Source organism: Thamnophis sirtalis, unplaced genomic scaffold, assembly GCF_051295495.1.
Source record: "Thamnophis sirtalis isolate CommonGarterSnake01/CBP01778 unplaced genomic scaffold, rThaSir2_p1.2 scaffold_13, whole genome shotgun sequence".
Lineage (NCBI taxonomy): Eukaryota > Metazoa > Chordata > Lepidosauria > Squamata > Natricidae > Thamnophis > Thamnophis sirtalis.
In genome coordinates this window covers 38,671,760-38,815,938 of record NW_028261393.1, presented here as the reverse complement: position 1 = coordinate 38,815,938, position 144,179 = coordinate 38,671,760, and the positions used below count along the sequence as shown (strand labels likewise).

At 43.3% G+C, this 144,179-nt stretch overlaps 2 protein-coding genes across 4 annotated transcripts; one reads left to right on the top strand and one right to left on the bottom strand.

The window, feature by feature from the left end:
• Positions 1-56,479: 56,479 nt before the first annotated feature.
• Positions 56,480-89,465, bottom strand: HEPH (hephaestin). 2 transcript variants are annotated; one of them, XM_087728051.1, is made up of 20 exons: positions 89,259-89,465; positions 85,619-85,863; positions 84,351-84,563; positions 83,403-83,582; positions 82,250-82,504; positions 81,338-81,506; positions 80,221-80,360; positions 77,617-77,748; positions 76,228-76,439; positions 75,174-75,327; positions 70,783-70,995; positions 69,971-70,184; positions 68,459-68,598; positions 65,833-65,964; positions 65,013-65,119; positions 64,404-64,629; positions 63,059-63,198; positions 61,674-61,836; positions 60,638-60,676; positions 56,480-58,814 (listed from the first exon to the last, which is right to left on the bottom strand). In XM_087728051.1, the coding sequence occupies exons 1-20, from the start codon at positions 89,429-89,431 to the stop codon at positions 58,525-58,527; spliced, it is 3,537 nt and encodes a 1,178-aa protein (XP_087584177.1). In that variant the 5' UTR covers positions 89,432-89,465; the 3' UTR covers positions 56,480-58,524. The 2 variants fall into 2 exon arrangements, with proteins under 2 accessions (XP_087584177.1, XP_087584176.1); XM_087728050.1 differs by lacking the exon at positions 60,638-60,676 and having other exon boundaries at positions 56,480-58,749; positions 61,624-61,836.
• A 9,935-nt stretch (positions 89,466-99,400) lies between these two features.
• On the top strand, positions 99,401-133,135 carry LOC106549372 (heat shock factor protein 3). Of its 2 annotated transcripts, none has more exons than XM_087728221.1 (13): positions 99,401-99,600; positions 107,518-107,626; positions 109,571-109,698; positions 111,061-111,185; positions 112,167-112,242; positions 114,473-114,534; positions 117,087-117,168; positions 117,688-117,827; positions 120,208-120,441; positions 123,705-123,810; positions 124,848-124,913; positions 129,532-129,598; positions 132,263-133,135. In XM_087728221.1, the coding sequence occupies exons 1-13, from the start codon at positions 99,454-99,456 to the stop codon at positions 132,565-132,567; spliced, it is 1,647 nt and encodes a 548-aa protein (XP_087584347.1). In that variant the 5' UTR covers positions 99,401-99,453; the 3' UTR covers positions 132,568-133,135. The 2 variants fall into 2 exon arrangements, with proteins under 2 accessions (XP_087584347.1, XP_087584348.1); XM_087728222.1 differs by having other exon boundaries at positions 99,405-99,600; positions 111,046-111,185.
• Positions 133,136-144,179: the final 11,044 nt, after the last annotated feature.

Sequence of the window (144,179 nt, the reverse complement as noted above, 5' to 3'; positions counted from 1 at the left end):
ACCCCACTCTAGGGAAAGATACTATAAAATCTCCATTCCCTCCCCATTCCAGGGAAGGATGCTGCAAAATCTCCATCCCTCCTGATCAGCTGGGACTCTGGAGGCAGAGAATAGATGGAGACAGGGCCAGTCAGAGGTGGCATTTGCCGGTTCTCTGAACTACTCAAAATTTCAGGCTACCGGTTCTCCAGAACTGGTCAGAACCTGCTGAATCCCACCTTTGGCTCCAACCAATCCCAGGTAACTGCACAAGATTGTTAATCTCAACCTCAGCACCTTCATCTAGATTTGTTGAAGAGGAAAACACATGCATAACACCATCCCTTGGGGTCCCTGAACTTAGTGCAGGATTGATAAAACTCTGGTGCCTTTGAGCTGTGCACATGCAGGCAGATGCTTCCCAAACTTTTTCCTAAATATGCGGTCACTATATTTTCATTTTCGATCAAAGATTCTTTTATTACATTTTCCTTTTCCTTTATACAATCACTTAAATACTGTGCAGTTAAAAAAAAAAGAAACAATAAACAACTCATAACACTTCTATCCTACATACACCCTTCCTTCTACCCCTCCAACTTTCATTTCCCCCTTCCAACAATCCCCTCTTCTACTTCCCCTCCCCCTCAGCCATTCCTTTCTCCCCTTCCCACCATCTCAACCTCCTTACATTCCCTTCTCACTCACTCTTAATTCCCCCCTCTTCTTTCCCTCTACACCTCGCTTCGGTGTATTTCTAGTATTCATTGGTCTATTTGTTTTGTACTAAAACAAAAGGAAAATAAAAGGAAAAGAACGAAGAAAAGAAAAAAAAGGGGGGGGAAAGCAACAGTATCCAAATGCATTCATTGTTCTGAAAATTGAGTCTATATTTCCACCCTCCCCCCCCCACCCACCCCCTGAACCCCCCTACCTGACCCCCTTCCGACTTCCCAGGTCCCATTCCCGGCATCGTTCTTTATCAAGCAAAGTCTGGAGTATATTGAAACCAAATAGATTAGAAGTTACAAAATAATAAAAAATAAAAAATAAATAAAGAACAAAAAAGAAAAGAATAATAAAAAGAAAAAAAGGGGGGGAACCCCCCCCCCAAGAAAGAGAAGTCAATATACTCTCTAACATTAACCTCAGCTTCTCATTATTTTTAAAATCTTAAACAATATCTTTACCTGCTTCCGCATATAAATTCTATACCTCCCATCCTGCCTTTACCCGTGTCCGCATATATATTTTATCCTCATCCATTGCTCCTCTCATATTTACTCCACCCTCGTGTAGACTCTCCAGATAATCTTTCTTAACCTTGTATTCAAATAACAATTTATACAAAAATCAGCTTACATTCTGGATCAAGGTAATCTAATTGAACTTTCACTACCCTTCCATCTACCCCACGCCACCCGACTTCATTCATCCCAAACCACAATCCAAGAAAACTACGATCTCCGCTCTCCTCGCCCCAAAGAATAGATCATGCGCAGTTTAAATTAAGATTCAAACAAGTCTTATATAAGTCCCATACAATATATGTCCAAATTCAGCACCGCTTCTTTCAGTCTCAATATCTCTTCATCGGTATACAGCTTTGTCATTTTATACCAGACAGGAGTCCTGAAATTTTATTCAAATTAAAAATTTAAGAAGTATTTTAAAGGCATAGCTGGATCTTTATTCTTTACTCTTCTGCCCTTCCGGAAGGGGAAAGCAACACCCTCCGCCTTGTAGCCACATGTCCCGCTACTTATCTTCTCCTTCTCCTTGTCTTTCTCCAAGTCCGGGTGAGTCAGGAAGTCCCGCCTTCAGAGTTTTGTTGTAAAAATCTCGGGCTTCGGAAACAGAATTGAGACGATATTTTTGGTTCTCAAATGTGACTGTGATACCAGATGGCACTTCCCATTTATATTGTATCTGAGAATCTCTGAGTTTTTCAGTTAAGAAAGTGTAGTCTCTCCTTGCTCTTAATATTTGAGATGGTATTTCTTTAAAAACAATCAAGTCCTGTCCATCGATTCGCAGCCTGTTATTGTAGAACTTCTGTATTATCGCATTTCTGGATTCTCTTGTGGTGAAATATATAATTATGTCCCTCGGAAGCTGTCGTTGTTTTGCTACACACGAGTTCTGGCGATAAATTTTTTGAATCTGCCAATCAAAGTTAAATCCCGGACTTCCCACCGAACGTCTGAAAGCCTCAAAAAAGGTCTGTTTCAAGTTTTCCTGTTCCTTTTCACGCAATCCTCTGACTCTTATTGCAAACGCAGTCTTATTGTAATTTATCATAACGAGTTGTTTTTGAGCATTTTCAACTTCCTGTTGTAACGTTTGAATTTTAGATGGCAAATTAGAATTAGTTTTTTCCAAAAGTTCCAATTTGTCCTCCATTTCAGAAACATAATCTGTCATAACAGTCATAACTCTGATCGTATCTTCCCTTGTTTGAGCAATCTTGGCGTCCAGTTTATCATATAAGTCCGATAAAAGTTGTTTAATTTCCTGTCTGAACTCTTTAAGGGTTTCAAAAAGAAATTCCTGCGTTAAGAGATCTCCAGTAGAGGGCGTGGGAGGCAAGGGCAGCGATTTTGTAACAATTTCTTGAGATGTATTATTAAGGAAACGCTTAGACTGCTTCGATTTGGGAGCCATTATAAAAAACGCACAAACAAACAAAGTCTCTGCTCCCCTCGGTTTTAAATGGGATACTATTTATAGACTTTTAACAGTTAATAAGGAGAAGTCTTCAGGAGAATAGAGCTGATTGAGTGTGTCATATATCAAACGCAGAAGCTATAAAATCGGCATCTTGTAACGCAGCTGGATAAGAAAGCCTTTTACAAAATTGAAGCTGGTATTTTGAATAGTAATAAGAAAAAAATTTACAACTCCAAGTTAATATTTGGTTTTAAAGCCATTTCAAAATTTATCTGCCTGCAGTTAATAAAACTCTATTGCCTGAATATGCAGCTTTAAGTAAAGAGGCTTTTATTTTGAAGTTTAAGGCTTGGCAGAACTTTCAGTGAGTAAACATTGTAACAAGACCGTTCAGCAGATTCATCACCATTTAACTTCCAGATAAGCAAAGTTAATGAAGGAGTAGAAATGAAACTAATTAAAAAGCTTCTGCTGGCCTATTGTGAAACCAAAACATATGATAAGCAATCTCTTTTGTTTTGAATTCTTGTGAATTCTTGTGAGGATTAACAAAAAGTGTTCATTATTACCGGAGAAACCAGCCTGCTCGGCACCATTTTAAAAGCCTCTAAGTAAATAATTTTTCAGAGGAGAAAAAGAAAAGAAGTTAAAATGTTGATAAACAATTATTGTCCACGGAAATGGATTCAGCTCGTGATAAGATTAAATCAAACAAAACTTGGAACTGAGTGGGGGAGACCTACTTTGTCCTGCACAAGGCAGTTTGAAATTCCCAGCACGGACAGCCGTTCTGCCTTGGGCTAGCCCCCCTTTCCCTGCAAGCACAAAGCTGCAAAAATCGAAGAGCATTTGCCAGCAAAACAATTTCTTCTTTCCTTCTTGCCTGAAGGATAAGAAAACCTGATAAGACGTCAGATGGAAGATCCTCTAAACAGGTACGTAGCCAGGAATTCGGAGGCAGCTTATTTTTTTCCTGCCACCACCAGCAGGCTCCTCCCAGGAAGCCATCCACTATATTTTCATTTTCAAGTACCAACTATTTTCACTGTTTGTTTTTAGTCTTTATAGCCCAAAAGGCTCCACCAATATCTTTCCTCTCTGCTACTTAATCAAAAATCGACCAGAATTATACTGGGATCCATTAGTAGAACTCGCATTGTGTGCAATTGATTGTTGACTTCCTTATCCCAGTCTTCATAAATCTTTCTGAAGTAGGCAGCTGAAATAGAAAGCACTTCAGGGAAAGACAGGAACAAACTTTTGCAAATGAAGATACTGTTTGTAAATTAAAACCAAACAATCAAGCTAAAAACATAAGGGACATTTCGCTCATTTGGAGCAGGAGAAGTGTGAGCACTTTATGTGTGACTCATAACAGCAGAGGTCTGCAAACTTGGCAACTTTAAGACTTGTGGACTTCAACTCCCAGAAGTCCACAAGTCTTAAAGTTGCCAAGTTTGGGGACCCTAGCTCAACAGGCATAACTAGAACCCTCAGAGCTAAACTCCAGAAGTCTCACCATTAGGTAGCAGTGCAGTTAGCAATTCCCATAACTCCTTGTTGCCCCCTTAGGGTAACCTGTGATTTTGCAGCCCAGATCTGATAGTTCTAACTGAATATCTTTTCCCCCCACACCAGAACCAATTACTGAGGATGGAGCTGTTTCTCCACCACTAGAGAATTGGATAACCATTTGTACATTTGGAGAGCCATGAGTAAGCGTACCAGTCTTCTTCCATCGTAATGTGAATTATAGTAATAATTCAGGTACCCTCTCCAACTTCAATTTTCTCTGATTAGAGGTTTCAGAGAACAAACATCTAAATTATCTGAATGGTGTTTATTTCCTTACTTGAATAGTAAATGTAGTTGTGGAATTAGAAATTCTGAGAAAATGTTATCCCTTCTCAGGATTTTTCAACCATATTCTTCATATAATTAAAGCGTGCTTAAATTGCCAACCCTGTTATAAAATATCTGAAAACTGACCTATGTAATAGCCCATTTCAGGCTGAACTGAACAATGAGTTAATTGCATAAATGGAAATAGAATGACATAAAACCACACAATACATTACAATACATCTTACAATGTTATTCCAACAGCAGCAACAGGAAACCACTGTTTCCTCTAAGGTGCACGGCTGCGCAGCCACGCACATGGCAAGAAAACACCGCGCAGTAGTTTCTAACTGCCGCGCAGTGATTTCTGTCACAGGCTCCGGAAGCTGAGGGGCCTCAGAAAATCTAGGGTTAGCACGGGCGCGGGGACGGCAGCAGGAGCTTACATGGCACAGCCGGTCTCCTAGGACCTCCTACGGCCAGCTGTGCCACTCACTACCGTCAGTCGCCCCATGTTCAGCAAAGCAAACGCGGGGAAGTCCCTTGCAGGCGGCTAGAACCGGCCGCCCACAGATTTGTTTTGATGAGCACGGAGCAACTGACGGTAGTTTGCGTGGCTGCGGCTGATCAAACTAGCATCAATCGCCCCATGTTCAGCAAAGCAAGCCCAGGGAGGTCCTTTGTGGGTGGCCAATCCTAGCCACTTGCGCCTGGCGCTGCAGCTGAAGTGAACCCCCAAAGCCCCCGCCACCACCAGAATATCTGCTGCCTCCTCCTCCTCCTCCAACAGCACTGCTGGATTTGCCGCCCAATGGTGCAGCTGAGGTGAAGCTGCCAAAGCTCCCACCAGCACCCGCGCCCATGGCAGTGGTGCCTCCCCCTCCACGCAGAGCACCTGAGCTGGCCCCTGCATTATCCCTCCCCCTTCCTCCTCCACCGTGCTTTTGAGGAGCCATGAGGCCACGGGAGCCAGTAGGAAGGGGGCGGAGGGGGCGGGAGCAGGAAAAAAAGGCCTCATGGCTTCTCAAAAGCACGGCGGAGGTGGAGGCGGTGGCAGGGGTAACGCGGAGCCAGGCTGAGGTGGTCCAAGCGGAGGGGGAGGCACTGCCGCTGCCGCTATGGGCGGGGGTGCCAGCAGGAGCTTTGGCGGCTTCACCTCAGCTGCTTTTTTTCCTAAAGGGTTAGGGGTGCAAGGATCTTGTAACAACAGCTTTAAGACTTGCGTGCTTCAAATGCCAGACTTTCTGAGCCAACATTTTGATTTCTAAGCAGGAGCGTTGTTAAGTGATACTGATATTATATACCACTTTTAATTAAGTGGGTATCTTGAATAAACATAACTTTGAGTTTCAAATAATACTGATTTCGTTGTTGTCTTAGGTGACATCTATGAAAAAATTTCAGGTGCTCAGGCATGAAAATATGCCGCTCAAACACTATACTTTTCTGCTCACACTGAAAAAAAATTAGAGGGAACATTGCAGGAAACATGTTCTGAATTATGCCCTTCCTTCCTTCCTTCCTTCCTTCCTTCCTTCCTTCCTTCCTTCCTTCCTTCCTTCCTTCCTTCTCCATACAAGTGTTACTGTTCTGAATGTCTTTTGCATTTTAAGGGGACTATCAACTCAATAGGGAGGTGAATGCCACTTTGAGTCGCCATATGCGAAAAGGTGGCAATATAAATTCCCATAAATGAATGAATGAATGAATAAATAAATAAACAAACAAATCAACTGTATTTTATTCACAAGTCAATGACTCTCTTTCCAATACATCTTTTTTTACTTCATTGGAATATTGCAATGCACCACCAAAAGGATTTCTCCTCTTTTTAAGAATGTTGCATATGGAATGGCTAAGAGGACTCCCCAAAAATGCAGCACAGTAGAGACATTGATAGGATGTCCCACTGTTTCTAAAAGGACAAATTCAGCCATCATCATCATCATCATCATCATCAGGATGATCATGCTGCTTCCATATTTTCTTAATCTGTTCCTGCTTTACTTATGGCATACTTCTGCGTTTTAAAATACCCTGATTCTACTTTCTGTGGGAAAAGGATAAATATCAAAACCAACTTGGAAAACAAAATAAAACAGTAGCATCAAGACCTATTGTCCTAGAATACATGTCAATCCTCCTTTTTCAAAATCCCAGATCCAATGTCTGTATTACAGAAGCGAAAAAGTGAAATTGTGTAGCTGAGAAAACCCGAAATGCTCCCCCCACCCCCCTTTGAGAGCATCTCAGCTGGGAAATCTCTCTCCTTCTGCCATTGTTTGGTCTGGAGGCTCCTTCTGTCCGGGAGGACAAAACGGGGCAGAAGATGATGAAGAGGCCATTGGGACTCAGGCTGGAAAAAACAGAAGAAGAAATGGCTATTTGGCTGTTCCAACTTGAGCAGAAAAACGTTCTGCACAAGAATGCAGCTTCCTGTGGAAGGTAAAATAGAGCAGCCTTAGGTGGGGGAAAATAATGCCTCTCCTCCCCAGAACAGAAAGTCCAATATCTTTAAAAGTTTTTAAATAGCCTCTTGAAACAACCGAGCAGGAGAAATGGAATCATTTCAGTGCAATACATTAAAGTTTGCAGGAAACACACAAAAGGAGAATGGTAATAAGACCTCACAAATGGGGGAAAGAGGAGAATCTACAGGGAGAATGTAATCGTTAGTAAGGAATCCACTTTTCATTTGCGGCCTGTTAACAGGAGAGATTCAGTTCTCCTCCGTTTGAAGGTGCTTCGTAGAGTTATTTTCCGAACCATCTGGAGCATCACCATAGAGTGTGGGCCTTCAACCAGTTCCCCCCCACTTTCCCCCTTTTCATTTGCATGAATGAAAATTTCATTCTGATTTTGCATGATGAAGATCCTGGGCAAAGATAGCTGATTGGAAGAAAGGAATTGTCCAGCTCCTTCTCCTATTGTCAAGGGACATTATTGGTTGCTAAAATATAAGCCAGCAGTGTGCAGCAGCGGCCAAAAAAGCCAACACAGTCCTAGGCTGCATTAACAGAGGAATGGAATCAAGATCACGTGAAGTGTTAATGCCACTTTATAAGGCCTTGGCAAGGCCACCCTTGGTAAGAATAAGAATAAAAATAAAAATTAGGATAGGATAGGATAGGATAAGAATTAGAAGAGGAGAGGAGAGGATAGGGTAGGGTAGAATAGAATTGGATAGCATAGGATAAGAATTAGGAGAGGATAGGAAAGGACAGGATAAGAATTAGAGTAGGGTAGGGTAGGGTAAGGTAGGGTAGGATAGAATAAGAATAAGGATAGGATAGGATAGGATAGGATAGGATAAGTATTAGGGGAGAATAGAATAAGAATTAGAAGAGGATAGGGTAGGGTAGGGTATGGTAGGACAGGACAGGGCAGGGCAGAACAGAATAGAAGAGAATAAGAATTAGGAGAGAATAGTATAGGGTAGGATAGGGTAGGGTAGGGTAGAATAGAATTGGATAGCATAGGATAAGAATTAGGAGAGGATAGAATAAGAATTAGGAAAGGAGAGGAAAGGACAGGATAAGAATTAGAGTAGGGAAGGGTAGGATAGAATAAGAATAAGGATAGGATAGGATAGGATAAGATAGGATAAGACCTTGGAGGTCTTCTAGTCCAACCCACTAGTCAAGCAGGAGGACCTATACCATTTCAGAAAAGTGACTGTCAGATTTCTTCTTAAATGGAGGGAAAGTAAGGAAGAAGAGAATCAACATGCAATTAAGGAGAGCATCATGACAGAACAATCAAGCAGCAGGACAACCTGTCTTCAGAGGTTGTGGTTGCTTTAACACTGGAAGTTTTAAAGAAGAGACCATTTGTCTGAAATGATAAAGGGACATCTGCCTGACCTAGGGGTTGGACTAGAAGACCTCCAGGGACCCTTCCAACTATTCCATTCCATTCCATTCTGTAAGGTAGTCACATGGTTGGGAAATAAATCCAGCTTCCCCATCGACTTTGCTGGTGAGATGGTCATAAAAGAGGATGACATTATCCCGAGAGACTGCTACCGTTATAAGTACATGCCAGTTGCCAAGCCTCTGAATGTTGGGCTCAATTGTGGTTGTGAGTCCAGATAGCCCAGGAGGGGAGGTACGTGGGCCAGAGGAGCTTCCTTGGTCTTTCAACTCTGCAATTTTCTCTTTTAACTTTTAAAAAAATCTGTTTTCAACGTTATATATTATATCATCATATAGGTGGAATGCAATGGATGGAAACTAGTCAAGGATCGAAAGAACTTAGAACTAAGGAGAAATTTCCTGACAGTTAGAAAATTAATCAATGGGAAAATGTGCCTCCAGAAGTTGTGAATGCTGCAGCAGTCATGGCCACGTGTCATGTATCATACAAATAAAAAGGCCAAGCCCAGTAGTAGAGAGCCAATCAGAGAATCAACTTGATCAGCCATAATCTGGGTTGGTTCTTTCCAGATCCAGCCAGTGCAGAGCAACCATTCCATTGGGTCATTCCGTAGGAGAGCCCTGGCTTTGCTCCCCATGATCTGGTGAATGGAATGAACGGGTGATCAAGGGGACCCTCCCTATCCCACCCCATTATGTTGGGAAGTAAGAGGCCCCTTGGGCCATGACATCAGCTGCCCCCCATGGGCACATAAAGAATGCTGTGATGTCATGGCCCCTGGGGGAAGAGATATAAAGGCAAAAGGGAGGGGAGGAGAGCTGTTGAGAGTTTAGACACTTGACGAGTCAAGTTGTGTTCTCAACTCAGTTGTGTTGAGAGGCGACCAGAGAATAGCAGAGCTATTTCAACCTAGAGCTCCTCCTCAAGAGGGTTGTCTAGGGACATGAAGATCAGGGACTTGGGGCTTATGACCCGTTTGACCCCTCCCACAGTCTCAGCCTGGCCTTCCCCTACATACAACCTTTCTTTCTTCGCTTCGAGAATGCTTGTCCCGTCGAACTGCCCCTCAATCTCAGTCTGTCTTTTCTTTCCAGAACTCTCTGGTGAATTCTTTAGCTATTTGTGGGACAGCAAGAAGACGCTAAAAAGAAGATCAGTGAAAGAAATATTGGACTCCATGGAGGAGAGTGAAATATTAGAGACCATCTTCAACCATCTTCGTCTTCTCCCGGTAAGCAGCTTGGTTTGTGGTGGGCCCGGAGATCCCTCGTGGAGAGGTTGCAGAAGCAGGGCTGCCCCGGTGGAGATGATTTATCCCCAAAGTAGAGAAATGTGGTTATTGGAAAGCTGCTGAATTATGGGGCCCTTGGTGGGAGGATCTGGAAGGACCAGGCGCAACCATTCTGGACCCCACCTCAACATCAAGACAACTGGGTACTTAGAGACTGTCACCAACCAATCCATGGAGAAAACCTAAAGAAGATGGACATTTTTCAGTATCTGGGATCCCACCTCCAACGCAAAGGTCTTCTGACCTAGGCTTTCTTAATAAGCATGAAGCAAAGTCTGGGTCCCAGCAAAACCTCCCCTTTTTTAAACGACTGTGAAATCCTTTCATTCACAGTCAGCCAGGCTTGGCAAACAGTCTTTCAGAGGAATATTTATCGACACGAACCTTATCTCGCATAGACAATCAATGCTCTTCATCTGGACAACCGTTCTCATAATTTGTGGCAGGGTTTTTCCTTCCGTTCATCTCAGCGTCATCTGAGACAATCTGGATAGTCCTTCTTAGGTGCTTCGTCTCTGTCCCAGCTAGAAAAGTCAAACAAATTACCATATGCATCCTGACACAGAAGGGAAACCAACCCTTTCCCGTGGAAAGAGACAAAAAGCCCTTCCTTCCTCTGCTCCTTCACTTTGTCACAACTTCTTTTTTGTTGTTCTTCTTGTCCATGCAGATTCCTGCAGATTCCTGGTCCAGAGGTCAAAGAAATGCATTGCCGTCCATAAGCAAGCCTCCAATACCAACAAGCATTAACAAGCCCTTGGCTAAAGATTAGGTAAATACGCTGAGGTTTTACACTTTTAGGGCCCCAGTTGTCTTAGACCCAACGTCAGACTATGACAACTCGCCGTGGCCAACTCATTGCTACCCACGAGCCACGGCCGACTCACCTTCGATTAATTCAACATTTCCATGTTAAAAATCATTTTAACGTTGTTTTTCATGTTTCATTTTGTCCCTCCTTTGGCATCCTTTCTTTGATGCGTCTCTTCCATTATTTCTCGATATTAGACAGATAAATGAATAATAGAATTACAGATTCGGAAGGAGGCCTTGGAGATCTTCCAGGCCAACCCCTTGCTCAGGCAGAAAACTCTTTACCATTTCAGGCAAATGGTTGTCCAATCTCTTCTTAAAAGCCTTCAGTGATGCAGCACCCACCACCTCTGGAGGCAAACTGTTCCAGTGGTTAATTGTCCTCACTGTTAGAAAGTTCCTCCTTAGTTCTAGGTTGGTTCTCTCCTTGATAAGTTTCCATCCGCTGCTTCTCGTCTTGCCTTCTGGTGCTTTGGTGAATAGATTGACCCCCTCTTCTTTGTGGCAACCGCTGACATATTGGAGCACTGCTATTAGTGTAACTCTGGTTCCCGTGTGAATTGGCTACGGCGAGTAAGCCATGGTTAGTTCGCCGTGCCAAGAGCGGTAAGGTGTCCCAGTCCACCAAGGAGAAATAATGCACTTAAAAAGACAAAGCTGCAAGATCTTGACAAAAATCATCAAGCATTTCAGACCCCCAAATAGGGAATTAGCAAGAGGATCTATGGGAATGGGGAATGGGGAATGGGTGTATGTGTGCGGGTCTGGCTGCCATCTTGGCTTTTCCTGACCCGGGAGCTGCAGGGGGAAACGGCCCTGTGCTTAACCACACCTGGCCCATTCCTGATCCTCCTGTGTTTCCTTTTCCTGGCCAATGGGTGGAGCTCTCTAGGACTCACGGATTCTTTTTCCAACCTTCAGATCAACCTGTACAGATATTATGGGATGAAGCTGAGGAACTGCAGGAGGAAGGAGCTTATAAAGGACCATATAAAAAGACTTGTGGTGTTCTCAGATGCAGACGAGGCAGACAAAGAGGTGAATGGGAGTAGGCTGCTTGTGGGGGCTGGGACCTCCAACTTTGTGGGGTCCTTGGTGGTCTCTGAGCTTGGTGGTTTTCTTGCAGAACATTTTGCGACCCAACTAGGCCACGTCATCAGTTCTAGAAGGGAAGAGGTTTTGCAGTGTGTAGGTGAAGAGAGGAGGAGGAAGGGCAGGAGGGGGAGGGGCAGGAGGATAAGGAAAAGAACTGTGGGATTTTTGGTACTCTCTTAACTTGGTTGTTTCCTTAGAGATGTTTCCTTATCTAGATAGGTAACATTATCAGTGCTAGAAGGGCCTGGGGTTTGCAGAGAGGAGGAGGAGGAGTGGGGAGGAGAAAGAGGAAGATTAAGAAAAGGAAAAAGGGCAAATGTTTTAATTCATAAGCATCACTTTGCCTAGGGAATCTCGGAAACCATCCACCTCGCTGCATTTCGCCATTTGCCCGAAATCCTCCAGATCCTCAGGGAGGTTGGCCCCAATCAAAAGCTGAGGAAACAGTCTCTTTTGGGTGGCTCCTGTCAAATCCTGTGAGGAGAAATGAGGCGCAGACAGCTGAGGTAATGAGGAACAGCATTTAGTGACAAGAACGAGATAAAACACAACAGTAGAAAGAGTGTGTACCTTTTTTTGATGAAAATTATCAGTACTTTTGATCAGTTACATTATCAAAGTAAACAAATCCATGTGCTGATTACGTCACCAGATCATGCCCCTAAGCGGAAGTGATGTGTACAACCCTCACCCTCTGGATATGACATGCATAGCCCTCCTCCATGGCTGGGATGTGCATAATTGATCCCACGTGGCGCAGGATTCACAAGGCCGTAACCCTAGTCGGATACGTTGTATTGGCCTAAGCCCATCATGATAAGTATGAGTAGCCCTAACGGATAAAGTGTTGTGCAAGGTCCTAGCCCTATTTTTCAGATGAGAGGTGTTGAACCTAATCCCATCAAGAAAAATGCCAAGCCTCTGGGTATATGATTAGCTTAACCCTAGATTAATTCTATGGACATTCAAAGGGGAGGGCGGTTGTGAAATAAAAATGTTTTTTTTTATTTCTAATCATTGTGGCTTAATGATGGTTTTAATTTTTGTGGAGTTTTAAAATCAATGCCTCAAAAACTGGGGACAAAAAGGAGCACCCAGGGCCTGCATTTAACCCCACTTTTTTTCTTAAAGGTATTTGTTTCTAGGCAATGATAGTTTTAATTTTTGTGGTGACAGGGCCTGCATGTAACACACCTTTTTTCTAGAAGATATTTATTTCTAGGAGGTTTTAAAAACATTTTCCTCGAAGGCAGGGGAAAAACACAGCACCTTTTAAACCCCGCATCTGGTTTTCACCTTCGTAAAATCTAAAGACGCATATTTTGCCAATTTCCCCTTTAAATCCTCATGTAACCGATTGAAGCCCACCTACAGGAAAAGACAAGAAATATTAACAGAAATTAAAATGTTCATAAGATGCAAGCCACCAGGCTATATGTAGGGGTTAAGCCTTGTTTAGGCATGCGTGGGACATGCCCGGGTATGTCATACCCACACACTACTCCCTGTGATTCTGTGCATGCGCAAGAGACATGCCAGGGACATGCCTGGGCATGTCACACACCCCGTAATTCTGGGCATGCACAAGGCTCAAGGACTTGTCATTACAAGAGCTGGGAACTTTGTGCACGTAGCCTTTAATTCCAGCAGTCTCTTGAAGGTGGCATCCTCTGATTCCAAAGATGTTTTTAAAACAACAGCAAAAGCCAGCATCACATGCTCTGAAATAAGACCCCAGCGCCAGAATGCAACAAACCCGGTCGCAAGGGTTATGATTAAGAAGATTTTTTATTCAGACCCGTTTTGCACGGCTGCAGCATGGTGTGTTGTAATTTTAATGTTGAGGTGCAGAGTACTTACGGGACAGTATGTGAAACAGCGAGTGATGCTTCATTATCTCCCAGCTATGGTAAATAAATATGTTTTTATTTATTATATTGTAAATGATACTGGGGTGGATAGCTCACTAACAAGATGTGCTTTATATTTTTCAGACTCCAAAATATATTCCAGTGGTAACTGCCGTGATCACAAAGCATCTGCAGATTTTTTTTGACATTTTTATTGTTTTAATTAAACAATAACACAGAAATAAAAGAATCACCTTTCGTTACATCTTGTAGAAAGCGTGTCGATTGGTTACCGATACATCCAGAATTAGAGTAGGGTAGGGTAGGGTAAGGTAGGGTAGGGTAGGGTAGGGTAGGATAAGAATAAGGATAGGATAGGATAGGATAGGATAGGATAGGATAGGATAGGATAGGATAGGATAGGATAGGTATTAGGGGAGAATAGAATAAGAATTAGAAGATGATAGGGTAGGGTATGGTCGGACAGGACAGGGCAGAACAGAAGAGAATAGAAGAGAATAAGAATTAGGAGAGAATAGTATAGGGTAGGATAGGATAGGGTAGGGTAGAATAGAATTGGATAGCATAGGATAAGAATTAGGAGAGGATACAATAAGAATTAGGAGAGGAGAGGAAAGGACAGGATAAGAATTAGAGTAGGGAAGGGTAAGGTAGGGTAGGATAGAATAAGAATAAGGATAGGATTGGATAGGATAGGATAGGGTAGGGTAGGGTAGGGTAGGATAGGATAGGATAGGATAAGATAGGATAAGACCTTGGAGGTCTTCTAGTCAAGCAGGAGGACCTATACCATTTCAGAAAAGTGACTGTCAGATTTCTTCTTAAATGGAGGGAAAGTAAGGAAGAAGAGAATCAACATGCAATTAAGGAGAGCATCATGACAGAACAATCAAGCAGCAGGACAACCTGTCTTCAGAGGTTGTGGTTGCTTTAACACTGGAAGTTTTAAAGAAGAGACCATTTGTCTGAAATGATAAAGGACATCTGCCTGACCTAGGGGTTGGACTAGAAGACCTCCAGGGACCCTTCCAACTATTCCATTCCATTCCATTCTATTCTGTAAGGTAGTCACATGGTTGGGAAATAAATCCAGCTTCCCCATCGACTTTGCTGGTGAGATGGTCATAAAAGAGGATGACATTATCCCGAGAGACTGCTACCGTTATAAGTACATGCCAGTTGCCAAGCCTCTGAATGTTGGGCTCAATTGTGGTTGTGAGTCCAGATAGCCCAGGAGGGGAGGTACGTGGGCCAGAGGAGCTTCCTTGGTCTTTCAACTCTGCAATTTTCTCTTTTAACTTTTAAAAAAATCTGTTTTCAACGTTATATATTATATCATCATATAGGTGGAATGCAATGGATGGAAACTAGTCAAGGATCGAAAGAACTTTATTGGGAAGGTTGTTGAGAAGGTGGTGGCCTTTCAGCTTCAACGAGCCTTGGAGGAAGCTAGTTATCTTGACCCCTTCCAGTCCGGCTTCAGGCCTGGTTACAGCACAGAAACCGCTTTGGTCGCATTGACCGATGATCTCTGGAGGGCCAGAGATGGAGGCTATGCGTCCATCCTGGTTCTCCTGGACCTCTCAGCGGCTTTCGATACCATCGACCATGGTATCCTTCTGCGACGTCTCCGGGAGGTGGGAGTGGGAGGCACTGTTTTGCGGTGGTTCTCCTCCTACCTCTCGGACAGGTCGCAGTCGGTGTTGGTTGGGGGGCAGAGATCGTCCCTGAGGCCCCTAACATGTGGGGTACCCCAGGGTTCGGTCCTGTCACCCCTACTATTTAACATATACATGAAACCGCTGGGCGAGATCATTCGGAGGCACGGGATAAAATACCATCAATATGCGGACGATACACAATTGTATTTGTCCGCCCCGTGCCAACTCAATGAAGCGGTGGACGTGATGAACCAGGGTCTGGAGGCCGTTAAGAACTGGATGAGTGCTAACAAACTGGTACTCAACCCGGATAAGACCGAGTGGCTGTTGTGTTTCCCCCCCAATAATTTGGCTGATATACCAACGCTTAGGCTGGGGGGTCAAATTTTATACCCCTCAGATAGGGTCCGCAACTTAGGAGTCCTCCTGGATCCACAGCTGACTTTTGATCACCAGCTGTCGGCTGTGACCAGGGGGGCATTTGCCCAGGTTCGCCTGGTCCGCCAGTTGCGGCCCTACTTAGATAGGGGGGCGCTCACGACAGTCACTCGAGCCCTTGTGATCTCTAGACTGGAATACTGCAACGGGCTCTACATGGGGTTGCCCCTGAGGTGCATCCGGCGACTACAGCTAGTCCAAAATGCAGCCGCGCGAGTGATAGTGGGTGCACCACGGTTCGCCCACGTTACACCTATCCTCCACGAGCTGCACTGGCTACCTGTTGGTCTCCGGGTGCGCTTCAGGATATTGATGACCATCTTTAAAGCACTCCATGGTAGTGGATCTGGGTACTTGAGAGACCGCCTTCTGCCGATTACCTCCCTAAATCGACCAATTAGATCGCACAGACTGGGCCTCCTCCGAATCCCATCTGCCAGTCAATGTCGACTGGCGACCACGCGGAGGAGGGCCTTTTCTGTTGCTGCCCCGACCCTGTGGAATGAGCTCCCCATGGAGATCCGCACCCTCACCACTATCCAGACCTTCCGCGCAGCCCTCAAGATCTGGCTCTCCCAGCAGGCCTGGGGATAGGTTCCTAATTACCCGCCCGAGTGTTTGATTGTTGAATGAAAGTTGGGTTTTTTACTATTTTTCTGTTGTTCACATATTGTTTGTTTTGACCTTGCACTTCCCCTTCCTTGTGGTTGTAAGCCGCCCTGAGTCCTCTCAGGGAAAAGGGCGGCATATAAATCTCAATAAATACCTAAATACCTAAATACCTAACTTAGAACTAAGGAGAAATTTCCTGACAGTTAGAAAATTAATCAATGGGAAAATGTGCCTCCAGAAGTTGTGAATGCTGCAGCAGTCATGGCTACGTGTAACGTATCATACAAATAAAAAGGCCAAGCCCAGTAGTAGAGAGCCAATCAGAGAATCAACTTGATCAGCCATAATCTGGGTTGGTTCTTTCCAGATCCAGCCAGTGCAGAGCAACCATTCCATGGGTCATTCCGTAGGAGAGCCCTGGCTTTGCTCCCCATGATCTGGTGAATGGAATGAACGGGTGATCAAGGGGACCCTCCCTATCCCACCCCCATTAGGTTGGGAAGTAAGAGGCCCCTTGGGCCATGACATCAGCTGCCCCCCATGGGCACATAAAGAATGCTGTGATGTCATGGCCCCTGGGGGAAGAGATATAAAGGCCAAAGGGAGGGGAGGAGAGCTGTTGAGAGTTTAGACACTTGACGAGTCAAGTTGTGTTCTCAACTCAGTTGTGTTGAGAGGTGACCAGAGAATAGCAGAGCTATTTCAACCTAGAGTTAGAAACCTTCTCCTTCACTGATAGCATCTGCTTCCAGTTCTGAAGTCACTCTTCACGGGAGGATGTCTGATAGACTGAAAAAGTTACCCTTCCTGAAGAAGGACATCCACAAGTACCATCCACAGATCAATAATAATGACAACCAGGAAGCCCCGTTCTCTAGCTCCCGCCCGTCCAGTTTCTCAGCTAGTCAGCGACTCTCTCAAGTCTTCCCTCTGCTTCAGAAGTCTTCCCTGGCTCCAATGGAGCTCAGGAAGAACGTTCAGCTTCCGGCTCTGGTGCTGCCCGATTTGGCAGGCAGAGGAACTGCCAAGACCCCCCGGGGCTTTCTCAGATGGAGATCAAGGGTGGCCGGAAGGAGTGCCCTCCATTGCCAAGGGTGCCCGAGAAGGAAAAGGCTCAGAGGAGCCACCTCACCCAGGGGAGAAAATGCTCCCCAAACGCCGTCCCGTCTTCCTATCCAGGTATCTTTACTCCAGGGCTGTGCTACCTCTGGAACCAGCCTTTTCCTCACATCCGCCCAACCCACACTATCAATCAATCAATCAATTAATCAGGGGGTTGGATTAGAAGACCACCATGGTCCCTTCCAGCTCTATCATATTCAAAGCCCTTGGCCTTCTTTACTGCTTTGAAATTTCACAATGTTTTAATCTTATCATTCTTTTTTTTTAAAAAGTCATCCTAATTTAATCTTAATATTTCATGGCAAATTTTAGATGCTCTTTTATATGTTGATTGCCCTGGAGTTCAGAGCTCCTCCTCAAGAGGGTTGCCTAAGGACATGAAGATCAGGGACTCGAGGCTTATGACCCGTTTGATCCCTCCCACAGGCTCAGCCTGGCCATCCCCTATATACAACCTTTCTTTCTTCGCTTCGAGAAGGCTTGTCCCGTCGAACTGCCCCTCAATCTCAGTCTGTCTCTTCTTTCCAGAACTCTCTGATGAATTCTTTAGCTATTTGTGGGACAGCAAGAAGCTGCTAAAAAGAAGATCAGTGAAAGAAATATTGGATTCCATGGAGGAGAGTGAAATATTAGAGACCATCTTCAACCATCTTCGTCCTCTCCAGGTAAGCAGCTTGGTTTGTGGTGGGCCCGGAGATCCTTCGTGGAGAGGTTGCGGAAGCAGGGCTGCCCCAGTGGAGATGATTTATCCCCAAAGTAGAGAAATGTGATTAATGAAAAGCTGCTGACTTTATGGGGCCCTTGGTGGGAGGATCTGGAAGGACCATGCAACGATCAGCGCAACCATTCTGGACCCCACCTCAACATCAAGACAACTGGGTACTTAGAGATTGTCACCAACCATTCCATGGAGAAAACCTAAAGAAGATGGACATTTTTCAGTATCAGGGATCCCACCTCCAACGCAAAGGTCTTCTGACCTAGGCTTTCTTAATAAGCATGAAGCAAAGTCTGGGTCCCAGCAAAACCTCCCCTTTTTTAAATGACTGTGAAATCCTTTCATTCACAGTCAGCCAGGCTTTGCAAACAGTCTTTCGGAGGAATATTTATCGACACGAACCTTATCTCGTTCGGAGAGCTGCCAGATAATTAGTTTCCAAATGCAAGGCAAGGCAACACTTGGCACAGTGTCTCTTACAATAACAAACAGAACTTTCCACTCTTCAAATGACCGACCGAACAAATTGTTTCCTGCAAAAGCCCCCTCCTTGTTCGCTCCTCTTTTGTTTCCTATGGGAGGGGCCAATCATCTCCAAGCTGACCCTACTTTCCTAGTTGTTCTTGTCTGCATGCACACATTGGGAGCAGGCTCCAACTGTTCCTCTGTGTCACTGTTGTCTAGATCCCTCTCAGCCACCGAAGGAGAGCCCTCGTCTGAGCTTCCCGCAGTCCCCAGGACTGGTCCCTGTTTCTCCCAACCTCCTCACTGTCTGACTCTGCAGCCAGCTCCGCTGACCTCTGGCCAGCACAATAAAAGAGGACATCAATGGTGAGGCGCAAGCAGGGTGAATGCAGCTTGGATGCACTGGCGAGAACTCAATGGTTTGACGGACGGATGCCAACCCATTTTGACTCTAAGATCTACAAGACAATGATCCCACCTGTTGCAATGTACGGCCATGAATGTTGGGCAGCAAACAAGAAGGACCGAAAACTGTCTCCATGACATGAATACATAAAGATTCCTTTGGATATCGGGCACCTCCCTTCTTGACCACATCACAAATGACATTATTGTCAACATTTTGGTGTGGCCCCAATTACAGAGAAGATGAGAGTAGGGACACGTCCAGAGAGAAGCATCTTCCACCGTGGCCAAGAGTGGTTGGCGACTTTGTGGGAGTCCAAAACAGAGATGGCAAGATGCCATCAACAAAGATATGCAAGCCACTGGCCCGAACCCAGAAGACGCAGGAGACCACGCAAAGTAACCCGAAAAGCGGACCCCGCGCCTGTGGGAATACGCTGGAAACGAAAAGACGGGGCCCTTGGTGCTTTGAACTTGGTTCTTCAGTTGGAGACTGGAGGCAACCTTTTCCAGTGGTTAATAGTCCTCACTGTTAGGAAGTTTCTCCTTAGGGTTAGGGTTAGGGTTAGGGTTAACAAAATAAACATTTAAAATCTAAAACAATCTAAAAAATGCTAACATTCCTACTTATTAATCACTAAAACTATCAATTAACATTTCCTTATTATTATTGTAGTTAACAAAAAAGAAGTAAATTATTTACTATTTGTATCACATCTCCTCTCTTCAGACCCAAATTAATTATACCTTTATAACAAGATCTAAACAAATATTTATTAATAAGATTATAGGTCTTTTTGCCAAATCCCAATTTACAATTTATGGCCAGGTTATCTATCCTAATTGAGGTTATGATTTCATTATTAATGTCATAGTTAATTATATGTTAACGAAGAAACATTCAATGATAATCTAAAACAGTCTACAAAATGCTAAAATCCCTACTTATTAATCACCAAGAATTAGCTAACTTTTTATCGTCAGCTATCATTATCAACCTGTAACTTTCCAGTAGCAAAACAGTCTTATCTCTCTTGTCAGTTGTTGTGTCAATTCTCTTTTCAGCTCCTTTCCAAAGTTATAAAATTCTCTCTGCACTTTGTTGCTTAGATGATGTCTCATGTAGTCTTGTTGCCCTTGAATTGTTATTAACATTAGTTTATCTTTAGTTGTCAAACTTATTTCTGAATAGATTTGTCTTCTTAACTCCATCCTTTTCACTCTTTTTTTTCTCCTGTATCTTGAAATTTGGGATAAAGCTCCAAATTGTCAAATTCATATTTCCATCTTCCCTTCTTTCCGCTTTCACCCATATTTGCTCCATTAATGACTTCATCTGTTGTATTGTCTTTATCTTCTGTATTTTCATTCTCTTCTTTAATTTTTGGGGCTCCAACCCCATCATCTTTTCCTGTGAAAAACAATAGTCTATCCAATTTCTTCTCAGATCTCTCAAATCATTCTAAGATATTTTGAATTCCAACCAGGATGTTTTGAAATTTTAAGGTTTCCTTCTCTGAGTATTGATCCATTTTTCCTAAAGAAAAGAAATATATATAAAAAGGAGTGTAATAATCACTACCACTCTAGCCTGTCAAAGTTTTTTTTATGAATATATCTATATTTATTTTGAGTCTTAAGCACAAGTTCTTTTGTACTTTTCAAAGTAGAAGGGTTCTTATCTTTTTCTTTACTTTTACTTTTCTTGCCAAAATATTTTCCAAGAGCACCTTCAAAACGCAATTCGTGCCCTTGAGTCTTTATCAGGTTTTATAAACAAGTTCCAAACCCTTCCGTTACAAAGTCAGTGAAACCAAATAGGAGTGAACAAAGGATACATTGTTTCAAGGGGGGAAAAAACTTCAGACTCAGGCTTCCAAATGGCAGATTCAACTTTTTTATACTTTTTCTCAATTTTGAGAAAAATCAGCTTCTGCAGATTTTTCTGATCTAGACTATAACTGGGATTCTAAGCTATCCCAGAGAAGATGCTATCTACCCAGTAAGCTAAAGAGTTGCAATTTGTGTAAAGGCTGGTTTGCTTGCGGCTATGGACATGATTTGTGGAATACAGACAAGTCAACTAATTGTAAAATAGCATATTATGCCCCTCTATATTCTGCTTATGATAGTGGTGATGAGGGATATTTTTCTGATGGCTGTGCCATGCCCCTCTGAACTCTGTACAACCAATAAAAGATTGTGTTAATGTCAATGTTTGACCCAATGATGCATGAAAAAGCTTTTAAGCCATATTTATTATACACTATAATATGTAAGGAGTTATGGAAGTGTAAACACCCTGTTTCAAGAAGCTAGAAAACATGATAAAAACCTGACCATGAAGCAAGTCAAGACGTGGCTGTCAGGGCAAGACACTTATCTGCTTCATAAGCCTGTAATAATTAATTTTCCTACAAATAAATCAGTAGTGTCTGGCTTAGATCATCAATGGCAGGCCGACCTCATAGATGTGCCCAAAATTTCTAAAGAGAACCATGGAAAAAAATAAATCTTAGGAGTTATTGGTGTGTTAAAAGAGGGCGGGGGAGACACAGAGAATTTCAAGAGAGAAAGAGAAGCGGGTACTATAATAGCATCTGACAACTGTTAGAAAATATGAACAAGCTTATATCAAATGTCAAGGATGGCCCTAAGACAACCCTACATTATGATTCAGTAGGTCAAAAAATTAATCTTAAAGGAGAAGAACCTCATACCATTCTAGTCAACGGAGAACATGGACATCTGTTAGGTATGTTCCCTGAATTCAGTACCTTATATGTTTACACAGACATTGTAGAGCACCAGATAGTAGGTGACTTCTATGTTACATTACTGCGCTGTATGCTGTGTATAGGCAAGACAATGATTTCATAATAATGACTTATGACTGTCCACATTATGTGCCGGTCAGCAAACATCACATCGATACTGTTAGTATAGAATCAAAACCAACCTGGACAAAAACATGCATTTTTATCATGGGAAGATAATTGTCAAGCTTCATTTTAGGCCTTGGAAAAGTGACGGGTGGTTGTAAACAAGGAGCACAGGAGACCTCAAGACTACGTTGCTTACGACAGGGCACAAGCCAGGGGAGGCCTTCCAGGCTTCTGAGGAGCATCCATTATGTACAGGACCGGTATAGAAGGGTTGTTCCGTGGACTTTTTCAAAAGCAATGGCTTTTTTGAGACAAGGATTAGAAATCATTAAGCTGCATGTGAAATCTGCTGCCAAAAACATTGCCAGAGAAGTTGCGGGGCATCTTGTATCCCATGTTGTTGAGAGTGGGCAGGATGGATCAGGGCTGGTCATAGCCAGGAAGAATTACACATTGGGCCTGCCTATTCCATTTAAAAAGAGAAGACTTGTGAAAAAGCCTCATCATACCAAGGGGAGACGTGTATAGAAGAGGAAACCCTGCACCAAGGAAGACATACTCTAAGACAATATGTCATTTATTCATTCTGCTTCAGAGTAATGTGTTAAATCTGAACTGGATCTTTTTCAATTGGCACCTACACAGACCAGTATTGAAAACAGTATCTATGTCGAGATCTCTCCTTTATCAGGGCTAACGCACAATGCCCCCCTGGAATTTTTCATCACGGGGCATGGTGAGCATTACACAAATTTAAACAACACTCTGCTGTTGCAAGATTGTAAAGGCTGATAGGTCAGATATTGATGATGGGACAAGAGTGGCCATGACCAACTACCCCAGAGCATCACTCTTTAAGCAGCTGGATGTTACCTTGGGAGATCAGCTCATTACACAGAGCCATCATTGCTATTCTTATCGGACCGTAATTGAACTGATTCTCAACTCTGGTGGTGATGAGCTGGGTACCCAATTTACTTCTGGGGATTTTTACAAAGATGACTCAGACCTCACGGAAAGTACCTTACTGACAGTGGCTGGGAACTCTGGTATCAAAGCGAGAGCAAGACACATGGCCGGTAGTTGTAAATGGGACCTACTTGGGCCTCTGCGTAGCGATCTGTTTTTTCAAGACAGACTGCTAATTAACGGCATTGATGTGAAAGTCAAACTAACAAGAAGCAGAAATGAATTTTGCATGGTGAAGGATGGCAATGAGAATTACTTTTAGATTTCTAATTTCTGTTTCTGTTGGTTAGCAATTGAGTGGGTGATTTCAACACACAAAAGGACAGTAATCTTCCTTTTCTATTATTTTGTGTGCTGGTTTCATCCTAATGCAGTGCATGCAATGAAAGAGTTCATTTCTGTCTCTTCTTTGTGCAGGTCATTCATTGGAGTCAGTGATATTGAAGACTGGCAAGGACAGTCATCTTCCTTCTGTAAGTAGGTCTTTTATTGTTTTGTGTACTTATTTTAATCTTATTTAAGTAGTAAGGACACAAAATAATAAATTTCCTTTTTTATATCTTTTTGTAGATCATCCGTTGGGGCAAAGAATTCAATGACATCGCCACTCCCCAAAAGCAGATCACACCTACAGGAGAGGTTCCAAATTTTTTTGAAACCCACCACTGGTTTGAACCTGCAGCTAAGTGGGGAAATAAAGCTTTGGTAGATCAGCAGGTGGAGGTGAATTCCCCCAGAAGCCCCCCTCCCCCCTTTCAGCTCTGAGAGAGAATCTGCAGCCTTTCAAACATTCAGTTAACGGCTCATTTTCAAATTTCCCCCAATAAAAATCAAACTGCCCCCCTGTTGGGACCCCTGCTCTAGATAGACCCCAAATTCCCTGGCCAGCTTTAGCCGTCCCGCTCAGTGCCTGAAGGAGCAGCCTCCAATGTAGCCTTTCCATCCTAGCTGATTTTCACAGGCAGTGGCAAGGGCAGCTAAAGCCGGCAAGGACTCACCGTCCTCCATTTTGTGGCTCTTTTCTGAGGTGATTTTTTTCTCTCCCTCCATTTCCTCCATCTGCCCAAACTCTGGGATGCAATTGGCATGAAGGGGGTGGGGGTAGGAGCTTTCCTGCATGGCAGTCTTTGTACTCAAATAGCTGATAAAAGTGGAGAACTCAGATAAAAGCCGCTTTATGCAGACAAGCAAGCAAGCAAAACTCATCATGCTTTAATCAAAACAGCTCCCTGCTTGTGTTTGTGTGGAATCTATCACAACCCTATAGTTACACTGAAATTTGCCCTCAGCTGGAAGAAAGAAATGGTTTATGTGGAATCCAATTGTCAAGGAAATTGGTAAATAAAGCTTAATGTTCTACTGCTTAATATGTAACGGCATGATAGCATTGTCTGCTTATCATTACCTTTGATGGCTCCAGATTACAGCCTTCCAATATAAAGAATTGTTGGAAGAGACCTTGGAAGTCTTCTAGTCCAAGGGTCTCCAACCCCCAGTCTGTGGACTGGTACCAGTTCATGGCCTGTTGGGAACCAGGTGAGAGGGTGAGCGCATGAAGCTTCATTTGCGCATGCATGGGTTGGAGCACCCACAGATTATGGAGGCAAGCCTTTCCATCCATTAATTGTTCTCACTGTCAGAAATTTCTCCTTACTTCTAGGTTGCTTCTCTCCCTCATTAGTGTTCTGACCCAACCTTAGCAGAAGGAAAAACCCAACTCCTTTTCAAGAAAAACCTCTCTTTATTTACCTCTTGTGAAATATTTGCATTCACCCACTGAAAAGTCCGGGCAATAGTCGTTCAAGGAGTTAACTGCAGGACAGCCTTTATGAGTTCCTTGCAATAATTGCAAGGCTCTGAGCTCCCACCTGAAAGGGTGCAAATTAGAGGCTACACTCACCCCTCCAAAGTCATTTCCCCCCTTGCTTCCTGGACATCTCCGGCCATCGCTCAGCTGAGCTGGCAGCAAGGCCAGGGCGGCTGAGAATTAGATGGATGGGACCACATACACTTAGCAATCCTCCCCAACCGCAATACACTCTTAGACACAGACTGTGCCCTTACACACACTACTGGGAAGGGACATGGGATCATTTTCATGACACGCATCCTATAGGGTTTCCCAACTGTTGTCCTGGTGAGTCCCTTCCCATTGATCCCAATTTCTGTGGAATCATATGCAGGAGACAAAAATCCCATTAATTCAGGCTCAGGATGGTTACTATTTATTTAGGGAAGAGTGGAAGAATGTACCTCCCAAAAAGAGTGTGAAGAAATTCCATAAACCAAGGAATGCACTGATATTTCTCCATTTCAGAAAGGGACCAAAATGATAATCATCCAATGCATATTTAATAGATCATGTAAGCATGAATATTCCTAATTAAGAAGGCTGAACTTCCTTCCCCGCCCCTGTCTTGTTCCTATCCTGAAGAAAGAGTTATTTCCTTAAAAAATAAGTCAAACTATTTGCATTGCCAAACTATTAGATGAAATTGCTGAAGAAATGAGACCATCAAAGTTGCCTCATGCATTATTTCTATATTTCTCTTTTGTTAGCAGAGGGGTATCAAACTCAAGTCCTGTGAGCCACATCCGGCCCAGAATGTTGGAGCCAGCCCGCGGGGCCATCCGGGTCAACTTTGCAAATACGAAGTGGAAACATACCAGCAGTTTGGGGAGTGGCCACGCCTACCCAGATGCCCCCCCCCCCAAGGTTGGTTGGTTGGCAATCTCCTGCCCTTATTGCTTTTTTTTAAATTACTCAAGATGTCAAACATATCCAAAATATCTTCTTCCTGCTCTCCACGACAACAACCCTGTAAGGGAGGCTGGACTGAGTGTGACTGGTCTAAGGTTACCCAACCAATTTTAATGGCTAAGGCAGGACAGGACTAGAACTCACCGCTTCCTGATGAATGGCCCAAAGTCACCCATGTGTATTTGACACCTAAGGCACGGCTACAACTCAGAGGTCAGAAAGTACCAGGGACCCAACAGTCGTTGTTGTCATCCTCCTCCTCCCCCCACCTCTCCACAAGCCCACCCGCTTCCAGCACTAATGACATTACCTGGTTGGGTCATGAAACATCTACAAGTAAAACACCCAAGTTCAAAGAACCGAGGGAGACAAGGTTCCCTGGGCTCCTTCCACTCCTGATCCCCACCTTCTTGCCAAACCCCGGCTTGACTCTCTCTTCCCTCCTCTTCCAGCAATGGTTCCACATGTACAAAACAAAGAGCAGCTGTGGGAAGTGGTCGATGCTTCCTTCGTCAAGGAGCTGGACCCCAGTAAGGCTTTCCACAGCAAAACCAAGGCCTCCCTGGTGAAGAAGAAGCCACCATCCCAAGTGGCTGCCTCTCAGAAGAGTCAGAGGGTGGAAGGGTTGCCCTGGACCCCGTCGTAGAGTGGGAGCTTGTCAAGAAGACGAGAAATTCAGCCTTGAGCTCCCTGTGGACCCCCAATTCCCCATCCTAACACACCCACCCACTCATTCCCAGGAGAACAACTTTGCTCTGAGTGAAGATGGAGGTACAGAGTGGTCTCATTAAGGAGGTAGCATGAACAGACCAGGAGCTTTGGTTACCCAGTCCTCAAACTCACCGCTCTGCTCTGCCCATTTGACAGTTTAGATTTAAATTTTTTATATTTTATTTATTATTTATTAGTTAGTTGAATGATGAGGGGGACAAGGACTGATTTTTTCACTTCCCCATGTGTCCCTCTCACCCCTTTCAAGACTGTGCCAAAAATAGTGAAGGCTGTGATCCTCAGTTTGATGTCATCCTACGAAGAAAGAGAAACAGGTTAGTCATGGAATGTCTGCAAGAAAATAACTAAGCTCAGAGAATACCAAGGACCTCACAGTATTCCTCCTCCTCCTCCTCTCTGCAAACCCCATTCTCTTCTAGCACTGATAATGTTACCTAGCTGGGTAAGGAAACATCTGCAAGAAAGCAACCAAGCAGAGCACCATGAACCCCACGTTCCTCCTCCTCCTCTTCCTCCCTCTCTTCCTCTCCCACAATATGCTGGTTGGGTCATGAAATGTCTGTAAGAAAGCAACCAAGCTAAGGACTGCAGATGATCATTGTTCTTGTCATTACAATGGGAGATAATGAAAGGGGATAGTGGGAAATAATCATTTTTTCATTTTAATTCAGAAGGAAGCCCTCTGACACGACTCCTATCTTTCTGAGAAGAGGGGAACACAGCGTTAAGAGAAGTCGAGGGTGGAAACCAGCCTACCTTGTTCATGATGGAATAGATGAACAGAATCTCAGACACGATGGATTCCATGAAAGCAACCAGGTCTCCAGGTTTGGCTCCCAGGACTGCTTGGCCATAGCACAGAATGAAGGCTGTGCAAAGCTGCCTCTCAGAGAGATACTGTGGATCCTGTCAGGATAAAGACGAGGGGGTCAAACTTTTCCAAAGCACCAGAAGACAAGAAGCAATGGATGGAAAATGATGGAGATTCTTAGTCATCCAGGCCACCGTTGTCCCAAAGGTGCTTTTTCAAAAGGCAACTGGACTTTGGTTTTCCTTGAAGACATTTCGCTTCTCATCCAGGAAGCTTCTTCAGTTATGAGTTCGGTCAAAGCAGAAGAAGCTTCTGGGATGAGAACTGAAATGTCTTCAGGAAAAAATAAAATCCAAGCCCTTTTAAAAAGCGCCTTTGGGTCTACTGGAGATGTTTGTTGGGCAACTCATAATCTTCTCTAGCCTTATAAAATAGTTCCCCAGGAGATGGAGGTGGGCAATATCCAGCGATTTCTGTCCTCACAGTATTTTGCATGAGCCTTCTAAGAGTGACCGTCTCTTCAGTTGTTGAATGTGGCCAACCTTCCTGAGTACCTGGAGGATTTCCGGCAAGTGATGAAAAGCTGCAAGACGGATGGTCTCCGAGATTTCCTAGGCAAAGTAATGCTTATGAATTAAAACATTTGCACATTTTCCTTTTTTTAATCTTCCTCTTTCTCCTCCCCTTCTCCTCCCCCTCTCTGCAAACCCCAGGACCCTTCTAGCACTGATGAAATTACCTAGCTGGGTAATGAAATATCTGCAGCAAAACAGCAAAACCCAGAGAGCATCAAGGAAACCACAGTTCTTCTCTTCCTTCCTGCTGCCCTCCTCCTCCTGCTCCCTATAATCCCAATTCTCTGCTAGCACTGATGATGTTACCTACCTAGATAATGAAACAACTACAAGAAAACAACCAAATTAAGAGAGCACCAAGGACCCCACAAAGTTGGAGGTCCAAGCTCCCATAGGCAGCCCACTCCCACTCACCTCTCTGTCTGTCTCATCTGGACCTGAGAACGCCAAAAGCCTTTTTAGATGGTCCTTCACAAGGTCCTCCTGCAGTTTCTCAGTTTTAACCCATAATATCTATACAAGTTGATCTGAAGTTTGGAAAAAGAGTCCGTGAGTCCTAGAGAGCTCCACCGATCGGCCAGGAAAAGGAAACAGGAATGGGCCAGGTGTGGTCAAGCACAGGGCCGTTGGGTAGCAATGAGTTGGTCACAGCGAGTTGTCATTGTCTGATGTTGGGTATAAGACAACTGGGGCCCTAAAAGTGTAAAACCTCAGCGTATTTACCTTATCTTTAGCCAAGGTCTTGTTAGTGCTTGTTTGTATTGCAGACTTGCTGATGGACAGCAATACACTTCTTTGATCTCTGGACCATTTGATGTCTGCAGGAATCTGGACAAGAAGAAGAACAAGAACAACAAAAAAGTTGTGACAAAGTGAAGGAGCAGAGGAAAGAAGGGCTTTTTGTGTATTTCCTGATCTCAAATCTTTTTAGGCGTGGGTTTCCATGCAGGATCATAATTTGGTTTCAAAGGATTACAGGAAGTCCTCGACTTCCAACAGTTCATTTTGTGACCATTCAAAGTTACGATGGCACTGAAAAAAAGTGTTTTACAATGGTTTTTCACACTTATGACTATTGCTGCATCCCATGGTCACATGATGAAAATTTGGAGGCTTGGCAACTGGCATTTCTTGTGACAGTTGCAGCATCCTGGTGTCACATGATCCCTTTTGTGACCCTATGAACCAGCAATGTTTTCGGTCTTCCTTCTGGGTGTATCCGGCTGAGATTTCTTTGGGGTGCCAGGGTACACAATCAGCGTACGTCCAAATATTACCAGGTTTCATTCTCTGACACTCATCTAGTGATCTGAGCCAGCTGCCATTTTTAAGAAATCTTGCCTCTATTTAGCTGGACTTCTCCCTACAGAATGGAATGGAATAGAGAATAGAACAGAACAGAATAGAATATAGAATGGAGTAGAACAGAATGGAAAAGAAAATGTGCAGCCCATGAACGGAAAAAACTCTATGTTTAAAATGTTCTTGAGTTTGGAGCATATCTGGAATCTCATTCTGAGGCTCTCTACCATAGATTCTTCCTTCTAGTAGACCAGCGCCACCTACTGGTAGTTTGGATGTTTCCATTTTCCCCGTCGGTGAGACCACTGATTTCTTTTTGTCTTTATAATAAACTATTGTTTTCATACTTTGGAAACATTCTTGCCAATATTTTTCATCTTCTGTAATAAAATGTATTTTAGAAACATTCTGGGTTTTTTTTAGCCCTTTACAGACATGCAAAATAGTTTCATGGTTCCTCTGATCAGTAGACTTTCTGGTTGCCCAGATTCAGCCTGTGCCCAGATGCTGCTCATAGAAGAGGTGCTTCCTTGTTACAATCTGTGTTGCTGGGGTTTGTGCCAACTTCCCTCACTGCATTCTTGATCTAGATAGGTTCAAGGCCCAGAAGGATCTTGACAGTCTTGAAGATGGACTCTATCCAACAGAATGCAATTTAGCAGTGAGAAAAGAAAGGTTTTACACTTACACAAGAAAAATCAAATGCATAGGTACAGAATTGGTGGGACCTGGCTCAACAGCTGTCAGAGTGAGAGGGATCTTTTTGAAATAACAATTAAAAAGGTCTGGATAAGATTGAGGGAGTCCAGAACAATAATGGTCCAAGTCTAAGGGATAAAACGTGTCAGGAGAGGGTGGAAGGACTGAATATGTGCAGCCTGGTGGACAGAAAGTAAAAGGGGAACATGACTGAAACCTTTAATTATACCAAGGGTGAAAATAAGGTTCTAGAAGGCAGCATTTTCAGTATTAAACAAAAACTCAAGAATGCGAGTTGGGCATAATCTCAAACTGATAGGAGGGAATTTCAAAAGCAACTTTAGAAAGGATTGCTTTACAGGAAGAATAGGGGAAGTTTGCAGCCAACTTCCAGCAGAGATAATGAGTCAGTCATCAGTAATGGAGTTTAAACATGAACATGTCCAGAAAAACATTTTGATAGAATAACATTTATTCACACAATCACAGGATATCTGGAGAACCAGCTTTTCCCAATAATTGTTAGGAAAGGGTTGTCCGGTCCGCTCTCACTGCACTGAAATGATCAGAATCCGCTTGGGGGGGGAGGGGGAAGAGTCAATTAAGAGGGGGGGGGGTGCTGCTTATTGGATGAGGAAGTGTCCAGCAGTTAGAAGGCTGGGCTTGGGAGAAGGAGGCAGGCAAAATGAAGGGCTGGAGGAGCCATCTTGGGGTGTGGCTGGTGGTCTCCTTCATGCTTTCAGGCATAGGGGGGAAACTCTGGAAGATGGTGAGTCTTCCAAAGGGCATTAAACACAGCGAATAAAATAGGCTCATGAGAAATTATCCCATTATAAACAGGATACTGAACTATGAAGGTAAAATGCATGGAGCTCATGCAAATGTCGAAAATAATATTGGCTTTGAAACTCTCGAGTAGCCCCTACTGAAGACAGTGAAGCCTTAGCTTTTTTGTCCTTCCTCCTCCTCGCTTTCCCCTCCTCCCAGTTTCTGTTGGGCGAATTCCTCAACCATAACATAATGGGTGAAAATCCCAGGAAAACAAAAGCCAGGTTTCAAAAGGAGAGTCCAAGCTATGATTGATTCGGTCTCTAGTCTTGCGTTCAAGCCCTCGTTCCTCAGCTCTTCTGCCTAGGGAAGGTTTTCCAGGACAGAAGGGAATCGTACCGCCCCCGTTCCATGCGCCACCAGTCCAGCCATTGGTCCCAGTTCTGAGGCAAATCCCATTGTTTCTGAGGAAGTTTAATCAAGGAAGTGTAGCAATTTCAGTGTCATCCTTTGCTTACTTGATATAGAAATGGGGGTGGGGGCATGGTATTTGGGACGGGAATAAATGGTAGTGGAGGTGATATGGTAAAGGGATTTTTCTTCTCACCATCTTCTGTGCATGCTGATGGCCGGTGTTTGGACCTGGTCAAGTCCAACCATCCTGCATACCAATGTAGTGATGCTGTCTGGAGATGCAACCCACATGACACCTTAGAGAGTTGCAGATTGGACACTGGGGTGGGGATCATTGGGAGGAAGGGGTTGGGAAATTGTTTGGTATGTATAGGTTCGCGCCTTTCTGGCTCAGATCTTGCTTTACTTTCGCTGCCATCTTTTCATAACCAATAAAAATATTTAAATTCCACAAACAACAGATTTAGAAGTTTTCTTTCTTGGTTATTTGGGGAGGCATGCCTGACATTAAGCAAGTTCTGCCTTCACGCTCATCCTGGAGCTAACAATCTCCAAGGGGAGTGCACTAAAAACAAAAATCCCCCTAAGAAATGTCCAAATGTCCAGGCAGTGACCAGGAGGACTACATGGGGGCTACTGGATTCTCATACCCCTTGGAAATGGAATGGATGGCTGAATTGAACTTGGAGGAAAGATCCATCTACCCCAGGTGGTCATTGGGAGTGGGGCAGAGGAGTGACCTTGAGGAGATCCCTGCCGGAATTACCATCAGCCAACACCAGCCACCTGAGGCTGCCTGGCAGGAAGCCGAACAAGATGTTCTCATGATGTCCCATTCTATGAAACTTTTTCAAGAGGCCTGGGAGAAACGCCGCTTTCGTGAGAGCCGTGCTGAAAGGGAAGCTGACTTGGCTGATCATGAAGAGAGATGGGAAGAAGACCTGCCTAACCTGGGGGGTGTCCTGGGGGCAGACAGTGGAGCTGATCAGGATGGAGGCACCCCAGCCACAACAGAAGCAGCTGGCCAAGCCCCTCCAAGGGGGGAAGGGCCGAATGCCAAAAGTTCCTCCCCTTGGCATGAAATTCAGAGGAGATCCCAAAGAGCTGGGATTTTTCCTGGTCCAGGCTTGAAATTACAATGGTTTGGAGAGGATTTCCCTAATGAGGCGACCAAAGTAAGAGGCGTAACTATGGCATTGGAGAACAAAGTGGCAGCCTGGATGGTCTCTTTGCATAATGATGACTCCCCCCTGCTGAGGGATTACAATGTGTTCATGGCTGCCCTGAGAAAGCGCTTTGATGACCTCCTTGCCGAGCGAAAGGTGAGAACCAAGATGAAGTCTCTAACTCAGGGAAGAAATCCAGTAGCTGAATACATCCAAGAGTTTTGTGAATTTCAACTGCCCTTTGGGATGTTTTCAGTTTAGAGTTCCCCCCTTTTGGACTGCAGGGGGCGCCAGCAGTTTTCATACAATTAAAAATTAAGTTTTGCATGAGCACCTCTACAAGGATGTGTTAGTTTACCTTGATGACATCCTTATCTACATGGAAACACACAAGGAACATATGACTTTGGTGTGCTCAGTCCTCAAAAAACATTGAGTCCTACAGAGCCAGTTGTCCTGTCTGTGTCACCGCAAAAAGACCACAAGAGAAGCTCCAAGGTCTCCTTCAAAGTGTTGCTCGTCCTGGGGCCCCGTGGAAGGAGATATTGATTGATTTTATTTTGAGTTGCCGGAAAGCCTTGGAAATACCGTAATTTGGGTAATCACTGATCAGTTCTGCAAACAAGTCCATTTTGTGTCTTGCTCCAAGATCCTATCAGCTAAGTCATTGGCTAAATTGTTTATTTTACATGTATATAGACTACATGGAGTGCCTGGATGCATTATTTTGGATAAAGGGAGGGGGGTTTCCAATTCACCACCCACTTTTGGAAAAAGTTCCTGAAATTGATTGGCTCCTCCCACCATCCACAGACTAATGGGGCTTGTGAATGGGATAACTCAGTTCTGGAGCAATACCTTCGGTGTTTTATCAATTATCAACAGGATAACTGGGCTGAACTTTTGCCACATGCAGAGGTGGCATACAGTAATTTAGTACATAGCAGTAACGGCATGACTGCTTTTTATTATTTTTATTTTTATTTATTCATTTATTTTTATTATATTCTTGTTTATTTCTTTTTTAAAATTAAAAGTTTTAATGAGTTTTACAATTATCTACCTTTCCACTTCCCTCCTTCCCCCCCATCCCAAATCCCCTCCCACCCTCCCCCCCAACTTCCCAGAGCAAATACAGGGTGTAAACATTTAGCAATCATACACGAAAATAAACTAACTAACTTTAGCATCGTCCCTTGCTTGTACTTTAATTCCCCTTTTGTAAAGTTAACTTTAGATAAGTTGTAACATTCTCTGTTGATTCATTCATAAGCTATCTGAAATTTCTTAGTCCCATATTTATTTTGAATATAATCAATCCATCTTCTCCATTCCAGCTTGTATTTCTCATCTGAATAGTCCTTGAGGTATGCTGATATTTTAGCCATCTCTGCTAAATTTGTTACTTTTAACGTCCATTCTTGAATGGTAGGCAATTCTTCCTTCTTCCACTACTGTGCCACCAACAATCTTGCTGCCGTTGTTAAATTCAGACTCAAATTAGTCTCTATAACTGTACAATCTGTAATTATACCTAACAAGAAAAACTGAGGAGTAAACTTTATCCTCTTTTTAAGAATATTTTGAATAGGCTTCCGGATGGGCGTGGTCTGAGAGGAGTTGTTTTTAACAGCTCCGGATCCTTGGCTGCGTTAAGCTGTCTAAACAGTATCCATCAACTGTTTGATAGTTTGATTACCTCTTCTCCAGGTATAGGAGGAGGAGGTGAGGAAGCTGTGTTTGGGCAGCACTCCATTTAACCCCCCCCCCAAGAACATAAATCTGAGGGTAGAAGGAAGGAGCCGCCCAGTAACGTAGTGAATTCTCCACGTCAAGGACTTCTTCTGCCCTTTTTGCAGAACAAAGGCATACGTCCACCCTCAGCTCAAGGATTGATTTATTACTGATTCCAATACGGGCAGAGCTGATACTGGAGAACTTCTAATTGTATGTATTAAGACTTTAACTCCATTTTTTAAAGAATTCCTTCTGACAAACTACTTGCTAGAAATACACAGAAAATGGCGCCGAACAGCTTTGTAGGCGGGGTCAGACTCTGATGCCACAGATTTTTACAGAGCTCAGAACATTTAAAGATCATTAAATCAGTAGTGATTTATTGCTAAACTAAATAGTACTTGCTGGACAAGCGGCTTGCCTGGATTTAGTAATTGGGTGGAGAATTACTCCCCCTCCCTCCGACCCACATACCTTTTCCAGCTGCTTCACAATCACAGAGGAGTTCAACTCTGCTCTTGCCTGCCATCATGAAAACGTAAAAATATAAAAGCAAAAAGGCAAGAGCTGCTGAGGTCAGGCTGGGCTAGCTGCTGCCAGAGTCCCCAATGGATGACTCTGCTTAACTATTTTAAAAAGCCTCTAAAAAAACGCCCTCTACAGGAGGAGGCAAGAGAACCACGTGCCTCACCTACATAAGGAATTTTTCGGCTTTTAACCCTTGCTTAACTCTGATCGAGTGATCAGAAAGTCAGACTAATGAGGGACGTGGTTCTCCCGCCTCCTCCTGTAGAGGACACTTTTTAGAGGCTTTTTTAAACAGTTAAGCACTAAGCAGAGTCATCCACTGTGACTCTGGCAGCAACTACCTCAGCCTTTTTCCTTTTACATTTTTTTTCTTTTCATGATGATAGTGGTGAGGCTCTGCCTCCCCTGCCTCCCCTGACCTGCACATCACTGGCTGAAGGACAAGGTATGCATGCACCGAAGCATATGTGAGATGCATTGTTCTTTTCCACACTCACACAAAGTACCTTCCCTAGGGAAGCTCCATTTTCTTAGATTGTCCTTTGATCTTCCTAGTCTGTTTAGTGATTTCCATACATGTCAACGTTGTTCTGGACCACCAGGAGGCAGACAATTGAGAGCTCTGGACTGCATCAATGTACTTTTTTTAAAAAATAAAATAAAAAAATAAAACAGCCTACATGGAAGGAGAGACCCCGTTTGATGTATTGGTTAAAGGTACTGTTGGAGGACTGACTCAACCAACACAACCAAAACTCTTTGAAGGTACAACACAGTTTTTTGCGTGCACATAGTAAATAATATATACTGGACTTCCAACAAAGCTGGGCAGCCCTGAGCAAAAGCAGAACTACACATTATATAATACATTGCAAAGATAAGACAAAGAAAAGGCAGGTGTAGTAGAAATTATAGCATGACATTGGAATGATAAATCCATTTGGATGGCCTTATTTATCCTCTTCTATGTCAGCCTGGCAGCTTTACTGTCTCTCAGATATGGTTGGTGAATATAAATAATTTGGTTTATTGGGCCACTGGTCCTTGTCTGATTACTCCTCCTGTTACCCCACAGTATCAGTCAGCTTGCTGGAAATGTTTCCTTACAAAGACACTTCAAGGGGGTCACATCAGATGAACAGAGTTGGAAGGGACCTTGTAGGTCATCTAGTCCAACTCAAGCAGGAGACAATGGCAGCCCAGTCTCTTCTTGATAGTCTCAAGTGATGAAGCTCCCACAACTTCCCAGGGCAACTTCTGCTCCATGGGTTGATTGTTCTCACTATGTGAATAAACAGGAGTAAACTGTGGCCAAACGGCAGGATACCACCTCGGATTCCATCTCAGTAAATTATTTTACAATGAGTGGAAAGCTCAGACTCCTGGAACAAACAGGATTCCCTGCTGATGGGATTCATGACAACCCGTTCACTTTGTTCATCAACTAAATCCAATTAGCAGCCCTTCAAACCACCAGCTGTCCCTCAAGAAGGATGCCAGTCTTCCGAACCCTTTGCCAAGGTTAGTGCTTATCCAGAACAACATTGCAGAGAGTGGAAAGGCATGCCCAAATGGATTTTGAACATCCCCATCCCCTTCTAAAGAAGGCCTAGCAGCCCTGGGGGGTCATCAAAATCAGGAAGTGGTGCCAGGTGCTAATTTGGGAAAAGAGGGTATATCAACATGGTTAGATTCATCACACACAGTGCGCAGTGATGGACAGCAGTGTGTAGTGGCAGCCAAAAAAGCCAATGCAATCCTAAATTGGATTAACAAAGGGATACAATCAAAATCAAGGAAGGTACTACTACCATTATAAAGCCCTAGTAAGGCCACACCTAGAGTACAGCATCCAGTTTTGGTCACCACACTATAAAAAACATGTTGAGCCTCTAGAAAAAGTGTATAGAAGAGCAACCAGGATGATTAGGGAACTGGAGACTAACACCTATGAAGAACAGTTGCAGGAACTGGGCATGGCTAGTCTAGTGAAGAGAAGGACCAGGGGAGACATGATAGTAGTCTTCCAATATTTGAGGGGCTGCCAGAGAGAGGAAGGGTTCAAGCTACTTTCCAAAGCACCTGAAGGCCAGACAAGGAATAATGGATGGAAACTGACCAAGGAGAGATTCAACCTGGAAATAAGGAGGAATTTTCTGACAGTGGGAACCATCAAGCCATGGAACAGAAGTTGCCTTCAGAAGTTGTGGGAGCTCCATCACTTGAGACTTTCAAGAAGAGATTGGACTGCCATTTGTCAGAAATGGTGTAGGGTCTTCTGCTTGAGCGGGAGGGGTGTGTGTCAGACTAGATGACCTACAAGGTCCCTTCCAACACTGTTAATCTGTGAAACACACAAATTAACCTAGAATTTAGCAAAAACAACTGAGATGCTTCTCCTAAGGCTGGACCATTCTTTCTAGCAAAATGTATTACAGGTAGTCCTTGAATTACAACACTTCTCTTAATGACCATTCATAGTTACAATGGCACTAAAAAAAGTAACTTATGACCATTTTTCACACTTATGACCGTTATGCCATCCCCATGGTCACATGGTTTACATTCGGACACTTGACAACTGACTCACATTTATGACAGTTGCAGCAACCCAGGGTCATGTGATCCCATTTTGCGAACTTCTGACAAACAAAGTCCATTGGGGAAATGAATTTCCCTTAACAACCGTGTTACTAATTTAAATGTGGCAAGAAAGGTCACAAAATGGGGCAAAATTCACTTCATTTCTCACTTAGCAACATAAATGTGGGGCTCAATTGTGATCATAAGTCGAGGACTACCTGTAGTTCCTGAATATTCCCACAACTGTCTGCCCTGCAAATATGCATGAGGGGAAGTTGTTAGTATACAAGATGCCCATGTGGAGAATTTCACTTAACATTCTCCCCAAACCTTGTTTTTTTTTTCACATTTCAACCACTCACTCACACACTTGACCAGTTTTAATGTTTTTAATCATGCAACTGGTGCCGACTTGTACAGTGCATAGTTTGTGCAACAGAGGTGGGGTATTCAGCAGGTTCTGACCAAGTCTGGAAAACCGGTAGCAGAAATTTTGAGTAGTTTGGAGAACTGGTAAATACCACCTCTCACTGGCCCCGCCCCCATCTATTCTCTGCCTCCCAAGTCCCAGATAATCGGAAGGGAATGGAGATTTTGCAGTATCCTTCCCCTGGAGTGGGGAGGGAATGGGAATTTTGCAGTATCCTTCCTCTGGAGTGGGGAGGGAATGGGGATTTTGCAGTATCCTTCCTCTGGAGTGGCGAGGGAATGGGGATTTTGCAGTATCTTTCCTCTGGAGTGGGGAGGGAATGGGGATTTTGCAGTATCCTTCCCCTGGAGTGGGGAGGGAATGGGGATTTTGCAGTATCCTTCCTCTGGAGTGGGGAGGGAATGGGGATTTTGCAGTATCCTTCCTCTGGAGTGGGGAGGGAATGGGGATTTTGCACTATCCTTCTCCTGCCATGCCCACCCAGCCACAAAAACAGAACCAGTAGTAAAAAAAATTTGAATCCCACCACTGTTGTGCACTCATGTCCACCTTATGAGGTGGTGCAAACAAGAAGCACATCCAGAAGGACTAATTTTATAGCTTTATTGTAAAGCTACTTTCACAGAATCTTGCACGTACGAAGGTACAACTCTTCCCCCCTCACCTTTACAAGCCAGGAAACGAGGGAGGGTCCCTTCTGACATGTCTGCTAAGCCCCCAATAAAAAATAAACAAACAAACAAACAAACAAACAAACTGCTTTAGTCATCCCTGGAAAACAATGTCTTGTGCAGTGCAAAAATGGCTGAACTTGATAGCACATTTTTCAGCGTCACTTCTGGCCCTAGCAAAATTTTAAAAAATACAGATGGCAGACTTCAGGCCATCTGCACCTTTTAATTTGTATGAAAAACAGCTGCCAGGATGAATATTGATCTAGAGAAAGAGCCTCTCTGTGAGCTGATGTTATTTATTTGTTGGACTTCTGCCATTAAAGGTAGTCCTTGACTTATGACCACAATTGAGGCTGAAATTTCTGTTACTAAGGAGACAGTTGTTAAGTGAGTTTCATCCCATTTTACCCCCTTTCTTGGCACAATTGTTAAGAGAATCACCACAGTTATTAAGTTAGTAACACGGTTGTTAAATGAATCTGGATTCTCCATTGATTTTGCTTGTTAGGTCACCAAAGGTGATCATGTGACCCTTCAACCATCATAAGTACATGCCAGTTGCCAAGTGTTCAAATTTTGATCAAGCAGCCACAGAGATGCTGCAATAGTTGTGAGTGTGAAAAACATTTTTCACAATGCCATTGTAACTCTGGATGATCAGTAAATGAACAGTTATAACTTGAAGACTACCTGTAAGTTATACAACTGATGATGGCATCCATAATGCTCCTTATCTTCATTTTCCACATAATCAATCCATCTGAATAGAGCTGAAAGGGACTCTAGTCCAACTACTTGCTCAAGTAGGGGACCCTACAACAGCCCCGTAGAATGAATTGGACTGAAAGAATGACTAGCCCAATGTCACCCAGTTGACTTTCATGGTAAAGAAGAACTAGAACTCATAGTCTCCTAAATTCTAGTCCAGCACCTTAAATGCCATACCAGCCTGGATAATTTGTCCAGTATCAGGCTAAATGTCTGTGGAGATTCTCAGTCATCCAGGGCATCAGTTCTTGCCAGAACTGGTGAAGCTTCTTGGATGAGAAGCGAAACAATGTTGTTGTTATTGTTGTTGTTTTGTTGTTGTTGTTGTTATTTTCTTCTCCTCCTCCTCCTCCTCCTCCTCATCATCATCATCATCATCATCATCATCATCAAGGGAAAAATCAGTCCAGTTGCCTTTTGAAAAAGCATCTTTAAGTCAGGAAAAACATTCATTAATGAAAACCAACCCGTATCCAAAGCAAAGGCGAAATGGATGATGAGCATGATTCCAACTGATTTTTGGAAAGCAGACGAGAAATCTAATTTAAGACAAGATCACATTAAGTGGAGCTTACTCCCTCTTTTCAACTGAATGTTTTTGTACATTATTTGCTTGAGCTGTAATGACAGATTTAGCAAGAGGAGGAAAAAAGGTAAATCACACTAATGCTACATACGAAAAATTGTCAGTAAACATGAGTGGGAAGTGATAATTCTCTTGCAGGCTTTGCCACCAATTCTTCTTTTCCCATTTCTGGAAGCAGCAAAGCAACCTTGAGAGCATTTCTTCTGATTATGTTTCATTCATATACAGGTAGTTCTCGACTTACGGCCACAATTGAGCCCAGAATTTCTGTTGCTAAGTTATTTTATCCCATTTAATGAGCTTTCTTGCCATAATTGTTAACTGAATCACGGCAACAGCTTAATTAGTAGCAAAGTTGTAAATCTAGCTTCCCTGTTGTGATTTTCAATGGTCACTAAATGAAACATAGTTCAACATACAATAGTTTATTCAATAAACTATGGTTAAATGAGTTGAGCTGTACACTTTTTTTCTGATTCACATTCTCAAGTAGAGAAAGGTTGGATCATTACAGAATAGAGAAGGGGGCTTGGAAGTTTAACAGATTTGGAAGGGACCTTATAGGACTAAGTCATCTAGTCCAGCACACACACCCCTCAAGCAGGAGACCTACACAATTTTTGACAAATGGCAGTCCAATCTCTTCTTAAAAGTCTCAAGTGATGAAGCTCCCACAACTTCCGAATGCAACTTCTGTTCCATTGGTTGAATGTTCTCACTGTCAGAAAGTTCCTCCTTATTTCATGGTTGAATCTCTCCTTGATTCAGTTTCCATCCATTATTCTTTGTCTGGCTTTCAGGTGCTTTGGAAAATAGCTTGAACACCTCCTCTCCGTGGCAGCCCTCAAATATTGGAAGACTGCTGTCGTGTCTTCCCTGGTCCTTCTCTTCACTAGACAAGCCATGCCCTGTTCCTTATGTTTTAGTCTCCAGTCCCCTAATCATCCTGGTTACTCTTCTCTGCCCTTTTTCTAGAGTCTCAACAACATCTTTTTATAGTGTGGTGACCAAAACTGGATGCAGAACTCTAGGTGTGGTCTTACTAGGGCTTTATAGAGTGGTATTATTATCTCCCTTGATCTTGATTGTATCCCTCTGTTAATGCAACTTAGGATTGCATTGGCTTTTTTGGCTGCCGCTGCACACTGCTGCCTCATGTTTAGCTGGTTGTCCACTAAGACTCCAAGATTCCACTCACAGTCACTGCTATTAAGCCTGGTTTTACCCAGTTTATCATTCCTCTCTCCAGGCATTCTCAGGGTATGGAGAAAACCTGTTCAAGCCAATGCAATGCAATTTAAAATCAAATTGTAATGTATTTTACAGTATTCCTCATTAGGATATTTCATTTCCTTTTTTAAAAATTTATATTTTATATTCTTTATATATATAGATATATAAATGTGTGAATGGTGTGAACTGGATAACATACATTTCAGTATATATAAACATAGTCTTATTTTTCCTAAATATTACATTTCATTTCCATGATTTCATATTATTTATACATGTCTTTTATTATCACCTTCCATTTCTGAACCATCTTTCTGTCCTTTTGTATATCTTAACATATTAATATACAATTATTATTATTCCCCACTATTTTCTATCCCTATTTTAAAAATTTTCTCCTTTCATATCGCTATAATATTCAAAGACATGTTTTCCACATATTTTGTTGTTCATAATTCCTTAGTTAAATCAAAGTTCCATCCTTCATTCTTCCATTATTCAACATCTCCTTATACAGTTTTAGTATCAATCACAATCATTTATACATTTAGAGTATTTTTATTCAAATTCTTTCCAGTTCTTCAATCCATATAATTCTACTATAATACAAGTGTGTGTATGTGTGTGTGTGTATCCCTAATCACCCATTGTTAAGTTTTAGGTTCCACCACAAATCCGCGAAGCCCTTCTGCGCGGAGACATAAGCGCGAAGACTAATTCGCGCCGTTCTAAGCGCTAGGGAAAAACGCGACCCTACCGCAATGACATAATCGCGGAGGGCAAAATCGTGCATTCCCAAGCACTCAGTACCCTAAACCTAACCCTAAACCTAACCCTAAACCTAACCCTAAACCTAACCCTAAACCTAACCCTAAACCTAACCCTAAACCTAACCCTAACCCTAACCCTAAACCTAACCCTAAACCTAACCCTAAACCTAACCCTAAACCTAACCCTAAACCTAACCCTAAAACAAACCCCTAAACCTAATCCTAACGCTTACCTTAATTGAAGTCGGCTTTCTGCCGCGGCGCCGTTTTAAAGCGCCCTTCTGTTGCCGCGCTGTTGTCGCGGCGGTGATGACATGCGGTGATGACGTCGCAGCTTTAGTGCCGCGATTTTATCGCCGCGCTTTTGACCAGTGCGGTTTTGTTGTGCCACGAAGTTTTAACCACCCATGGTTGCTCATATTTAGTAGTATAGTCATTCAAAATATATTTTCCCAATTCTTCATAGGATATTTCATTTCTGAAGAGCTGGATTGCTACCTTGCATCCAATATGGAGTCACCATCAAACTGATTGTTTATTGTCTGATTTGTCTATCCAACAGCTGAAAACTCAGACTAAAATTAGCCAGTAAAATTCCATCCATGAGGATGAGCTCAAAGCTAGATCTCCCCACTCCTTGTCTACCTATCTACTGACTCTCAAAGAAATAAAAGAAGTAATTTATTCAGTGATTAAGTTGTTCATTAGCTACCAATTATACCTAAAGAGATAGGAAGTTTTCTACCAACAGATCCTCCTTCAGAGCTTTGCACCACATCAGGGAATGTTTGCAGTTTTCATCTCCAACTGTTTTTCCAGCATTTTCTCTCTGTGTCTTGATTTTCATTTTCTTAGGAAGAAATTGTCACCCAGCCAATCAAATTAGGCTTCATGATGAAATTATTGAGAGAGAGAAAAAAATACGAAGTCTGAGTGAAGATATTGCCAGCAACCCTGTTAATTTCCAAATCCAAGTCAATTTATTCTATCTCTTTTATCTGGGGTGGGGGGGATGAAGACTGCAAAGATAATTCAAAGGCTGTGGGTGGGTAACAAAGCCAGGCAAATCTTCAAAGGGACATTTTGTTTCTATGAAGTCTCAACTCATTTGCAAAATAATGTGGAACCATGCCTGTAAGACTGAAGCCAGGGTTTAAATTTGCCTCACCTCTATTTTGACACTGCTTTCATCACTTTCCCATAGTTAATAGATTCTTCTCATGTGTTAGGGGCGCACAACATCAGCTTTTAACATTTGCATCAGGGAAGTGAATTTATTTATTTTATTAATTGAATGTATATAGCTTCAGGACCAACTTGCACACAGATTGACTTGCTGGTCAGAAGCATTGCTGCCATTGACATGGTACGATACTGGACTAGAACTATACAAATTTCAACCAACAATTCCTCTGTCTTACCCATTGGCCAAAAAAATCAGAACACCAAATAGACGACCCTCACTTTGTTAAGGACCTGGGGGTGCTCCTCTCAAATGATCTACCATATTTTTCAGACTATAAGATGCACCGGTGTATAAAACGCACCAAGATTTCGAAGAGGTAAGTAAGAAAAAATAAGTGTTTGCTTTCCCTCAGCCCCCAGAAGCCCTCTGCAGGCTTCAGCAGGGCTGAGGCAAGGTAAAAATGCCCCTGTTTTTGCCTTGCCCCAGCCCTGCTGAATCCTGCAGAGGGCTGCTGGGGGCTGAGGGAAGGCAAAGTTTCCGTTTTTGCAAAAGTGGTCTGTTTTTTGCAAAAATGGTGTGGGGGGGATGAGGCTTCACAAGGCCAAAAATGGCTGTATTTGTTGTATAAGATGTGCCAACATTTCCATGCTCTTTTAGGGGGGAAAGGTGCATCTTATAGTCCAAAAATACGGTAAAATGCCAGAGCTCAGTGTAACACCATTACCAAAAAAAAAAAAAAAAAAGCATTGCCAAAAAGGCATTAAGAGTTGTCAACCTAATCTTGTGAAGCTTCTTCTCTGGTAATATTGTACTGGAAACTAGGGCACACAAAACAGAGGTGGGTTGCTCCCAGTTCGGCTGGGTTCCACCCGGATACTTCTGCAGATGTGCGCACGAGCATGAGCACAAGCGAATTGGTGGTAAACCGGTTAGGAACCCAGCACTGATACAAAACATTTGCTAGACCAATTCTCGAATACAGCTCTTTTGCCTGGAATCCGCACTACCGACCTTCCAATTTGCAATGTTATCCTTAATATGAACGAAAAATGATTTCTGAATAAAAAAGTATAGAACCGTGATGGCGAACATATGGCATGCATGTGGAGCCATTTCTACATGCACGGAAGCTGTTGCCCCAGCTCAGCTCCACTGCACATGTGTTCGCACCTTCTGCTAGCCAGCTGATTCTAGGGTCTCTGCCATGCATGCAGGAGATGCACAAGCATGTTGTAAAGTTCTTGACTTGCAACCGGTTGGAAAGACCTCATGTGGGGCTGATTTACTTTTCTCTTGTTAGCTTGCTGTTTAAAATAAAAGTTACCATATTTTTCTAGGTATAAGACGCACCAAAGTTTTGAAGAGGCAAATTTTTAAAAAGTAGGTAGGTAGAATAAGGGATAGAGAGGGAGAGAAATAGAGAGAGAAATACAGTAGAAGGTAGGGAGAGAGAGAGTAGTTAGGTAGGCAGGTAGATAAAAGAATAGAGTGTGTGAGAGAGAGAAATAGAGAGAGATAGGGAGAGAGTGTAGGTAGATAGGTAGGTAGGTAAGTAGAGGGATAAAGAGAGAACTAGAGAGAGAAATACAGTAGGTAGGGAGAGAGAGTAGTTAGGTAGGTAGGTAGATAAAGGGAGAGAGAGACAAATAGAGAGAGAGTGTGTGTGTACGTAGATAGGTAGGTAGGTAGGTAGGTAAGTAGAGGGATAAAGAGAGAGAAATAGAGAAAGGGAAATACAGTAGGTAGGGAGGGAGAGAGTAGGTAAGTAGGTAGGTAGGTAGGTAAGTAGAGGGATAAAGAGAGAGAAATAGAGAAAGGGAGAGAGAGAGAGAAATAGAGAGAGAGGGAAATACAGTAGATAGGTAGGTGTTTCTGCTGGCACAGCACTTGATCAATGTAATTCTCATCAATCACTTAAAGAGCTTTCAGAAAGGGAAAAAAGTGTTTGCACTCTGCAAACCTCCCCAAAACGGCCCATTTTTCACAAAAACGGGCCCGTTTTTTTTCTCCAAAAAAAGGCATGAATAGCCTTGGGGGTGGGGCTTGAAGAGTGCTCCTGGGCGGGGCAAAAATGAGCAAAAAAGGGCCCATTTTTCACAAAAGCGAGCCCATTTTTTGTCAAAAAAAATTGCATGCATAGCATTATGGAGGCTTATAGAGTGCTGCTGGGGGCTGGGGGGTAAAAAAAGGCCCATTTTTTGCTCATTTCTGCCCTCCCCAGCTCCAAGGAGCTCTCTGAAAGCCTCCATAATGCTATGCACGGCCATTTTGGTGAAGAGGCGGGGCTTCAGGAGGCAAAAAATGCTGTATTCGGTGTATAAGACGCACCCAAATTCTCTTGTTGAGGAAAAAAGATGCGTTTTATACTGCAAAAAATACAGTACTTGTTTCACGGTTATCTCAGAGTCCTCACTTCTGTTAACCAGTTCACTACACATGTGCAGGGGGGCTGGAGATCATGTGCACATGGATGGGGGTAGGGGGAGCATTGGGGGTGGCACTCCACCCCACCCCACCCCGTGCCGTCTTTTAGGGAGGGGGAGAAGGGAGAGCATGAGTGAGTCATGTATCCATTTGCAGGGGAGGGGGGCGCAGATGAGGGTGTCACGTGTGCATTGCATTATTGGTGTTGGCACACACTTTTGGCACACGAGGACAAAATGGTTAGCCATCACTGGAATAAAGCATATTTTTCCATAGTTTTGAGTTGCTACTTCCTGGTTACAGATTGTATTTCTACGTGCAGTACAAGCTGTCTAGAGTTACACGTTTCCTTTCTGAGCCAAAAAACATAATGATTGCTTTACTTAATATTATCTTTCGCATTTAGGCCATGTTGTCGAGACCTTGTTGGAGTCTTTAGCTTGGCATTATGTAGCCCAAATATGCCCACCCACTTTCTGGAGAGCTTAAATGACCCCTCTGCTAAAGGGTTTCACTTTATGAACAAGAGTTGGCTGTATTTTAACTATTTGAATCCCTCAATGTGCTCTGGCACCCTGCCTGGTTTCTAACTGAGGAAAGGAAGACATTGCTGAGGAAAAGGAAGGTAATCAGACAGAATGGTTTCCATGACAGCTGTGACTCATTGGTTTTCATTGTGTATTCCACCATTTGAACTTGAACATTGGGCACTATCTAACAAAATGAAATTCAACGGTGAAAAGAGTAAGGCAAGAAAAACGAAATGCACAGGTACAGTATAGGTGGTACCTTCCTCAATAGTAGTGAGTAGTGAGAATAGTAGTGAGAAGGATCTTGGAGTCTTAGTAGGCAACCATTTAAACAGGAGCCAGCCGTGTGCAGCAGCTGCCAAAAAAGCCAACACAGTTCTAGGCTGCATGAAGAGAGGGATAGAATCAGGATCACGTGAAGGGTTAATACCACTTTATAATGCCTTGGTAAGGCCACACTTGGAATACTGCATTCAGTTTTGTTCACCACGATGTAGAAAAGATGTGGAGACTCTAGAAAAAGTGCAGAGATGATTAGGGGACTGGAGACTAAAACATATAAAGAACGATTGCAGGAACTGGGTATGTCTAGTTTAATGAAAAGAAGGACTAAGGGAGACATGATAGCAGTCTTCCAATATCTCAGGGGTTGCCACAAAGAGGAAGTCAAGCTATTCTCCAAAGCACCCGAGGTAGGACAAGAAGCAATGGGTGGAAACTAATCAAGGACTTAGAAACTTAGAACTGAGGAGAAATTTCCTGATAGTGAGAACAATTAATCAGTGGAACAACTTGCCTCCAGGAGTTGTGAATGCTCCAACACCAGAAGTTTTAAAGAAGATGTTGAATAGCCATTTGTCTGAAGTGATGTAGGGTTTCCTGCCTAGGCAGGGGGTTGGACTAGAAGATCTCCAAGGTCCCTTCCAACTCTGCTATTGTATTGTATTGATTTCTAATCTAATGGCTGGCATTGAGGGCAGCTTTTTGCAAGCAAAGAATTTTTTTTGTATTTTTGTACAGGTAACTCTTGACTTACAACAGTTCAATTAGTGACCATTCAAAGTTACAATGGCGCTGAAAAAAGTGACCTATGACTGTTTTTCATGCTTACAACCGTTCCAGCATCCCCATGATCACAATAGGTCGAGTGAGGCTAAGCACCCCTTGACGTGAGTGATATCAAGTTGGCCACACCCACTCAGTCATATGACCACCCAGCCACACCTACCCAGCTGGTCTTTAGGGCAGAGAGCCGGTTGTTAAATTACTTGAAACCTACCACTGACTGAACGCCATGATGCCCCGGGAAAGGCAAGAAATGTGCAAATACACAGACAAAAACCTATCAAGGGACTTCACTGAGCCAGCCAAGCGATGGGCTCACAGCACCAGTCCTATTAGAAGAAAAAAAAAGATGGAACTATGAGATTATGCATGGACTTTAGGAGGATAAACCAGGGCTGAAATCCACCTGGTCCGGCCAAACCACTAGGGATGATTGTCCTGAGTACCTGGGAGAAGGGAAATGTAACGAATTCACGGGAAATTATTCAGATTTGGCTTTGCTTATGCTGCAACCACTTCATTAGTAAAAGCATACCTTTTCTTTACAAATGGAATCTAGGTCTTTCTTTCCTAACAGCCCAGTCTGGGACAGTGTGCAGAATTATGGAAACTAATTGGTTAGAACAGTCACCAAAGCTATAACCAACATGACCTTCATAAATTTGTTCTGAGCGTTGATCCAAATTCTATTATTATTTTCAGTTCTTAGGGATCCGTAGTGCTCCTGTGTCATTCTCTCCGTATCAGCACTCCCTCTGCTACAGAAAAGATTAAATTTGTATTGGTATTCCGAAGACAAAAATGTGTGCATTGCTTTTGTTCTGATGGCAGGGACAGGAGGACAAAATCCTTCAAAATGTGAATCTATTAAGATAAAAGCTTGGAATTAACCCTCTTTTAAGCCCAGCTTGCCCCCTCCCCCCAAAAAATGCTTCAGCAATTTAATGGAAGTCAACCCTTGATTTTGCTTTCTACCTGAGCATCAAGGACATGGTTACTGCAGAGCAGATGAGGATTCATTCCAGCTGTTCAAAGCTGAGGACCAAGAGAAGGTAGTTACTGGATGGAAAAAGCTTGGCTATTACTGTGCATTAATTAATTATTTTATTTTATTTATTTATTTAGTTTGTCACTCATGTACAAGATAACAGGAATAACAATAAACATGAATAAAAATACAGAAAATGGGTACAAATAAATGGAGACAGTAGGACAGGGATGCTGGTAGGCATGCTGGTGGGTTTATGCATGCTCCTACTGACCTCTTAGGAATGGGGTGAGGTCAACAGTAGACTGTTTAAGGTTAAAGTTATGGGGGGGGGTCTCCAACCTTAGTGACTTTATCATTGTTGGAAGAAATGCCCTTCTGGGTTCAGCTCTAAGTGGTGAAAAAGGCACTAGAGATATGGAGGCTGCTTGGAAAGATGGTTTAATGGTGGACAGGACCACATGGCTTGAGTCCTGAATAGAAAAGGTGATCACATGCTTCAATGTTGGTGGAGAAGAGAAGGGTCGAGGGAGGGGGGATAAGGGTCTTTTATAATCTATTTGGCCCCACCTATCTGTTTCCTGTTCCTGTGTAAGAAATGTATTCTGATTGGTTGTCAGACTCCCATGGGGCCACAGGGGCAACTCTCTAGGCTGTGTTTTGAATCCAGGTTTGGTTGAGTTCTCAGGTGCCATGTGGTGAGTGGGTAAAGGCTAATCATGCCTTAATCCCATCACCCTGGAGCTGAAGGGGAGAACTCTTTATTATGTAAAGGGACTGGCTTGGGCATCTTAACGGCCCATTGACAATGGGGGTGGGCAGGAAGCTGCAGGAAGCTACTCTGTCTTTAAAACATGTTTCTCCCTTTTCACATTCAGGGAAATGTAATATTCTGGCTTTTCAATATTTCCTAGGATATTTCATTTTTCTGGGAGAGAGATGGGTGATAACTTTCTACAGTCCCATAGGTGCTTTTTTCAAGAGGCAACTGGACTTTGTTTTTTCTTTGAAAACCTTTCATCTCATCCAAGAAGCTTCTTCAGCTCTTTAGCCGAAGAAGCTTCTTGGACGAGAAGCGAAAGGCCTTCAAAGAAAAAACAGAAAGTCCAGTTGCCTCTTGAAAAAAGCACCTTTGGGATAATTGTGACCTTGGATGGCTGAGAATCTCCATACACACTTGGCACACTTTACAACTTGTGGATTTCAATATGCTAGCTGAGGAACTCTGGGAGTTGCACAAAGTTGCCAAGATTGGAGGCCGCTACTTTAGAGCAAAGAGCTGGAAAAACTATTGAGCCACGGTGGTGCAGTGGTTAGAGTGCAGTATTGCAGGCTAATTCAGCTCACTGCCAGGAGTTTGATCCTCACCAGCTCAAGGTTGACTCATCCTTCCATCATTCCGACGTTGGTAAAATGGGGACCCAGATTGTTGGAGGCAATATGCTGATACCACTTAGGGAGGGCTGTAAATCACTGTGAAGTGATATATAAGTCTAGGTTATGCTATTGCTATTGCCTTTGAGCTTCTAAGGTTAGAAGTTAAGGCTCCGCTTGCTTCAACCACAGATAATTTGGAAAAGAATAAGAACAGACCAGTGGCGGGATTCAAATTATTTTACTACCGTTTCTGTGGGTGTGGTTTGGTGAGTATGGCATGGCTTGGTGGGTGTGGCTTGGTGGGTGTGGCAAGGGAAGGATACTTTAAAATCTCCATTCCCTCCTGATCAGCTGGGACTCGGGAGGCAGGGAACAGATGGGGGCAGGGCCAGTCAGAGGTGGCATTTACTGGTTCTCCAGACCACTCAAAATTTCAGCTACCAGTTCTCCAGAATCGGTCAGAACCTGGTGACTACTACTTCTGGAACAAAGCATTTCTCCAGTCAATGCATAATTAATTCATGGAATTTGTTGCCACAAGCTGTAGTATAGCGCCCTATCTAGGATAGGTTTAAAAAAGGATTGGGTAGATTCACAGGCCTACAAAGGGATATCTGTTTTGAAGATTCAGCATTAGCTCCAGATTTGGAGCAGCATTAAAGAGATATATCTCCAACATTTGGTTGTGGGGTAAGAGACAACTGGTTGATCACTGTGAAAAGGAAATGCTCGACAAAGGTGGTCCTTGGACTGATCCAGCAGGCCTGCCTTACATAGGTAAAGGTAAAGGTTCCCCTTGCAGATGTGTCCTAGTCGTTCACAACTCTAGGGGGCAGTACTCATTTCTGTTTCAAAGCCGAAGAGCCAGCGCTGTCCAAAGACATCTCCATGGTCATGTGGTCGGCATGACTAAGCACCAAAGAAACACTGTTACCTTCCCATCAAAGGTGGTTTCTATTTTTATACTTGTATTTTTTACATGTTTTAGAACTGCTAGGTTGACAGAATCTGGGACAAGTAATGGGAGCTCACTCTGTTACACGGTGCTAGGGATTCGAACTGCCAAACTGCCAACCATTTGACAAGCCCAGTGTCTCAGCCACTGTGTCCCTTACATAGGTAACACTGTGCAATTTAGCCAAATAGGTTTTTCAGTCAGTGCACCACTCAAGATTAGTCTCTGGTTAGATTAGTAATAATATTGCAATCAGGGGTGGGTTTCTGCCGGTTGGCTTCACTCGTGTGTGCCCCAGCCACATGTTGCTTGTGCATGCGCAGTTGCCTGTACATTGTTCTGCGTATGCACGCATTAAAATGACTAAAAAACATGCCAGTAACAGCATGGACAACTGGGAAACCAGTTTGGGGGCATGCCCAGCCTACCAGTTTGGTTACCCTGTCGCAATTTACACTACCGGTTCACCCCAACCAGTGCGAACCAGTTACAACCCACTTCTGATTGTAATGCTCCTCTCTCCCTCCCTCCCTCCTTCCCTCTGCTGTTCTGCCAGGCCAGATGCTTGTGGACATCTCCCATGGTAGGAGAACAGGCTTTAGGTTTTCATTGCTGGTAGGACAATAACCATTTTCTTTGTGTTCAGTGTAAAGTGCCAGACTGCATTTCCCAGTAATGAATTTCAGTCTGCCGTCTCCATCTTGAGGCTGACTTGAAGAGCACAGGGCAAAAAAATAAAATAAAAATACTGCATTTCATTCTGAAACCTTCTCACCTCTGCTTTCTCGGCTTTTGTAACTTCTCCTCTAATCCCTCAAGCTACCAGATCTATCTATAGCAGTCAGCGCAGGGGTGTGGGCTCTTCTGTTTCCAGGAAGAAAGCACAGTGTCAGGTTGAAGAAAAGCAAACTGCTTGCCTTCCACAATTCAACTCCAGGGGAAGGATACTGCAAAATCCCCATTCCCTCACCATTCCATGGGAAGGATATTGCAAAGTCCCCATTTCCTCCCCACTCCAGGGGAAGGATATTGGAAAAATTCCCCTCCCTTCCCCACTCCAGGGGAAGGATACTGCAAAATCTCCATTCCCTCCCCACTCCAGGGGAAGGATACTGAAAAATCCCCATTCCCTCCTCACTCCAGGGAAAGGATACTGCAAAATCCCCATTTCCTCCTCACTCCAGGGGAAGGATACTGGAAAAATTCCCCTCCCTTCCCCACTCCAGGGGAAGGATACTGAAAAATCCCCATTCCCTCCTCACTCCAGGGAAAGGATACTGCAAAATCCCCATTTCCTCCTCACTCCAGGGGAAGGATACTGGAAAAATTCCCATCCCCTCCCCATTCCAGGGGAAGGATACTGCAAAATCCCCATTCTCTCCCTATCAGCTGGGACTTGAAAGGCAGAGAATAGATGAGGATCGGGCCAGTAACAGGTGGGATTTACCGGTTTTCTGAAGTACAAAATTTCTTCTACCGGTTCTCCAGAACTGGTCAGAACCTGCTGAATGCCACCTCTGCTCCCATGTTTATTTCCCTGTTCACTGGCCAAGTTCAACCATCTACCATTTCTCTTTGGCTCCCAAACTCCCCATCTATTTCCTTCCCCATCTTTCTAAAATGAAAAGCCAAAACCTCTGTGAAACCATCCAAAAAAACAACAACCCCAAATTCTTCAAGGACAACTTATCTGTTTTCTTGAATTCCTTTGTAGCAGCCAGTGATGCTTTAGGCAGGAAACCCAGGGAAGGCATCCTCCTTTCTCCACTGCTTTTCCCAAATGGCTGAAGCTCTCAGTCGGCAGGCCTTTATAAGACTAGCACCACCCTTCTCTTTGGTCCACACCTGCTAGATGTGACTGGGGGAAATTAGCAAAATGCAAGCCAGACTCTACAAAGACTCGAGTCTCATAGCAATAGCAATTCCATTTAGACTTATATACCACTTCATAGTGCTTTTACAGCCCTCTCTGAGTGCTTTACAGAGTCAGCATATTGCCCCCAACAATCTGGATCTTCATTTTATCCACCTCGGAAGGATGGAAACCTGAGTCAACCTTGAGCCTGATGAGATTCGAACTGCCAAATTGCAGACAGCCGGCAAGCAGCAGAGGTAGCCTTCAGTATTGCACTCTAACCACTGTGCCACCATAGCTCAATAGTTTCTCCTGCTCTTTGCTCCAAAGTAGCGGCCTCCAATCTTGGCAACTTTGTGCAACAGAGACCCGCTTTTCCTTCTTTTTGGCTGAGCAGTGAGTGGTTTGCTTTGGATGGTCTGGAGAACAAGGGAAGGGATCTCATGCCCTTCCTAACCCTGACTCGCTTTGGACAAAGGTAGGGGGACAAAAGCCGCATCCTTGGACCACCTGCCCTGCTTTGGTATTCCCTAAAACCCAAGATGGTGATCGCTCTTGAAAGCCAAAAGTTCATTCTAACAGGCTTTCCCAATTCCGAAGCTGACCAAACTGCTGGGGATGAACGTTTGGCTAAACTGTAGATTTGTCTGTAACATAACTGTTCCTTAAGAAAGTGTTGTATTTTTGTTATCTTTCTACAAGCGCAGGGAACCAACCTTACTGTTGATAGGATAGGATAGGATAGGATAGGATAGGATAGGATAGGATAGGATAGGAATAGGAATAGGAATAGGAACAGAGCAGAGCAGAATTAGAATTAGAATTAGAATTAGAATTAGAACAGAACAGAATTCTTTATTGGCCAAGTGTGATTGGACACACAAGGAATTTGTCTTTGGTGCAGATGCTCTCAGTGGACATAAAAAGATAAGATACATTTGTTAAGAATCCTAAGGTGCAACACTTAATGATAATCACAGGGTACAAATAAGCAATCAGGAAACAATCAATATCCATATAAATCGTAGGGATACAAGCAGCAAAGTTACAGCCCTGCAGTCATAAATGGGATGAGATAGGTGATAAAAATGATGACTAATAGTAACAGTAATGCAGCCTTAGTGTATAGTTTGATAGTGGTGAGGGAATTATTTGTTTAGCAGAGTGATGGCGTTCGGGGAAAAACTGTTCTTCTGTCTAGTTGTTTTGATGTGCAGTGCTCTATAGCGTCATTTTGAGAGTAGGAGTTTATGTCAATTTATGTCCAGAATGCGAGGGGTCTGTAAATATTTTCACGGCCCTCTTTTTGACTCGTGTAGTGTACAGGTCCTCAATGGAAGGCAGGTTGGCGGTCATTGTTTTTCTGCAGTGGCTATTTTTTATGGCAATGATGGTCGTTAAAAATATTAATTATTAATAAAGACCCTAAACAAGTTAGAAAGATTTGCAAATGCACAGCATTGTAATTAAATTTCATTGCACTTTGTTTTGAGAAACCCTACACTAAATGAGGACCTTACGGGTGTTAACTTAATTACCCCCAAACAAAACAGAATTATATGGGTCCAAACAATTTGAACAGTTGTTCTAGCAGGAAACAAAATCCTGCTTCAACAGCCTTAAACCGAGTTAACAAGGCCTATGATGCCCTATTAATGTTAATAAGGTTTTAAGAATAAAGAATAACAACCTTAAAATGCCATTTAAAAAGTTTATTTCTTTTGGTAACTGTTATACCTGCTTGGAGTATGGGGTGGCACTGTTTTCTGTCCCTTAGCGTTAGCGTTGAGGCGATCGTATCCTTTTAAAACTCAGTTTATGGCTTTTGAAGCTGGATTCTTTCTTCTGTGCCCGTTGTGCGGCTCCTGGGCCTTCTGTTGCACTATTAATATTAATACCGTAATAAGGCGTTTAATAATAAAGATATAACAATGTTTAATTTTTAAATGCCATTTTTTGCGGCTGCTATACCTGCTTGGACCACAGGATGGCACTGTTCGTCTTTTGAAGCAGGATTCCTCCTTCTGTGTCTATGTTGCAGCCCCTGGGCCTCCTGTGGCTCTCTTAAGGTTAATAAGGCGTCTAATAATAAAGATGTAGAATAATAAACTTGAAATCCCACCATGCCGAGAAGGTCGCTGAGAAAGGAAGCTGGGGGAATAACTGGGAGGAACGGACAGGAAGTCAGCCATAATGGGAAGGTCGTCTTCCAAAGGCACTGGGAACGTCCTGGAAAGGCTGCTGCGAAAGGAAGTTGGAAGGGGACGCCGCCAAAGGGCAGAGAGCCTCTATTTTCACGCGTGCATACATCCAGGTCAGGCTCCATTTCCACTTGCAGACACCCATCTCAGGTTTCATTCGCACATGCGTGCAAACCCAGCTCGGGCTCCATTTGCACGTGCGCACATCCAGGTCATACTTCATTCATGTGCGCACACCCAGGTCATACTTTCCAGAGCATTTTTCTTTTAATGTGAGGCTGTCCTTTATGTCTCTTTCTTAAAATTCTACCCAACAAAGCCAACCTCCTCTTCAAAGAAGGGAAAACACACGCCAAACATCCCTCCCCCCCCCCCCGCCCTTCGGATAGGTCCGTGTCAGGTCCAAATGGCACCTGGTGATTCTTCCACGCTGAGTTCTCTGTTCTTTTACCCCTATAGACAAAATCTTGCCAGATTGAGGACCCCACTATCTGCATCTCCAGTATGCTCTGGGAACTATTATAACTATCCTCTGCCTGAAGAAAGTAAAAAAGCCAGCCTAAAATCAACTCTGGAAAGATTTGGAAACCGCTGCTCCAAATTTTGTTTCTAGTTGGTGATAGTTTGGGCAATACTAATATTAATTAATTTATTTAAGATAGATATGTTCTGGCCCAATTCATATAATTATAAATCAGCAAGTAATTGCTGGCATGAATGAGTACCAAATCATGTATCAAGCAGCACTGATAAAACTCTGTTGTTGCTAGTTGTGAAGTTGTGTCCGACCCATAGCGACCCCATGGACAACGTTCCCCCAGGCCTTCCTGTCCTCTACCATCCCCTGGAGTCCACTTAAGCTCACACCTACTGCTTCTGTGACTCCATCCAGCCACTTCATTCTCTGCCATCCCCTTCTTCTTTTGCCCTCCATCTTTCCCAGCATGAGGTTCTTCTCCAAGGAGTCCTTCCACCTCATTAGGTGGCCAAAGTATTTGAGTTTCATCTTCAGGATCTGGCTTTCTAAAGAGCAGTCAGAGTTGATCTCCTCTAGGACTGACCAGTTTGATCGCCTTGCAGTCCAAGGGAGAAGGAGTCCCCTCCAGCACCAGAGTTCAAAGGCCTCCATTCTTTGGCGCTCAGCCTTCCTTATGTTTCACCGTTCGCAGCCATCCATTGCAACTGGGAAAACCAGAGCCTTGACTAGACACACTTTTATTGACAGGGTGATGTCTCTGCTTTTTAGTCTGCTGTCTAGATTTGCCATAGCTTTCCTCCCCAGGAGCAAGCGTCTTTTAATGTATTGGCTGAAGCCCCCCATCTTTTATCATATCCCATGATAAAGCTCATACATTTCTACAAATACCAAGCTGTACAATGCACCCACTCATTAGTCAACTAATGCTTCCAAAGGAGACGTTGAGACAACTTAGGAGAATTTGACCCCAGTAATTTCTCTGGAGCACATGTGAAGGCAGGAATACAAAAGGCACAATCAACTGAGTCTTTCTATGCCCACCGACCAATGATTGCATTCAGAAGTTTTTCATGCAATTTCAGAGGACTGCAAAAGAAATTGTACAGTCATCTGAAGCATGCCATGTGTGCATGCAGGTTCAAAAGGGACTGAAGATACTGAGAATGAGGCACAAGATTAGTGTTTTCCAACTTTGGGCACTTGAGGATGTGTGGACTTCAACTCCCAGAATTCCCCAGCCAAACTGGCTTGGAGTTGAAGTCCTCACATTTTAAGTACCCAAAGTTGGGAAACACTGCATGAGATGTATACATAAATCAGGCTTCAACACTCCAGTCTCTGGGTGTACCATTTTGGGGGATCAGAGTTCAGAATTTCTTTGTAGGAATGATTTTCTCCTCCCCCCCACTCCTCTTATAAAAACATAAAGGTTCCCCTCACACATATGTGCTAGTTGTTCCTGACCCTAGGGGGTGGTGCTCATCTCCGTTTCACAGCCGAAGAGCCAGAGCTGTCCGAAGATGTCTCTGTGGTCATGTGTCCGGCATGACTAAATGCCGAAGGCGCACGGAATGCTGTTACCTTCCCACCAAAGGTGATCCCTATCTTTCTACTTGCATTTTTACATACTTTCGAACTGCTAGGTTGACAGAAGCTGGGACAAGTAACGGGAGCTCACTCCATTACACAGTACTAGGGATTCAAACCACCGAACTGCCGACCTTTCTGATCGACAAGCTCAACGTCTTAAGCCACTGAGCCACCACATCGCCCTCCTATAAGGTTGTTTTAAACTTAATTTGTTTCTGTCACTTATTTGCAAATCAACAAATGTTAGACTTTTCTTATAAAAAAAACCAAGAATGAATGAATTTCTCCCCATCTACCCAGATAAAGATCTTCAATAAAGATCTTGGGTCTTTCATCAAATTTAGTTGGCAACCTGGACTGAGCATCAGAAACGGGGATGAATGCCTAAGAACATCCCTCTCAGACCCTGCAGTCTGCCTCTTGTGTTTCCTTTTCCTTTCATTCTGATCTTGAAAAGATTTGGTTCCATTTCTATTGTGAATCCAGTTCCAAAATGAATGGATCAGAAGCCTTAAGCATCTCCGGGTCTATGGTTCAACCTGAGCATTGGGCTGAGGTCCAGGACTCCTTTAGTTGTGGGACGGTGTCCTCTCGGCTCTTGAAATCTGGATGGAAATCAGGTTCTGATCAGGTATCTAACAACTGTACAATGAAGATGTGAACCAGCCCATAATGGTGCCATCTCAACGCTACTAAACAAACGTCTAATTAGAATTCTTCCTTTATTCTCACTTTTACAATTTACAATTGTTTTCTCCGCTTTCCGCAATGCCAGTAATCCCAGGGCAGTGATGGATAACCTTTTGGTCGTCGCATGCCAAAAGCGTGTGCACCAGCGCCCATTCGCACCCATAATGCAATGTGCACACAGCACACCCTGCGCATCATCCCCTGTGCACGCACGTGCAACAACCCTGCACCCCATTTTGGGCCTAGTAGACCTCCCTGAAACCCCCTGGGACCAAAAATGAGCTGGGGGGGCATACCGAACCCCCTGTGCTCCCCACCCTCTGTGCCTGCACACACACACATACACACCTGCACATGCATGTGCATTGCCTGCATGCGCACCACCTCTTGTGCATGCATGGCGAGACCTGAAAATCAGCTGGTTGTAGAGAGGCGCGCATGCCATGCGTGGTAAAACTGATCTAAAGCCATGGCTTTCATGCCCGCAGAGAGGTTCATCATCATGGTCCTAGGGCTGTGAATTGGAACCTATGGCATGCATGCCACAAGTGGCACGCAGAGCCCTCTTGCGGACACCCCAGCCCATCTTCACCGTGCATGCAGGCACACCTCCTACCAGCCAGCTAGTCTTTGGGTCTCTATCAAGCATGCACAGGGTACATGTGAGGGATGCATGCTCACATTGCATTTTGAGGGGTTGCGCGCATGCATGTTTCCCCCCCCCCCGGTTTTGGGCCTGGATAGCTACCTGCACCAACCTGGAAGCCAAAACTGAGCAAGGGGGTGCATGCATATGGGGTTTCGGGCATGCGCTTTGGGCCCTTGGCACCAAAAACGTTAACCATCACTGTCCTATGGGTTGCATTCCCAACTCTGGTGGAGAGTTCCTAGGTTAGGAAACAAACACGATCCCTAAACCCCGATTCTTCCGCTTCTTTTAGTTTAGTTTATCCTTGTTGGCCTTTTCGGCGGGAAGTCTTGTTTTGGTTGAGTTAACCAGGAGTTCTCCTGAAAGAAGGGCTGCTGAGGCATGAAAGGAGCTCAAAGCAAGGGAATTCCACAATCCATGGTTTGAAACCTGCTTCAAAGGAATGCTTGTTGCCCTGCCCTCTTGAAGAACCTTCTCTGTGCCTGTTGCTTCTCCCCAACCATGTTGAACAGGCAGAAACTGTCCTTGGCTAATCTCATGGAATGGTGACTTGCCTGAAGAATGAAGGCATGCAGGAGATCCAGGTCTCAGGTTGCACTGTAGCATCAGATAGGGAATAAGCTGATGTAAGATGGATGGAAACTGTTGACCAGAGGATTTTCAACAGAGTATCCAGTCTGGATTTATTTACTTATTTATTTATCCAGTGTATTGACTGACCATAACTCTTGAGGACTCTACCTGAGGTTACCTGTCCTGTCTTTCAGGGAATAAGGATCTGGGAATCGGGGGTGAAATTCAGGAGGTTCTGACCGGTTCTGGAGAACCGGTAGCAGAAATTTTGAGTAGTTTGGAGAAGTGGCAAATCCCACCTCTGACTGGCCCCACCCCCATCTATTCTCTGCCTCCTGAGTCCAAGCTGATCGGGAGGGAATGTGGATTTGGCAGTATCCTTCCCCTGGAGTGGGGAGGGAATGAGGATTTTGCGGTATCCTTCCCCTGGAGTGGGGAGGGAATGGGAATTTGGCAGTATCCTTCCCCTGCCATGCCCACCAAGCCACGCCCACAGAACCGGTAGTAAATCAAAAATTGAATTTCATCACTGCTGGGAATCAATCTGAGGCTTGGGATACCGGAAACCTTAAAATGTAGAGTGGATATCATAGGCAGAAGGACTTACGAGTAAAATTTCTTAGTGAATTTTCAGAAAATGATTGCTGAATCCTATTCTGGGCTATTTTTACTACTGCCTGGCTTAGAAACTCCCAAGGCCTATTCCGTTCTTTGCTAAAGGTCGTGCTTTTGACTACGCATCAGTTTGAAGCTTTCATCCAATATAGACCGCTTGTTGCGTCTCAACCTCCTTTGTCTCTTGAGGTGGACGATCACACCAAGAAGAACACTGGCCGTGATGAAGAGCACCACTCCAGCAACAGCAAGAGTCACAATGGCTGCTTCTACATGTCCCTGGACTAGCCTTGAGCCAAACAAAACGATCTCATGGGAGATTTTCTCTTCAGAAGCTTCCACATGCTCCTCTTCAGAAGGACCCACAGGTGCCTCTTCGGCAGTTTCTGCTGGAAGTCAAAGAAATTGTGGAAAAGTCAAACTACAGACCAAGAGGAATTCAATAACCTAAGCCATTGAAAACTGGAGAACAACAGCGATAATCGTGTAATAGCAATAATTCAAGTAAATTAAAAAAAACTCTCTACGATTGGAAAACTAAATGAGGAACAGGGCTAAACTGGAAATCCCGTGAAATCATTTAGAATTGGGGATTGTGCCAAGTTGACTGAACAGAATCTCTTCCAGTTGTGTCATTCTTGAGCTTAAACCTGGCGTCAACTCTCCCGCGTCATGGTAGAAGGAGGAGGAAGTACATTCCACGCATACTGTCGGCTGAAGTTGGATCTCAGATTACTGCAGCTGGCTTGGGAGGGGTGTCTCTTACAGGGGAATGTGATCATGACACAGACTGAGGGGAGGGAAGGAACGGGGTAAAGTTCAGAAGAAAAATCAAACAAAGCACAGGCTTGACTGCGAACAGATATTGCCTAATGGATCACCCAATAAATCACTGGTTTTGTACTAAAACCTTGACTTGATAATTAGGGCATCGTTAGGACATTTGACACCTGGATTCATACGTTACACTAGTCCTTGGTTTTCCTGAAATTGGCAAACCAAAGCCAAGGACTGAGCTAGCTTGTTTGTGTAGGATTCAAGTACAGCATGGTTGAGCATGATGTTTAACTACACTTCAGGCAAAATGCCATAGTGGCGTCCCAGCAGTTTCACCTAAACCAAAATCTGAAAACCATGGGTAAGAGGCAACCTTGCTAGCATAAACTATGATTAAATAAGGGTTCACCAGGTAATATTCAGAAGAGAATTTCCAGAAGATAGAGGAAAATTGCTGGAGGTTGTGCCAAGTTGGACTCCTGATTTGTAAGAGATTAGCAATATTTCAGGACACTTCCAGAGGGTGACTATTTGGGACCACAGGACAAGAACAATGGGAGTGAGAAAAGATTTCAAACTTGGAATATCTCTATCAATCATGCTATCTGAAAGAGATAAACAGAATAACAGAGTCGGAAGGGACCTTGGAGGTCTTCTAGTCCAACCCCCTGCTTAGGCAGGAAACCTTATACCATTTCAAACAAATGGTTATCCAACATCTTCTTTAAAACCTCCAGGGTTGGAGCATTCACAACTTCTGGAGACAAGTTGTCACACTGATTAATTGTTCTCACTGTCAGGAAATTTCTCCTTATTTCTAGGCAGGGGTGGGATTCAGCTGGCTTGGACTGGTTCGGTTGAAACAGATGCTAATTTTACATCAGGTTCGCCAAACCGGTAGTTGCAAGGACTGGCTGGCCCTGCCCATTCACCCCCACCCCTCCCAGGAGTCTCCACACAGCCCATTTTGGCTGTCAGGTAAGTGCAGGGCCCATGCAGAGACTCTGGGAGGGCGAAAAATGGGCCTTCCGGAAGTCCAGAAACAGGCCTGTTTCTGGCCTCCAGAGCCTGGGGGAGGCCATTTTCACCCTCCTGGAGGCCCGAGGAAAGCCTCCAGAGCCTGGGGAGGACGGAACCCCCCCCCCATAGTGCAGGAGACTGAGTAGGCCATGCCCACCATAGCCACGCCCACCCAGCAACCAGGCAGAGAACTGGTTGCTAAAAATTTTGAATCCCACCCCTGGTTCTAGGTTGCTTCTCTCCTTGATTAGTTTCCACCCATTGCCTCTTGTTCTGCGCTCAGGTGCTTTGGAGAATAGTTTGACTCTCTCTTCTTTGTGGCAGCCCCTGAGAGATTAGAACACTGCTATCATGTCACCCCTGGTCCTTCTTTTCATTAAAGATATCTGAAAAATATGGAAAGAAAACACAGTACCTGTAATTTTGAATGTATGGTATCTGCAATTTTCTGCATCTGAAAAAAAAATATGGCAGAATCAGGACTGTTTTGCGAAGCCCAGAGGGAGATGGAGGACACCCAAAGCAGCACAAGGAGCTTTTACAAAGAGGAATACATCCAGATCTTCTTTTCCCTTAGCATCACGATGTTCAGCCCTGTTTCAAGCAAACAGGCCTATGTGCCCATCCCCAGAGCTCCTTGGGACTGCTGGATTAGCGACCACATTTGAACTTTTGAATGGCTTCTTTAGAGAAGTCCAGACCCTGATTCCCAATTATCTACATTCTTCACAGTTCACCGCTAAGTGAGCACATCTGCTACACCATTAGCTTTTCTGGTCCTTCCAGCTGCTGTTCTCTACTGATCCATAGCTTATCCTGAAGCTTTCCTACCATTTTCCCCCAAAATAGGACAGGGCCTTATTTTCTTTTGGCCCCCGAAATAAGCACTTGGCCTTATTTTCAGGAAGGTCTTATTATTTTTGAGGTGCAGGAGGCCCCTTAACCTTGGCCCGTGGCCTGTGGATCAGCTGATCCAGAGAGGGCCATAAGTTCTGTCTCTGTTTCTGGCACATTCTTGCCAGCCCTAATGTCGCTGGGCCTGCTGCTGTTTTTGCGGCCACCACTAAGAGAAGGGGCACGGTAGCTAGGATTTGTGGGAGCGGCCTCCGTGAGGCCATTACGTGGAGATGGTAAGTGCATATGGGGCACATGGGGTATGTTTCTCCCCCTCTTTCACCTCCAGGAAATGCTGGGAACCAGCTGCGCATGTGTTTAAATATTTTAAGGGAGGGCTTATTTTGGGGGGAGGGCTTATTTTAGCAGATGTTCTCAAAAGCCTGATTGGGCTTATTATCTGGGGAGGTCTTATTTTCAGGGAAACAGGGTAGTTCTGGAATTTTGTCCTTGATTTCCAAGAGGGTTGGATATGCCTTGGAGCCACTGAATGATTTTGATGGGCACAACTCCCCAAACAGATTGAGCCCTACTTGCACCACGAGCTTTCTTCTTACCTTGGCGCGGTAGGATTGTGAAAAGCGTCTCCATGCCAGCATGGATATGGTCAGCCACATGGCAGTGAAGAAGCCATGTGCCAGGATTGCCAACCTGCATTTCCACCATCTCAAAGGTCCCAGGGAAGAGATCCACCACATCAGCCCGGTAACTCTTGCCATTCTGACACACAAAATAGAAGGACAATGAGTGAAAACCTAAAACAGGGGTGATTGCCAGAGGATAATGTTTAGCTACTACCAATTCCATGGTGGAGAGTTAGGCATTTTATAAGTTTGCTCAACTTAGTTGGCTTGGGGAGACCCAGGGAGAGGAAATAAACCAACCTGCCAACTTGGGACACACAAACTAACTAAATGCAAGACAGGAGCCCCCTGTTGTGGCCCGCCAGCAGCCAGCAGAGCTGGCTGCAGATTCAAACAGTGAGGAGGCTGGGGGGGAACATGGGCCAATCCTGGAGTCTGGGGAAGGCTCGAAGAAGGGCTCTCCATCGGGGGCAGAGAGGGGACCAAGGCCATCTGGTAGTTATTTGCTGCCTCCAAAGTCTTACATCAGCGAGGCAGAAGAGCCTGTTCCCAGTGTGCTCATGCACAGAGCTGCGAGAAGGCAAGAACAATTAAGAAAACAGGGTCGACTTGGGAGTAAGGCTTGGAGATGAGTGGCCTTTCCCATAAGACAAAAAGAAGGTGCAAATGGGATGTGAGCCTTTGTACGAAGCAATTAGTTCATCTGGTCGGTTCAAGCTTTGAAAAGTTCTGTTTGACTCTGTCCTGAGTTTGGCCTTGCTCTGCATTTGGCAATTAGGTCTCTGGCAGCCTTCCAAGGGAGATAAGGTGGGTGTTTATCAACATTCCCCTGAAAGACTGTGGCAACTCGAGCAGACTTCTGCCAGAACCTTCAGAGTGTCAGGTTTCCAAAAAATGCCCTAATTGGTTCTTGAGTTTCAAAAGAAAATTAGTCACTTATTAGGAGCATTTATTTTGGCAAGACCTTATTTGAATAATAGCTGAACTTTACCCCTGTTCCTTCCCTCCCTTCAGTCTGTGTCATAAATCACATTCCCCAATGAGGTGCACCCCTCCCAAGCCTGCTGTGGTAATCTGAGATCTGACTCTAGCCGAAAGTATAGGTGGAATGCGCTCCCCCCCCTTTCTCTCACCATGGCAACTGTCAGAATTGACACACAGACTGTTTGTAAAGCCTTGCAGGCTCTGAATGACCATAATTTCCAGCCGCATAAATAAAAGAAGGTTTTGGGGATTAAGATTGTGATTTAGGCTTTCTCCGGAAGCCTAGGCCAGAACATTCCCAGACTCTTTCTCTAGATTTGTCCTTTAAAGTGGGGGGGGGGGGATCCTCTGCATTAGTTTGGGGAGAGTCTCACCCGGTAGGTGAATGTCTCTGCATGGAAGTGAACGGTGTGCACGTCAATCTCCTGGCCCATTCCCAGCAGATACCAGTTCACCCAGTCTCCTTCACACATCTCCAGCCCGGGCAAGTTTGCATATACTTTACCATTGATTGCTAAGGAAAGAAGAGATATCTGGTGAATAACGGCAGGACTTTTGTCTCGTGAAGAACCACTCACCCTTCCAAAGTGAGCCTTTGCATTTCTCCTCAGGGTCAGATCAATTTTATCTTTGCAAAACTGTCAGCAATTCTTCTCCCTGCCTCTGACTCGATCACACCCACCACAAACAATGGGGCCAGCCTACAATCTTGTAAGAGTTTGTTGCATAAATTCAAATCCAGAAAGCACACACAGATAACTGATGCAGCAGAACTCATTAACTTCTTTATATGCATAAGAAGAGGTGAATAAATGTATAATACCAACAGGTGGTTCTTCCAAGCAAACACAAGGCAGGAGAGTTACAGCCAAACGTAGTTAGTTTCATTTCAGCAGACAAGCCCAGACAGACTGCTAGTTTACTTCTCAGAGCAGCAGACTGCTTAAGTTTCCATTTCAATTCTCTGCACAGACTCGGATCTCTTTAAGCTCCCACTGGCTGACTTAGTTGCTTTGCCTATTCATTGGCTGACCTTGTTCCCATGTCTCTCCCAGTCATGAATATTTTAACAAATCTCCACCCCAATGGAGGACTTTGAACTGCACTTCACTTTGCTGAAACGTTTTGGAGTTTTGGCTTCTTCTCCGTCTCATCCTCTGTCATATCTTGCCTGATGAAGAATTTAGAGGCTATCATAAATGATATAGACCAAAAAATATATACAAGTAATCCTCAACTTATGATCATGCATGGCAGAGATCCGACGACCAGCTGGCTGGCAGGAGGTGCATGCTCATGCACGGTGGAGCTGAACTAGGGCGATGGCTCGCACGCCCACAGAGAGGGCCCTGCGTCCCACATGTGACACGCGTGCCATAGGTTAACCATTGTGGTACTAGGGTAATGAAATGTCTGCAATGAGTAACCAGGCTGAGAGACCATCAAGGAATCCACAGTTCAACCCTGAACTACAGATATTTTCTTCTATTGAAAATGACTTTTTTATGACAAAACCTCTATCTAATGATCTCTTCCTAAGGAAATTAAATTTGTATCCATACTGGCACTCCACCACTCTCAAGCACAATGTGCACGTGGAACAATCTTTTTTTTTTTTTTTAGAAATGTGTTTTTCAGAAAGAGAGTCCCATTTCTTTTTGCAACGTGCAAAGGCATCATCGCTCCTAATACAAAAAAAAGGAAAAGAGATCTACAAACCATGCATTTTGTTGCTTTCCATAAATTCTTCGTCCTGCTGGTGGGAACGGTTCCAATCCCCTTGGATATAAATCTTCATGTTCTCCTCAAGGTACCAAGACTGATTTTCATCAAAAACCAAAAAGAGGAGGGCAAATTCCTTGCTCACGCCTTTCCTCCTCCCGTTAGAATCCAGGCTCCCTTTACGACAAACTTTCAGGGGCCCAACGAGGCCACTGTACAAATCCTGCCAGAAAAGGAGACAGCAAAAACTCTTTGCGTACATTTGCTAGAACTCTACACACTTTTTATTAACACACCATCACAGAGCACATCCAGCTGCATCAGGCAAGGCCTTAAACTTTGGTGGTTCCCAAACTTTTTTTGGCCATGCCCCTCCTAAGCGTCTCTAAAATTCTGATGCTTCCCCCCCCCCCATCCTGTGACATACAATTCTTATTTTACTCAAAAAGTGAACTCTACTCAAGCGGAGGAAGCCTAAAAGGTCATTAACTTTGGTGTCGGTTTCAGCCATTGCTAGTCTCCACCTTGACCACTAACATTTCCTTGGGAAGCTCCTTCCCGCGTTGGGAGAGGACATCATCAACGAAGGAACTGAAAAACACACACCTTGACACGATCCACTGTGGAATAGTAGATCCAACTCACACAGGCTGAATCGTTTGGTCCTGGACCAGATCTTTCGGGAACATCCCATTGATAGGTTACAATTCCTCCTAGGAGAGAGAAATTTCAACACTTTTGTTAAGAACTTTAGCAACAGGGGATTTTGCATCTGAAAATTCAGGCCTTCAGATATAAAGGCAGATTGTAGGCTGCCCCTGGTGTTTATGAGGTTGCCTTCCTCATGAACACCAAGCTACAAAAGAGCACAAGCAATTAGAAAACTAATATGTTTATCAGCAGACCTAAATTACTATACGGAGATTTAAATTACTACAGGGCATCGGTTAATATCCAGGACTGCCTTTGTCCCATTGTTGATTCAACAATAACACTTTTATTGGAACAATAGTCTGCCTGTGTTCTTCTCTGATCTTTGCTAACTTTCACAAACCAAATTTATATTTTATGCTTCTACCAGCATAGCACTACCTAGTTGACTGGTTAAGAATATTGTTCTCTGCTATTGTGCATCTAAAATCTGATTGGAGTGTGTTGGTTTTGCTTATACAATAATGTTCTTTTTAGCTGTTGCTCAAAAACCCCGTTTTGACTGTGTTCTGTATTTATTTAAATATAAATTTATTTAAATATTTCTGCCTTTTTAGGACAGCATTGAAAATTCTTAGGCAAGGTTGTCCTCATTTTAGGGCAGATGACGCAGTTGTGGACTTTTTGCTACACAGACACACCAACACAACAGTACGTAAATGAAGAAACAAAACTCAGGCGTATAGATTGCCAAGAAAATGTCGGCAAGACTCACCTGGCACTGCTGTGTTAGAGTCCCTGTGGTTCTTTTCCAGGACTCCATGGGCATGAATGGAGTAAGGCCGCGTGGCATTGTTCCTAAAAACTATATTCAGCACATCTCCCACTTCTGCCCAAATAAAGGGACCTGGAGGCAGAAAGGATAAAGCAAAAGAAGAGTGGCTGGGGGTGTCAGGCATGCCTCCTTCAGAATCCAAGAAACAAAAACCTCAATTCTATTTGAATAGAGATAAAGTACTTTTACTAGATTTGAAAGCAGCAAAAAGGAAAGCAAGATCTGAGCCAAAAAGGCACGAACAAGTGCATGTCAAATGATTACCCAGCCCCCTCCCTCCAGTTACCCCAGCCCAGTGTCCAATCTGCAACTCCCTAAGGCGTCATGTGGGGTGCATCTTCAAAAGGCCTCATCAGGTTGGTATGCGAGATGATTGGCCTTAACCAAGTCCAAACATCAGCCATCAGCATGCGCAGAAGATGGTGAGAACAAAACTCCCTTCTACATAACTCCTCCAGTACCACAGAGTTCCCTTCCCCAATACCATGCCGTCGCCCTCCCCGTTTCTATGGCAGCCAATAGCAAGCAAGCGAAGCAGAGGCTGACAGGGGGGTTGCAAAATTTCAGTGGTTTTTTTTCCTGGTGAACAGCAATGTGTAGCCCCCTCCAAGCAGCTTCATAGAGCAACATAACCACTTGGCTTCCGAGGGAAGGAGCCAGCGTTTTGCTTAGTTCTCCTGGACCCCATGGCTTCCTGACCAGCTCAAGGCATCGGTTTACTCTCCAAAGCACCTGAAGGCAGGGCCAGAAGCAAGAGATGGAAGCTTATCGGAGGAAGATTCAACCTGGAATTAAGGAGAAATTAGGGAGAACGATGAATCAATGGATAAATTTCCTTCTCAAGTGTTGTGGATGCTCCACCCCTGAAGGTTTTCAAGAAAAGATTAGACAATCATTTGTCCAGAATGGTATAAGGACTCTTGCCTAGGGCAGAGTGTTGGATTAGAAGACCTTCAAAGTCCCTTGAAGCCCTAGGACACTAGCCTTCCCAGGCTTTGATGAGCAGTGCCAGAAAATCCAGAAAGACCTGTTGTCCATCACACTTCCCCGAAGCTTGTAGGGACGTCTCTAAAGGATCCGATGTGCTGACCAAAAATTGTTTTATGGACACTTCTCTGCCCACTCCGACATGCTTAACTTTCCCCAGGCATGAGGTCAATGCAGAAGCTCTTGGAGTTTTGGAAAGGCAGGCAAAAAGCAATAATACACGAACCCACAAAAGTTACAAACCCGATTGCAAAAAATACGACTTCAGCAACAAAGTGGTCAACATCTGGGATGCCCTACCTGATTCTGTGGTTTCTTCCCCAAATCCCCAAAACTTTAACCTTAGACTCTCTACTGTTGACCTCACCCCATTCCTAAGAGGTCAGTAAGGGGCATGCATGCTTACCGTCCCTGTCCTAATGTCCCCATTTATTTGTATCCATTTCCTGTGTTCTTATTCATGTTTATCCTTATTCCTGTTATCTTGTACATGAGTGTCAAACTAAATAAATGAATGAAATGAATAAAAACAAATAAATAAGCTGAAGTGCTTTCTTAGGGCAAATGAGGATGACCTGTCCTTGACTTGCGATGGCAATTGGGACCGGAAGAACTTCTGTCACAAAGGTGGTCCAAGCCGGGAACAGGCACGGCACAGGTGCAGAAACACTGGGGGGCTGGGAGGGGGCGGGGAGAGCGCCTTATCCCAGTGACTTGAGACTCGGATGGTGGCTTCCCCTTTCATTTTCTGGGAAAGTCAGAAGGAAAGATTGCAAATAGCCACCATGGGATTGTAGGACGCTGCAGTCAGTCAGAAGTGCAAACCAGCCGCTGAGGGCCCAGATCGCAGTCCTGTGGCTGCAGGGCTACTGGACTTTGCCGGAACTCCAAGGACCCGTCGGGAACCACAATTTCTTTCATGCCATCGTAACTTTGAACACTGTAGATCCTTGATGGGGAACCTAGGGCAGGCGTGCACAAAGTGGCATGTGGACCCATGTCACCTGGCGTTGCCCGTTCCTCTTCTGGGTTTCTGGCATGCATGTGCACACACCAGATGATCAGTGTGCACATGCATAGAAGCAACCGGAAGATTTGCTGGCCGGCACACATGTGCACTCCAGAAATCCGAAGTACATTTTCTGGCATGCGCATGCCTCCTAGGAAGCTCCTCCTCCTGGTTGTGGCCCAGACGAGCGTGTGCATGCTTCCTTTTTAGCACTTGGTGCCAAAAAGGTTCCCATCATTGCTGTAGATGCTGTATGAATGGTTGCAGGCCAAGGACTATCTTGAGGGCCTTCCCCCCATCCAAATGATCTCCCCCCCACCGCCCAGCCAAAAGCCATGTGGGGTTGCCCAGGGCAGGAGTCCTTATTCCATCCTGGGCCAATGGTTGTTCACCTTATCCATATTTAAAAGACAATCTTCCATTCCTGGGATGGAAATCTCTTAGTTGAGAAGCTGCAAATCTTATCCCAGGAGTGTATGAAAAAGACGCACTCTTGAAAACAATGCCAGAAAGAGTTTAAAATTCTACTAGCTGGAATGAAAGTCACACCAGAAGGTTTCAGTGGGCTACCTAGTATCCCCAGATGTTGCTCAGCATCTGTTCTGTTCTTCGGGGTCTTGAATGTCCCGTCTGTATATTCCCTATAAACAACTTTCTTGTATCGGGAGCCCAGTCGTCCATTCTCACGGTTGAGGAATATGTCGCCATGCCTGTGAATTTCAAAATTCCTTTTTCGCATGAAGATGCATGGTTAGCACAAATGAACAACTTACAAGGGTGTGTACCAGGCTTATCATTCATTGCTTTGGGCAGATTTAACTCATGGAAACCTGGCTTTAACTGATCTGGACCAGGCTGACAGCAAAAGCCGGTAAGGAAATCAGACAGATGTAAAAAAAGTTCAAAAATATTTCTGTGAACCTTACGTATGATTTTTGAGTCCTGACGTGGCCTGGGGAATTTCAACAGATGGAAACTAATTAAGGAGAGAAGCAACCTACAACCAAGGAGAAATTTCCTTACAGCAAGAACAATCAATCAGTGAAACGGGTTACCTCCAGAGGTTGTGGGTGCTCCATTACTGGAGGCTCTTAAGAAGAGTTTGGACAGCCATATGTCTACAATAGTACAGAGTCTCATGCTTGAGTGGGGGTGGTTGGATGAGAAGACCTCCAAGGTCCCTTCCTGTTACTCTGCTAGAACCACTACATAATTGCTCACTTCTCTGAGCTGTCCATAAGCTTTTGCTGATATTCAGGCAACACGAGCCAAGGTGGCGCAGTGGTTAAATGCAGCACTGCAGGCTACTGCTAGATCAGCAGGTCAGCGGTTCAAATCTCACCGGCTCAGGGTTGACTCAGCCTTCCATCCTTCCGAGGTGGGTAAAATGAGGACCCAGATTGTTGGGGGCAATATGCTGACTCTCTGTAAACCGCTTAGAGAGGCCTGTAAGGCCTATGAAGCGGTATATAAGTCTACTGCTATTGCTATTGCTATTGCTAACACTTAATCCTCCAGTAAGTGAGGAACCTCCAGTGTGAGACCACAGAGAACAGCACTTGGTCTCCTCTGAGAAAAGTCCTTCAGCTCGGGGGTGAAATTCAGCAGGTCCTGACAGGTTCTGGAGCGAAAACTTTGAGTAGTTTGGAGAACTGGCAAATGCCACCTCTGGCTGGCCCCAGAATGGGGAGGGAATGGAGATTTGGCAATATCCTTCCCCTGCCACACCCACCAAGTCACGCCCACCATGCCATTTCACGCCCACCATGCCATGCCCACCAAGCCACCCCCACAGAAGCGATAGTAAAAAAAAAATTTGATTTTCACCACTGCTTCAACTCCTTATTGGCTCTTCTCTAGACTAATTTTCTAGGGCTTCTTCTCATCCCACTAATCAGCTTCCTTACCTTCCTCAGGATCATTCCCCATTATCCTATCTCTCTTTTAAATTTCTGGCCTGTAAGTCTAATTGATTTAAACATCTTTCAAGAGAATCCCCCCCAAAACAACACGATTGACTACATCCCATTTCCCAGAAACAAATCCCCGGAAGCGGAGCTGTCTCCGAAGCAGCACTGATACCTTTCCTCTCCTGAGCTGTTGTGCCTTTCCGACTCCCAGCTGCGGTCTGGAGCGTAGTCCCACTCCGTCTCCTCCGCCATGATGTAAAAGGTCCTCACGGTCCCATATTGTCGGTTTGGAAAATAGGCCTTTTCCCCACACTGCCGAACAGAGTATCTGCCTCTCATTCCATTCTGATAGTGGTTGCTAGTCTGACAGTAAACACCAAAAGTGCCTGGAAGGAGGCAAACGAAGCTAATGAGAAGATGCCCGGAATCAGGATGGGAGCAAAGACACTCTTGAAGCTTCTCTACCAACTTTGGGAAAGGCAGATCGAAGTTCTCTCAGATCTGGCAACAGGCCAACATTTTTTTTGGAACATCACAGGTGTGCATCTTCCGGTTTAAAGAAATAAAACAAAACGCTTAAACATTTCCAGGGACTGGGGATGGGGGTAGTAGTATTTATGGATACGAGTAAGTGGGGACAGGGATGGTAGGCATATTAGTGCGCTTATGCACTCCCCTGACAGACCTCTTAGGAATGGGGTGAGGTCAACAGGAGGCAGTCTAAGGTTAAAGTTTTGGGGGTCTGGGGAAGAAGCCACAGGAGAAACCGCAACGCCTCACGTGCCCTGACAAATGGCTCCATGTGCCACCTGTGGCATGCGTGCCATGGGTTTGCCATCACGGTTCTAAAGCCTCTGGAAAGCCCAGTCAGTCTGGCCAAAAGTGCGGGACAATATGGGGAGCTGTGATTCCCCACGCTGTGAAGGGCCATGTCAGTTTCTCAGTCCCGAGAGAGGGAAGGGGGGCACTGAGTTATGCCTTTACCTTGGTTATCAGGCTGCATGAGGGCTGTGACGAAGGTGTGAGGGAAGAGACTGGCTGTATCTCGCCTCATCCCATTCCTCAGAATGGTGTTTCCTTGGAAAACAACCCCATGAATGTCGGTTTCACTGCCAAAGCCCAGCAGGTGCCAGGATACGGTATCTCCTTTGCACATCTCCAGAAGGGGTAAATTTCCAAAGAGGAATCCATTGATGGCTTCAATGCAAAAGAAAACAGGGGAGAAAAAAAATCAACAGTAGGCTGAATTTTCAGGGGACATTTCATCCAGCAATAATTTGGGAATGCTCAAACTGAGTAGAAAGCAGGATTCGAACTCCAGAAATCAAAAACTGAGATAAAAGAGGGAGGGGAGCAGTGGTGGGTTGCTCTTACTGTCACGCTGATAATGCGCTCGCATGTTCTGTTCGCGCACACGCCTGACTTGCACTGTGCACGCATGCGCAATCCACCGCCCCTGCGACAACCAGCTGATTGTTGGGGCTTGCGCAGGCACCACACGCTGTGCGTGCGCACTCTGCCGTTTGCCAAAGAAACAGGTATAGAGTGCGGGCGGGCAGGCAGGCCAAAAGAGCCACCATTCCAGTACGCTCTCAGCTGCTCTGGGCCACTACGGGTACGGCTGTACTGGGCCATACCGGCAGCAACCCACCTCTGGAGGGGAGAGGATTGCCAAACGCCTGGGCTGTAGCCCCCCACAAGAGCTGTGGGGCTGCCTCAAAAGGCAACTGGGGTGTTTTTTTTTCCTTGCGGAAGAAAAAGTTTTGCTTCTCATCCAAGAAGCTTCATCGGTTCTGGTAGGGGCAATAGAAGACAACAGCTGCAGGGCTCCTCCCCTTCCTGCTTTTTCCCCCTGGGGGCTTTGTCTGCTTACCAATTCCTGCCTCTTTGCTTTGCAGATGTTTGCCCATGGATGCCTCCACAGCCTCCCCCCCCCCCTCTTTTGATACCAATGCAGCCCTTTCTGCTTTCTTTTTTCCCTTTATGGCTCTGATGCTTCCACAATCAAGGCAGCCATTCTTCCTGCAAGCCACTCCAAATCCAGGATAACTTGGCTGATAGCCAGGAAGAATAAATAGTTCAGCTTCTCAGGAGCAAAGCAGGAGGACTTCTACACAGCAACTTAAAGATGTCAAAAAAAAAAAAAAATTAAGGGAGAGGCTGTGGGCGTGGGGTGGTACGCTTTGCTCCGTCTGGGCAGAAACTCAAAGGATGCTGTCAAGGTACTGAGGATTTAATAGCTGCCAGCTGATGAAAGGTTGTAAGCTGTAATCCGTAAGCTGATGCAATTATAAGGCAAGGCTGATGCAATGAGGCAGCTATAGGATAACCCTTTTAATACTCTGACGGGAGGTCCACACAAGTCTATATATAGGTGGTTATTAGAGGGCGTTTCTCTCTCTCTCATCATGTATTTCATTTTCTTTACTTGTGTCTGTAGTGAATGGAAAGGGATTTAACCACGTGGATGTCTATATATATTTCTGTTATCTATAAACCACTCTTAATTGTCTTAAGGCTCTGTGAGCTGTGTTTGTGCTCCTGGGTATATCTCATAATAACAGTCACGCTACCAAAACTCTGACAGGTTATGGGCAAGGGTGAAATCCAGCAGGTTCTGGAGAACCGGTAGCAAAAAAGATTGAGTAGTTTGGAGAACCGATAGCGGAGATTTTGAGGAGTTCAAAGAACAGGCAAATGCCACCGCTGGCTGGTCCCAAGAGTGGGGTGGGAATGGCCACGCCCACCATAAACACCACAGAACCGGTAGTAAAAAAAATTGAATTTCACCACTGGTTATGGTTCCAGTCTAGAGAGAGGGCTAGAGTGACTAGAGAGTTGGTGAGAAGAGTAACCCAGTGTGAGCTTGCACCAGAATAAATAGTTTAAATCGTGGTTAGCAGGCAGCATGGCCTCCGTTGGCATAATGGGAGGAGGTCTCCTGGTATCTCGGTTGAATGAGACAAAATACCTCTCCTGGAATGTGAGAATGGGAGGTTCTAGAGAAGGTAGGTGGACCAATGCCAGTGAGGATACTTAATGGGCCATTGCTAAGATATTTAAAAATGGCAACTGCTGACCAGCCTAAAACATAGGAGATCAGCAACCCAGGATAAAATGACTGTCCAGGCAGTGGCCGCAGGAGGCGAGGGACAGATAGGCACTGCAGCCAATCACAGTTGAGACTGCTACTGGCCTGGAACACAGCACTGGAGAATATCTGAAGGGATCTAAGACTCCTAACTCAAAGCAGAGCACCCCCGTGGACTTCTACAGACATTCATCCAAGCCATGAAGTGTAATCCATGTCTGGATTTCACTGCTGTAAGATGAAAACTTAAGCATTAATTGAGAAACCCGAAAGTGGGAAAACCTGGATTTCTAAATTTTGGACCTCCAGATGCTGGATTTTAATTCCTATAATTTTCAGCCAAGGTGGGCATGAGTGATGCTGGCTAGCAAGGATAGAAATCGGGTCAAGCATAACAGAAAACGGAGAGGAAGTCTACTGTTCACTACGAGCTCTATGAATTGTCCATGTTTGATTTTAATTTGCAGATTGTCCTTGTACAAGCAATAATGGAGAGAGCTGTTGCTTTCAATCTTTTCTTTGAAGGATGTCCTGAAACTTTTCCTCAAGGAAAAGGATGAGGTCAACCTACGTAAACACCAGTGGTGGGATTCAGCCAATTCGCACCACTTCAGGAGAACTGGTTGTTAAGTTTCTGAGCAGTTCGATGAACTGGTTTTTGGAAGAAATCATTAGGGGAGAGAACCGGTTGTTAAATTATTTGAATCCCATCACTGGTAAACCACCATTCATTGTCAATTTGTTCAAATATTTGCATCCACCACTACAAATTTGAGTTGCTATAATTAATATCTGAGGGTTATGAGCCTGTTTGATGAGTCAGACTTTGAACTGGAACAGAATTTGACTTTGGAATTCTGCTCTTGCCTTTTGGTACCCAGCAAGTAGATCATAGATATGAAATGTGGCTCCTCAGAGAAAGAGGCAAGACTCAGGAGAACAGTCATGCCCTACTCATGCTATAACAGGACTGTCAAAACTCCTGGCCTACAGGCCAGATGCATAACGCATTGGCCATGCCTACCCCCGGTTTAGCGAAGGGGGGAAAGTTCTGATACATCACGTGATGCCTCCGTGATGATGTGAGTTTGACACCCCTGTGCTACAAACCCTAGAGATTGAAAGATTGAATTGGAAAACCATTTCCAACTTCAGGCCAGACTTACTCAATGAATGTTGCTTCTGATTCACTTGTTAATCTTTGGGTTGGTATAAAACCACACTCAGCTCTGATTCTTGAGATTTGTCTCTATGGAAGTTTATTTTATTTTGTTTATATCCCATCTTTATTATTTTTATGAATAACTCAAGATGAACATATACAATCCCCACCCACCCCAATAATAACTCGGTGAGGTGGGCTGGGCTGAAAGGCCATGACTTGCCAAAGTCAACCAGTTGGCCTTTTCATGCCAAGGGAGGACTAGAACTCACTGTCTCCTGGTTGCTAGCCTGGTGCCTTCACCAGTAGACCAAATGTTGGTTTCTGCAGTGACATTGCTCTGTTTCCTGAGATCAAAACAACACTATAGAGCACTGCACACCAAGACAACTAGACACAGTTTTTTCCCGAACACATCACTCTGCTAAACAAATAATTCCCTCACCACTGTCAAACTATTCACTAAGGCTGTGTTACTATTACTATTAGTCATCGTTTTTATCACCTATCTCATCCCATTTATGACTGCAGGACTGTAACTTTGTTGCTTGTATCCTTACGATTTATATAGATATTGATTGCTTCCTGATTGCTTATTTGTATCCTATGACTGTCATTAAGTGTTGTACCTTAGGATTCTTGATGAATGTATCTTGTCTTTTTATGTACATTGAGAACATCTGCACCAAAGACAAATTCCTTGTGTGTCCAATCACACTTGGCCAATAAAGGATTCTGTTCTATTCTATTCTTCTTTCCTCTATTCTATTCTATTCTATTCTATTCTATTCTTTTCATTTCCATTCTATTCATTATTCTATTCTATTCTTCTTTATTCTATTCTATTATTTCCTCTATTCTATTCTATTATTTCCTCTATTCTATTCTGTTCTTTCTTCTATTCTATTCTATTCTTTCCTCTATTCTATTCTATTCTATTCTTCTTTCCTCTGTTCTATTCTATTCTATTCTATTCCATTCCATAGCATTCCATTCCTATTCCTATCTATCTCACATCCCTGAGCTCTGGTAAGAAATTGAGCTGCCATAAGATCTCCAACATCCTATCCTGCATTGGCTGATCCTTTGCTTTCATTCCCCAGTTTGGGCACATCGACATACCATGCATTCTATTGGACTCTTTGAAGATGTGATCCTCAACCAGTTCTTCTTTCCCCAGTCTGTATTTCAGATCCTTCCGATTTGTATTCAGATACCAGCTTAGGTTTTCATTAAACACACCAAACAAAAGGTAAAACTCTTTATCAATGCCTTTCTAGGAAACAACACAGAGGATATCAGGTTTTGATAACCGAGGAGAACATCTACTTTGCTATTTCAACCACCTCAGAGGACAGAGGGAATTTTTTTGGTAGCCTAGAGTTATGAAGTGGGTGAGAGATAGCAAAACATGTGGGAATAAAATGTGAGGAACTGTTAAAACAACAGGACAATTTCTATTAACTTCTATGGTGACAACAGAAAGGTAGTAAAATAGTTAGATTTGTTCACAGCATGCTTCTTTATCTACTTTATCTAATAATATTTGTAGAGGACTCATACAAGTTGGGATTCAACACATCTGGCAAACAAATGCAGCCAAAGCAAAACACACACACACACACACAAATTGTGGCGTAAAAGATAAAGGTTCCCCTCGAACGTAAGTGCTAGTCATTCCTGACTCTAGGGGGCAGTGCTCATCTTCATTTCAAAGCTGAAGAGCCAGCACTGTCTGAAGACGTTTCTGTGGTCATGTGGCCGGCATGACTCAACGCCGAAGGCACACAGAACGCTGTTACCTTCCCACCAAAGATGGTTCCTATTTTTCTACTTGCATTTTTAGATGCTGTCGAACTGCTAGGTTGGCAGAAGCTGGGACAAGTAACGGAAGCTCACTCCATTACATGGCGCTAGGGATTCGACCCACTGACTTTTCAGATAGACAAGCTCAGTCTCTTAGCCACTGAGCCACCGCGTCCCACTTTGTGGCTTACAGCACGTATTAGAACGGTAGCTGCAGTTTTCTGCCCCCAAAGCAAATCTGGCCCTAAGGCCTCCCCAGCCCTGAGAATGCATGCCAGTGCTGACCTGGGCTTCCAGCATCCAAAGTCTTCCCTCACAGGTTGCACGATTTCTCCACTTGGGATAGACATGAGCAAAGAAGACAAAGTACCTGCTGGTTTCTCTCATTGAGCGTGCCAGGCCGACAGACGAGTAAGGGCCCCACTAAGCCAGAGTTGGTGTCTCTTGTGGGATCCACTGCAGAAGAATACATCCAGGTCAGGCAGGGAGGGTCAGAGGCTGTGGGGCCAACATGTGGTGGTACCACCCAGAGATATGTGAAGTTGGCAAATGGCTTGATGGATGCTCCATTTTTGAGCAGGTCTTTAAAATGAAGGGAGGAAAACCCAGTTATTTGTACATTTTCATTCATTGATCTATCAAATCATCTCACAGAAAGCCCTATGGGAACAGATGTTCCTGGCTGTTTCCATCTACAGGCATATCACCCCGTACAAAATGGCAATCGCGGAGCACCCAAATATGTCTTCCAAGATAATAATCACTAATCATTGCAATATCCATTTACTGGAAGACAAGGGTTAAATTAGCTTAATTTCTATTTCATCCTTTCTTGGGGGCAGTGAAGGGGGAGACATATTCAAAGGAAGTGTTGGGTTGCAACCACCAGTCACTGTTATTTTCAGAAGTTCTCAGAGTGGGCTAATGAAATGAGGCAGATTAAGAATGCTTTTTTTGCATTTTTTTTGCTAAAGCATTTCTGCATAAAAAAACTTTTAAAGCAGGGAGTTGCAGAAGCCTTCCGCAACTTGGCTTCCTTCACCTCCCATAATCCACAGCTGACATGGAGGACACCAGGTTGGAGTAGACCCTTATGAAGTTGCCAGTGTTCCACATGAAGGCTTCCTATAAAACTGCTTCTGTAGAACTGGAAACAGCTTCTGTTTCTCAGCCCAAGAATATAATTTGCCTGACCTGTTCTCTGACTGAAAGGATCACACCTGTTACATACTGTTTCCCCCAAAATAAGACAGGGCCTTATTCTCTTTTGACCCCCCTCCCCAAAATAAGCACTTGGCCTTATTTTTGTGGAGGTCTTATTATTTTTGAGGTGCAGAAAGCGATGGGCATTGTCACTGCGTTGTCCTGTTGCAGCAGCGAGGCGTGTCGCGGGGTCTACCGTTCTTTTTGCAGCGGCTATGAACAGGGCTGAAGGGGCGCAGTGACTAGGGTTGTGGGAGCGGCCATTAGATAAGGGCATGTGGGGGGCATAGGGCATGTTCTCCCCTCCCTTTCCCCCCACTCTCTGCCCTTGCCTCCTCATTTCATGCTGTTTCCATGGCAAGCAACCAGAGGAAATGGCGGGGACTGGTTGCACACAAGTTTAAATATTTTCGGGGAGGGCTTATTTTAGCGCATGCACTCAAAAGCCCGATTGGGCTTATTATCCAGGGAGGTCTTATTTTCGGGGAAACAGGGTATGTGTTTCATTCTGGAACAGATTAAAAAAAATGAGCACAAAGAGGTTAGAAGAACGAACCACCCTGGTGTGGGGCTTCTTCCCACGGCTTCCCGTAAAGTCCACCGTGGGGCTGGATGCTGAAAGGCCACGAGGCTTTGTTGGCAAACATGACCTGAATGGTGTCACCTACTTCGGCTTTGATCACTGGACCTGCAAGGGAAAAGAGACAAGGAGCTGGATGAGCTACAACCACAACAGAACCAGCTTCAGAGGGCCTAGGTCAGAGGTCGGCAACCTTAAACACTCAAAGAGCCACAAAGGGCCTAACCGGAAGCCCCCCCATTCAATTCTGGAGCCGACCAGAAGTCCGGTTCCCCCACCATAGAATCTCCTCCTAGTGTGGCATCCTTTTTCCTCTACCTGTCCTAACTGAAAGCCCTATCAATTGTGAAGCCAACCGGCGACAGGGAGCCGCAGCAGAGGGATGAAAGAGCCTTGGGTCTAGATCAACCTGGGTAGCAAAGAAAAACATTTGACCCTAGAGTGCCCAGTCGGGGCCCCTAGAGCCACCCCAAAGCTTTTGGTGGGAGACCCAGAACATGCTAACATTGCTCTCAAATTGTTCTGTTTAATGTGATAAAAAGGGGGAAATAGAAAGAATTAGACAATGACAAGAGGCATCATAGTTTATTTTAATGCAAGCATGTCCAACCAGCAGCCCAGAAGATGCATGTGACCCTGGACAGCTAGCAATGTGGCTGAACAAGATTATAAAAAATATTTAAAAATAAAGAAATTTGTTATTTGTATAGGCTAATTCCTCTTCATTCAACATGGCCCAAAGCAAGACAAAAGTTTGGACAATCATGATGAATAATAATTCCAAAGTCTGTCTTCATTCCTACATCATCTCTTGAAGCATCAGCAAAAGTGGTTGCTTCCTCATTCTTATTCTGCTCTCTTTCCTTTTCATTTTAAAATATCAGAATAGGGCTATTTCACTATCCAGAATAAGGGATGCGGTGGCTCAGTGACTAAGACGCTGAGCTTGTCCATCAGAAAGGATGGCAGTTTGGCGGTTTGAATCCCTAGTGCCACGTAACTGAGCGAGCTCCTATTACTTGTGCCAGTTTCTGCCCACCTAGCAGTTTGAAAGCATGTAAAAAATGCAAGTAGAAAAATAGGGACCACTTTGGTGGGAAGGGAACAGCATTCCATGTGCCTTCAACATTTAGTCATGCCGGCCACATGACCATGGAGACATATTTGGACAACACTGGCTCTTTGGCTTTGAAACAGAGATGAGCACTGCCCCCTAGAGCCAGGAACGACTAGCACATATATGCAAGGGGAACCTTTATCTTACTATCCAGAATAAAAAGCAAAAAGAATAAAAGGAAATAATCACACAGCAATAGGTTGCTTTCTGAAGGGCTTCTGACTAATGTTTGAATTGTACAGTTTCCCTGTTTGCTGACTGGATTTTATTGGCAGCGTAGACTGAAGCTGATGGCCCTCCTGCATTTATAATCCTGCCATATTTTCTGTCTTTCCTCTTTCCACAAAGAAACCCATTAAGCACACAAAAAAACCCATTGCACAATATTTTTAATTAGTGGGGAAAGCAAATGTGTGAGTTTTGATTTGGGTGAGTTTCGTATTATTCCAAACTATTTTTAAATAAATTTGCATAAAATTCTATGCATTTGCTAATATAGTTATTGAATATGCCCAACAAGTTCCTCACATGAGGTGCATTCTTAAAATAAATACCATGTTTCCCCAAAAATAAGAGTCTTATTTTCTTTTGACCCTCGAAACTTGGCCTTATTTTCGGGTAGCTCTTATTATTTTTGAGGTGCAGGAGGTGGAGAGCATGGTCACCTCATGGCTACTGCTGTGTTGCAATATTTTAAGGGAAGGCTTATTTTAGCAAATGCACTCAAAAGCCCGATTGGGCTTATTATCTGGGGGTGTGTGTCTTATTTTCAGGGAAAACAGGTCTAATGTGAACTATAGTTGCGCATAATTGTGAGCTATATTGCTATCTGAGAAAAAAGTTCCACCTATCTATATACAAACTTTGTTTTCCTCAAAATGGAGCTGAATAACCTTACCTTTCTTTAGCTTTATCTGGAAACATTTTTATTTAAATACAGCTTTTAGAATTTTTGTTCTTCACTGAAGATTTCCAGGCTGTCTATCATGCATTTCTTTATTAAATTTGTATGTTGCCCATTTCACTATCACAAAAATTTGGCCTGCTCACAGTATCATAAAAGCAATATACACAATTAAAATACTGTGCAAATATTAAAACATCAAGCCTTCAGCTTGAAACATTGACACTCAAAGTAAATTAAATAAAGGATCAATGTATAAGTGGGATTCTTGTTGTAAAATATGTTATTATAAAAAATGTCAGATTCCTAAATTGTTTTTAACTGGAGCACATATTGCTTGAAGAAGTTGAAGGGGTGGAGGAATGAAGAGATATGGGCAGTGTTTCTCAATTTGGCAACTTTAAGATGGACTTCAACTCCCAGAATTCCCTAGGCAGCATGCTGGGTTTCTGAGAGTTGAAATCCACATAGTTTAAAATGACCAAGGTTGAGAAGCACTAACATGACTTATCAATTAAGAACTCCCTACTCAATTAGAGATGTAATCCTGCCCCATTACCAAGTATCCCGAGGTGCTTTTCTTCCTCCGTCTGCTCTTTCTCCACACGAAAAGTCCCATCTGTATATTCAACATATTTGGCTTTCCAATATGTCCCTCCAAGTTGACTGGCATTTTCCTTAAAGAACAGCTGTGAGAAACTGAACACAAACAAGACCACAATGACTTCCTGCTAGACCAGGAAGTCTCAAGCGGATCCTTGAGTCCTGGAGAAAGAGCCAAAAAGGGAACCTCGGTGGTGACATTTTCCTGCAGGTGCTCAGTTTTTAGTTGAACTGGGCTTTGTCATAACTGGCTTAGTTTGGCACAGTGACCCCCACTCTGTCAAGGATGTGGGAGTACTCATCTCTAATGATGTAAGTGCCAGAGCCCACATTGCCAAAACAACACTGCCAAAAAGGCATGTTGTGTAGCTTCTGCCCTGGTAACACTGTACTACTAACTAGAGCATACAAAACATTTGCTGGACCAATTCTCAAATACAGCTCATCTGTCTAGAACCCACATTGCATAGTGGACATTAATACAATCAAGCAAGTCCAGAGATATTTCACGAGAAGAGTCCTCCACTCCTCTGCTCGCAACAGAATCCCTTATGCCACCAGGCTTGAAATTTTGGGCTTGGATAACTTAGAACTACGCTGCCTTCAGTCTGACCTAGGCAAAGTACATAAAATTATCTGCTACAATGTCCTACCTGTCAATGACTACTTCAGCTTCATCTACAACAATACACAAGTACACAGTAGATACAAACTCAAGGTAAAACACTCCAAACTCAATTGCAGAAAATACAACTTCAGCAACAGAGTGGTCAATGCCAGGAATGCACTACCTGACTCTTTGATTTCTTCCCCAACCCCCCAAAACTTTAACCTGTCTACTGTCGACCTCACCCCATTCCTAAGAGGTCTGTAAGGGGTGTGGATAAGCGCACCAGCGTGCCTACCATCCCTGTCCTAACAACCCCATTTATTCGTATCCATTTCATGGATTCATAATCTTCTATATACTTATATCTATTATCTTATATACGCTTGGCAAAACAAATAAATAAAATAAATAAAAATGTAGGTTTGGGAAAACACATTTGAAACCTTGGACCAAAAAGACTTACCTGTCTGGCTCATGCAGGCGTTTCCCTGTACCTGGGTCTAGTCCAGAAGGCCCGTAATTCCACCGCACTTCTTTGGCTGCTATGTAGTATCGCCGTAGTTTCCCGCTGAGGGCAGGTACTGAACCCTGATAGGAGCAATGCTTGACTTCATAGAGAGCCTCCATTCCCGCTGGGGAAGCCAAAAAGAGACCATGAGAGACTGAGCCTCAATTCCCATTTTTTGTCAATTAGTGGAGAATTTGTGGGGGAGAAAAGAGAGCAATTCAGAGGATTCAGTAAAAGAATTTGTATAAGTTGGGTTAGCTGATTGGCGATGTGGCTCACTCAATCCGCCATGGTTTTTAAAAAAATAATAATTATCATGCTCCTTTTATGCTGTTATTTGTACTGAATGGTACCCAAACTCAGCTGGGCCATGCCTAAATTGAATGAATTAAATTGAGCTGTCCAGTTTTCCAGATACAAAGGACTTGACAATCTCTCTACACATTAGAGATCCATAAGAACAGAGCAACTTTGGAGCTTAAATGTTCAAATCAGAAAGTCATTAAGGGATCTCTTTGATTCTCCAGTAGTCCTCTCCATTTCTGTTCATAGCTGGATTGTGTTGCCAGCATTAAAGACTGCAAGGTTCCTCCAAAAAGTATCAGAATGGAGATACAGTTATGACCCCTTTTCCATTTCTGATAGACGCCACACCAATATTCCCAAAATTGTTATTATGGTGCTGCAGAGACCATTTACTTTTTCAGCATGTACTGGAGATTCAAATTCATGGGGATGAAGGATGTGCTCCTGAACAGCAGTAGAGTGCCATTCCCTCCTCACTCTGCGGCCAGCCAGAGATGGTATTTGCCAGTTCTCTGAACTACACAAAATTTCAACCTGCTGAATTTCACCCCTGGTGCTCACCTTGCAAGTGGTCAGAGACCTCGCAGGTCAACAGCCATTTCCCAACATTGTGAGGGACCATTTCAGCTGCCACAAAGGTTGCTGGGAAAAGGGAGGCCACGTCAGACCGGTGTCCTCGACTGATCAGTGTCTGTCCGTGGAAGAAGGCAGTGTGGACATCAATCTCACTGCCCATCCCAAAGAGATGCCATGCGACCCGATCTCCGGCACACATCGTGACCTCAGGGAGGTTCCCAAAGACGAAACCATTAATGGCTGCAGAAAGAAAGAGAAAAGTAGCAGTGTAGGAGGAGGTTCCCAGGGGTCACCCCTGGATAAGGGGCACTTCAGGACAGAAGTACCATGGGTCCTTTCCTTAAAAAAAAAAAAGAATTATAATTGCATTTTTCTAAAAAACAAACACAATATATTGTTCCCGTCTCTAGAGGGTGGTGCTCATCTCCATTTCAAAGTTGAAGAGCCACTCCCTCTTCTTTGTGGAAGCCTCTCAAATATCAGAACACTGCTATCATGTCACCCCTAGTCCTTCTTTTCATCAGATTAGATATATCCAGTCCCAGCAACCGTTCTTCATATATTTTAGCCTCCAGTCCCCTAATCCTCTTTGTTGCTCTTGTCTGCACTCTTTCTAGAGTCTCAACATCTTTTCTACATCGTGGCAACCAAAACTGAATGCAATATTCCAAATGTGGCCTTGCCAAGGCATTATAAAGTGGTATTAACCCTTCATGTGATCTTGATTCTATCCCTCTGTTGATGCAGCCTAGAACTGTGTTAGCTTTTTTGGCAGCTGCTGCACACGGCTGGCTCATATTTAAATGGTTGTCCACTAGACTCCAAAATCCCTCTCACAGTTACTACCATTGAGCAAGGTACCACATATACTGCACCTGTGCATTCGGTTTTTCTTGCCTAAATGTAGAACCTTACTTTTTTCACCCTTGAATTTCATTTTGTTAGATAGCACCCAATGTTCCACATAAATTGAAATATCCATATACGCTAGACAAGACATTTTCCCAGGAACAGAAATGTGTTGAATAATGTCTGGACAGTAATGTCTGAATTTTGGTCGGCTTCTTTGGGGACCTTCTTATTCGTAGGCAAAACACCAGCCTCAGTCGAAGAAGGAGGCAAAGAGGAGGGTGCTCACCATGCATCCTGTTGCTTTCTCTGAACTCTTCATCTTCTTTGTCGACCAAGTCTGGATTGGTGCAATAGGAAGCAATGTTTTCATTCAGGTGCCAACTTTCGTTCTCATCCACCACACTGAACATCAGGAAGAAATCAAGATCTACATCATGGCGTCTTGAAGGAAGCACTTTCAGAGTTCCTGAAGCAGGAAAAAACATGAGTGAATGAAGGATACCAACAGGGCCAGGTCTAGGTGGGAAACTTATGAAGTTTTCACCCTTCAACTTCTCTTTCAGGATCAAAGGTGGTATTCAGCAGATTCTCACCAGTTCTGGAGAACCGGTAGTGAAAATTTTGAGTAGTTTGGAGAACTGGTAAATACCACCTCTGACTGGCCCCGCTCCCATCTATTCTCTGCCTCCCAAGTCCCAGCTGATCAGGAGGGAATGGGGATTTTGCAGTAACCTTCTCCTGGAGTGAGGAGGGAATAGAGATTTTGTAGCATCCTTTCCTGCCATGCCCACCAAGCCACACCACTCTGCCCGCAGCAAGTTGTGCCTATGGCGAATTGGCCATGTTGAGCTGTCCTATGCTGACTTGGCAGTGGTGACTTGGCAGAGGCAACTTTGTGGTAGCAAGCTGTCCACACCAAGTTGTCCCATTCCGCCTAAAATTACATTTAACAGTGTTAAAATAAGAACAATTCCCCATTAAGTCTCAAGAAAAAAGCAGGCAAACAAAGTACAAAATAAGCCTATTTATTTTACATCATCACTCCGGCCATTGGAGTCTTGGTTATTAAGTGTAATTTCCAGCCGAAATCAGGTGGGGCACTCTGAAATAAGAATTTGCTTAAATTAAGTCTGAAGTTGGATCATTCCAGAAAGCTTTATAGCTTATTGTAGCTCTGTAAGGTAATTTCAAAAAGGAGAGACAAAACCAATGGCATTTTTCAGAGTGAATTTACCTTGTTTACATATCAGCAAAGGGCCAATTAAGCCACTGGCAATATCCTTTGGTGCGTTGACATGGGAATGATAGATCCATGTTAAACAGGCTGGATCATCATCAGTTGGGCCATGGGCCTCAGGAACCGTCCAGGTGTAAGTGTGGTTTCCTCCTGGTAGGACAGCATCATCGGCCTTATGCTCTCCAGAGGACCTATCAGGATACAGGGCCCCTAGAAGAAAGGATCAATGGCACCACCCAGTCAAAGGTAGGTTTCACAAGAAATCTAATGGTCAATTCTTCATTCTCTTGATGTATATTAATTGAAATTATTAACTGTAGGATACTCTGCACAAGGCCCAAGCACAGTAAATTTGTCATTAGCCTTTTTTGAGTTTACCCTTTGCCAACATAACATCCTTTAGAGCATTGAGTCTTTATTGATTAGCCCTTGGGCCATATCAAAGTGCAAAGTTCCAGAAACAAATTATTACTAAAATTTGATAAAAGCAATTTAAAACTGAATTTGATAAAATACAATTTAAAATAGAATTGGAATAAAAGACGATTTAAGATGGAATTGAAATAAAATGCAGTCTAAAATGAAATTGGAATGGAATACAATAATTTAAGATATAGACAAAATAGGATAAAATTATATTTCGGTGTCACCCCCGCAATCTACCCCAATCAGTCCCATGTATTCAGATCTCAACCGAACCATTTTGATTAAGGACTGTGCTGTGTTAAATGTTATTTTCCGGTTCTGGCCTCACCTAAGGTAAGTTGTTTTGATATGGGGATCCCAATGGGTCCTTCATTTAGTATATGGACCAAGGTCCCTGTCTCTCTCCCCTTTATACAAGCGACAATCCAATAGGATGTGAGCCAGGTCTTCTACCTCTGCCGCTCCACAAATGCAGAGACGCTCATTGTAGGGTATAGAATGGAATCTCCTAAACATCCTTTAAATACACTCAGTCAGCCACACAACATTCCCAGCCAACAGTGATGGTGATTGGATTTTCTGGAACTCAGGGTCCCCGAGATACACACACAAAAGGCTGATCTGGAGCTTTCAGCTGTTCTGTTCTGAATGGGGTTGCCTCATCTGGTGTCTTCGGGCAAACTTTTCCCCAAATTTCCAGAGGTCCTTGCTAGATCTTGCCAAGTGCTCTCCCTTCAGCAGGGCCGCTTGAGATCTCTAAAGGGTGGCTTGAGTTTTTCATTTTGTCACTTGCAAGCTTTCTCTCCTATGACCATCTGAAAGCATGCGAGCTTATTTACCTTCTGAATCCTTTGTGTAGAAGACACCGTGGGGGTGAATGGTGAATGGGCGGCTGGCAAAATTTTTCAGGTGCACAATAATGGTGTCTCCCACTTCGCCTCGTATGACGGGCCCAAGGAATCCCAGCCAGGCGGCCTTGGCTATCTCAACCGTGTATGTAGAATCAGAGTATTGCTTATAGACTGATTTCCTGTAAATCCCACCTATTCTGTCCTTGGCAGGTTGGAGGAAACGGGAAGCTACACTAGAAAAGAAAAGACAAAAGTTGAGACAACATTGGTAGCAATTTCCACCTAAACTCACTCTAGTGCAGTGATGGCTAACCTTTTCTCCGCACATGCCGAAATTTATCAGCATAAATATAACAAATGTAACAAACAAAAAAATTGTGCACACACGCGCTATCACATGTGTGTGCATACCCACACCCACAATGCAATGTGCCCATCCCTCTGCGCATGCACGTGACCCCCCCCCCAAAAGCATGCATGCGTGAAAAAAACCCCACATGGCTTACTCGGCCTCCTGCACATGGCAGGAAATCATTTTCGGCCACTCAGGCTCCGGAGGTGTTCCTAAAGCTTCCGGGAGGGCAAAAACGGCCTTCCCCAGATTACAGAGGCCCTTCGAGACTGGAAACAGGCCCGTTTCTGGACTTCCGGAACTTCCATGAGGCCAGTTTTTCGCCCTTCCCGGGCTCTGGATGCTTTCCTCGAGCCTCTGGGAGGGAGAAAATGGCCTCCCACGGGTTCCGGAGATCCTCCGGAGGCCGGAAACACGCCCATTTTCGGATTTCCAGAATTCCTGGGAGGCCCATTTTTCTGCTATTCTCCAATAGCATATTGGACACCTTCCAACCTGAGGACCTCATCTTCCAGCATCATATCCTTTTGCCTTTTGGCACTGCCCATGGTGTTTTCCATGGGAAACTGGACACGGGACCAAATTTGGACTATTTTAAGCAGCTCCACTGAACCTACCAGGACTTGCCCCTAGATAAAAATGTGTTGGCTCAGTCATTGGGATGATCAAAAAGGCCATCTCAACCGAGCATCCAAGAGCAATACAGATCATAAGCAGGGGTGAAATTCAGCAGGTTCTGACAGGTTCTGGAGAACCAGTAGTGGAAATTTTGAGTAGTTCGGAGAACCGGCAAATACCACCTCTGGCTGGCCCCAGAGTGGGGAGGGAATGGGGATTTTGCAGTATCCTTCCCCTGCCACGCCCACCAAGTCACGCCCACAGAACCGATAGTAAAAAAAAAATGAATTTCACCACTGATCATAAGTAATAAAAACACAGGGATGTGAGAAGCCTCCAGCATTGGCTTGTTGATTATAGGAGCAGGGGCTTATCAGGCACTTAGTAGGGCATACCATGTTTCCCTGAAAATAAGACAGGGTCTTTCTTATTTTCTTTTGACCCCCGAAATAAGCCCTTATTTTCGGGGAGGTCTTATTATTTTTGAGGTGCAGGAGGCAGCAAGTGTGGTCACCTCATGGCTGCTTCTGTGTTGCAATATTTTCGGGAAAGGCTTATTTTAGCACATGCACTCAAAAGCCCCATTGGGCTTATTATCCAGGGAGGTCTTATTTTCAGGGAAAGAGGGTATCATATGGCTAGTGGCTTAATTGGACTGGCAACCTCACAAGTTGTTCCAGCTCAGAATTAGAAAACACTTTTCAAACCAAGATCCACCAAAATCTTTGACTTACGTGCTACCCCAGTGACATTCTAGAGGGCAGATGGGCTGGGATCAGACAGGATCATAACAAAAACTAATCATGACTTGCACATGATCAATTTGTTTAAGATAAGAGAATTAAATACAATTTGAATGTCTGCTCTCTGTTTACATAATCATTATTCCCTGGTGTAACATGAAAATTTACAGTTCACCAGCAGCATGATGGAGCACTACACATGGTACACAAGCGACAGATCACAGAGGTCTCTTCCCTGCTTACTCATTTCCGGCTCCAACAGTTGGAAAGTTGGAAACAGTGGAAGGATTGTTCTGCTGCAGCTCAGAACTATACAGCCTCACCTATCATTAGGCATTTTATCAACATCCCCGGTTGGAGGTCTAAGTCCAAGTTGGTAAGGGGGGATGGACTTTGAGTTTCTATCTGCAGATGAAGCAGGAATCTCCCGACAACCAGTAAGATTACAAACCATAGCTAGTGTTGAGCATTTGGGGCTGAATAGTTTGAATATGTAAAAAGGGACGCAGTGGCTCAATGGCTAAAATGATGAGCTTGTTGATCAGAAGGTTGTCAGTTTGGCGGTTCGAATCCCTAGTGCCACGTAACGGGATGAGCTCCTGTTATTTGTCCCAGCTTCTGCCAACCTATCAGTTCGAAAGCACGTAAAAATGCAAATAGAAAAATAGAGACCACCTTTGGTGGGAAGGTAACAGTGTTCCATGTGCCTTCTGTGTTTAGTCATGCCGGCCACATGACCACGGAGACATCTTTGGACAGCGCTGGCTCTTCGGCTTTGAAACAGAGATGAGCATCGCCCCCTAGAGTCTGGAACGACTAGCACATATGTGTGAAGGGAACCTTTACCTTTACCTTTTTAGTTTGAGTATAAGTCCAGCCCCAGAGAATTTTAAAGGTTAATATTCAGTTGAGACCACATGCTTTTCTTTTGGGATTGATGGATAAATAGTTGGATTAGAAATCCTATAAAGTTTCAAGCGGTTTCAATTGTATTAATTTCCCTAGGAAGATGGTGGAATCTGACCTCTGAAAAGGTGATGAATTACCTTGTAGCTAGTTTCAGGGATGGGAAACTCAGTGAAACTATAAGGATACTTTTTGGACATTTCTTTCTGATAATCAAGAAACATTTTGTACATTTTAAATACTACAGTGTAGAAATTCACCACCATCAAAACTATTCACTAAGGCTGCATTGCTATTACAGTATTTATTATCTATTTAGATAATCTATTTAGTATCTATTAATAATAGAAGACTATTATTAGTCTTCTCATCGTTCCCATCACCCATCTCCTTCCACTTATGAGTGCAGGACTGTAACTTTGTTGCTCGTATCCTTACGATTTATATTGATATTGATTGTTTCTTGGTTGTTTATTTGTATCCTATGACTATCATTAAGTGTTGCACCTTATGATTCTTGACGAATGTATCTTGTCTTTTTATGCCCACTGAGAGCATCTGCACCAAAGACAAATTCCTTGTGTGTCCAATCACACTTGGCCAATAAAGAATTCTATTCTATTCTATTATCCGATTCTATTCTATTCTATTTTCTGTTCTTTTTTCTTTTCTATTCTATTATTCTTTTCTATTCTATTATTCTATTCTATTCTATTTTCTATTCTATTCCATTCCATTTTCCATTCCATTTTCCATTCCATTTTCCATTCCATTTTCCATTCCATTTTCCATTCCATTTTCCATTCCATTTTCCATTCCATTCCAATTCTATTCTATCCTATCATTCTATTCTATTCTACTCTATTCTATTCTCCCATTTTTTAGATAAAAGTTGTGATACATGTAGCACATTTCAGCACAAATCCTCCAGCTTTGTGTATACAATTCGGAAGTGAATGGAGGTGCCCAGGTTGTGCTGGATTGTAGGGATGGAGAAACTGGGACTCACGAGTCATTTGCAATGCTTTGTCCGGTGACGGCATTCTTTCCCAATGGAGCGTAGTTCCACTCCACACTGCGGATCCCCAGATAGTAGACTCTGGTAGTTCCGTCCGCCAGAAGAAGCAGCAAAAGGAAATGGAGACAAAGGACAGAGAACCGTATTTGCTGACAGCAGCACATCAAAGCGAAGCGCAGAAAGCCCCGTCAGGACTTGGGATCTGAAAAAAGGGATATGAAAAAAGGGATGAAATACAAACACAGAACAACATAGAATAACAGAGTTGGAAGGGACCGTGGAGGTCTTCTAGTCCAACCCCCTGCTCAAGCAAGAGACCCTGTACCAGTGGTGACTAACCTTTTTGGCACTGAGTGCCGAAACAAGATCATGCGTGTGCGTGCCGGAGCACCAGAACCCAGAAGTGCAGCTAGTGATGGCATGCATGCATGCGTGCGTGGCCAGGTGCTCTCTTCCGGCTTCTGTCGCATGCATGCGCGAAGACCAGCTGGCCGGCACACAGGCGCGCGACTGAACCCAGAAGCAAGCGGCTTCCTGCGCATGCATGTGTGCCATTTCTAGCTGCAATTCTCAGTTCTGTCGTGTGCATACGAGAAGAACAGCTGGCCAGCGTGCATGTGCGCGATGGAACCTAGAAGAGAGCGTTTGGCCATGCGCGCATGCACGCCGGCCACTGGTCTTTGCACATGCACATGAGGGGAAACGAAGTGTAGCTGGTGACAGCACATGTGCCCACAGCGAGGGCTTAGCGTGCTACCTCTGGCATGGTTCGCCGTCACAGTCCTATACCATTTCAGACATATGATTGTCCAATCTTTTTTTGAAAGCTTCTAGTGACGAAGCACCACAACTTCTGAAGGCAACACGATCCCGTTTGATAGTTCTCACCCAAGTTCTAGGTTGCTTCTCTCCTGTGCTGGCTGTGGAATTCTGGGAGTTGAAGTCCATGCATCTTAAAGCTGCTGAGGTTGATAAAACTCTGCACTACAAGATTGACCAAGGTTCTAAACCGGCAAGCATGTCACAAGTGGGAAAACACAAATATGCTTTGGGTCTTGGTTCACTGGGTAGGACCCGCAGATTATTTCCTGGAAATATAGTGCCATATAGCCGAGGTTTGTTTGCCAGGTGGTTCTTATTAGAGATTTTCAAAATTCACAGCTAGATTAATATCACTTTCCCACCCTTTTCTCCGCAGCTGCCACAGTGTTTAAAGCATCCGGCCCCTGTGGCAATGTGTACTTAGCTGGAGCCCTGCAGAAGGTCCTGAGGAATTCTGCTGACTTAATCGAAACTGGTTCCCTTCATAAAGTTCTCTTATCATGGCTGATTCATTAGCCAATAATGAGATGCCAGGAAAAATAGGCCAAGATACCAGTTTTTTTCTCTCTCTCCTGCTTTCTTGTATTAACATGCTTAAATGTTAAGGCTTAACATGCTTAAACATCTTGTATTAACATGCTTAAACCTTGCCTTTCCAAGCAAACATTGACTTACAACCACAATTGTCCCTGAAATTTCTGTTGCTGAGCAAAGGCGTTTGCTAAGTGACTTCTGCCCCATTTTACAACCTTTCTTGCCATAGTTGTTAAGTGAGTCACTGAAGCTGTTAAATTAGCAACATGGTTGTGAAGTGAATCTGCCTTCTCCATTCACTTTGCTTGTTGGAAGGTCGCAAAAGGGGATCGCGTGATACTGCAACTGTCATAAGAATGAGTCAGTTGCCAAGCCTCTGAATTTTGATCATGGGAATGCTAGAAATGGTCGTAAGTGTGAACAACAGTCATAAGTCACTTTTTTCAGCGCCACTGTAACTTTAAACAAAACAAATGGTTGTAAATCGAGGACTACCTGTTCATTGTTCTGATTTAATGTCAGTATGATTATTAGGCTGGAATCTTCTCTTTTGCACAATACAATTAATGGGATGCAGGCTGGGCACTTATGCTCTTTTATATTCTATAGAAATCTGGGAAACTGTACTTCTGTTGGGAAGCTTGTCAGGAAGAAATGTGGTGTGAATTATTTACTAACAGGCCATAATCCCCCCCCCCCCCTACACACACACATATTGGAATGTAGCTACACTTTGCATCATCTTTGACTTTGTTGATCTGTTGACTGTAACGCCGTTCATTTCCATTTGTTTTTAGTAGCCTGGGGTTGAGATCTGTACAAATTAGAAACCCCCCTGAGAAATGAATAGTCAATCAATCAATCAGAGCTGGAAGGAACCTTGGAGGTCTTCTAGTCCAACCCCCTGCTCAACTGGGAGACCCTATACTAGTTCAGACTATTGCTTGTCCAGTCTCTTCTTAAAAACTTCCAGAGACGAAGCACCCACAATTTCTGAGGGGCAAGCTGTTCCACTGGTTAATTGTCCTCAGAGCTAGGAAGTTTCCCCTTAATTCCAGGTTGCTTCTCTCCTTAGTTAGTTTCCATCCATTGCTTCTTATCTTGACTTCTGGTGCTTTGGAAAATAAGTTGATTTTTTTGAAGAAGATAAAGTCTTTTTTGTGGCAGCCCCTCAAATACTGGAATGCTTCTATCATGTCCCCCCAGTCCTTTTCTCTAGACTAGCCATATTCAGTTCCTGCAATTGTTCTTCACATATTTTAGTCTCCAGACCTTTAATCATCTTAGTTGCCCTTCTTTGCACTTTTTCCAAACTCTCAACATCTTTTTTGCAATGTGATGACCAAAACTGGATGCAGTCAATTCTGTGCAACTGGATTTTAGAGAATATTTGTATTCAATGGATAAATTAATATTATGAATTATTTTAAAAAGTCCAAGAAAATATACTCTGTCGTGCCCCATAATATTTCTGTTAAATCACCTCTGATCATAATTTTATCCATTTATTATTGTATTTATTTGTTTTGCCAAGCGTGTATAAGATAATAGATATAAGCACATACAAGTTTATGAATACATGAAATAGATATGAATAAATGGGGACATGAGGAGAGGGACAGTAGGCATGCTAGTGTTCTGTTGCACACCCCCTACAGACCTCTTAGAAATGGGGTGAGGTCGACAGTAGACAGTCTAAGGGTAAAGTTTGGGGGATTTGGGGAAGAAACCACAGAGTCAGGTATTTCTATAACTCTTAAAATCAATCTCCTGATTCAGAGAAGCAGGCAAATTAAAAATTGAAAAACACACCAACTTACCTAATACCTTCTAACACAGAGGGAGATTCAAAATCTTTCTCCTTCCTTAATTTTTTTTATTAACAAACATGTAAAATACACACACACACACACAACTTAGACATACACATTTACACAATACAATACGAACAGGAGCTTCCTGTTTTTTATAATAGCAATTATCAATCGATACCGCTCACCTTATATTATTTCCCCTTCTATTGTATTTCATTTGGATTTCACCATTCTTAACCCTCTTATTTTACTCATAATTATTATTTTTTGAGTTTTGTTATATTCCTTCATTGATTCTTGTTTCTTTCCTCCATCCACCTATACTATTTATCCCATATCTGGAAGAATTCTGATTCTTCTTTTCCCTGGATTTCTTTAGTTAGTTTGTCCATTTCAGCACAATCCATAATCTTTCTTATTTTTTAATCTTCGCTTGGAATTAATTAGTTTTTCCATTTCTGGGCAAAGGCAATCCTTGTCGTCGTAATTATATGTAGTATTAAATACTGGATTTCTTTTTTGTATTTCGCAGACATTATTCCTAATAAAAAACTTCAGGTTTCCATTCTATTTTAATCCCTGTTATTGCCTCCAGCCAATTTCTGATCCTTTTCCAAAAAAATTTAGCCTCCTCACAGGTCCACCATAATTGGTAATATGTTCTGTGTATTGATTCGCATTTCCAACATTTTGGGGAGGTATTTGTTAAGATTGTAGCTAACCTTGTTGGTGCCAGGTGCCATCTGTAAAACATTTTGTACTGCTTTTCCTTGTATGCAATTGATAGTGTCATTTTTAAGTTTGTTCCCCAAAATTTTTCCCATTTCTCTAATTCAATATTATAGCCAAAGTTCTGCGCCCATTTTATCATTTGTTCTTTCACAATTTCCTCTTCCATTTTATACTTCAGGAGGAATTTATATATTCTCCCTATCATCTTTCTATCTGAATAATTTTATCCAATTCGTGTGGTTCTGTTTCGATGTCATATAATTTAGTATCCTTATTGTATTTAGTTTTGATTTGGAGGTAAGTTAGCCAGTCAACTTTCATGTTCTGATCTGCCAATTCTTCAATTGTTTTTAAATTTCCCTGTCTATCAATTAAGTCTCTGTATCTTAGCATTTTGTTCAAATCTATAAAATTTGGGTTAAAATAAAATTTAAAAAAACAAAAACAAAATCTTTCTCCTTCCAAATTCCAACTGATCAAATTCACATGCCCCATGGTTTCCCTTCTTTTTCACTGGAAACAATTGGAAAGCTTCAGGATGAAGTTTAGACTCTTTCTTGAGTTTGCCATTCCATTGACATGCCCATTTATATTTAGGACTGCAGTCTTGGTAACCACCTTCCATTTAGTGGAACAGAAAAACTTTGCAGTGAAGTCAAAAGACCGTTCCCTTACCTTGACGAAGAAGAGGGAGGCTCAGAAGCAGAAGCCACGAGAAAGAATGAAGACGTGCTCCGGAAGCATTTTCTCCCAGCACCTGAAGTCCCAAAGAAATCTTTCTGAGATTTAAAGAAAACTAGGAGGGGGCAAAGTCTCACTCGTAAACCTGCAGCTGACCGTGGGCCTTTCTGCATTGGGAATGGACTGAGCAGGACACGCTCATTTATTTGCCTTGCGTCTCTTTCATTTTTAGTTTAAACAACAAGGACAACCTTGGTGTAGTTTCACTCAGAGGGCAGACTAATTTATGATAGGAGGAGCCAGGTGATATCAGAGCAATAACAATTAGCTCTTTGGTAAAAAAGGCAGAAATGACAGAGGTAGACTAAACCTGATACTTTCAAGAGGCTCCTTTGTACACTGGATTTGTACAACCCTTTTAAATTTGTTAAAATACAAACACCCAAAAGATTATGAGCCGTGGTGGTGCAGTAGTTAGCATGCAGTACTGCAGGCATTTCTGCTGACTACCAGCTGCTTGCAGTTTGAGACTCATCAGCTCTGGGTTGACCCAGCCTTCCATTCTTCCATCCAAGGTCCATAAAATGAGGACCCAGATTGTTGGGGGCAATATGCTGACACTGTAAACCACTTAGAGAGGTCTGTAAAGCACTGTGAAGTGGTATATAAATCTAAGTGCTATTGCTATTACATACAGCAGTGATAGTGCAATAAAAATTATAATTCACAGATTAAAAACTAAAGAAATAAGAAGACCCATACCATGTTAATATAGAACTCAATGTATTGTTAAACGTAAATCATGTGGAAATAGATGCCCCTCTTCTCAAACTTACAATAGAAAGACATTTCAAAATTGATTTACAAAAATAAACCCCAGTTTTTAACAACAGGTGTGTAATTTCTTACCTGTATAATAGTACTCTTAGCTAGCACAATTCATATGTTTTAAGAATTCATTTAAAACTGAAAAAGTAGAGGGGGCAAACAACTTCCTTTTGTGTGTGTGTATTCAATGACACATCAAAATGTTTCTGCTGTATGAATCAAACTAGGTGTGCATTTTGTTCTCTATTTGCTGAATCATAGAAATGATTCTCAAAGGTCATTTCAGGACCACACCTCTCAAAGTTGTCAAGAAACACAGGCTTAATCAAAGAGACCTCTCTTTGCACCTTTTTATATATATAAAGATTTTTTATATATATAAAAAGAACCCCAACTGGCATATAGAGTGGGGAAAAACTCCCAATACTTCCAAGCTATTTTTCTAAGCTTATTTGCTGTCCTGATTGAAGAGGTACAGATGCTCTCCATATACAGAACACCTCCAATGTCCCCAACAGGTTTAGAAAACGTATTTGCCATGCAAGAATATTTATAGGATGTATTTGCCAAGCAGCAAAAGGACCCATTGTTTTTATTTTCATGGTAAACTGAAGATGTTGATGTAGTCTTAATTTAAAGAAGAAAAGCAACCTCTGGGCCCTGCTTCAGCATCTTCCCAGGCACCCTGCAGCTGAGCTGGGTCAAATAGACCAGGAAATGGGGGGCCAGTTTTACCCCACATTTACCCCACATGAGCAACGGGCCTATCTGATTCGTGTGACTGATTTTCTACTCTTTTGAGAAGTGACTTTTCAGAAACGGGATCGTTTTTGCAAAGATAGAAACTAGATATTGAGACCCTAGAAAAAGTGCAGAGAAGAGGAACAAAGATGGCATGGGATCTGGAGGTTACATGATTGAGAATACTAGGTATGTAAGAGAAGGACTAGGATGACATGAGAGCAGTCTTCCAATATTTGAAGGGCAGCCAGAGTAAGGTAAAAGTTCCCCTCGCACATATGTGCTAGTTGTTCCTGACTCTAGGGGCCAGTGCTCATCTCCGTTTCAAAGCCAAAGAGCCAGCACTGTCTGAAGACGCCTCCGTGGTCATGTGGTGAGCATGACTAAACACCGAAGGCGCACGGAACGCTGTTACCATCCCACCAAAGGTGGTCCCTATTTTTCTATTTGCATTTTTTACGTGCTTTCAAACGGCTAGGTTGGCAGAAGCTGGGACAGGTAACTGGAGCTCACTCAGTTACGAAATCCCTGCTGTCTGGAAGAAATAAAAAAATGTATGAAAGTAAAATGGAAGCAGTCATAAGAATATGATTATTGTTCTGTCCCCCCTCCTCCGCTTGTTAACAGACGGCAGGCAGACAAACTTAAAAGGACTCTCTTTATCAGTTCTCGGCTCAAACTGGCTGCGAGCCCAAAAATAACATAAAGTCTCAGACTAGATAACAGAATACAAAATAAAACTCTTACAAGCAATGCACTTCTCCCAAAGTCTCTACGAATCAGGGTTACAGAAAACAAAGCACTTATCCAAGCATATCTTACATAAACCACGACTGATCATCAATCAATGTTGAACAAACCAAGGAACGCACGAAGGAACTTTGACTCCTGCCACCAGGGCGTGGCAGCATCCGTCCTTTTATCTCCAAAACCCCAATAACGAGCCCCAGGTGCATCGTTAATCTTGCATTCCGAAAAGACTCACAGAAGACTGCTGCTGAGTCACAACAGATTATCATAAATGTAAATGAGCTGCGATGGCGCAGTGGATAGAGCGCAGTACTGCAGAGTATTTTGCTGCCTGCTGCCTGCCTGCAATTCAGCAGTTCTAATCTCATCAGGCTCAAGGTTGACTCAGTCTTCCATCCTTCCAAGGTGGGTAAAATGAGGACTCAGATTGTTGGAGACCATAGGCTGACTCTGTAAACTGCTTAGAGAGGGCTGTCAAGCACTATAAAGCGGTATAGAAGTCTAAATGCTATTACTATTGCTAAATATGAAACTTTACTTTCTATTTTGTTTAGTTTTAATTAAAGATAAAATTATATAATTGTGGCATATACCTTGAGAAAGGCAAATATTGGGGATTACAAACCTTTCAATATACAAATGAACTTTTTTTTAAAAAAACTGTTTTCTAATGCAGCTGCTAAACAAGTTCTCAGCTCAACTCACTAAGAAGAATATGAAATTATACAATTTTAGAATCTTACATTGGAAAGTCAAAATTTGGGGACTGGAGGTCTTCAAGTATAAAAATACACCTTAAAAGATCACTTTTTTCATTTCAGCTGCTGGATCTCAGTTCAACTTACTAAGGATCAGGGCTGAAATCCAACAGGTTCTGGAGAACTGGTGGGAATGGAGGGTTTGCAGTATCCTTCCCCTGCCATGCCTACCAAGCCACGTCCACAGAACCGGTAGTAAAAAAAAATGAATTTCACCACTGCTAAGGATGAATTTAAAAAAAATAGAGGGGAAGTGAGTCATTCCTCCCTCAAGCAATGCCCATGAGGGGGCTTCTAAGTGAGGCTGGGCTGTGAGGGTCTTGTATGGCAAGGCAAACAAAGGGAGCTTTCAGAGGAGATCTAAAGGAATTGGATCTTACAGCCTCCATTAATTGTATTTGCATTCTCAAATAAGGCAAAGTGAATGGAACTTTCCTGAACTTTATACTTTCTGCTCTCCCATAGACAGAGTCTAATATTTGCCTTAGAATTTGTAGACTACTAATCAACTTGATATTGAGCGCAACAAACAAGTAACAAATATTACTCACCCACTAATTAACCCAGAGAAAATCCTTGCCTTGACCTTTCTGCCATAGACTGCTGGGGGTTCGTGAGAACCTCTAGCTAAGATTCTGTGCAGTTTGGAGAACCCCCAAATCCCACAACTGGCTGGCCCTGCCCTTCCACTCCTTGGAGTCTCCATGTGGTCCGTTTTGGATGCAGGTAAGTGCAGGGCATGCACGGAGGCTCAGGGAGGGTAAAAAACAGGCGAGCACTCAGCAAACCGGTAAGCTGGTAGGATCCCACCCCTGCCTTGGATCCGTGATGGCAAACCTATGGCACACATTCCACAGGTGGCATGCAGAGCCCTCTCTGTGGCCACACCAGCCATCGCCGCAGATCAGCTCCACCTACATGTATGCCCACCTCCTGCTGCCCTGCTGGTCTTTGGGACTCTGCCATGCATGCGTGGGAAGCATGCTTGGGGGGGGACACTCACATTGCATTTTGGGGCCTCTTGCAGCCCCCCCATTAGGGGTAGGTTGCTGCTGGTGTTACTGCCGGTTTGTAACCCGCGCACAATGTATGTACACTGAGAGCATCTGCACCAAAGGCAAATTCCTCCCTTGGCCAATAAAGAATTCTATTCTATCCTATTTTATTTTCTATTCTATTCCTATTATTTCTATTTTTTCCTATTTATTACTATTCCTTCCATTTCTATTTTTTCTATTTCTATTACTATTATTTCTATTACTATTATTTCTATTACTATTATTTCTATTACTATTATTTGTATTTCTAATTCTAAATCTTATTCTATTCTCCTATTCCTATTCCTATTCTTTCTATTTCTATTCTTTCTATTACTATTACTATTATTTCTATTTCTATTATTTGTATTTCTAATTCTAAATCTTATTCTATTCTCCTATTCGTATTTCTTTTATTTCTATTCTATTTCTATTCTTCCTAATATTTCTATTCTATTCTTTCTATTCTATTCTTTCTATTCTATTACTATTCTATTTCTATTTTTTTCTATTTCTATTACTATTCTATTTCTATCATTTCTATTTCTAATTCTAAATCTTATTCTATTCTATTCTCCTATTCCTATTCCTATTATTTCTGTTTTTTCTATTACTGTTCTATTCCTATTCTTTCTATTCTAATCTATTCCTATTATTACTACTACTATTATTTCTATTCTATTGTATTCCTATTCTTTCTATTTCTATTCCTATTCTTTCTATTTCTATATCTTATTCTATTCTCCTATTCCTATTATTTCTATTCCTATTATTTTTATTTTTCTATTCTTTCTATCTCTATTCTTGTTAATTGTAAATCTTATTCTATTCTATTTTCCTATTCCTATTAGTATTATTTCTATTCCTATTTCCATTTCTATTCTATTCCTATTCTTTCTAATTCTAATTCTATTCATACGTTTTACCCTGCAGAACCCTCCATCCTCTTTGTTGCTCTTCCCTCTTCCTTACCCTCCTTCCAGAGTCTGGGAGTTTTGCTGTCTCGGGGTGTCCCGAGTGGGGTCCAACTCTTACCAAGCACTGAGAGCCCCGCCCACCTTCAAGAGGGGAAAAAGGCTTTTTAAGCAATCCGCGGCGTGGGTTTCTTAAGAGGAGCCGCTGCCCGAAAGGCCAGAGAGCAGCAGGGCGAATTCCCTCCAGACTTCTTCAGCCGGCGGCGAGTCTGCTCCAACCGCCCGGATCCCGCAGCCAGACTCACCCGCCGAAAAAGCAACACGGGAGGGATGCTGCGGGCAGAGGCTCCAGCTGATTTCTCCGCGCCTCTTTTCGGAGACTTACGGCGAGAGAGGAGAGCCACCCCTCCCATTTCCAAGGAATGGAGGCCAATCAGGCGCCGGCCTTGTGAGGCTCATATCCCGGGAACCGCCAATAAGAGGGCGAGCCGGGCATCGTTGCCGTCATCATCGTCGTCCTTTTTCCCTCCCCGTCGCGCCGCCTTCTGACGTCTTTCCGCCATCGCGAGTCCGGCATGAGGAAAGCGGAGCCGCTGGTGGGCTCGGGGCCGCCTTCGCCCGGCGCGTCCTCCTCCTCTTCCTCCTCCGTACCCGGCTTCTTGGCCAAACTTTGGTCCCTGGTCGAGGACCCCGGGAGCGACGATGTAATCGCGTGGAGCCGGGTGAGGGCCGAGGGCGCATGCGCAGAGGGCAGAAGCCCGTGGCTCCGGCCGTCGGGGCTGCGGCCGGGAGGGTTGCGGGGCCCCGCAGGCCCTCTGGAGAGGCGCTGGCTGACCCCGGAGGACGCGGCCTCCGCTCCTCGGCCCCTCGTCTCCCCCTTAGGGCTTGTTTACTAAATCCTGGCCCCCGGGAAGGGGGGGCAGGGGGTCCTTGTGTCGCTGGAAGATGAAAAGAGATTACTCAGCCCGGGACGCTCTCGGCTGTCTTCTCGCGGCCCAAGCCAGGAGGCAACATCGCCAGGGCTTGGAAGGGGTGGCTTAGTGGCTGAGCTTGTCGATTAGAAAGGTCGGCGGTTCGAATCCCTAGTACAGCTCTCCTGCGTGAGCAGGTGTTGGACTACACGACCTCCAATGTCCCTTCCAACTCTGTTATTGCTAACTGTTAAGGCGGCCGGCGTGCGGCTCGTTCTCACAACCACTGCCGTCAAAATAAAATTAGAATAGAAACGGGATAGGATAAAATAGAAAATGGGTTATTTTGCCAGGTGGTGCTTTTGCTTTGAAGGCAAAGTAGGTTTGGCAAAGATATGGGGCGCATGTGTGTGGCTCCCAAGAATTCCTGGGCTAAGGCATAAGCAGCTGATTGTAATCCCCTCGGCTGCAAATAGAAGAGAATTCTTTATTTGCCAAGTGTGATTGGACACACAAGGAATTTGTCTTTGGTGCAGATGCTCTCTGGACATAAAAAGACAATATACATTCGTCAAGAATCATAAGGTACAACACTTAATGATAGTCATAAGGTACAAATAAGCAATCAGGAAACAAATATCTATATAAAGCGTAAGGATACAAGCAACAAGGTTACAGTCCTGCAGTCATAAGTGGGATGAGATGGGGGATAGGAACGATGAGAAGACTAATAACAATGCAGCCTTAATGTCGGGTAGAGCATTCTAGGCATTGACCACTCTGTTGCTGAAGTCGTATTTTCTGCAATGAGTTTGGAGCAGTTTACCTTAAGTTTGTATCTATTGTGAGCTCATGTATTGTTGCAGTTGAAGCTGAAGTAGTCATTGACAGGTAGGACATTATAGTTCCACCACAAAACCGCGCTTGACTAAACTGCGCTCGACTAAACCGCGTTGCTGACATCATCAACAGGGCGACAACAGCGCGGAGACAGAAGCACGCTGTAAACCCTAAACCTAAAATTAACCTCTAAACCTAAACCTAACCCCCCTAAACCTAATCCTAAACCTAACCCTAATCCTAACCCTTAACCTAACCCTAAACCTAACCCTAACCCTTAACCTAACCCTAAACCTAACCCTTACCTTAAGTTGAATCGGCTTGCTTTCAAAGCACTATTTAAAGCGCCCTTCTTTCTCCGTGCTGGCTGTTGTCGCCCTGTTGATGATGTCAGCGACGCGGTTTAATCGGGCGCGGTTTAGTCGAGCGCGGTTTTGACGGGTCACGGGACATTATAGCAGATAACTTTATGTACTATGCTTAGGTCTTCCTTCCTTCCTGGCTCTGGCGAGAGCTGATTACAAAACCTGGGTGATGATACCAGGCAAGTCAGGGGAGTTGTCAGCTGGAGTTCCACTCCCAGCAGGGTTGAAGGGAGAGCCTGTCCGCAAGGGAATGAAGGCATTGGGCATCGCGTTATGAGACCTGAACCCCATAGGGATTTGCGTGGCTTTGAAGGCAAAAGCATGATAACAGATAAGCAAGAGTTGGAAGGGACCTTAAAGGTAATCTAGTCCAACGCCCCCCCCCCTCTCAAGCAGGAGACCCTACACCATTCCTGACAAATTGCAGTCCAATCTCTTCTTGAAAGTCTCAAGTGATGAAGCTCCAGCAACTTCCGTTCCATTGGTTGATTGTTCTCACTGTCAGAAAGTTCCTCCTGATTTCTAGGTTGAATCTCTCCTTGGTCAGTTTCTATCCATTATTCCTTGTCTGGCCTTCGGGTGCCTTGGAAAATAACTTGACCCCCTTCCTCTCTGTGGAAGCCCCTCAAGTATTGGAAGACTGTTGCCAAGTCTCCCCTGGTCCTTCTCTATGCTAACCATGCCCAGGTCCTGTAACTGTTCTTCATAGTCTCAACATCTTTTTTATAGTGTGGTGACCAAAACTGGATTCAGTATTCTAGGTGTGGTCTTACTAGGGCTTTATAAAGTGGTAGTAGTACCTCCTTTGATCTGGATTGTATCCCTTTGTTAATGCAATTTAGGATTACATTGGCTTTTTTAGCTGCTGCTGCAAACTGCTGGCTAATATTTATCTGGTTGCCCACTAAGACTCTAAGATTCCTCTTGCAGTCCACAAAGAATCACAAGATCCCTTTCTAAGCTGCTGCTTAGGGGCGCATCCTTTAGAGTAAACGGATTTTCGTGGCCAACCACATCAACAAGCATAAAAGGTTTGGACGGCAACACCAAGTCTGCCGCCTCTCTCCTTTTGATATGGGCGTTGCTGGTTGTCTCCTTGTTTGCGTAATGTACTTATGAATAAGTGCTGTGAGAAGGGCTTGTGGCATCATTTGAGGTGTGTTAGGCCATAACCGGGTATACGTCTATGCAGACGATGCTCTCTTGGCGGAGAATCCAGATGACTTGTAGCAAAAGTTATGTAAGTAACTTTAATGTAACAAAGAGCATGAAGCTGAAAAGCAATGCACCAAAGATCATAAAACCTTCTGTTTGAAAGGGAAGATAGAGGATTGCAAATTAGACCTAATAATCCCAATATATTAGAGTGGGAAGACCAGACTGGCCAATTATTGCCAAATAGTTTATTAGGCATAATTAGAAAGTTATGTGAAACTCCTCTACCAAAAGTTTCTTGATAGGGTGATCCAACAAAAAATTACAAGCAAGGACATATATGGGTTTAGAGTTAGAGTTCTTGATTGTAGATTAGTGTTTCCCTTCTACCAGTCCACCAAAAGTTTCTATAGAAAAGTGACATTAATTTCTGAGGCATTTTGATGAAAATTAACAATTTCTTCTGTTGATTGCTGGGTACTCCAGTTAATTATGATGTTGCATGAAGGCACCTCAGTGACATAATTACAACTGCTAAAGTATTCAGACAGATGTTCTGTTCCTCCCCTATTTGATTTTATACATGATATTGTCTAGAGGTTCTAGATCCTTAATAGAGCTAAATTTTATCGATGGCAAAATCAATTTCCATTTTTATATATGCTGAAAATATTGTTATTCGGTCTGTGTTGCAAGTGGGGTTGTCGGTCAACTTCCACCTGCTAACGTATTTGGTTGTCTTGAAATAGTATAGTAATAAATGAAGCAAAGGTAGATATATTTACAGTGCAGGTTACATTTCTCTCTAACAGTAAAAATCCCAAGTATTTGGCGTATTGTGCATAGTCTTGCATTTCTAAGAATACTTGTGGGTTTAAAGCAGTCCAATTGAGATCCTTGCTCAGTGCTAGTCTTATGCTGCTGCCTAAAGTTTGGGTGCATCTCAATCAAGGATCACCTACTACGCTGCCAATTGAAATACTGGATTGACACAATTTCAGGGATGAATCTTTAGCTCAAGATGCTGCTCTTCTTGGAAGAAATAACAGCTTGGCCTGATGTATTGTAGCCCCCAGTTTTTTTATCCATGCTCAGTCCTGATCTGGAGAGAGCCCAATCAGAGAAATTTGACTTTGATCCAAAGAGACAGGACTAACACTTAATATCTCCACTACAGAGAGCGCTGTACCATGCCTTGATTAATCCTTATCTTCTAAATGTCCAATGTTAGAAAATCTCCAGAATGATAGCAACATTTTATACCATGATAATGACAGTCATGATACTGAATTGGATTGTATTTTAGTTATACTTATTTTCAGCAATATTTTTTTATTATATTGTAATTTATTAAATTGAATAGGTTAGAATTACAGAATGCTTTGCCAGAATGTGCTGTTGAAATGTGGCTGCTGTCTGTAATACAAGTAGCACATTGTGGAAATAAAACATGCATGAAAATAACGAGATGTCAACATTGTTGTCTCTGCTGTCATTCATATCTGCAAGTACAAACGGGGAGGGCTTTGGCTGTGGCTCCAAGCCTGCCTCTTGGAAAATTTTGACCTTGCTGGTTGGCCCCTTGCTCATAGAATATATTTGTAGGCAGATAACGTAGTGGCTCAATGGTTAAGATGCTGAGCTTGTCAATCAGAAAGGTCGGCAGTTCGGCCGTTCGAATCCCTAGTGCCGCATAACGGAGTGAGCTCCTGTTACTTGTCCCAGCTTCTGCCAACCTAGCAGTTCAAAAGCACGTAAATAATGCAAGTAGAAAAATAGGGACCACCATTGGCGGGAAGGTAACAGCGTTCCATGCACCTTCAGTGTTTAGTCATGCCAGCCACATGACCACAGAGATGTCTCGGGGCAGTGCTGGCTCTTCGGCTTTGAAACAGAGATGAGCACTGCCACCTAGAGTCGGGAACGACTAGCACATATGTGCAAGGGGAATCTTTACCTTTACCCATATATATATAAAAATGAAACCAAGGATAATTTCTGATGTAGAAATATATTGAATGGTGTGGGGTAGGTCCTTACATTACACCTAGGTGTTGGGGCAAACAAATCACATCTAAATCTCACATTTTTTTTATTATGAAATGCTTGCTTCCAATTATTTTCAGCTTTTGAATAGCCACAGGCTGTTTATATCTGTGGAGAGTCTCAGTCATCCAAGTTATGGTTGTCCCCGAAGTTCTTTTTTAAGAAACAACTGGGACTTCTTATCATCCAAGAAGCTTCTTCAGCTCTTCAGATGCCTCTTGGATGAGAAGCGAAATGTCTTCAAAGAAAACAAGAAAGTCCAGTTGCCTCTTGAAAAAGCATCTTTGGGACACAGGCTGTTTAGTAGATGGACAACGGGATTGTGTAGCTTCAGAAATGGGACATTTGGACATTGTATGACTTGGAGTCTTGGCTCTCTCCCCCCCCCCCCCTTTAATTCAAGCATTACCTTACTGGGTTAGTATTTTGTTTTCAAATGAATGCAGGCATGCAAAGACATGTTGTCAAAGTATTTATGTGGGTGTTTGCAAAATTAGTTGGAACCAGCTAAAACTTTCCAGTTGAAGTCCCATTTTTCTGGATTCATTTTAATAAATCATTTTATGCACTTACAGTGCTGCAGGCAACTTTCTCGGGATTATCTAGGATTCTGAACCACAAAAATGATTTTCATTAATGTTCTGAGGCTTTATAATATTTCTCTAAGGGAATTCTTAAGAATGGGCAGGTTGGTATTCACCTGTCAATTTGTTAATAATACCTTGGGGCTGAATATCGCACATGGATCTGGATTAGTTGTCCTGAGAAAAATTGGATTATATCTGCCCCAGTTTCGCTTTTAATGCTGCTTGTAACATGTCAGAGAAAGAGGCCTACTTGCATTTTGTGAATCTTGTTGAGCAATTCCCATATCAGTTTTATTTCAGGAACAGCCTGCTTCATGGGCTAATTCATAACTGCAAGGGTTCTTTTACTCCTGGCCATGTGGCTTCAAGGGCTGCCATATTTATTTGGGCTATTTTGCCAGGTGATGCTTTTGCTGTGAAGGCAAATGGGGTTTGACAAATAGAAGGTTAGGGGTGCATGTATATGGCATCCAAGAATTCTTTGGCCAAGGCATAAGCAGCTGGTGGTAACCCCCTGGGCTGCAAATAGAATAGAATAATAGAATGGAATAGTATAAAGAATAGGAATAGAATATAATTCTTTATTAGCTAAGCGTGATTGGACACACAAGGAATTTGTCTTTGGTGCAGATGCTCTCAGTGTACATAAAAAGACAAGATACATTCGTCAAGAATCATAAGGTACAACACTTAATAATAGTCACAGTGTACAAGTAAGCAATCAGGAAACAGTCAATATCAATATAAATTGTAAGGATACAAGCAACAAAGTTACAGTCCTGCAGTTATAAATGGGAGGAGATGGGGGATAGGAAGCATGAGAAGACTAATAGTAATAGTAATGCAGACTTAGTGAGGGGTTTGACAGTGGTGAGGGAATTATTTGTTTAGCAGAGTGATAGCGCTTGGGAAAAAACTGTCCTTGTGTCTAGTTCTCTTGGTGTGCAGTGCTCTACAGTATTGTTTTGGGTTCCACCACAAAACCGCGGTCGACTAAAGCGCGTGTCACTAAACCGCGCTGTCAAAATCGCGCTGTCAAAACCGCGCGACAGCGCGCTGACAACAGCGCACCAACAGAAGCGCGCTGTAACATAACCCTAAAAATAACCCTAAACCTAACCCTAAACCTAACCCTAAACCTTACCTTAAGTTAAATCGCGCTTTTGTCGGCGCGCTGTTGTCGCGCGCTTTTGACATCGCGGTTTTACCGCCGCGGTGTTGTTGGCACGCTTTTGACTTTCGCGGTTATGTGGTGCCACGATTGTTTTGAGGGTAGAAGTTGAAACAATTTATGTCCAGGATATGAGGGGTCTGTAAATATTTTCACGGCCCTCTTTTTGACTGGTGCAGTGTACAGGTCCTCAATGGAAGGCAAGTTGGCAATAATTGTTTTTTCTGCAGTTCACTTGGATCGTGCGGGCAGATGCCTGAGGCCGCACCAGAGGGGTATGTATGTGTGGTGGTTCCCGCCTTCCAAGATTCAACTTGGAATCCAGAACTGTGGCACATTGTCAGGTCACAGCGTAGGTTCTTGCTATGTGGAATGGCTTGGAAATTGAAATTTTAGGTCTCTTTTTTACTAGTTTTTTTGGTACATTTCTATTTGTGTAACATAGGTTTATTTATTCTTTAGGGGCAATAATGGACCTTGGGGCACACTGGGAGGTGGTTGATAGATTAACAACAGATTAATCTCTCCCCCCCCCACTCATCCTATTCCCTCCCTCTTCATCTTTTAATTAGAGTTGAGTATTTGTATTTTTATAGCTGTCAACTTATGAAGCATTCCTGACCTGCTCTCGAGTGACAATAGTATTGTATTTGTATTGTTTATAGATGGTATTTAGTTTTATCTTTTAACATTATAAGCCACCCAGATTTGCCTTGTGCTAAGATGGGCAGTCCAATCAATAATGCACTTTATATTGTTTATATGATACTACTATATACTATATGATAAACGTGGAATTGAAAGCAAAATAAAAAATAAAATAATGAATAAACACCCAAACTTGGTATGATTAATGTCTGAAAAATCAGAACTGGACTCTGTCATTTCACGGATGGAGGTCAAATCAAAATACATTGTTGGCTTGTGGTTTGGGTGTGCACATATATAAATTTACAATAAATACATTTCACATCTTTTTGCATCTTACATCCCATCAGTCACTCTCAATATGTGCCATCACATTAAAAATCCAAAGCTCGTTTTTTTCAGAAAAAGGCTTCTTATATTTGGAGTCATTTTGTGAATCCGTTATAGCTTTAAGGACATTAACGACTGCAACCGGTTATAAATCTCAGCTCTGTAACTCTAAAACAAGTAAAAGGTAGCTAGGGCTGAAGCAGGGTTGCTGATGGGAGCTCTGCTACTGAAGCTGAAACCAAAACATATCTCCAAATAATGAGGGAGAGGGAGAAAGATGGTTCTAGCAGCTTCTGCAGAGAGTTTTCTTTCACCCTCTTGTTAAGTTCTGCTGAGACGCTTCATCTCCTGGCTCAGTAGAGACAGCTGGAGATGGATTGCTGTGCCATCATTCTCTGGTTGCATTAGTGGGTTCTCTTTAGTTAAGAGATGGAAGTTGCATCTCTCCCAGTCTGTTCAGTGCACCACCAATATATGCTACTGGGTGAGGTGCACTAAAATAGACCGAGTGATGCCACTGAGTAGTAGATCTTGACCTCTTTAGTTTCTTTTTCTTACTGTACTTGTTTTTTCTTAACTCTTCTAGAACGGACAGAATTTTTGCATTTTGGATGAACAGAGGTTTGCTAAAGAATTGCTCCCTAAGTACTTCAAACACAACAATTTGTCTAGCTTTATACGACAGCTCAACATCTGTAAGTATCAGATTCTGTCTATATTTTGTTGTTTTCAGCACCCAGTGTCCATTAAAATTAAAAAAATGCCGTCCTCTACCTAAACTGTTGGAAAATAAACATAACAAATTATTTAAATATTGAACACCATAACTGGATTTATGCAAAAGGTATAACATTCACCTACCATACAATAGTTGTAAAGCAATATGTGGATTTTTTTAAATTTGCATTTGGGATATGAAGGAGCAACTTCCTTTGAAAGGTTCCTGTAACTGCTTTAATAGAGGCCCCAGGAGGCCTGGCTCATGTAGGCCACGCACCCTTGTTTGCTACGCTGGGAGGCAACAGAAACACCATCTATATGTAGTATGCTAGCTCCATAACCATGTCCATACAGTGGCCTTTGAAGTAGCTGCAGGAGCCTTGCAGAGGATGTACAGTAAGTAACAATATCAGCTATACATCTCAGAGGTGCTTTTTCTGGAGGCAACTGGGCTTCCTTGGGTTTTTTTTTAAGACTTTCACTTCTCATTCAAGAAGCTTCTTTGGCTCTGACAGGATAATGGAGAATGGAAGGATTTATATTCCTTGCAAACAGCTGCAGGGATGCAAATGACCAGCTGTCTGCAAGGAATATAAATCCTTCCATTTATATTCCTTGCAGATAACTATAACTATAAATGAAATATTAATCTTCGTATAAATGAAATCCTTCCATTTATATTCCTTGCAGACAGCTGCAAGGATGCAAATGACCAGCTGTCTGCAAGGAATATAAATCTTTCCATTCCCCACTATCCTGTCAGAGCTGAAGAAACTTCTTGGATGAGAAGCAAAACATCTTTAAAGAAAAAACAAGAAAGTCCGGTTGCCTCTTGAAAAAGCACCTTTGGGACAACTATGACCTGGATGACTGAGAATCTCTACAGACTAATAGCAGCTATGAGCACAGTGAAATCCCACAACTTCCAGTCAATCTCACGTGAGCACACATACACAGACTAAGCGTCTGGGAGTACAGATGGGTAATCTTGTGATCTCTTTTTATTTCAGAGATTTTGACAAGCCCATTTAAATGCCATTGTTAGCTACAATGGCTCCATTGGAAGCTGAGTTCTCACCACTTCCTTAACAACCTTAGCTGAAAAGGGAAAGTTGAAGATAGATTAAAAATTGTCAATTATAAGCATGGCAAAAGGTCCTTCTAAAATTTGATGGTATTAACCTTCCTCAAAGAGACATTGCTGATCCCAGAGGAGTCACAGCCAGACAAGAAGCAATTGGGGGGTGGGGGGGTGAGGATGTATGGGTTGGAATGCAAGGAAGGGGATGATGGAATGCAAGAGCACAGACTCCACAGCAAGACATACCAGCTTTCCAAGATCACCATCTGGGAAAGTTCTCCCAAACAAAAACGAACATAATTGATTGGATTGAGTAAAGTGACATTGGGAGGGCCAGGGAAAAGAAGGGAGCATTTAACTATGCTGATTGCATGTGAAACCATTAGAACTGGCTTCACTACTTCCATATCCATATCTGCCCAGTAAATTATACTCTTGGAAACAAAAAATGGTCCATGAGTCTTTATTTGCTGCATGCACCGAGTGGGATTGTGGATACTAAATAACATAGCTCATTCTGCAAAGCATCTAATTTAGTCCTTTCAGTTTCAAAAACTCAAAAGAATCCCAGGCTGCCTTGTAAGAGTTATGCATCTTCCCTCCTTGACTTTGCCCGCTGGTTTCCAGATTTTGTTCTTACATTGGTCTATTATCACTCTGATCTCTTCGCTTTGAAGAAGGAAAAAAGGAAATGATTTCATCATATCAGAATATGACCACTGTAACTCTTCTTTTGAGTGGGGAGTTTGCACCTAGCTAAAGGAAAAGGAAAGAATTCAAATGAAAGTGGGCTTCTCAAAGACACAAACACATTTAATTTCCTCTGATGTCATTGCAGATGGCTTCAGGAAAGTGATTGCACTTGAAAATGGCATGATCACCTCTGGCAAGAATATTGCCATTGAATTTCAGCATCCGTTTTTCAAGAGAGGGAAGGTGGATTTGCTGGCAAACATCAAGAGGAAGGTAATGTTTCCTAGAGTGCTGCCTGGTTAAAATTCCTCTGTTCAATACAATCACATGTTAACTGGTCTATTTTCTGTTTAAAGCATTATGAGCAAAACTGAATTGGAATTTGACTGATCTTCCCCCTCCCCCCTAAAAGTCCACCCCCAAAACTTAAGCAGGGCTGATTCTCTTTAGTGCTTGGATGGGTGAAAAGATAATATGGAAGCCGCTTGCACACAGGGGGTTCATGAAGTCTCCAGAGTTGAGCTAGTCTCGAGAAAGGAATCTTGGCTTTGATGTTTTCCATCCATGCTAATTCTTTTTCTCTAGGGGACACGGTGGCTCAGTGGCTAAGACGCTGAGCTTGTCGATCAGAAAGGTCAGCAATTCGGCAGTTCGAATCCCTAGTGCCGCGTAACGGAGTGAGCTACCGTTACTTGTCCCAGCTTCTGCCAACCTAGCAGTTCAAAAAATAGGATCCACCTTTGGTGGGAAGATAACAGCGTTCCATGCGCCTTCAGCATTTAGTCATGCTGGCCACATGACCACAGAGACATCTTCGGACAGTGCTGGCTTTTCGGCTTTCCGGAGATGAGCACCACCCCTAGAGTCAGGAACGACTAGAACCTATGTGCGAGGGGAACATTTACCTAATTCTTTTTCTAATGGGTGAAATACTGAGTTACTTGCAAAACTCTGGGGCTGTGGAACTGCCAGCTGCAAAGTATAATTACAGTTACATACTTTCTGTATGACTGTATATTTCAAAAATCAATAAAAGAAAAACAAAACCTCATATGTTATGTAAAAACAACTTAGTTTTTAAGGCACAAATTAAACCTGGCCTGTGCAGGATCATCATAATGATGATACCAATATGACTTTCATTCAAACTGAGAGTGAACCAATTTTTTTCAGTGTATGCTTTTGACAACTCAGTATTATTATTTTTAATATATTCCAAGCACAGTAAGGACAAACCTCTAAATAAATGGATACATTCCTAAAGTTTGGTACATCTTTTATTTCTCTACCCAAGATCATATGAACAATGATGTGAACATTACAGCAAAATTGACCAACCGTAAGGCCAGTCATAGACTTCTGAGATTTAGCCTTTTCCTTTTAGACGTGTGTCAGTGCTTTTCTGAATGGGATGTTACAATTCTGCTTTCTCAGTACAATTCTGGTACTGGGGTAGGTGAGAGCCCAGGTAGCATTTCCTGAGTGGGCATAAACAGCAGCTTTGGGTTATCATCTAAGATCAGCAAGGGGAAGGTTGTGTTTCCAGCATCCTCACTCCTTATGAGTCAAATTTCAGTTGCATTTGTTTCTTATAAACATGTTCCATCTTATCATCTTCAGTCTACCCTGTCACAGGTGGCCACAGTAAGGCCAGAAGATCTCAAAATCTGTCCAGATGACTTGCACAAAGTGTTGTCGGAGGTCCAGGAGATGAGGGAGCAGCAGAACAGCATGGACATCAAGCTGGAAAGTATGAAAAGGTGCAGCACCATGAATGCACCATGAGCAAGTACTGAGAGGCAAATCATGAGAGAGGAGTTTCCCACCCCATCTATAAAGCTGCAGATAGAATGAAGGGATTTCCTGGGTACAGAAAGGTGGACTTGTTGGCATCCTGGAATACCTCCTCCTGTTCCAATAACAAACATTATGCCATGTTATCAGCACCACTCACTTTGAAAAGAAAATAAAGGATCTTGCTATTGTGGCTATTAATAACTGCTAATCTAGGAGGAAGACTCTTTCCTTATTAATTTTTTTTTGTCCTCCGTCCCCAAAGATCTTGTTCCTGCTGGTTACTGTGTTGGCCTGCTCAGCTGCAGTATTTTACCTGAGATTTTAACTCACCTGCAAGTTTAATGGTTGTTGTCCTTTAATGTTTTAATTAAGAGTGGTCTACTATGGGACGTGAAAAGATCCATAGTCATTGGGAAAAAGCTGCCTGATGAAGGACTGGGCTGATAGGCTATCTAACCCATTGATGTCTGCAGATAGAAAACTTTCTGCCTGTCCCCTTCCAAAGAAATCATTCTTCTTCGAAATGCTGGTGCTTTTTTCTGCAGGTCAGATATTTTGCCCCTGAGCAGTGATCTCTTGTGACTCCCGAGTCTCCCATTTAAAGGATCTCATGGAGCAGAGCTGAGAAAAGACCTTGGCAGTTATTGTAGTTCGAGCATATATAAGGTGTAGCCATTTCCCTACATTGTTTCAGAAAAGCCTCTTTGTGCCCCTCCAGATCCCAGGGGAAAGTCCCGTAAAGTTGTGGCATCTCCTTTTCCATTCTAGGTCTCTTGGAATGGAAAACTGGTTAGTCTCCTCCTGCTTCCACACATCCCCTCATTTCCTTACGTTTTGCAGCAACCCAAATCTTCTTACAAAAGCCTCCACTGGACTAGACTTGAACCCCATAGAAGTCACTCACTTTAATTTTCAACTTGCCTCTTTCTGTTCCTCGTTTCCAGGGAAAACAAAGCCCTCTGGAAAGAAGTGGCCTTCCTCCGTCAGAAGCACAACCAGCAGCAGCAGCTCTTGTCGAAGGTACTGAGAATAGCCCGGCCTTAGCTTGGCGCTCTCCTCTGCTCCAGAGCAGCCGCCCTTCGCCTGGGGCTCTCCCCTGAAGGCAGGAGAGGGCACGGTTGGAATGCTGCCTCCAGGAATCAGTTGCTCAGGGTCCTAAGAGTGATCTAGTCCGTCCAAGTGCTTAGAAGAAAAGAACCTACATATTTTTTGGAGTATAAGATGCTCCGAAGTATAAGATGCACCTAGCTTTTGGGGAGGAAAACAAGAGGGGAGGAAATCTGCCTCCCAGCAATTTGCCTCCTTACAGCAAACAGTACAGGAGATATACACTGTTTGTGGTGTTACATTTCAGACTATACTTGTACAGATGCTGTTAAAATTGATGTGGCTTTCTGGAAGCATTATTCTCTGCTATTTAAAAGAAGATACAATAGCACTGGGCCTCTTCAGATCAAGCATTTATTTTAAAAAGTTTCTTCATTTTGTTAAGTTGTGTAGAACAACAATAAAGCAGTCTTTAAAAAATAAGTAATAATTTGTATATTCTATAGGCATTTATAGTTACTGACTTGCCTCCTTGCAGCAAACAGACTGTTTCATTTTAGCCTGATTAGAAGAGAAAAAAAATCTGTTTCTGCCGCCCAGCAATTTGCCTCCTTGCAGTAAACAGCAAGTTTCACTTTCAATTTCAGTTTAGGCACAGGGCTCCCGATGATCAGTTGTTTCAGGCTGCAGGGATTGCCATAGCCTATTGTCGCTTCTGCAAAATCCATTTTCTCCATTTGCTGCAAGGAGGTAAATTGCTGGAAGGCAGCGGCCAAAGGGTGGGGCCGGTGGGTAGGTGTGGCTACATTCAGTGTATATGACACACTCAAATTTTCACCCTCTTTTAGGAGGGGAAAAGGTGCAGCTTATACTCCGAAAAATATGGTAGTCCAAATGCAAAATAGAAATATTTCTCAGATTCACAGAGATAACTAAAAGGAAGAGACTCAACTGACAGTTCCAGGAGGGCTAGAAAGTTGGGGAAGCCCTGCTGATTACTTGGAAGAACTCGAATGGAAGAAAAAAGAACAACAAAAAAGTCCTGGAGAACTTTTAAAATATTAAAATCTGTGTGGTCTAGATAAATCATTTTGCAGTAGATGGATAGGCCATTGGTTCAGAAGTTTAACTGAACCAAAGAAAGGAGCAACCATTAAAGTAAACTGCAGGCAAATTTTGTTGGTTGCAAAAAGCTGTGGTTGATAACACAGTTAATCGCCCTATAACTTTATATTATTCTCTACATCTTGGTTAAGGCTGAATGCATCAAGTCAATCTCTGTGTAAGAAAACTCTCACAGTACTATTCATGCACAGGTCAAAAATAGGCTTTTTACGTTTTTTTATTCTGAATCGGGTAAATATAGAGGCCTGAACAGAGAATCACAAGAAATGTAGAAACTAAGAGTGTCAGTGAACATAATTATGTGGTGGGTTTTGGGGTTTTTTTGCATTCTGAGTGGGAAGATCAGAAGTACTGTAGTTAAATCCCGGTGGAGTGACTCTCCCAGAGATTGATTAATTATTTAAACTGCCTTTACTGTACTTTTAGTTGAAAGGACTTTTAGAATATTTTGTACAACAGTTGCATCAAATGACTCCCTGTGTCCAGGTTTATGCAACATTCAGAGATACACCACTGTCAAAGATAGATGGAGAGAAAAGATGAAACGAAGCAGCTTTGAATGTCTTTATAGTAGCCATCTTTAAAGATGCACCTGAGAAAATGGAAGAGAATTGCAGAGGGTTCCAAAATCTGGAACAGGTTTGCCTGTTGACATTGAGGAAATAGGTAGCAAGGATGTTGCCAATGTGATCCATTGCTCTGTTAACACAGCTTCTGCCCTGATGGCATGTAAGGTGATGAATTCAGTCCATGTTTTATTAGCTCAATTTTTAATTATTACAATAAAGGTAAATAATGTGGACCACTGCTTAATGTATTGGAGATTTTAAAATCTGTTGTGTAGATGTTAAATCTTACCTAAGGTGGTTTGTGATAACAGCATGGAAGTATGTGTGAGTACACACAGAATGTGTTTGTGTGATTTATCTGGAGGAGGTATGTTTTAAAGGCAAAAGTTAACAGAAAGTTTTTAAGACTTTTGCCAGTTCTAGTTTGCACCATTGAATATTGTGCTTAATTTTGAGGCTGTGATGGTTGAGATGAGAAAGGGTTGTTTATTTTTCCCTTCTTCTTTCAGATCGTTGAATTTATACTGGGTTTAATGAGAGGAAACTGCATTTTGGGGGTCAAGAGAAAAAGGTAATTGCTCACTCTTGCTTCTGTTGGCATTTAAAATGAGATTCTGAGTCCAGGTTTTCCCCCCATACTGAAGAGAGAAAAGCATCCTTAAACTTCATAGCGCTCCTGCCTCCCTGTTAAGAGGATACAAGCAGAACAGTTGAAATGATTCCAAAATGTTGCCTCTCCTGTTTCTTTCATTGTGCTCCTGTATCTGATTTCCTCTCTTTCCATGGCCTCTGGGTGAGCAGTATTCTTGCAAGTGTGAAGGTATTTCAGCTACTATATTTGTGGCTTCTCAGGGCACAGGTCCCGCTTATGGTTTGTTGTGAACATGCCATCCTTTCTGATACCTTCATCTGCCAGATGTTTCTCTTACCAGGAAAAAAACTCAAAAGAGCCGGCAGCTTTGGTTGGTTTTTCTTCTTGGGGATCAGGTGAAAATGGCTGGCAGCTGAAGCATGAAACCTGAACAGGCCAAGGACACTCTTCGCAAGCCACAGGGGAAATGGGGAAGCTCAGTGATGGCTCAATGGCTAAAACACTGAGCTTGTCCATCAGAAAGGTCGACGGTTTGAATCCCTAACGCCATGTAACAGTGAGCTCCCGTTACTTGTCCCAGCTTCTTCCAACCTAGCAGTTCCAAAGCATGTTAAAATGCATGTAAAAAAATAAGAACCACCTTTGGTGAGATGGTAGCAGCATGCACCTTTGGCATTTAGTCATGCCGGCCACATGATCATGGAGATGTCTTCGGGCAGTGCTGGCTCTTCGGCTTTGAAACGGAGATGAGCACTGCCCCTTAGAGTCAGGAACAACTAGCACATATGTCCGAGGGGAACCTTTACCTAGAGAGAAACTGTGACTGTATTTCTTCCAGGTCTTAGACTTCAGAGGAGCATATTGTATGAACCTGTACTGTACAGGTAGTCCACGATTTGCGGCCACAATTGAACACAACATTTCTGTTAAATGAAATATTTGTTAAGTGAGTTTTGCCCCATTTCACTACTTTTATTGCCACAGTTGTTAAGTGAAACACTGAAGTTGTTAACCTAGTAACACATTTGTTAAGTGAATCTGGCTTCCCCACAGACTTTGCCTGTCTGAAGGTGACAGAAAGTGATCTGTGACCCCAGGGCACTGCAACTGTCGTAAACATGAGTCAGTTTCCAAGCATCTGAATTTAATCATGAGGCCATAAGGGGATACTGCAGTGGTCATAAGTGTGAAGAACGGTCATAAATCACTTTTTTCAATCCTGTTGTAACTTTGAACAGTCACTAAATGAACTGTTGAAAGTCAAGGACGACCCATACCTCCCTTACCGAGGAAACTATGCAGAAGGATGTGAAGCTTTAAAGCTAACTAAAGCTAATCAAATGTTTAAAGCTAATTTCAGTGGGCTGCTTCTTCAGGTCGTAGACCCAGGGCTCATGAAGTGTTGGCATGGGCCTGGCCAGTAGCTTCTTCCAACTGGGAATGTTCAGACGATTGTGTCCAGATGTTGAACTCAAGTACTTTTTTCCATGCACACAGAAAACAAAATTTTTGGGATGGTTATAACTATCCAAGGGGTAAGTGCATTTGGAAAGCACATGGCCCATTATTCTACATAAAATAAATGGCTGCTGTACATTTTCCTGGGCAGGAACTTGCCATGTGAGAAAATTATGTTTTCCTTTTCATTTGAGCACAAGAAAGAGTTGCCTTGGATTTTGTCACTCATATTTAGTGGCTGGAGACCATACTATATTCCAGCTGCAAGCTATCCCTAGGAAAAGCCAGCCCACTTTAGTTCAATAACGATTATGCCTTGATTGTGTTGAAAGCCTGCCTCAATTTTGGATCCTAAACGCTGTGACTTGCCAGCTGTGATTTTAAAACTCATTCTCTCAAATACCGTAATCCTCCAATCAATTTGGTAGCTATAAAGGGGTAAACAATATTTGGTTCATCAGGGTAGGCGTACAGCAAAATTAGGAAGTCTCATTTAGACCATTCAAATGAACATTTCATCCATTTGTCTAGTGCAGTGATGGTGAACATTTTCCGGTCCGAGTGCCCAAAGCACGTGCACGCATGTGAATCCCTAAAATGCAGAATGCGTGTGGGCCTCCATGCATGTGTGCACCCCGTGCATGCACGGCAGAGACCCAAAGACCAGCTGGCCAGAGGGAGGCAGGAGCACATGCGAGGTGGAGCTGAGCTGGGGCAATGGCTCGCATGCCCACAGAGAGAGTGCTGAATGCCACCTTGGGCACGCCATCACTGGTCTAGTGTCTTAAAAAGCATTCTTCCAAAGCATGCAAATGTTAATTTATTTGTATCTTTTAAGAGAGGAGTAAAGCTTCCCTCTGCGAATTTGTTTTCATGGACTGTTCAGACCTCTGAGAGGTGAAAAACTCAAGTTGATCAAAACCTATTTCTGTTTTTACCAAGCCATTTCTCTGGTGACGATTTTCTTGCTGGGGAATGCTTCCATTGCATACATGCAGCGGTTTCTGCATACAAAGCTTTGTGGCTCATCTGTCCATCCACCTCCACAGCTCTCTGTGCTCTACTTCTCCCAGGTCTTTGGCCGATGCTTCAGACCCTTCGCCTCCAAAATTCAGCCGCCAGTACATGCGCATTCCCGTGGAAGACTGTGAAACCGTAAGACTTGTTTTGTTTCCCTCCCGATCCTCCTAAAGCAGTTCATGCTAAATTCATTCTACCCTGTTTCCCTGAAAATAAACCCTCTCCGCTTTTGAGTGCATGCACTAAAATAACCACCACCACCCCCCCGGAAAATAAGCTTTCCCCAAAAAATATTGCAACACAGCAGCAGCCATGAGGTGACCACGCTTGCTGCCTTCTGCACTCAAAAAAAAGACCTCCCCAAAAATAAGATCAAGTGCTTATTTTGGGAGTCAAAAGAAAATAAGACCCTGTTTTATAACTAACTAAGCTATCATGTTTCCCCAAAAATAAGACCCTGTCTTACGGTAGCTTAGTTATAAAATTCCTTCTTAATAATGCCTGTTAATATTTTTTTTATAATGCGTTTCGGTTTCACTAGGAATTCTAATAATTGCCAGAGCGTTAACAGTTTTTCTATAATAACAATTGTCTGACTAAGAAAAATGATGCTAAGGGTGTTGGATAAACTGCTTGTTGCTCTTGTGTCCTTAGACAGCCCTTTTGGATCATGGCCCAGACTGCCAAGACTCCATTATCATCCGTGACATCACAGATGCTCATGAGGAAGAGGAGGAAGAAGATGCTGCTGCCCCAGAGAGGTTTTTGGCGCTGGCGCACTCCAATCATGAAAGGTGAGGTTACAGATATTCAGATGTTTTTACTGAGAGATAGCACTGAAGCAGAGGCAGGCTGCTTCACAATAAGTGATCAGAGTGCTGAATATTTTTACCCTAGAGGTGTTGCCAAGAGATGTCTGTATATCTTTCTTTGTTCTGTAGAATCTTGGTTTGAGATATGGTTACCGCCATGTTCCTGGGAAGGAAAAGTAGAATTGGGAGTTTGTCTTAAAAAGTACACTGTTTCTCTGAAAATAAACCTCACCGAATAATAAGCCCAATCAGGCTTTTGAGCGCATGTGCTAAAATAAGTCCTCCCCTGAAAATAAGCCCTCCCTGAAAATATTGCAACACAGCAGCAGCCATGAGGTGACCACGCTCACCACCTCCTGCACCTCAAAAATAATAAGACCTCCCCAAAAATAAGGCCAAGTCAAATAAACGGTTCCACCACAAAACCGCGTTCGACTAAAGCGCGCTCGACGAAACCGCGTACCTGACGTCATCACAGCACGACGAAAAAAGCACGCTGTGAGTGCTAAACCTAAAATTAACCCCGAAACCTAACCCCCCGAAACCTAACCCTAAACCTAATCCTTAACCTAACCCTAAACCTAACGCTAACCCTTAACCTAACCCTAACCCTTAACCTAACCCTAAATCTAACCCTAACCCTTAACCTAACCCTAGCCCTAAACCTAACCCTTACCTTAACGTGAATCGGCTTGCTTTCAAAGCGCTTTTTAAAGCGCCCTTTTTTCTCCGCGGTCCCTGTTGTTGCGCTGATGATGATGTCAGCGATGCGCTTTAATCGGGCGCACTTTAGTGGACCGCGGTTTTGTCGTGCCACGAAATAAACAAAAGGAATCCTGTTCCTTCTGTTGTTGAGGTGGAAAAACGTCCAGAGAGAGGAGATTCTCTGGGCATGTCAGTGCTGGCCAAGTCTTCACCAAAAGTCCATTGGAGCTTGTGTTGTTTTTTATTCTGATTTTTGTTTTGATTTTGTTCTGCAACCCAACAAGACGGACATTATCCTTCAGAGGATAATTAGAACTGCAGAAAAAACAATTACTGCCCACCTGCCTTCCATTGCATAAATCAAAAATATTTACAGACCCCTCGCATCCTGGACATAAATTGTTTCAACTACTACCCTCAAAGCGACACTATAGAGCATTTCACACCAAGACAAGTAGACAAAAGGACAGTTTTTTTCCAAACGCCATCATTCTGCTAAACAAATAATTCCCTCACCACTGTCAAACTATTTACTAAGTAAATTCTGCTAAACAAATAATTCCCTCACCACTGTCAAACTATTTACTAAGTAATTACTATTACTATTATCATGTTTCCCCGAAAATAAGACAGGGTCTTACTTGCTTTTGATCTCCGAAATGCGCACTTGGCCTTTTTTTCGGGAAGGTCTTACTATTTTTGAGGTGCAGGAGGCAGCGAGCGTGGTCACCTCATGGCTGCTGCTGTGTTGCAATATTTTCAGGTAGAGCTTATTTTCGGGCAAGGGCTTATTTTAACGTAGGCTCTCAAAAGCCCGATTGGGCTTATTATCCGGGGAGGTCTTATTTTTAGGGAAACAGGGTACTCTTCTCATTGTTCCTATCAGCCATCTCCTCTCACTTATGACTGCAGGACTGTAACTTTGTTGCTTTTATCCTTACGATTTATATTGATATTGATTGTTTCCTGATTGCTTATGACTATCACTAAGTATTGTGCCTTATGATTCTTGATGAATGTATTGTGTCTTTTTATATTTACTGCAAGCATCAGCACCAAAGACAAATTCCTTGTGTGGCCAATCACACTTGGCCAATAAAGAATTCTATTCGATTCCATTCTATTCTGTATTCTTCTCTATTCTATTCTCTATTCTGTTCTGTGTTCTGTTCTGTTCTATTCTATTCTAAAACAAAATTAAAGGCAAAGATGCCCTCAAGGCGAGTTCGGCTTGTGGTGACTGCATTCACGTAGTATTACAGAAGAGGCTTGCCTTTATCTCCTTACGGATTGTTCTTCCAAGTTCCCAGTCAACGATATTCAAATTCATACTTGAGTCCCCAGACAAGTGTGAACCAGGACTGATTGGTTGTTTAGATTCTAAGATCAGTCCAGAACATTAGGGACCCTGGGAAAGGAAATCAACATTAGATTCCCTTTCAAGATGCAAAACCACTTCTGTAGCCCTGCAGAACTGCATGGATGCTGTGATTTGATTCAAGAGTCTCTTTGCCCTTTCAAACAGGATAGACGCCAGCAGTGCCGGATTCCCATTGGAAAAAGTGGGTTCTCTCCACTTTGGGGTGCTGTGGGAGTTGCTTTACTGCACTATTGGGAGAAAGCATTAGTTAAGTCTGTGCCTGTTGTGTGTTTTCAGGAAGGCTCCTGTGCCCACCAGAGAAGGGATTCCCACTTGTGAAACACTAGAGACCTCCGAGCCAGAAGAGCCCCAAGGTGACCATTCAGTTCAGCCCTCGGATGGCTCCCTCCAGTCCAGTGCTGTGGAGTTGCACACTCCACAAGTCAGCGCGAACGAAGAAGCGGCAGAAGTCATCGATTCCATCATCAACGAAAACCAAACAACGGCCTCGAGTGACTCTTTCCTTGACAGGTGTGTGTCTACTTTCAGAGAGGCGACACCTGGCAGGATTATCCCCTGCCACAGAACCATGGCATTGGAGGAGGTTAGTCTCTTCCTTGCCATCCATGATAAGTACCTGTCTAGCATCAGACAGTCCGTGCCCCCCAAGAAAATTTGTTCTACTGTTTATTAATGTAACCCTTGTTTTTTTCCCCTTGGTTTTCTGGAGCTGCTGTCTCCCTTGTTCTTCAGCATCCTTTTGGAAGGGGAAAGACTTCTGAGTATTTCTCTTGAGCAGAAGCTGTAAATTCCTTGCTAGATTCTTCCTCCTTATTTCTCAGTGTAAACTGCTGTGAAAGAAACCCTCACTTCTCATCCTCTGTCGAATGGAATGGAATAGGAATAGGAATAGAGAATAGAATGACTTTGTCCCTTTAAAGATACACTAACCAGCATACATTAAAATGAAATTTCATTGCATACAGGTCTCAAAGGGTCACCACCTCCAATATACAGTACAGTAAATAAATAAATAAAGTATGCATATATCCACATATATTATATGACACAGAGAAACAACACAGTCTAGTTTGGATGTATACATGTACATGGTGAGAAAAACTAATCTTGCAGGTTTTACCAGATGGATGGCCAAGGGAACAAAGCTGTTACAAAATCTGCTAGAAATTCTTCGAAACCTCCTCCTAGAGGAGAGCAACAGAAACAGAGTGGGGTGGGCATGTGGGGTCTCTAACAATGCTTCGAGCTCTAAGCACAGAACACTTATAAGCAGTATTCTGAATAACAGGAAGCAAACTTCCTATAATCTCCACTGTCCTTACCACTCTCTGTATGGACCTTCTATCTGAAGCAGCGATGCAGCTTGTTAAAATGCTCTCAATTGTGCTTCTGTAAAAAGTGGCCAGGACAGAAGGAGAAAGATATGATCTCCTCATCTGATGTAGTAAATTCAGATGCTGGTTTGGGTGCTTCACTAAGGATGACGTGTGGAGAGACCAATTGAGATTGTTAATTATCTGCAGCCCCAGATACTTAATACTGTTGATCATTTAGAACAAGAAGCAATGAGTGGAAACTGATCAAAGAGAAGCAACCTAGAACTAAGAAATTTCCTGACAGTGAGAACAATTAATCAGTGGAACGGCTTACCTCCAGAAGTTGTGAATGCTCCAACACCGGAAGTTTTCAAGAAGATGTTGGATAACCATTTGTCTGAAGTAGTGTAGGGTTTCCTGCCTAAGCAAGGGGTTGGACTAGAAGACCTCAAAGGTCCCTTTCAACTCTGTTATTCTATTCTATTCTTCTACAGCTGCATCCTTGACACTGAGTGGAATATGACACTGCAGCTCTTTCTAAAATGTACAATGATCTACTTTGTTTTATTAACATTTAGAACCAGGTAACTTTTATTGCACCAATCCACCAGAGCCTTCACCTCTTTCCTATAATCATTGTTGTCCCAGATAGGTCCAATCCATTGCCGTGTCATCCGCACACTTCACAATATGATTCGTAGCAGATTTGGCACTGCAGTTGAGGGTCATCAAGGTGGACAGTAGCGGACTCAAGACACAACTTTTTAGGGAACTCATACTCAAGGAGATGGGAGTTAGAAACTTTTCTCCCCACTTGCGGAAACTGGGGCCTATCAGTAAGGAAATCAGGTATCCAGTTACTTAAAGGAGTATTAAAACCTTATAGGCCCAATTTGTTCACCAAATACTGAGGAATGGTTGTGTTGAACACCAAGCTAAAATCAGCATACAGCCTCCATACATGAGTATTCTCCTCCTCCAGGTGCACCAAGCTAAGTTGCAGCACACAGGAAAGTGCATCATTCTTCCGATAGGCAAACAATGATCTAGTAAACTAAAGGCTACTATTACTACAGATCAAGCTGGCCTTTCTGAGTTTCTTCTTGGAATGTAGTGAAATCTGCTTCCTTCTGCCTGTTTTTTTAAAACATTTTTATTAAATATAAAAAATTCAATTTCTAAATAAACAGTATTGTCTGCATACAAATAATTTTGAGAAATAATAATCATATTTACAATAATATTCATCACATTAGTATTGATCTCATAATAATAGTATTTGCTTATCCGTTTTAATAAACCTTATAAAACTGATCCTTCTCTTATATTTCCATATTTATAACTTCTGTTTCTGTTGGTTAGCCATTGATAAAATGAGTCCCATGTTAAAAAGTTTTCAGTTTCTTTTCCTTAATTTTAAGTGTTGAACTATCCATTCCTGCACATTTTAGTATTTTTTAAATTACATTTTCCTCTACGGATCACTTCACTTTTCCATTGTTGTGCAAATATAACAATGTAATAAAACAACTTAATAAAATTAAGTATGTACATATTCCCTTTATTATATTTTTCCGGTAAGGTACCCAACAAAAATATTTCTGATTTTAGATCTATGTGTTGCTTTGTCATTTTTTCCAATCATGTATGTATTTTTGTCTAGTATTATTTTGCCTTTGGGCATTTTCACCACATATGATAATATGAACCTAGTGTCTGATTACATTTCCAACATTTAGTGGACATGTCCTTAAGCATATTTGCCAATCTTAAAGATGAAAAATGCCATTGATAAAACATTTTATAAAGGTTTTCTTTATATGCAGTTGACATTGTTAATTTATAATTCCTGTCCTACAGTTTCTGCCATTTATCTAACCCATATACATATATGTGTGTGTGTGCGTGTGTATCCAAAGTTAATAACTTTTTATGCTTCAAACTAATCCATTCTTTCACCCATGTAAATACCGAAGCCTAATAGTATAACTCCCAGTCTGACTGTGTTAAATATTCACAACAGGGAGAGACTTGGGAACAAGGTCAGCCAATGAATAGGCATAGCAACTAAGTCAGCCAATGAGACCTTAAACAGATCTGAGCCTGTGTAAAAAATTGAAACAGAAACTTAAGAAGTCTGGACATGGCTTAACTGTATTAAGCTCTGTACTGAGAAACTGAAACAGTCTGCTGCTCTGAGAAGTAAACAAGCAGTCTGTCTGGGCTTGTCTGCTGAAATGAAACTAACTGCTTATGTTTGCCTGTAACTTTCCTGCCTTGTGTTTACTTGGAAGAACCACCTGTTGGTATTGTACATTCATTCATCTATTCTTATGTATATAAAGAAGTTAATTAATCCTGCTGCATCAGTTATCTGTGTGTGCTTCTGGATTTGAATTTAGGCAACAAACTCTTGAAAGCCTGTTATACTTATTATTTTCCTACTTCCCTTCGCAGAGAAGAGATCCAAGACTTCTTGAATTGTATTGATGCGAGTCTTGAGGAGCTTCAGGCAATGCTGTCTGGGAAAAAAACCAACCATGCTTTGGAAACACACACTGATGTGAGTCCACTATTCTGTGTGGATTTCGTAGCTGGGCTGCCGCCTTCCTCTCACATTACCTAAAGAAGAAAAACCCAGTTGTTGCTGTTCTTCTATTCTCTGCACTTTCTGTCTTTCCCTCTCCTTCAGGATCAGGGGAATTTCTCCAACCACCCCTGACAGCAAATTGGTGTCCTGGCAAGACACCAATTTACTGTCAAGGGTGCTTGGAGAATTTCTGTGGCAGATGGGACTGACCTAGGGAGCCAGCCTTCAGCACCACCTGTTATGGTTCGCCAGCAGCCTGCGCAGCTGGCAGCAGAGTTGGACAGTGAGGAGGTTGAGGAGGAACTTGGGCCAGTCCTGGAGCCTGGGGAAGGCTGAGATGAGGGCTCTTCATCGCAGGCACAGCGGGGGCCAAGGCCATCTGGTAGTTATGTGCTGCCTCCGGAGTCTGACAAGAACAGTGGGAGCCTGTTCCCAGTGTGTTCATGCACAGAGCTGCCAGAAGGCAAGAACAATTAAGAAAGCAGGGTCGACTCGGGAGTAAGACTTGGAGATGATTGGCCCCTCCCATAAGACATAAAAGAGGAGTGAACGGGACACGAGCGTTTGCAGGAAGCAATTAGTTCATTTGGTTGGTTCAAGCTCTGAGAAGTTCTTTTTGACTTTGTGCTAAGTTTGGCCTTGAAAAACTAATTGGCAATTAGGTCTCTGGCAGCGTTTCCAGGGAGATAAAAGGTGGGTCCTTATCAACATTCCCCTGAAAGACTGTGGCAACTCGAGCAGACATCTGTCAGAATGATTCTTTTTATTTATTGATTATATTCATATGCCACCCATTTCACTTACAAGGTGCCTCTGCTTCTAGGATTGAGGGGCATCATGTTTTAGTCTCAGTGCACTGACAGCACTTTGCCTAACATGAAGGAAGCTTATTTTTATCCCCCCACCCCTATGTTTAAGTATTTGATTTGTGCCAAGAGAGGCCCTTGTAGTATTTTTGCTGTTTAAATTGTTTCTAATCCATAAAACATTGCCTTCATTTCTACCTCCAGACGTTCAGTCCAGAGCTTCCTGTGTTGGATTCAATCATACCAGAAGATCCTCTCAGATTGGAAAAGGTAGGCAGTGGATCTTCCTTAGCTCCTGGGAGGGAGGGGAGCAGCAAATTGGGAAAATTGGGGGGGGCACTCTTGGAATTGAAGGTACCCAAGTGGGTTTATTTCTGATCAGCAAAGTTGCTTAGAAAACGCTGGACTCTGAACAGTTGAATTTCAGGAATACCTTTACCAGGTAAATGGAGTAGTAGAAAAAGAGAGCAAGAGCAATAAATGAAGAAGGTTAACAGATACTGATCTCTCTCTCACTCACTCACTTACACATGCACATGCACACATGTTAGCTTTTTTAGTGTATCCTGTTTCCCCCAAAATAAGACCGCCCCGGATAATAAGTCCAATTGGGCTCTTTAGGACATGCACTAAAATAAACCCTCCCCTAAAAATGTTGCAATATAGCTGCAGCCATGAGATGACCACACTCGCCGCTTCCTGCACCTCAAAAATAATAAAACCTCCCCGAAAATAAGGCCAAGCACTTATTTCAGGGGTCAAAAGAAAATAAGACCCTGTCTTATTTTCAGGGAAACAGGTAGTTATACCTCTTTCATAGAAACTTTCAGCAGATCACAATAATTGAACCATTTCAAACTGGTTTACATATTTGGTATAAACTTGATTTGTGGACAATTTTAGTCAGCTTAGGAACCTGCCCAACGGAGAAAGAATAAAGGTGGGTGCTGAAGGGTTTCTGAAGATCTTGAGAGACATTTTCCTCTTTCCTCTCCTTACTTTTCTTTTTTTTTTTTTAAGGAGAAAAAAACCCCCAGTCAGTCATAAAATAAAGTTACAGGGCTTGATTGTCTACTGTTAAATGGGGCTCCCAGATTTTACTTCTCTGTTGGAAGGGTGAGGGGGGTAGAGGGATGCCCATCAGAACTTCCTCTTGACTCGGCTGCCATCCCTGTCCTGGAGGGTGTAAAAGAACCAGCTGCCTTTTCTTCATACCACAAACCTGTAGGAAAGCTGCGGAATGAGCTGTAGGTAAGCAACCTTTGCTTCCTTTCAGGCCACTGGGTTCAATGAAAAGTCACCCAGAGTTGCAGAGAGATGGGCGGGAAATACATTTAATAAGTAAATCCATTTCCCAAATGGCATTTGTGCTATCAATACATGCGCAGGGGTGGGAGGGATGTGGTGCTCCCCCGCACCCTATTTTTGGTCCCAGCAGGCTTTAGGGATGCGTGGGGGGCAGGGGAGCATGGGGGGCATTACATTATGGGCATCGGCATGTGCACATGTGCTTTCAGCACCCGAGGAAAACAAGGTTTGCTATCACTGTGTTAAGCCATTGAGGGTTCAGGAGTGATTTTCCCGTTCAAGGGAGTTTTGCACCAAAGAAGCCCTTTTGAAAGCAGCTTGAGTTTTGTTGGGACTCTGCCTGGCCTTCTTGCTTGGGCTTTAAGCTCCTTAATGTTTCTCTTCTCTGTTTATTAGGGGCATTTTCCAAGGCCTGGCTTGCTGGTTTTTTTCTGATAACATTTGGGTAGTTAAAGGCTTCGACTCGGGCTAAACCTTTTTTTTTAGGCCATCCAGCTCTAATTCTGCCTTCTGCAAGACTTGCTGTACTCTATGGTCACAGCAGCCCCCCTAATAAAAAGTTTCAGGTTAAACAGTTTTAAATTATGTTGTGATAAAGAGACCTCTGCCAAATCTAAACTCTTTTGCCAACCGAGTACTTAGAAGAAAATCAACACATTTATCTTTTCAAATGAGCTCCTTTTTCAGGATGGTTTGGATTCTGCTAATTGGAGTGAAACTCTGGTAGCTTCCACCAACGACCTGGACTTTGTAAGTGGCGCTCAGAAGAACTGTGTTGGATCTATGCAGCACACAGGTCTCCTAGGAGGAAATGGGAGTGGGATGCGGGACCTTTTGCTTTTGAATGAGTGTAGGCGGCTGAGACACGGACTCCCTCTGTTTTCAGAGCTTGTGCTCCGCAGGCAGACCATCCTGGCTTCCTGCAGAGACAATGTGGCTAGCAAAGATGGTTTGTTTCAATAGAGAGTCCCAAAATGAAATTTAAGCTGTCAGGTGCTTGCAGTGTTCATCTTTCATGTGATGCACATAAAAGTATGCCATATTTTTTGGAGTATAAAACGCACCAAGATTTTGAAGAGGCAAATAAAAATAAGTTTTTGCACTCTGCAGACCTCCCAAAAATGTCCTGGTTTTTTGACAAATAACAGGCATGCATAGCCTTTAGGAGGTTTGTAATGTGTTCCTGGGGGCTGGAGAGACAGAAATGAACAAAAACCAGCCTGTTTTCTGCTCATTTTTGCCCTCCGCAGCCCCCAGGAGCACTCTGGAAGCCTCCTAAAGGCTATGTACAGCCATTTTGGTGAAGGGGTCAGGGTTTCGGGAAGCCAAATATGCTGTATTCAGTGTATAAGATGCACCCAGATTTTCACCCTCTTTTTTGAGGGAAAAAGGTGCATCTTATACTCCGAAAAATGAGGTAGTTTACTAGAATTATTTTTATGCTTACATCCTTTTTTTGAAAAAAAAAATTACAGCACTCAGTTGCAGCAGAAATACCAAAACAAAATATTTCTATTGACCAGGTGTAGAATAGATAAAAAGCATCACCAGATGTACAGGTGAAACTTGGAAAATTAGAATATCGTGCAAAAGTTCATTTATTTCAGTAATGCAACTTAAAAAGTAATACTAATATATGAGATAGACTCATTACATGCAAAGCAAGATAGTTCAAGCCTTGATTTATCATAATTGTGATGAATATGGCTTACAGCTCATGAAAACCCCAAATCCACAATCTCAGAAAACTAGAATATTGTGAAAAGGTGCAATATTCTAGGTTCAAAGTGCCCCACTCTAGTCAGCCAATTAAGCCATAATATCTGCAAAGGGTTCCTGAGCCTTTAAAAGGTCTCTCAGTCTGGTTCAGTAGGAATCACAATCATGGGAAGACTGTTGACCTGACAGTTGTGCAGAAGACCATTGTTGACACCCTCCATAAGGAAGGAAAGCCTCAAAAGGTAATTGCAAAAGAAGTTGGATGTTCCCAAAGTGCTGTATCAAAGCACATTAATAGAAATTATGTGGAAGGGAAAAGTGTGGAAGAAAAAGGTGCACAAGCAGCAGGGATGACGGCAGCCTGGAGAGGATTGTCAGGAAAAGGCCATTCAAATGTGTTGGGGACTTTCACAAGGAGTGGACTGAGGCTGGAATCAGTGCATCAAGAGCTACCACACACAGACGGATCCTGGACATGGGCTTCAAATGTCATATTCCTCTTGTCAAGCCGCTCCTGAACAACAAACAATGTCAGAAGCATCTTACCTGGGCTAAAGAAAAACAGACCTGGTCTGTTGCTCAGTGGTCCAAAGTCCTCTTTTCTGATGAGAGCAACTTTTGCATCTCATTTGGAAACCAAGGACCCAGAGTATGGAGGAAGAATGGAGAGGCACACATTGCAAGATGCTTGAAGTCCAATGTGAAGTTTCCACAGTGTGTGTTGGTTTGGGGAGCCATGTCATCTGCTGGTGTTGGTCCACTGTGCTTCATTAAGTCCAGGGTCAACACAGCCGGCTACCAGGAGATTTTGGAGCACTTCATGCTTCCTTCCGCAGATGAACTTTATGGGGATGCTGACTTCATTTTCCAGCAGGACTTGGTACCTGCCCACACTGCCAAAAGCACCAAAACCTGGTTCAATGACCGTGGGATTACTGTGCTTGATTGGCCAGCAAACTCACCTGACCTGAACCCCATAGAGAATCTATGGGGCATTGCTAAGAGAAAGATGAGAGACATGAGACCGAACAATGCAGAAGAGCTGAAGGCGGCTATTGAAGCATCCTGGTCTTCCATAACACCTCAACAGTGCCACAGGCTGATAGCTTCCATGCATCACTGCATTGAGGCAGTAATTGCTGCAAAAGGGGCCCAAACCAAGTACTGAGTGCATATGCATGCTTATACTTTTCAGAGGTCCAATATTGTTCTATGTACAATCCTCGTTTTATTGATTCCATGTAATATTCTAAGTTTCTGAGATGGTTGATTTGGGGTTTTCATGAGCTGTAAGCCATAATCATCACAATTATGACAAATCACGGCTTGAACTATCTTACATTGCATGTAATGAGTCTATCTCATATATTAGTTTCCCCTTTTAAGTTGCATTACTGGAATAAATGAACTTTTGCACAATATTCTAATTTTTCAAGTTTCACCTGTACTGCCAGCCAGGGCAACTTGTAGGAAGCAACAATGCTTTAAGTTGTACCTACTGTTGTGGCCTAGAGGTGGAGCTCTTGCCTCACAATCAGGAGGTTGTGAGTTCCATCCTAGATAGAGGCAGATGTAGGGTCTCCTGCTTGGGCAGGGGGTTGGATTAGATGACCTGCAAGGTCCCTTCCAACTCTGTTCATTTGTTAAAGTTGAGCGTTACCAATTGAAGCTGGGGAAGCAAAGCTCTGGCTGGGCTATTATAGCCAGAGTGATGAGCTTATTAAAAGGAAGACAGGAGACTCAATTAAACTGGTGAGGATACAGTTGGCTCTCTTGTCTTTGTGTTTTAAAAAAAGGTACCGTAGCATTTAAAACAAATATTCCAAAAATATTTTTCAGTGCATTTTTTTTCTTTTTTTAGACAGAAGACTTGCCAGCAAATTTAGACACGGATGGAATAACGGATGAGGAAACCTCAGGGAGGAATGGTGAGCACGGCAAGAAATTGGGAATTGTTTCACCAAATCAGTCTGGAGAAGCTAAGCAGGGGTGGATCCATTTGGACGGAACAGCCCTTTCCTGTCCTACGTGGTTTACAACATCTGTTTTATAGGAGTTGGTGTCCTCCAGATGGTCTGGATGTCACCTGCCATAATCTTGAGCCCACATGGCTCAAAGGGGCTAGGAATTTGGAATGTCAGACTCCAGTCCATTTGAGATCATCTGTTCTGACCTAGGCTTCCTGAGTCAGTAAAAAGCACTCATTTAGTCCCAAAACCCCTTTTTAAAATTTCAACAGCTGTGAATTATGTTCGTTCACAGCTCATAATGAGTCCCAAACAGTTTGTGAAGAGTCCAACAGAAGTCTGCCACAGTCTTTCGGGATGAGGCTGATAAGCACCCACCTTTATCTCCCTTGAAACTCTGCCAAAGGCTAATTGCCAGTTAGCTTTGCAAGGCCACACGGAACACAGAGTCAGAACGGAGTTTCAGACTTTAAATTGATCAGAACAAAGTTGCTTCCTGCAAAGGCTCATGTGCCTTTGCTCCTCCTTTATGTCTTATGGAAGGGGCCATTGACCTCCAAGCCTTACTTCCAAGTCACCCCGTTTGTCTTAACTGTTCTTGCCTTCTGGCAGCTCTGTGTATGCGCACACTGGGATCAGGCTCCCCCTGTTCCTCTGCCTCACTCATGTCCAACTCTGGAGGCTCCAGAGGCAGCACATAACTCCCAGATGGCCCTGGCCCCCTCTCTGCCTCCAACACAGAGCCCTCGTCCGAGCCTTCCCCAGACTCCAGGATTTGCCCATGTTCCTCCCCAACCTCCTCACTGTCCAACTCTGCTGCCAGCTCCACAGGCCGCCAGTGGACCACAACACTATCCAGTTGGGAAGAGCTGCCCCACAAGTGCCCGAATCTGCTCCTGACTCACTGGCTTTCATGCACTGCTAAAGGGGACAGCCTGAGCACCTACGTTTTCCCCATACAAGACTTTATTCTTAGCATCTTGTTCTAGTTTGACATTTTATTTGGGTTATGTGTGATTGAGTCTTTTTGTGCTTCTTACACAACATTTGGAGAGCAGAGAGAGAGGAAGAAGAGAGGAAGTGGACTTGTGCAATGAAAGATTGTGGCTTTCCTTTCCAAAATGCAGTCCTGTTTTTAAAGGCAACTCTGATGCCAGAGGGGGGCTGAGTGGACAGATTTTGGAATCCCCCATCAGCTCTGTTGGTGTTTCTGACCTCACCACCCGGCTTTCCCTTCCCCGGCCCTTAAAATCCTTTACGGATCTGAGTCCGAGGCCTCTTCTGTGGGGCTGGAAATTGAGGGGATCGGCACTGGAGGAGGGAAGTTCACAGGAAATACTTTTCAAATATGGTAGCCCCAGCAGTGAGATTGAAATTGCCAGTTCGTTTTGTGGGGACAGAGCTTTTGATTTCCTTTCCATGCCCTGTGGACACCCCTCCCCCAGTCTTGGTGGTGGTGACAGCATCTCCTTCGCCAACTTCCTATTTCCAGACTTTGGCCTTTTGTTTGGAAGAGAGTCAGTGCTGAGTTGGCTGTTAATTTTGTGTGTGTGTATTGCACTGCTGGTAAATTGACTTTTGTTGTAAAATAACAGTGCATTGAAGGAATAGTAATGATAATGATACACTTGGAAGTAACTAGTTTTTCCAGGCAAGAAGTCAGATATGGAAAGTGAAGTCTATTTATTGCTGTTCCTGTAACCAGCTGGCGGCTTCTGTTGGTTCTTCTCTAAGAGCGACAGGCAGGACCCATCCTGCAGGCCTGAATGGCCTCATGTTTCATCCTGGTTGCAGCCTGTGGTGTGACTCAGACGGCAAAACTTCTACTTGAACGTTCCCTCCTCCGGGATCTAGTCTGCACTCTGATTGTGTTCTGACCTAAGCTTCCCGAGACGGTAAAAATCACATGCCTAGTCGCAACCCCCCCTTTTTTTAATTTAAATGGCTGTGAATTATGTTCATTCACAACCTGTAATGATTCACAAACAGTCTGTGGAGAGTCCGACAGAAGTCTGCCAAAGTCTTTCAGGATAAGGCTAATAAACACCCACCTTTATCTCTCTGGAAAGGCTGCCAGTAACCTAATTGCCAATTAGTTTTGCAAGGCCAAACAGAACAGAGAGTCAAATGGCACGTCAGAGTTTAAACCGAACGAACAAAGTTGCTTCCTGCAAAGGCTCACGTTCGTTTGCTCCTCCTTAAGGGAGAGGCCAATCATCTCCAAGCCTTACTCCTGAGTTGTCCTTTTTTGTCTTAATTGTTCTTGCCTTCTGGAAGCTCTGTGCATGCGCACAATGGGAACAGGCTCCCCATGTTCCTCTGTGTCGTGATGTCAGACTTTGGAGGCAGCACATAACTCCCAGATGGCCCCCTTTCTGTCTCCAACACAGAGCCCTCATCAGAGCCTTCCCCAGACTCCAGCACTGGCCCATGTTCCTCCCCAACTTCCTCACTGTCTGACTCTACTGCCAGCTCCGCAGGCCACCAACAGACCAAAACAGCTTGGATGGGCAAGGGGGGTGGGGGGCCTTGTTCCTCCAAGGACTCTCCACATGCCAGCACCAGCATTTAGCTTAGCTATTAACTATTTATTAACTAGCTATTCCTCCTTCCCCCCCCCCCCAGACATGCAGCTGATTCAGTATCGGGGGAACCCTTTGCTTTCACTGTTTGAAGAACTGCCTTCCAGTGAGGAAGACGGCCGCCTGGGGACCGCCGGAGGGGATCTGCTGGGTTCCATGGAGAGCAACGAAGCTGTGCAGCGAGTCGCCAGCCCAGGAAGCCAAACAACCGGAGCCGCTCCGCTGGAGCCCCTGGATCAGCCCCTCCTCTCAGAAGACATGAACGGCGAATATAAACTGTTTCCTCTTCTGCTTCTCAGCCCAGTTGCAAATTTCATAGAGGAGACCTCAGAAATAGAAACAAGTTGAATTGCTGACTAGAACTTTCACAAAATAGCATCTTTTGCAGGTCGCAGTTCTGCTTCTCTTTCTTTCTGTGGCTGAATTTCCTCCACAAACAAGGGAAAGCTCTTTAATCCCAAGAATGTAGTGTTAGGAATGTAGCTGCAAGGTGAAGTTTCAAATTGCACTGATTTTTTTTAAAGGCAAAAGCAAAAAAATAGCAAATTTCAAATCTGCTTTTTGAACTATTTTATACACAAATATGCTATAAATAAGATTAATGTTTATATCTTAGTGTAAGATTTGCAGAGGGTTATTTGATCCCATGATAGTCAATACTATCATAATACATTTATTTTTCTTCCTGAACTGTTGTATTGGAGATAACAAGTAAGTTAGAATTATGTTGGGGGGTTTTTTGTAACTGTAATCTTGGTTTGCTCCAAACTTTTGCCTCAGTCCTCACTACTACGATTTTGTCTGCATCCATGTTACCTTTTATGTATTATTTACCTCTTAAGTTCTCCCTCTAATTATTATTGTAACTTCTGTTTCCTATGGCAAACAATATATTTTAACATTTATTTTAAAATAATGGCAGTATTTGCTACATATTTAGATACTTTGCAAAAAGCTTGTTTTTGATGCACGTTACATATCAAACCTTCTGTTCATAAGATGGTTTTCCAACCAGTAAATAATGGGATTATCCAAGAAGTATCATCAAAGTCACCTTTGCTTTTGAAGTCAACATGTTTTGCATAGGCCTAAACATTGAGGGTGTGGATAACCTGTTCTGTCCAGGTACCTCCAGCAGGTGCACTTGTGAGGCTTAAGACGTGTTGCTCATGGGGTTTGTTGATTCCAGTGATTTTCACCCAGACTGCAGATTCCCCTTTGCCCCTTGTCTTCAAAAGGGGCATATGAATCATGATTCAAAACATGAATCAAGATCACGTGTCGTGTTAATACCACTTTATTAGGCCTTGGTGAGGCCACACTTGGAATAATGCATCCAGTTTAGGCCACCACGATGTAAAAAAGATGTGGAGACTCTGGAAATAGTGCAGAGAAGAGCAACAGAGGATTAGGGGACTGGAGACTAAAACATGAAGAACGGTTGCAGGAACTGGGTATGTTTAGTTTAATAGAAAGAAGGACTATGGGAGACATGATAGCAGTGTTCCAATATCTCAGGGGCTGCCACAAAGAAGAGGTAGTCAAACTATTTTCCAAGGCACCTGAGGGTAGAACAAGAAACAATGTGTGGACACTAATCCAGGAGAGAAGAACTGGGGAGAAATTTCCTGACAGAACAATTAATGAGTAGAACAGCTTGCCTCCAGAAGTTGTGAATGCTCCAACACTGGAAGTTTTAAAGAAAATGTTGGATATCCATTTGTCTGAAGTGGTGTAGGGTTTCCTGCCTAAGCAGGGGGTTGGACTAGAAGACCTCCAAGGTCCCTTCCAACTCTGATATTCTATTCTATTCTAAAGCAGAATTATGAGGCCATTTGGCATGTTGAGGTATATAGAAAGATACAATATTTTCTGGATGGACGAAACATCTCCCAAACTTCTTTGGCCCTTTGCCCATAAACAAAATACGGTGGCCAAATCCAACACTCATCCCAGCAAATGCCATGAATGCCAGCCCTTTAATTCCACATCATCCATGGGCAGAGCCATGGGGATTGGAGCCATTTCCAATCTCTCCTGTAAATGATGTAATAGTAACATCAAATAAGGTAAAGCTTCCCCTTGCACATAGGTTCTAGTCGTTCCCGACTCTAGGAGACAGTGCTCATCTCCGTTTCAAAGCCGAAGAGCCAGCGCTGTCTGAAGATGTCTCTGTGGTCATGTGGCCAGCATGACTAAATGCCAAAGGCGCACTGTCGCCTTCCCACCAAAGGTGGTTCCTATTTTTCTACTTGCATTTCTTATGTGCTTTCGAACTGCTAGGTTGGCAGAAGGTGGGACAAGTAACGGGAGCTCACTCCGTTACGCGGCACTAGGGATTCGAATCTCTGAACTGCCGACCTTTCTGATCGACAAGCTCAACGTCTTAGCCACTGAGCCGCCACGTCTCTCTAACATCACATACTTGCCTTCAAAATGAAGGCTTCCTTTGAAAAATAACTTGTTTGAAAAGTTGACTTAGGGCTTTTTACCTCGTGATTTCACAAATACAGATAATCCTCAATTTATGATTGGTTGCTTGGATTGAAATTATGACCGACCAACCCAAAAGGTTCTTTTTAATGTATTTGAATATTAATATTTTGTTCAAAAAAGGTTCTTATGGACTGGTTCTAAAGTTCTGATAGCCAGCACGCACATACACACACACACACACACACACACACACACACACACAAAAAACCACACATCCGTCACATGACTGCATTTTGATGCTTGGCAACTGGCTCATGTTTACAGTCATTTGCAGCATCTCACAGTCACACGACGAGTTTATAACAAAATACAGCACTTCTGCTTTTGGACAAAAATACCCCGTAGCAAACTGAGTTTGGTTAAGACTGCTGCCAAATGTTGTAAAATCAGGTTGGTCATGTGATACATTATGACTGTCACAACTTATGACACTAATAGGCAAGCTCCATTACAGTCATAATTTGAGGACTAGCTGTAATGAAAAACTGCAGAGTTTTGGTATTTTGTTTCAAAAGTGAAAATTTGAAAGTGAATGATGGTTTTGAACCATCTGCTCCAAGCCCAGGAGCACTTCCCTGAGTTTCTCTCTGCCAGATTTTGTAAACTTCCCATCCATGGCTGCAATACATAAGCAAGAAGCAATGGCTTTTGTATTTAAACCCCACTTTTATTGGACCAGGAGATCTGAGTTTGCTTGCTCAGAAGCCCAGCTCTCCACATCATCAATGGTATGAGCTGGATGATGAATGAAGCTGAGGATATGAGTGACTGCCATCAAATCAGTCTGTTTAAGATAAGGCTGCACCAATGGCAGCTGAGCAGAGGCTCTCTGGGTCATCAGTACGTCCAGCAGGAGCTGTGAATGTGGAAGAACCATTAGGCTGCAGGCCTGCTGTCTCTGGCAAGTGCAACCCTCATGGAGGAGAGAATCGACATAGGCTCTATCCTAGAATCAGCAGGCCTTTGCATTGGTAGTCCCTCTTGTTCTGGAGAAGACCTTGTGTTTCTGTTCTGACCCAGGCTTCCTGGGAAAGCATAAATCACAATCTTAGTCCCAAAACCCCTCTTATTTGTAAGTCTGTAAAATATGGTCATTCATAGCCCTCAAGGCTTCATAAATAGTCTGTGAAGGTTCCGACAGATGTCTGCTCGAGTTGCCACAGTCTTTCAGGGGAATGTTGATAAACACCCACCTTATCTGTCGGAATGCTGCCAGAAACCTAATTGCCAAATGCAGAGCAAGGCTAAACTTAGCACAGAGTCAAACAGAACTTTTCAAAGCTTGAACCAACCAGATGAACTAATTGCTTCCTGCAAAGGCTCATGCCCCATTCACTCCTCTTTTATGTCTTATGGGAAAGGCCAATCATCTTCAAGCCTTACTCCCAAGTCGACCCTGTTTTCTTAATTGTTCTTGCCTTCTGGCAGCTCTGCATATGCACACACTGGGAACAAGCTCCCACTGTTCTTCTGCCTCACTGATGTCAGGCTCCAAAGGCAGCAAATAACTACCAGATGGCCTTGGCCCCCTCTCTGCTTCCTATGCAGAGCCCTCGTCCGAGCCTTCCCCAGACTCCAGGACTTGCCCATGTTCCACCCCAGCCTCATCACTGTCCGAATCTGCTGCTAGCTCTACTGGCTGCTGGCAGGCCACAACAGTTTCTCCCAATCAAGCCCTGATAGTCTTGAGGTAAGATGTTCTGATAAATTTCTTACAGGACCTCAGATAGTGGTGTGCAGTTGGGTATCATCTGCTTATTGATCATACATTACCCTGAATTGACATGGTCTGTCCCAGCAGCCTCATGCTACTAAATTAGGATGCTAAATTAGGTACCTAAATTAGGTAATTTAGATGCTAAATTAGGATGAAGCAGAAAAGACCAAACCATGGACATCCCATAGCAGATTGCTCAGAGTCAAAAAGTTCTCCATCTCTCTACTCACAGGATCTATCCATTAAGAAAAAAGTATCACCATAACATTGTAGATGGTCCATAAGGATACTAGGGTTGAGAAGAATGGTCATACTCCCAGGTCTTGTCACAAGTGGACAGGAGAATAGCTGATAAAGAGTTCCTGTCCCAGGCCAGATCCCAAATTCCATCTGCCACAGATCCAGATCATCCATGTTCTAGAGGACCCTTCGTGATTGCAACAGTGGTCGGATGGGAAACAAGAATGACATTCATCGTGGGCAAATAGGAAGTTCTACACTTGGGTAACATAACGTTTGGATGCAGGGTACCTTGTTTGCCAGTGGTGCGCATGCAATGTTGGGATTCCCATCAGTCATGAGCTAAACATGAGTCAGCTGTGTTGCGCCATTGCCAAAGAGCAGACATGGAAAAGTTGAGAAAGACTTAAATTCTGCTAAAGTTACACCCTTTCCTGCAGTATTGATTGAGCTTCAAAAGATGACTCATGGTTAGCACTCAAATCGATTGATTACATTTCATTACCCTATAAGTAACTCAAGGATGAACATACCTAATACTCTTTCCTCCTCCTATTTTCACCATATCAACCCTGGTAGGTTGGACTCAATGAGGTTGGTCAGCTAAGCCTACCTTGAGGTTTCAAAACTGTGACCCGACAAAAGCGCTAACGTCATAAGTCACCGCAGTTTAGTGAGGTGCGCTTTAGTCATTCGCGCATTTGTGGTGGAACCAAAACCGTGACCCAACAAAAGCGTGAACGTCATAAGCGCGCCGACAAAACCGCGGCGCTAAAACCACGATGTCAAAAGCGCGCCGACAACAGCGCGCCGACAGAAGCACGATTTAAGTTAAGGTAAGGGTTAGGGTTAGGGTTAGGGTTAGGGTTAGGTAGGTTTAGGGTTAGGGTTAGGGTTAGGTTACAGCGCACTTCTGTCGGCGCGCTGTTGTCTGCGCGCTTCAGGGCTCATTCATCGCTCCTTCGTCGCGCGGTTTTGTCACCGCGGTTTAGTGAGGCGCGCTTTTGTCGTTCGCGCATTTGTGGTGGAACCTTCAAAACAGATTTCTCTGGGGCCAGACCCAAGAGAGAGGATGAAGTCAGGAAATGAGGCTGACATGTACTTTACCATTTTAGGCAGAGCAGGAGACCTGGAAGAGGAGTTTGCTATCCAACTCTCACTGCTGAATCAGCCTTCTCTGCTGATAGGCATGCTTTCTGCTCGCTTCCAGTTTGGTTGCCAGGGTGTAAAATGAGTCTTCTCCCTTTGAAGGTTTCCCTTGAAATGAGTTCACCAGCTTTATCCTCCTTTCTTTCCCATCCTCTAGCCAACCTGGAGAGGACAGGCAAAAGAGTAGGGCAGAAGAATCCAAGGGTTGCAGGTAACTGGGAGGCTCTGGAAGTTGCAGATTTACTTCACTTGTGAGTAAATTACCATATTTTTCTGGAGTATAAGATGCACCTCTCCCCCCCAAAAAGAGTGAAAATTTGGGTGTGTCTTATACACTGAATGTAACCCCACCCCACCCCCACCAGAGGCCAAAAATACAAGGCATGGAGGCAGCGATGGTCTGTGGCAATCCCTGCAGCCTGGAACAACAGTATTCTGGCAGTCCGATCCACCCGCCAATTAGCTGTGATGAATCAGGCTGCAATAAGTGCTGAAGCTGACCCTGGCTGGTCAGAGTTTGCAGCATCAATCACATTCAGAAAGCACTGAAAGCACAGTAACTGATTCAGCAGGATTCATTGTTGTTGTTGTTGTTGTTGTTGTTGTTGTTGTGCGCAAGAACAAGCTATCCGCACAAGTGCCATTAAGGCCAAAATAGAAAAATCCTCTGATGATGCCAAATGCAGACTTTGTAAAGAAGCTGATGAAACTGTTGATCACATACTCAGCTGCTGTAAAAAAAATCACGCAGACTGATTATAAATTGCGGCACAATTCAGTAGCACAAATGATCCACTGGAATTTGAAACTGATTTGATTTGAAACTCTATGGAAAGTCAGAAATAGAAATCCAATCATTGACAAACACAGTCCGAGTATTCAGCACTGATATTTCAATGCAGTTTGGCATGGAAAAATGCGCCACTGTATCCATAAAAAGGGGCAAAATCACTGCATGTGAGGGAATTGAAATGCCCAATGGCCAATTAATTAAATGCAAAGAAAATGAAGCCTACAAATACTTAGGCATTCTGCAGTTGGATAACATCAAGCATGGAGAAGTAAAAACTATTGTCAGGCGAGAATACACCAACAGAGTTAGGAAAATTTTGAAATCTAAATTGAATGGTGGAAATACAATCAAGGCCATAAATACCTGGGCAATACCAGTTATAAGATACACAGCTGGTATAGTTAACTGGACACAAGCTGATTTGGACCTTTTGGACCGAAAAACCAGGAAACGAATGACAATGCACTACAGTTTACATCCATGTGGTGATACTGATAGACTATACCTGCCACGAAAATCAGGGGGCAGAGGATTATTACAAGTGAAGCAAACAGTTGAAGAAGAAAAACATGCACTGGCTGATTATTTAAAAGAAAGTCAAGAACATCTATTAATCGAAGTAAAGAACAAAAATCTACTGAAGGCCCAACAGATGAAACAAGAATACAGAAAAGATGTGATAAAATCAAGAATGGAGAGTTGGCAGAACAAAGCACTGCATGGCCAATTTCTGGAAAAAATAAAAGATAAAGTGGACAGTGAACAAACTTGGTTATGGTTAACAACAGGTACATTAAAGAAAGAAACAGAGTCACTAATCCTGGCTGCACAAGAACAAGCTATCCACACAAATGCCATTAAGACCAAAATCGAAAAATCCTCTGATGATGCCAAATGCAGACTTTGCAAAGAAGCTGATGAAACTGTTGATCACATACTCAGCTGCTGTAAAAAAATCACGCAGGCTGATTATAAATTGCGGCACAATTCAGTAGCACAAATGATCCATTGGAATTTGTGCAAAAATTATAATATTAAAACAGCAACAAACTGGTGGGAACATCAGCCTGAAAAAGTCACCGAAAATCAGATGGTCAAGACCTTGTGGGATTTTCGCATACAAACAGACAAAATACTGGCGCATAATACACCAGACATCACACTGGTTGAGAAAAATAAGGTCACAATCATAGACATCGCAATACCAGGTGATAGCAGGGTCGCTGAGAAGGAACATGAAAAAATCGCAAGATACCAGGACTTAAAAATTGAAATTCAACGACTATGGCACAAACCAGCAGTGGTAATTCCAGTGGTAATTGGCACACTGGGTGCTATTCCAAAAGCACTGGAATTATATTTAAAACAGTTAAAAATTGACAAAATCACCATCAGTCAAATGCAAAAAGCCGCACTGCTTGGATCTGCACGCATATTACGAAAATACGTTACAACGTCCTAGGCCCCTGGGTGGGGCCCGACTAGTAACCAATGCCAAATCTGGCGAAACAACTGGCCGCTGTGATACAATTGTATAATAATAATAATAAACAATGTACAATACATTACCAAAAGCAGGTTTTTCAAGGTAGAAGTAAATAAAAGCAAAACACAAGCAGTTTCACTTTCAGTTCTCAGCTAAGCCAGGCTCCTTCCTGTCTCCTTGTTGCTCACACAGCACATTTCAGAGTTCAAATAGCCCTCATTGGCTGACTTTCTTACCATGTGTCAGCTGAATACCATGGATACTATTAGGCAGAGGCAGAAAAAAAATTTCTTCTTATTTTCCTCCCAAAAACCAAGGTGCTTCTTACACTCTGGAGCGTCTTATACTCCGAAAAATACAGTAGCATCAATCAGAAAACCAATTGCAGTTTGTCAAATCTTCCTGTCAATTGTGTTGGACTTTTGTTTGCATTTTGCTTGTAACTGTGAAAGATTGATTCTACAATAGATTTGTAGAATAGGGGAGTTCTATCTATTCTCACGGCAGGACAAGAAGTAATCAATGGAAGATAATTAAAGAGAGATCCAACCTAGAATTGAGGAGGAATTTGCTGACATTAGGAATGATTAATCAGTGGAAGGGCTTGCCTCCAGAAACTGTGCATGTTCTATCAGTGCAGACTTTTAAGAAGAGATTGAACAGCCATTTGTCTGCTTGGGCAGGGGTTGGACTAAAGACCTCCAAGGTATCTTCCAACTCTGTTATTCTGTTTTCTATGTTCTATTCTGTATTCTGACTTTCGTATTCTGTATTTTACAGGGACACAGTGGCTCAGTGGCTAAGGCTCTGAGCTTGTCAATCAGAAAGGTCGGCAGTTCAGAGGTTTGAATTCCTAGCACTGCGTAACAGAGTGAGCTCCCATTACTTGTCCCAGCTTCTGCCAACCTAGCTGTTTGAAAGCACATAAAAAATGAAAGTAGAAAAATAGGGACCACCTTTGGTAGGAAGGTAACAGCGTTCCGTGCACCTTCGTTGTCTAGTCATGTTGGTCACATGACCATGAAGATGTCTTCAGACAGTGCTGGCTCTTTGGCTTTGAAACAGAGATGAGCACCATCCCTTGGAGTCGAGAACGATGAGCACATATGTGCAAGGGAAACCGTTACCTTATTCTGTATTTTGACTCAAAAACAGTAACTGTGAGAGGGACCTTGGAGTCTTAGTGGATGATCACTTAACCATGAGTCAGCGGTGTGCTGCAACAGCCAAAAAACCTAATACAATCCTTGTTTGCATAAACAGAGGCATAGAATTAAAATCATGTGAAGTATTGATGCTACTTTATAAAGCCTTAGCATAGTAAGATCACACCTGGAATACTGCATTCAGTTTTGGTCACCACATGGGAAAAGTGCTAAAACATATGAAGAACAGTTGCAGGATTTGGGTTTGGCTAATCTAGAGAAAAGAAGGATTAGGTGGGACATGATAGCAGTCTTCTAGTATTTGAGAGGCTGCCACAAAGAAAAGAGGATCAACTTATTTTCCAAAGCACCAGGAAGCAAGACAAGAAACAATGAATGGAAACTAATCAAGGAGAGAAGAAACCTGAAACTGATGAGAAACTTCCTAACTCCGATGACAATTAACCAGTGGAACAGCTTGCCTTCAGATGTTGTGGGTGCTTCATCACTGGATGGTTTTAAGAAGAGAGTGGACAGTCACTTCTCTGAAATGGTATAGGGTCTCCTACTTGAGCAGGGGACTGGACTAGAAGACCTCCAAGGTCCTTTCCAGCTCTATTCTGATTCCAGTTATGGAGGCACTTAACTGGACCAATTTTCATTTATACAAGAAAATTGGTGAGAAGGCCAATAACAAGAGACAGATACTCCTTGTGTTGCAATGATCCATAGGACTGTTGCAATGGCACAGAGGGCACACTAGTGTTTGCCCACAGCTCCAGTCAAGTGCAATAGCGTGTCATGACTCTTGTAGCATAGCATTAGCTTGGGCTGATGATTCAGTTATTAATGAAAGCTTCTGCTTTTGCTCTATGACCTTTTGTTCTCAAAAGGAGAAGTAGATCTTCAAGGAAAAATGAGCTAATGTATATAGATGACTGCTTATATGGAGATTTATGATTTCTTCTAACTTGCACATTACAAATATGAAACAAAATTAGGAACTCCTGATTTATAAAGTTTGCCACTTTGATGGGAGCTCTTTGACTACATCACTGAAGTTTATACCTGGGCTCCCATTTCAGTGTCATGGAAAACAATGTTTTCTCAATGTCCCAAATATGCTTTTTCAGGAGGCAACTGGACTTTCTTGTTTTTTCTTTTGAAGATGTTTCACTTCTTATCCAAGAAGCTTCTTCAGCTCCGACAGGATAATGGGGAATGGAAGGACATATATTCCTTGCAGACAACAGGTCATTTGCAGCCTTTTAGAGGGTCTTTGACTTTGAAGCACTTGAAGGTTTATCTGTGTCCTTAGGATCACCTGAGTACTGCAAATGGTTCCTTTAAAAAAAAGATTTTTAAAAAAATGGAACTAGGGTGACTATCATGGCTATCATGTCACCCTAGTCCTTCTCTTTGTTGGAGTAACAATCCCAGTTCCCACAACCATTCATTCATCGTATGCTTTAGCCTCCACTTCCCTCATCATGCACCAATGTTGTATGTCTCCTGTAAGTAATTGCAGTAGTAGAAAGTTGCTTACAGCACTACTTCAGAAATGGGAAATGAAAGTGGCCAGGACTATCCCTCATTGAATGTGTCCACTTGGCATAGTGGAAATAATTCCTGCATTCATCAGGTCCCTAAAATTGCCATGACATCAATGGATCTTCTTTACTAATCACTCTCTAAAAACTACTCCAGTTTCCTCTATGGAGGGCTAGTGTTGCAATTACGGGGGGGAAATACACCCATCCTTTTTTTAAAAAGTTTCCATTTGTGCATCACTCCCTGCAACTTGGTGCCACACCAGGAAAAGGAGGGGCAACTGTTCTTCTGGTCTCTCTTTTGTAACGTAAGCAATCTCAGCTCTTGTATTTTGCAAGGTGGTATTAGTAGGTCCGGCAGACTTGAAGCAAAGTGAAAAGGATGTTGATCTCTTGCATGGAGAGAAGGCTTGGCTGATCTTGGTCAAAAGCTTGGGTTCCCCAATGAGATCGAGAGGTTGGTGCAGGTTTCCCATAAGGCCTTGGGTTCTTTTCCATTGCATTTATCCAGAATAGAAGAGCAATGTGGCTCTTAGAAAGAATCACATCCCAATGAACAAATTTCATACAATGAAGAATAACAAAATTACAAAGCTGGAAGAGACCTGGAGCAGAGGTGGTATTCAGCAGGTTCTGACCAGTTCTGGAGAACCGGTAGCAGAAATTTTGAGTAGTTCAGAGAACCGGTAAATATTACCTCTGACTGGCCCCCACCCCCATCTATTCTCTGCCTCCCGAGTCCCAGCTGATCGGGAGGAAATGGGGATTTTACAGTATCCTTTCCCATCAAGCCAAGCCCACCAAGCCATACCAACAGAAGTGGTAGTAAAAAAAATTAATCCCACCACTGCCTTGGAGGTTTCATAGTGCATAGTTTTTAAGAAGATGTTGGATAACCATTTGTCTAAAGTGGTGTAGTGTTTCCTACCTAACCAGGGGGTTGGAGTAGAAGACCTCCAAGATCCCTTCCAACTCTGTTATTCTGTTTTATTCAAATGTTCACCATCAGTATGCAATTGTATAATGTGGAGGACAGATAATGTTAGTTTTTTGTTCATAATGCATCTTGTGAGAAGTGAGTTGGAAGGCAGGGGGTCTGCTATATTGGTGAAGGAAGAGCCAAATACAAAATCAAATTGAAGCAACTTTGAGACTTAAAACACAATAAAAGCAAGAATACAAAAATATTAAAAACATTAAAATTGCATATTAGGAATTAAGAACCAAGAGTCTCTCTCTTTCTCTCTCTCTCTCTCTTTCTCTCTCTCTGTCTCTGTTTCTCTCTCTATATATGTCTATCTCCCTCTGTTTCCCTATCTATCTTCTGAAGGTGGGGGAGGTGAAAAACGGACCCGTTTTTTCGCCTCCTGAGGCCTCTGTGCGC

Excerpts from the sequence above, each read along its gene's own strand:
- HEPH (XM_087728051.1), bottom strand. The coding sequence starts at position 89,431 with ATGTGCTGCTGTCAGCAAATACGGTTCTCTGTCCTTTGTCTCCATTTC. Across the intron at positions 84,564-85,618 it reads CTACACAAAGGATTCAGAAG|GGGCCCTGTATCCTGATAGG; the intron begins GTAAATAAGCTC and ends CCTTTCTTCTAG. Across the intron at positions 80,361-81,337 it reads CGCCTGCATGAGCCAGACAG|TTTCTCACAGCTGTTCTTTA; the intron begins GTAAGTCTTTTT and ends GTTTGTGTTCAG.
- LOC106549372 (XM_087728222.1), top strand. The coding sequence starts at position 99,454 with ATGAGGAAAGCGGAGCCGCTGGTGGGCTCGGGGCCGCCTTCGCCCGGC. Across the intron at positions 109,699-111,045 it reads TGGCAAACATCAAGAGGAAG|TCTACCCTGTCACAGGTGGC; the intron begins GTAATGTTTCCT and ends TATCATCTTCAG. Across the intron at positions 117,828-120,207 it reads GCGCACTCCAATCATGAAAG|GAAGGCTCCTGTGCCCACCA; the intron begins GTGAGGTTACAG and ends GTGTGTTTTCAG.